This window comes from Trachypithecus francoisi, unplaced genomic scaffold (assembly GCF_009764315.1).
Source record: "Trachypithecus francoisi isolate TF-2019V2 unplaced genomic scaffold, Tfra_2.0 Lachesis_group20, whole genome shotgun sequence".
NCBI lineage: Eukaryota > Metazoa > Chordata > Mammalia > Primates > Cercopithecidae > Trachypithecus > Trachypithecus francoisi.
The window spans coordinates 54948711-55090155 of NW_022681466.1; the positions used below are offsets into that span (position 1 = coordinate 54948711).

Genomic DNA, 141445 nt, shown 5'->3' on the forward strand with positions numbered 1-141445 from the left:
GAGTGACAGAACTGAACATACGCTAGCAGCCTTTAAAAAATTTTTTTTTTGTAAAAAAAAAAAAAAGTAACTTAGGCCGGGCATGGTGGCTCACGCCTGTAATCCTAGCACTTTGGGAGGCGAGGCAGGCAGATCACCTGAGGTCAGGAGTTCGAGACCAGTCTGCCCAACATGGTGAAACCCCGTCTCTATTAAAAATACAAAAATTAGCCGGGCGTGGTGGTACACGTCTGTTAAGTCCCAGTTACTCGGGGGGCTGAGGCAGGAGAATCGCTTGAACCTCGGGAGGTGGAGGTTGCAGTGAGCTGAGATTGCACCACTATACTCCAGCTTGGGCGACATAGCAAGACTCTGTCTCCAGAAGAAAAAAAGTAACTTCCCTTTTACTATTGTCTCTATCCTCTTCTCTACTCTATCGTGGGGCAGTGGAGGGGGCAGTCTCCATTCGAGACGGATCCACTTCACACTCTGTCCCATTCATTTTGGGGGAGACTTTTCTCCCTTCTTCCCTTTTGGACTCTTTCTGGAGGGCTGACATTACCCGAGCCTCGGCACTTGGGCTGTTTGCTATCTTTTCCCACTGATCTGTCCAAACTACTTTATTCATTCAGGGATTATAACTGGCCACATTACAGAATGAGAAGGTAGAAGGGAGAAGAGGAGGAGGGCTGTCGTTTGTTTCTTGCCTTTCTGCATGAGCTGCCTCTTAGCTGTCAATGAAGGAACAAACACGGAGGGGGCATGAAGATAGGGACTGAGCAGGCAGAGACAGCACTCCCAACCTACTCACATTGCCCTGTGGGCCTGAGCTAGTTCTGCCAAGTTTTGATCAAAAAGTCACCTTTGAAATGGCTAAAATTAAGCTTTTAAAGAATGTTCTAATGAGAAGGGCTTGAATCCAAAAAGAAAGAAAAAGAATGAACGAACGAATGAAAGAGAGAGAAAGAAAAGAAAGAAAGAGAGAGAGAGAGAGAGAGGAAGAGAAGATAGAATCTCTGTAATTCGTGAGATTTAACAATCAGAGGGACCTCAACATTCCCTTGTGGAGGCCAAGGAGGATGAGGCTTGGAGGCTCTGTTACCCTTGCTAACCTGAATCACAGTCCCTAGGCTCTTCACATAAAAGGTGGAGCTTGTGTCTTCCTTGGCCAGTCGCCTCATCCTACTACCTCTGCCTGCCCCAAAATGAGCTGCCCAAGCTCTTTAACTGGCACTGGTCTGATACTTTGGGGAGCAGGCCAGAGACCAGAGTGATGCCCTCACAGTCCCCATCAGAATCCCACCTCTGCCCACCCGCCCCCAGGACCAATCTGGACTTTACCTGAGCCTGAAGGAACAGGCAGGAAAACTGGCGAAGCCAGGAGGAAAAGGGCCTTTATTTCCATACATCGGGTAAACAGGGGAGAGCACAGTCCAGTGAGTACAAACCAATTGCAGGAGAGAAGAGGGGTGGCAGATGGGAGCAGCACCAGGCACTGCCCTTGGGCTCCCAAGTCTGGTGGAGTTGTTAGGGATAACCTTTTTAGGGTGGGGGATGGGACCTCCAGACCACATGGTGTTGTGTCTGGGATAAGTGTGTGGGGGCAGGGAGGTTGGAAGAATAAGAATGACATGGGCTCAGGACACAGAGTGAGGACTCATGTCTAATGACCACTGGCCAAAACTTCCATCTTCAGTTTTTCTGATGACAAGCCCTCAACCCCAAGTCTTCCCTCTCAAGTTGAGTTTATGGTCCAGGCTACCTGGACAGAGCAGGAGGGAGGCAGTGCTTGGATCAGCCCTGAACTGCTGTAGTTGGAATGAGTTTATCTTAATTAAATAGGTCATTGCACATAACACGCTGAGACAAAGAGGGTGGGGTGGGGGCTGGAGGTGCGGATGGTCCACACGCACACTTGTTTGTATAGGCTTGCTCAACCCAGCCCAGCAGTACCGGAGAGCCCCTCCTGACCTCATTCTTAAGAACCTGGACCCGGCTCTGCTCACCAGTGTCTCCAGCTGCACAGAGAAAGGACTGCTCTCTCAAGGGTGAAGATGGAGATGACATTCCCGAGTCATTCTTGGGAGCCCCAGCTACCACTGCAGCCCCCTCCCACTCTCAGGGATGCAGCTGTGATGGAGAGGTTGGGTATTTAAATTAAAAACTAGAAAGACAGCAGGCACCAAGAAGAGAGCCCCCACCCCACACGAGAGGGAAGGCATTGCTGCTCCTCCCCCAATCCTCCCCATGGACCCAGCAACCTAGAGTGTCCCAGTAGGCAACCTGTCCACCGTCCCTGAGCAGGGAGCTGAGAGGGAGGTCAATGTGCTGGCGCCATGCAATGCCAGGCCACCTGCCATTGTCCACGGTGGCCCAGGGTAGAAGCCAAGAATCTGGCATTTTGAGGCAGAGAGGAGCAAAAAGTTCTCTTCAGAAACTCCTCTTTCCCCCACCTCTTCCACGTGGAGACATCAGACACCCAGACATCCATAGCCTGGAAAGTCCCCCTGACAGAAGGAGGTCAGAGTGTTTCCCATGCAGATCAGCAGTTGGGTGGGGGAGACCGGTGCCCCACCACTTCCTGGGAGTGGTGCCCAGGCAGCCACAGGCCGTGGGGTGAAAGGGCTGCGAACTACTCCCCTGGGCTATGCGTTAGTCTCCGTCAGCTTGGCCTCTGTGTCGCTGTCACTCAGATAGCTGTGGGAGTATCGGGGTCTGGAGGTGTTGTCGAGAGGGTCGTGCTCATCATCTGACCGGTCAGGGGCAAGGGACTTCCAGTAGCTGGTGGGGCTGCAGGGACAGAGGGATAAAGTTAGGGACAAATGACACTCCTCCATTAAGCACCCACGCCTTTGGTTCTGGAGGCCCACAAAGCTGCGTCAGAGCACTCCCCAAAAGCCAAACATTGTGAAGTAAAAACCTTCCTTGGCTTACTTGGAAGATACTCAAAGCGGTAAGAGGAAGGTGACTCTGGAAGTTTTAAAGCTCCGAGGAAAGGGATGCTGACAGCAGTGAGTCTTGGACTCAAGCGTGCATAAGAATCTGATGCAGGCTCCTGGGCCTTTCCTCTTAGAAACCTTGAATCGCTGGCTCCTGGGTACAACCCAGGAATTCTGCATTTTCAGTCCTTCCCCAGAAGGCTCTGAAGCAGGCAGTCCATGAACCACATTGGCCTAGAGACTGGAGGTCTGGTGATTACAACTTGTCTAGGGTAGGGACTCTCTTAGGCGAGTGATTCCTAAAAAGATTCCTTCTGAGAAGGAGGCCCTTTCCCCGTCAAATACACCCGAATCTGAACCCTTTCCCCTGAGGCCTGTGAGAACTTTTACCTTTGACCATGCCATCATCTACTAACAAGAAATGGAGGCTCAGGAAAGAGAGGCTGGGAAGACCTGTTTTAGGGTGGCCCAAGGGGAAAAGCCCCTTTCTTGGTACAATAACATAACTCAGAGTCTTCATCAGGCCACTGGCTCTGGAGGCCTCCAGCTATCCCGGATGTGAAGAGGCCTCTTCCCCCGGATGGAGCAGGATCACGGCACTGAACAGGGAAGAGGGGGCCTCATCTCACAGCTCCGTTCACCTTCTCTTTTCTCCCAAAGCCTTGGGACCACCTTCCCCTACTCCTCCTGCCTCCACTGCCTCTGTCAGTTCAAGTGCACTCTCGTTTCAACACCACTGGAGAAAACACAGCCCAGTGTGGCTCCTCTCCTACTGGTGCCCCACACTGAGCGTGGTCCCTGGAGCTGCAGCCCTGCCTCCAGATCCTAGGGTTCCAACTTGGGCAAGCAGGAGTTCCATGTTCCCTGCTGCCTATAATTCTGACTTAAGAAAATGAAAAGGGCCCTTTGTTTACTAGCCCTTTTAAAGTTCTAACCCCAAACCAAAAGAGGAGGAGTCAAGGTTCTGCAGAAAGAACCTCCTTCTTAGCTTTTCCCAAGGTGGCAGTGAGAGATGCAGAGGGCAAGATTTGGTCACTGACCACTCCTCTGCGTAAGACACGGCCTAGGCATGTGAGATGGGCTATCTTATTGTTCACAATAACCCTATGAAATATTACGAGGAAGCCAGTAAAAAAAGATGAAAGGATCTTCCTCAAGGCCACACAGCCAGTATGTAAACTTGAATCTGGGACTCTTAGACCTCAAAGACTTTGGACGACTTCACCCTGCCAGCCACTCGATTGGATGACCTGAGGGGAAAAAAAAACACACACCAGACCAAACCTGAATTCTCCTGCTGGCTTGGGCAAGAGCCCAGGGGTTGTATGAAGAGATGTCGGTCTCTATCCCTGGGGGAAAGGAAGAGGCTGATAGAATACATGTTCAATTATGCAAAATGGTTCAGGATTGGGGCTGTCTGGTTAATACTTATCGTATTTCTCATGAATGAATTACCATTTTTAAAGGAATCAGGATAGCACAAAACACATTTAATACAAACTAGACTGAACATAAATGAGTCTTACTTTGATAGGCCAAAGTATAGGCCTATCAAAGTAAGGACAAAATTATAAAGCTCACTGATGACTGTGTAACATAGAAAAAAATTGGGGTTATTTTAGCTTTGGGGTTGTTTGAATTCTAAATTAGTGGGAGCCTGGTTTGGTTCTCATTTTTTACATAAAATTTCTGGGCACTCAGGGCTATGGTCTGCCGTTAGGCTAACGAGTGCCTGGCTCTGTGGAAAGACAGTGGGGTTACTTTGTGAGCAGAGGAGGGTGAGACAGATGCCAGGGCTGGAATCCAGATGCAAATGAGAGGCTGCTGGCGAGCTCCGAGGTGCTGTAAATTGCTGAATCAGGGCCCTCTGGTCCTTTCCATTGCCTCACCTCTTTTTAAGGAGGGGGTTCCACTCCCCAAGCCCACATTCCTGTGCCAGGTATGCAGACACCTGGATAAATGACAGCCAGGTTTCCGTACTGTTTCATCAAGACGCTGGGCAGTGGCAGAGGCTGCTGGGGAGGTGGTAAACTCCATGTCGCTCTCTGCCTTGGGCTGCGGACACATGAGATTGCCCTTGCCTGTAGCTTGGGTGATCGTTAGCCATTCTTAGTGGCTTCCACTGCTCCAGCCATCAGGGAGTCAACAGCAGGCAGCTGCCCTCCTCTCCAGGGCAAGAGTCAGGGTTGGCAATTTGAACATTTTAACCAAATTGTTTAAAAAAGCCTTCCTCCCCACAAGCCAGTGCCTCCTGCTCAGCGCTGTCACAAACAATTTGGTACATAAGCTAATTCCTGCCAGGCAAGCCCAGAGCGGCAGCTCCCCTCCCTTGAATGTGCTATGGAAGCTGCGTTCCTGTTGTAAATTCTTGCTGGTCCTCATCAACAGATGGGAAGCTAAGAGACTGCTCCATCCCATGCCCCCACCCCAAAGCCAGTTGATGCTGAGCGCCACCGAGTTTCTCCCTCCCCAGGCCTTCTCCCTCTGGCTCCGTGTTGGTTGACTAGGTTCTGGCTTGGTGCCACTCTACCAACACTGAATCCAATCCTCCTTGGAGGGGGTGGTATACAGGGCGTCACGACGACTACAGCTTTCCTGGTGGAAAAGAGGAATTATGCTCGTGGCTGGTGGAAGAAACAGGCTTTTGGTCTTTTTGTTCTTGCTGGTTGTGGGGTCAAGGGAGATGGTGGGCTGACGGCATTGGGGTCTGAAATCTGCCAGTTGCCAGTCAGTGTGGGATGGCCCAGCTTTAGGCCCATGTCCATCTGGGGGTAGAGACGCAGTGTGCAAAAAGGCCTGGCCCTCTTTGCTTTCCAAACCTCTCTCCTGGGTCCATCAGCTGACTTCCTGCCCTAGGGGTGTAGGGCACTTAGCAGGGCTGCTAAGAGGAAGGCTGAGATGCCTGATCAAATATTTTGACTCTTGTCTTTTTTTTTTTGAGATGGAGTCTCGCTCTGTCGCCCAGGCTGGAGTGCAGTGGTGCGATCTTGGTTCATTGCAACCTCCGAGCTTCCAGGGTTCAAGCGATTCTCCTGCCTCTGCCTCCGCCTCCCAAGTAGCTGGGACTATAGACGTGTGCCACCACGCCCGGCTAATTTTTGTATTTTTAGTAGAGACAGGATTTCACCATCTTGGCCGGGCTGGTCTCAACTCCTGACCTCAAGTGATCCATCTGCCTCGGCTTCCCAAAGTGCTGGGATTACAGGTGTGAACAACCGCACTTGGCCAACTCTTGTCTTACTATGGAGCCAACACTGGTTCCCTAGTACAACAGAGATGCTTCCTGTTCCTCCTGGAGCACCCAGTAACCATCTGCTGCATGAGAGAAGTGACAGAGCAGGGCAGAGCCATTCCACTTGCTCCATTCCTTAAAAGGTCTTACATCAGTCCCTTTTGGTATAATCCATTCAAAGTCAGCCTAGGTGTCCAGCTACTCACAGCACAAGCATGCGACAGGTGTGTTAGTTCATGCATCTGGGAGACAAATGCCTGTGCCCCAGGGGGCTGCACTCGGGGGTCATACCTCCTGGGAAGCAGCAAGCTTGCCCTGGGAGGGCACCATGCTGAAAACAGCTTCACATAAGCAGGGTGATCTAAAATGTCACCACCCACCAGGGAAACTGGCAACAATGGGATTCCAGTGAGTCAGGCTCTGCCCTTCTTCCACAGTGGGGGTGTGGGCATAAAGGGCCTAACTGCTAGATCTCCCTCCCCACAGGGAGAAGAGCTGGGGGAGGCAGGAGAGCCAGGAGGGGGCTGTCACTCAGCAGCTGCTAATTTCTATTCATTAGAACCTTACAAGATGAGTAGAACCGAGGTGACGCCCATGTGTGGGCCTTTGGTGGGAGGGCTGGGGAGAGAGCCAGGCATCTCCTGGGTCTACTGTAGGGTGTGGTGCTGTGTGGGCTGTAGCCCTGGGAGCCTTGTACTCCTAGGCTTGAGATCTATGCCAGAGAGGAAGGTAGCTTTGAGGGGGCAGGGTGGGGGAGGGAGAGCTAAGCAAAAGGCCCAATAATAGCTTAGGGCCACTGATGTGCACCAACCACAGCTGCGGTGTCAGCTTGGGACCTTTCCTGGCCCCCAGCCTGTTGGGGCGATGAACGAAAGCTCCTGAATGGGTGCTGCTGGGCACACACAGTAAACATGTTGCCCATGTGCTCTGCATTGGCTGCGTGGAGGAGTAGGTAAGGACAAGAGTGTTGGAGCTGGGCAGACCCCATTCAGACCCTGGCAACAACCCTTCCCAGCTGTGCGTGACCAAATGGCAAGTGACTTGACCTCTCCAAGCCTCAGCTTCATCTTCTATGAAACTCAGACCTTTGTTATGGAGTTACTGTGAGGGATAAGTGACTTAAGTGTGGAAGGTATTAAGGACAGTCCCTGGTTCAGGGTCTTGTAAGTGGGAGCTATGACATCACCAGCGAGTTCGGCTGACGGGGCTCAGGGCTCAGGATGACTGACCAGCTTGGCTGGCCCCTGCATCAAGGCAGCCAGGAGGCTCTCTGAGGCCAGGCATGCCCGAGAGGAATGCGGGTGGGCCCTAAGGTGGCGGCCTGTGGGACGGGGAGCATGTTAGTTCACACCGGGTGGGGCATGCCATGCTGAACCCAGGCCAGGTGCCACCTACTGCGCTAGTCGCTCTCGGGCCGGTACAGGTACCGCATCATCAGGCTGTCCACCTCCTTCTTGCGCTTCTTTTCTTCCTTCCTCGACAGCTGGTGCGTCTGCCCAGTCTCTTCACTTTCTGCAGCTGGGCCCTTCTTCACACTGGAGCGGCTGTGGCTGGAGACGGTCGAGCCACTGGATGACGACGAGGAGGACTCAGACTCCGTCTCCGTTCTCTTTCTTCTTGACTTAGACTTCTTGCTCTTCCGAGAGCGCCCCTTCTTCCGCCTCTTGTGCTCGGAGGAAGCTTCGGAGCTGGAGCTGGAGCTGGAGCTGGAGCTGCTCCTTCTGCTCCTTCGCCGGCTCCGGCTCTTCCGGCTGCTGCGGGACCGGGACACATCAGCAGCAGAGGCGGAGCGGCGGATGCTGGCAGCTCGCTCCGGGGGGTCCAGTTGGGCGCTCCGGGCACTTTGGATGCTCTTCCTGTCATCCTCCTCGGAGTCGGGCTCCAGGCTGCTCCGCTGGAACGGAACAGGCTTGTAGCTCAAGACCTCGTTGATGGCAGCCTCCAGGTCTGGGTCCAGGTACGAGTGACGGCTGACGGAGCGGACGCTGGAGCTGGGAGGCTCATCCATGGCCGAGGCAGAGCTGCGTGGCCGGGGTGGCACCGACAGACTGCGTGCCAGCGACGGGTGGCTGTACTGCGAGCAGGCCTCGCTCAGGGCCTCACTGGCTCCGTCGTCCCATTCCTCTAGGCAGCTCCGGCCCAGGGACAGGCGGGAATCAGGGCTCTGCCGGCCTAGGCCAGAGGCCCGGCTCAGGGAAGGGCTGAGCGTCCTGGACAGGCTGTCGAGCCGGGAGGTGCTGCGGCGGGAACCGGGCGAGCCCGACAGCGAGAAACTCAGGGAAGAGCCAGCCCTGTCCTCGCCAGAGCCCCGCCGCGTGGCCGAGGAGGCCCGGCTGACGGGTGCAGAGACGGTGGAGGCCCGGCTGAAGTCGGAGCCCCACCGCTTCTCCGGCCCCCGGCCAGCGCGCCCCCCAGTCCCCGAGAGGACAGAGCCACACTCCTCCGGCTCCTTGGACTTCCTGCCCGGGCCTGGCTCCTCCCTGGGGACCCCACGGGCCTTCCTAGGGGACCTCTCTGGGGAGGCCGCCCGCTCGCTGAGGGAGGTGAAGAGCGAATCCGCATCCCCGGTGCCCCCAATGGAGTCCTTCAGGGTAAGCCGCTTCCGATAGCTCAGGGAGCTCACCACCGAGGACGGCCTCTCCTCCACCCCTGAGGCCTCCTTAGAGAGGCTGTTGAGGGCCGTTCCGAGGGAGGGTGCGAGAACCAGCCGTGGATGAGGGCAGCAGGGAGAGAGGGAGGTTGAGAGAGAGAGAGGAACAAGCATTAAACCCAGAGAATAAAGACACAGGGGGAGGGAGGCAAAAGGAGGAGAAAACGGCAGCAGCCCTGGCAAAGTGGTGGTGAGAGCGTCGGAGGAAATGAAGCAAAATAATTTGCGTCAGTGAAAATAGCTTCATGGAGAATGTCATGTAAATTAGACTATTGTTCTATTTCATCACTTTTCCCCCTCTAAACGTTTAGTTCAATTTATTTCATTGTCAACTACCTGGAGCCTCGTGCCACTCCGTGGTGAACCACGGCAGTGGGGCGGGGAAGCCGGCATTATCTGCAGTAACAAAACGTTGTTTGGCCGAATAAATTAAACCAATTAGTGGGGGCTGCTGGGTGCTTCTGGTGAGGGGCCAGGCTTGGGGAAGGGGCCTTGGGGGAGCTGGAGAAGGGAAGGAGAGACGTTACTTTTTCAACCCAGTCTACCTGCTGTCTCTGGGAGAGGATGGGGAAGGGTGTGTCCTGGAGGATCAGGATGGGCTTGAGTTGGGGGTCGGGATTCTTTGTTGTGGGGGGAGCAGGGATATGGCTTTGTGGGGGTGGCTGGGGGTGGGGGTGAGGGCTGTTCTTTCTCCCTGCTGCCACACTGGCCAGTAAGAAAGAGATGGGGAAAGGGAAGCTCTGGATTCCAGGGGTAGCTGTCTGTATGATCAGAGGACTATGACTGGCTAGAAAACAGGGGAGCACATTCCCCCAGTGGATGGGTATTAGGAGGAAAGAAGTGGGGGCAGTGAAGAGATTAGAGGAAGGAGAGAATGGGCAGAAAAAGACAGAAATGTGCCTGTAGCTGGGTCAAGAATCAGTGGAACTGGTGCCTCTTCTGCTGTTATTCATGGTAAGACGTCAGAGATCCAGAGCTGGCCAGGGCTGTGGGATCAAGAGTCCCCTGTGCCCCATCCCAGTCTTGATTCCAAGGGTCTGAACTATCAGGAAGCTTGATCAACATTTGTTGAATGAATAAGCGAAGGTGACATTTAACCTACACCAAACCAAAGCCTGGAGCCTAATGGGAAAATATTACCTGGGAAAAATAAGGGCAACACAGCCCTGGCTAAGAAGAAACTAAGCCTCTTCCTGTGCCCACGCACACGCCAGGAGCATGCCCGGGCTGCAGTCACAAATGCCAGGCAAGAGACGCAGGCCTGCCCTCATGAGATCCAGGCACTACTTGTCCATTCCTTGTGGCATGAGACGGCTTTTCCTCCCAGCTCAAGGCTATATGCTCACCTGGAACTCTTTAAGCTGCCATCATCAGAAGCTGCCTTGGAAGGTCCCTTGTTTTTCGACAACCAGGACTTGACCCCGTCGACCCGGTCCTCCAGCTCCGAGTCCACATCCGAGTCTCCCTCACTGTAGGGATGAGGAGCAGAAAGGTAGGCAAGGCCAGGCAAGGGATGGGCACCTGCTGCCCACGAGGGGAGCAGAGGGGGGTGTAGGGGGTATCTTGGGCAGGGGGGATGTGGGCAGCATGCGCGTCGGTGAGTCAAGGGGAGAACGAGAGAGGTTAGACAGAGCACACTATTCACAAGGAGCCTGTCCCCACTCAGCAGCCACACTGTGTGACAACCACCAAGAAGACCCTGAGGAGCATGGAGGCAGCTCCCAAGCCAGTTATCTGTGACAGGCCACTGTTCAGCTGACCAATCCAAGGAGAATGACTTAAAGACCATCCACTCGTCAATTTCAACTAAATGGCTCTGAGCTAAAAAGAGGAGCCCTGGGTCCTTCAGTGACTCCTTGAGGCCTACTCTGCTGTTTCTTTTCTGCCATTCTTCAGATTGTGGCCATAGCTGCTGTCAATTTCCATGCCTTTGTTACAAGAGCTGGGCTGCCAGCCACAGAGCAGGAGAAGAGAAGGGCTTCATAGGATTTGGAGTTAGCTTGAACCTGGAGGTCTCCTTAGTGGATGGCAGCACCAACCTGGGCTCTAGGTTAAGGAGGCACAGGCCATATCGCAGATCCATCCTGTGGCTTCTCTGGCTTTTAAGAAACAAAGGAGGACGGGCGCGGTGGCTCAAGCCTGTAATCCCAGCACTTTGGGAGGCCGAGACGGGCGGATCACGAGGTCAGGAGGTCGAGACCATCCTGGCTAACACGGTGAAACCCCATCTCTACTAAAAATACAAAAAACGAGCCGGGCGAGGTGGCGGGCGCCTGTAGTCCCAGCTACTCAGGAGGCTGAGGCAGGAGAATGGCGTAAACCCGGGAGGCGGAGCTTGCAGTGAGCTGAGATCTGGCCACTGCACTCCAGTCCGGGCGACAGAGCGAGACTCCACCTCAAAAGGAAAAGGGGTGGGGGGCATCGGCATTTCCAGAGGGACCAGCAACAGTTTCAGTATCTAAATTGTCTCTGGAGACCCAGCTGGGCTCAGAAAGTCCCAGACCAGAGCCCTGTCACTCAAGGTCTCCTCTTCCGTCCTCAGGTAGCCCCCAGCCCTTGCTCACAAGTGCTTCATCTGGCAGAGCTGACCTTAGCACTTGCAAGAAAGCCCAGAGGAGTCCAATTCTGAGGCTGGAGTCATGGCCCTCCCTTCATGAAGCAGCTGGGCTTGGAGATAGCTTCTGAGTTAAGATTGCTTCTAAAATTCTGCAGAATGTCTGCTCACCAAGTTGCCCTGCTATGTATAGGCTAGGCTTTCTCCTTGATATAAATTTCCTTTCCTCTTTGTCAACAGGAATGGCTCCATTCCTGAATTATGTTCTTAAATAAATAGCCACACAGACATGTGCACACACGTACATACATATGAAACCAGCAGACTGTTCTGGGGACCGTGAGAGAGTCCAACTCACGGAGAGGGGAATAAAGAGGCATATTTTATGGGCTTCCATCAAATACAGAATTATAACAAAGACGAGGCCAGCTGATGCCCCGGGTAAACAGGAGTTTAGCAGACAGCCTCGAAACTGCTAATGCAAGCCCTGTGCCTGTCCGAGCCTGGCAGATTTACTGTGGTGCATGGGCCCCATGGAACGCCAATACCACCTGATTTATACACCCGTGCAAAAAACCTCCCTCTCTAGCTTCAGAGCCTATAATTTATCACCACCGTTCATAACCATATTGATTGCCTTTAGAAAGGAGGTGCTGTATGCATTGCAAAATCTATGTCTACACGTTAAAAGCGTTTCTGTGTAAATCTCCCTTAATACTGTGCTGTTTACTGCTTTCATTAAGGTTATAGCAATAACAACTGTATCTCTAAGTAAATCGAAACATTATTTTTCTGCCCGCCTTAGTGCGCTGGGCTCAATAACTTGGAGCTGGGGCCCCGAGCTGCTGAGGAAGGAGCCACACCACCTCTCTGCCATCAGCCGGAACCTGGTTAGAGCTGCATGTCCCCATGCGTCTAGGTGAGCGCACACCGGCGTGTGCGTGTGTGTATGTGCGGTGTACCTGTGTGTATGCGTGCCTCGCAGTGGTTTAGAATATGATCTTAAATGCGCATTTTATCAGCCCTTGAAGCTCTTACCACCCAAGGATGGCAGGGTTGAAACACACAGGGGACAGACAGTTGTGGGCTCAGAATACGAATTTTCCTCCTCACATTCAGAGCAGTGGATGGGTTGCAAAGCTGGCCTGCCTGCCCTTGCCTTCTCTTTAGTTGCAAGCATCTAGAAGATGGTCTTTTCCTTAAATAATCAGGCCCGTAAACAAACTCCAGGGGCAGGCAGGCTCAGGGGGCAGTTGAAATTTTAAATGGTCAGAATTAAACTTTGCGTCAAATACAATTTATGTCCGGGCTCATGTGCTATTAGTTAACTGGGAGCCGAATCGCGGGGGAACAAACAAACGGAGACAGAATGGCGGGGGATATTAATTGTGTGTGACAACCAGGCTCCAGCGGCCCTCTATCACTGTTACACACTATTACATTTATCATTAGCTCTCACGGAGTCCTGTGCGCTGCCACCAGCCCATCCTGGCCAGGGGAGGGGGCCCACCAGGCAAGAGAGAGTGGGGGAAGAAATCCAATGCCATGCTAAAAAAACGACCTCCAAAAAACAACCCTGTCGAACTTGACGGAGGATCAGCCCGGCTCTGCCTGAAGGCCTGCACATCTGCATCTGCTGTCCAGCTCCCACCCAGATAGTGGGAAAAGAGAGGGCTGGATTTCCTGGGCTTCCCGCCACCTGACAGACAGCATCAGCACAAGCGCCCGCCGGGGCCTCCCTCTGCCCACGGTGCCGCAGGGAGTAAAGTAAACACATCTGGCTGTGTTCCCTTCCCCCGCCATGGCGAGCAGCCCATGATTAGCTGCCTGAATGCTTTCTCCAAAGAAGAAACTGGGAGATGCCCCTCACCTTCTACCCTTGTCTGCCAAGAGAAGGTGGTGGAACTTTAAAGATGAAACATGCCCGCTTCTTTCAGGCAGCTTAGGCTCCCAAGGAGCCCAAGGATGTGGACAGATCCAGCCCAAACAGACTTTTCTCCCAGAAAAATAGGCCAGGGAGGTGGCCACACTTGGTTTTTAAGGGAGGAAAGTGCTGGAGCTCAGGAAGGTAAACTTCTCGAATAGGCTGCACTTTCCTTTCTGCAGGAGCCCCTGCCCACCAAGGGTGCACGGGCCAGCCCCAGCCTTCTGGGGAGCACACCTCATTGCCCGCTCCCTGCCTCCCCCAAGGATAGAGTCAGTGTGTTAGCATTAGAGAACAGTGAGGCAGGAGTGTGGGGAGGCTGTATCCACATGCTGCGTGCAGCGGCCCCGGGGTGGAAGCCAGTGTTAGGGGTGGTTAGACACCCGCGAGGACAGGCAGAGAGCACATGCGCTCCAGTCCTCACAGTTTATTCTTTCTTTTCTGATACTTTGTCACCATGTCCTGCAAACTGGAAATAGAAGGAAGATGGTGGGCAAGGGGTCCAGAGGAAACAGATGAAATCAATAGGCAACCCCAAGGTGGACCCCTTAGCTGAGGACCTCTCTTCCCTCAGCAAGAGCCAGCTCTGGCTGGCTGAGACCAGGTAGGGGGGGTTGCGTGATAGCACTGTCCTCAAAACCTGATCTGGGCTGCCCCTGGCACCTCTCCCCTGCCCCAAAGCAGCAGGCTCCCTGCGCGGCCCCAGACCTGCCTGCAGAAAGCAGGCAGGTCTAGGGTCTGCCTAGGGCAGCCTTGGGAGCTTCTCCATGGCCTGGCGCCACCCCACACTGCCGGCCTTCCTTCTTCGTGACTGTCTCCTCTGCCTGAGACTACAAATCTCTTTCTCTCCAGACCATTCCCTGGGTGGGTTTTATGAGAAAATCTCTGGCATAGTAACAAGGCACCACAGCCTTTAAATCTCTGCCCTCCCCAGAGTGGGGCAGGCACCATCGGAAATGCAGCTAAACAGGGGAATAACTCATCTTGAGCCGGCAGAGCTGGAGGGCCTGGTCCTGGGGAGGGGAGACTGCCTGGGGGGCCTCAATCAGGGTGCACCTGTCTCACCCTCTGCCCCTGCAGGACAGGCTGTGCTGGGGTCTGGCAGTAAAGGGAGGGTGGGTTGGTGGCTCGCTCATGGGGAGGCAGAGGTTGCAACTGTTCTACCTGGTGGCCTGGTTCCAGAGGCAGTCAAGAGGGCCTCCATGCTGGCTGCAGATGCCCCAGAGGCCACCTCTCACCTGTTGATGAGGTCCTCATTCTCATCACTCTCCATCTCATCCTCGATGGCGGCCTGCAGGTCCCCGATGCGCTTGAACGCCAGCTTTAGGTCAGCCTGCAGGCTCTGGTTAGCAGCCTCCAGGCTTTCTAGATCCATCTCCTAGGAGGTAGGGGGCAGCCCAGTTTGCAGGAGGGCTAGCTTCTTCCCCAGATGACCAGAAAAAGCCTGCTTCAAGTCCTTCCCGGTCACGGGGGCGCTACCCAAGGGCTGACACAGGCTTCCAGAGCCTTTTCCGCTGTGCTGCTGCTGGGCTGTGGGGGCCAAGCCTCACCTGAGGGAGCCTCCTGTGCCATTGGCTCCCTGGTCTGCCCTCTTGGTATGCTCCTCCTCCCTCTCATTCTCTGACTCATGCGCAGTTTCTTTGCACCCTATCCCCAACCAGGCCAGAGTGAGCAGAGTGAGGCGCACACTCAACAGCTCGTCAGGGGGCTGCCATGTGGGCCCTGTGGGGGACAGGAGGGCATTACCAGTTCGTGTTTCTTGCGGCTCGCCTCGGCCTCCTTCCTGGCCAGCTCGCCCATCTCCTCCTTGGTGTCCCGGAGCTGCCTCTGTAGCCGCTTGTTCTGTTCCTTCTCCCGGTTCTCGGCTGCAATGCGCTGATCCCGCTCCTCAGTAAGCTTCTCCATGTTTTCCTTGAGCCGGCTAGCCAGGCTCTGGACAGGCAGTTGGGGAAGAAAGACACAGCACGTAGGCCCATCAGTCAGGCAGAGGGAGGGTGTGGCAGAGCTCTGGGTCAGGAGGCCTGGGGTCAAGCTCTGGCTCCACCATTCATTGGCTACCTGGGCAAGCAATCCCGAGGCTTCCCTTGCTTTTCTGTAAAACGGGGGGAGAATAACACCTACCCCCCAGGGGTCTTCTGAGGATGAATAAGGTAATGAATGTGAATGCACTTTGAAAGATGAAAGGTGCTGTTATCATTATTACTACACCAAGACTGAAGGAGTGTTCCGGGTACAGCTTGGTGGACCTGTCGGTATTGACACTGCATGTAGAGGCCCCTCAGGTCAGCAGGGCTTCCCGCAGGGACTCTGAACCCAGAAGCCCCAAAACCTAGATCCTGTGCTCAGAGGTAAATGGCTTTGCTGGAGTTCTGGATTAGGAGAGACTAAACAATCATCAGATTCCAAGCAGAGAGCATCTCTCTAAGCCTAATGAATCTCCTGCCAGGCAGTGGGATGCTGAGCAAAAAATGACCTGGAGAGAGGGGCTGAATTCACAAGCAGACCCCGCATCTGCTTATGATCCTGGTTCTACCTCTGACTGGGCCTCCAGCCTCTATGTCCCTAAAATAACAGAGCCAGGCTGCAGGATTGGGCCATTTGTGTTTAACATCCTATAAGTCTAAACCACAAAACTCTCCGAGCAGAAGGGAACCTGAGGGATAGAGGTGCGGGAAGGGACTAGGCCCAAGAGAAAAGGAGGCAAGTCCTGTAGGCCTGTCCTGTGTCCACCAGACCAATGGCCTCTTCTGTCCCTTGATAGCTTTGTGACCTTAGGCAACCTACATAACCCTTCCTATATGTAAAATGGGGATCAAAATATTATCAGCCAGCCTGGGGTTGGGGTGGGCAGAAAATAAATTCTTAAGTTTCCCCTAACTCTCTCCAGCTCTCCTGAGGACTGTGACCCCGCCTTGGGAGGGTCAGTTATGCTCTCTTCCTGTGTCCAGGTTATTAATGCCCTCTAGACGCCCACCTGTTTCTATCCCTACCTAAGTGCCTGCTCCATGGACTGCGAGTTGATGGAGGAGGTGACAGGGCTGCCCCTCACTAACCACACTTACCAACACAGGGCCCAGACAGAACTGACGGTGCGGAGACAAAGGCTTATAAACTCAAAGAGAATTTAAAAATAAGGCGAGAGGGGTGTAAACCCAGGAGATAATCCTTTCTGCCTCTCTCTTGCTATCTGCTCTGCCAGAGATGGAAGGGGCCGGCCCATACTGGCTTTGGGAGACCAAAAGAAAAAGGATTGGTCCAGCGTGGTGGCTCATGCCTGCAATGCCAACACTTTGGGAGGCTGAGGCAGGCGGATTGCTTGAGCCCAGAGGTTCGAGACCAGTCTGGGCAACAAGGCAAAACCCTGTCTCTGCAAAAAGTACAGAAATTAGCCAGGCATGGTGGCACATACCTGTGGTCCCAGTTACACAGGAGGCTGAGGCAGGAGGATGGGAGGATTGCTTGAGCCCAGGAGGTCAAGGCTACAGTGAGCCATGATTGTGTCACTGCACTACAGCCTGGGCAACAGAGCAAGACCCGATCTCAAAAAAATAATAAAGAAGAAGAAGACAGAATGAACTTTATAATAAAGGGAGAGGAGAATGGGATGGGAAAAGGGTAAGAAAGAGAAGTAAGATTGGGGAGAGGAAAAAATATCTCACGCCTGTAATCCCAGCACTTTGGGAGGCCGAGGCGGGCAGATCATGAGGTCAGGAGATCAAGACCATCCTGGCCAACACGGTCAGTAGAAACCCTGTCTCTACTAAAATACAATTTTTAAAATGCGTGTGCCTGTAGTACCAGTTACTCGGGAGGCTGAGGCAGGGGAATCGACTGAACTTGGGAGATGGAGGTTGCGGTGAGCCAAGATCGCACCACTGCACTCCAGCCTGGCAACAGAGTGAGACTCCATCTCAAATAAAAAAAAAAAAGAAAAAGGAAAGGAAAAGAAAGAATAGGGTCATAATCAAGAAAAAGGAAGAGAGAGAGAGAGAAAGCAGAGGCAGGAGGGCAGAAGAAGTGAGGAAGACAGGGAATGAAGCAGGGAAGGGGAAAGGAGGAGAGAGAGGGCAGATGAGAGAACAGACTCCAGCCTGCACAGAAGTGGCACCATCCACTGCATATTTATGACCCTGCCAGAGAACCGGTTGAGGGGAACAGGCGGGGGGAGCTCGTGGTGGAGGAAAATATGAAGACGAAGAGCTAAGCTGCTCTGGTCCCTTGGCAGAAAGCAAGTACGGAAACAGAATGTAAAGCAGGCGGGCTCCACGGTACCCAGAGAGCAGGCCAGGCGGAGCGGGAGAGAAGCACCTGCCCGTCAGCTGGCCTGGCAACGAGGCACAGGCCTCTGAGGAGTGTCCGGGGGCCTGCCCAGCCCTGCTGAGCATGCGTGGCTCCAGCGCTGGCACAGCTCTGCCCTGTTTGGTGCGGCCCGGGAGAAGCGGGAACCCACCTCCAGCCGTTTCACTTGCGTCCTTTCAAACTCCAGGCGTGTCTCCAGCTCCCGTATCTTAGCTTCCTGCCTGCTCACCAGGGACTTGTCCACCATGGACTGCTCCAGGAACTCCACCTGGCTCTGGAGGGCTTGTAGCTAGAGGTGGAGGGCAAGAAGAGAAGAAAGAACTGAGCCCAGAAAGTGAGGAGGATACATCTGGGGCAGGCAATATCACCACGGTGACCAGAAGGCGGGAGGGGTAGGGAGGGATGCACCTGGGAGGAAAGAGAACGGAGCCCTGGGCCAGAGGCCTCCCCCATCTGCCCTAGCGCTTGGCACAGATTTTGCCCTTCAGAGAGAAAGGAGAAAGCTAAGGACTTTCTTAGAGAGGGAATAGAGATGGGAAATGAGGCAGGGGAAGCCCAAATGTCTGCTATGGTGACATGGCTCCAAGCCTAGCCCCCAGCGTAGCTCCCAGTTTACGCTGCTCTGTGGATTACTGATGGCAGAGAAAAGCGCCTTCTAAACTGTGAACTTGGGGGTTCCTCCCACACGTAGTGATCCTGGCACTCTTTCTCTCCCGAGGGAGCCCCTGGTCCTCACCTTCTCCTGCAGCTCCTGCTTCTCTTTGTTGGCCTCTTCTAGCTGAGCTTGGAGATCATTTATCTGAGCCAGGTCCCGGGAAGCCTGGGAAAGGGGTGAGAGCATCAGAAGCAGGATCCCCCATAAACATTCAGCCAGCCCAGCCCAGCTGGAACACCAGGGGACCGAGGTTCCCACTCCATCACCTCCCAGAACAAGCGGTTGTGTGGGGGACCCACGGGGAGGACCAGAAGGATGATGGCGGTGCAGAGTGTGAGGGGCACTCCTGGCAGGGGTACCTGAGCCACCGCAGCCTTGTGCTTTTTCATCAATTCGTTCATGTCTTCCTGATCCTCCTCCAGCCGGTTCTGGATTTCATTCTTCTCACGCTGAAGGCGGCTCAGCTGCTCCTCCAGCTGGACAGAGGCAAAGACAGATCACAGGGCCTCAGGCCCAGTGTGCCTGTGGGCTCCAGCTGCCTCCAATGGTGGGGGCATTGTGGAGATGATAATGGGCTGAGCCTGCCCACTGGGGTGGGTCCCAGGACCAGTGATGCTCAGGGAGCTGCCTGTCCTGCTCCGGACCAGGGAGATGAGGGAAAGGGCTGTGTGCAGTACAGGCAGACCCCGGGCCTCTGAGCTGAATGACAGCTGCTTCCTGGCAGCTCCTTTGAGGCTAATGAGAAGGCAGAAAAGGTCTGCCCAGAACAAATGACCCATCATCCTGGCACTATCAGTCCAGGCCCTGACCTGCGTGTACTCTGCCCCCTTCAGGCCCCAGGGAAGGACCCCTCAAGTCTGCGAAGGTCTCCTGGCTTAGACTCTCATTTCCCCTGGGACTGCCCAGTCCCTGGGCATCCAGCCCCCACAGCCAGTCCCCTCCTTGGGGGAGGGGAAGAGCGATCCAACAGCAGCTTCAGGAAATGAATGAATCTATTAGCCTGTAATTCCAAACCAAAATGACTGTGTTGGCTCCTTCTCTGCCCCATCCATCTTGTTACTGGGCTGTGGGGAGCTGGGGAAGCCTCCGCCAAGAAATTTATTAACTCAGATTTAAATAAAATGGTAATTTTATAACAACCTTTTTTAACACAATTAAGGAATTTGAATTACTCACCTGAAAACTGCTGAGGAGCACAAATGTCATGGGGATAAATCAAGCCCGTGAGGTTGGCATCTCTCAGCAGCTAGGTGACTAGCTCAGGGGCCATGAAGCCAGCAGCCCAGCCCAGCCTCTTCCCCTGCCCCATTCCCTGCCCAAGGAGGTATTGGTGGCCACATCCCAGTAATGAATTCTCTGCCGATGGATGGGCCGTGGGAGAGGTGGGGAATTAAAAAGGAGGCATTAAATAAGAGCTCTAATTAGCTGCCGCTTGGGCTTGTCAGTGGGCTGGGCAGGGGGAAGGGGAGGGAAGCCGAGCCATCCTGTCCTCTTATCGGTGCTTCTGCTCATCTCTAGGCACCTGTTTACGTCCCTCAGCCACATTAGATGCCTTTATTTATGGTGTTGGGGCCTGCGGCCAAGCTCCCGCAGGCAGGTGGTTAAACACGGAGATGGGCCCTTGCTGGCTCCCTCTTCTGCCCGCTCCTCCCCGAGGCCTCTGCTCAGGGTGAGGAGACACAGAGCAGGGGGGCCTGCTCTTCCTGCAGCAAGTCCTGGCAATGAAAGGACCCATCACAAGTCCTGACGTGGAGGAACCTGTCTTGGGTGAAGGGAGCCACAGAGGCAGCTCTATTCTGCCTCAGCCCCCTGAGCTCTGCCCCAGGCACCCTGGCCCCTCACCACTGTCTTGGCTTTGGCGATGTCATCAATCTGTAGGTGCAGGTCTTCGATCTCTACCTCCATTGCTTTCCGTGCTTTCACAGCTGCTGCACAGGTGAACTCTGACTCCTCCAGCTGGACAGAGACCACCCCCACCCCAGGGAGAGATGTCAGTCATTCCCTGGGGGCAGGAGGGCTGTATAGGGAAGAGTGAGCCCAGATGCCCTCCTTCTCCTCCTCCATTCACTTCAGACCCCAGGGCCATGGCTGTGTGGTGATGCATGCATGGGCATCTCCTCCCGTGACAGGGCTGGTGGGCACCAGGCCCCATCCACACCGCCCTGGGCTGGGCGGTAAGACAGTAAGGCACACGCAGGGCCTGGGGAGTCTAGCTGCTACATGTGGCTCTCCCCTCTATCCTGTCACTTTCCTTCCCAAGGACTCACGAGCCACTGAGAGGAGTGAGAGAGAGAAAAAGAATGGAAAAGGTAAGCTCTGTTGCGCCTGGATCAGCCGTGTGCTCTCTGGGGATACCTGGTTCTTAAGCTGGGCGATCTCTCGCTTGCTGGGAGCGCTGTTCTTCAGGTGGTCCAGCATGAGCTGGGCATCCGCCAGCAGGGCCTTGGTGCGCTTCAGGTCCTTCCGCAGCCGCTTCTCTGACTCAAAGTCCCGCCGGTTCACCTGGGTGGGCACCAGCAGTTGGGGTTCTGGGCTCCACACAGGGCCTCCTCCTATCTTACCCAAGCCCACTCCTCACCACGTCCTCATTATCAGTGTCCCCATAAGGATCCTGGAAGAGCCAGGATCATGCCAACCAGTGATAAAGGGCTGGGTGTGCCAATGTATAGTGATGCCTCCATCGAGGGATGATGATGGGCTCTTTGCAGCACCCCCATCCCCCTGACAGCTCTGTTCCCGGCTCCCCATCCCTAGGATCCCCACTCCTCAGGCTGCATGGGCAGGTAGCTGGTCAGGCTTGGCGGGTGGAGCGTCCCCTGACCTGGTCGCTGAGGGTGGCGAGCTTGCCCTCCAGCTCCCGCTTCTCTCGCAGCACCTTCTGCTTGTCCTCATACTCTTCCTCCAGCTGAACCTCCATCTGTTTTAACTGGAATACCGTGGGGACAGAGACCCGTCCATCCCTTTAGTACCTGGTGCCAAGCAGGCCCCTTTGGTTCTGGGTTCCCCACTCCGGGAAAACAGTGGGGCAGGCCTGAGCACAGTGATGTTGGCGGAGGGGTCAGAACCTAAATTTCAGGTTTGTAGGGTTTCAAAGCAGCCTGGGAGGGTGAGGAGGGATGGCAGGCCACATGCGGTGGGGCTAGCCAAGACAGAATAGGACACCTCGCCGCACAGTGGAGACCTATCCAGCCAGGCTGGCTGACTGCAGGCAGCATCAGTATAGTGCAGCACAGCAGGGGCACAGGGGGCTGCCCCTGGCACAGAAAGCAGGGAGCGTTAGTTCCTCAGGGGCTCAAGCTTCTCTACAGACTCTGAGCCAATACATCCCTGCCAATGCCAGGATCCCGAGAGGCACTTCCTGGCCCAGAATGACAATGGAAGACAATGTGGCTGAGGTAGGGAGGCAGAAAGCCCCTTACTTTAAAGCGGCGATGGGAAAAGGTGTTTACGCTAGACAGATAAGTACTCAGATACCTTACCTTCTTCTGACACGACTGCCGGGCCTCCTCCACCTCCTCATCCCGACTCTCCATCTCCTTAGAATGGGTCTGTCTCATCCGCTCCATCTCCATCTCCAGTCGCAGCTTGGCCTGGAGGTGGTTGGAGTAGGGTCTGGGTTCCCTCCCCAGCAATGCCCACCCCCTTCCCATCTGTGTGTGGCTCTCCCTAGGCTCACGGGCTGAGAATGTCCACCAGCCAGTTCCCTTTGCTGGCACCTTGCTCTCGTGGCAGCAGCTTCTCCAGAGCAGCTGAACTCCCTTACTAGAGGTCTGGCATAGGCCCAGAGAGAGGTAGCTGGGGTGGGGACAGTCCTGTAGCTTCTCCGTCTGCCTGCAGGCTCTAGCTGCCTGAACTGACTTGGTGGCTTGGTGGCAGGCTGGTTGGGCCTGTGGCCCTCAGCTGCCATGCATCCTGAGCCCTTCCCTACTAGAGCTCCATCAGATTTGTTTTTGTGGCAAGTTCCATGACTGCGTCTTCACACTGTGGCTGGCACAGATCAGGTGCTCACTCCACATTTTGTGAGTAGGTGAGTGAGTGAACACATGAATGAATGGAGGCAGGATCCTCTGGCCCATGCCTGAGGCTGGCTGTGGGGATGGTGGCAGCCCTGCTGCACCTCACCCCTCCCTTGGCCAAGCTCTCCTGTACCTGCTCCAGCATCTGGATGGTCCCTGCCTGCTCATCCAGCTCTTCTTCCTGATCCTTGACTTTGGCCTCCAGGTCCCGGAGCTGTTTCTTGACCTTGGCCAGAGAAGCCTCATCCTTGGACTCTTGGGAAGAAATGTCCTGGAGCTCTGCCTCTAGAGACACAACCTTCTGGGTGAACCCTGCAATATCCATGTCTTTTTCCTGGAGCAAAAGAGATGAGGCTGGTGCAGGGCTGACTGCAGGTTGTGAGGGGGACAGGGCACAGACGGTGGGTGGCCCTACCCACCTCTAGTTGCTGCTTCAGACTGAAAGCCTCAGCAAGGAGCATGTCCTTCTCCCGCTGCAGCTTCTCCCGCTGCAGCTTCTCCCGCTGGGCCTCCTCATGCGCCTGCGAGAGCTCACTGTCAAACCTGCAAGGGCGTGTGGCGGCTCCATCAGATGGGGAAGAGCCGGGGTCCCCCACACAGAGACTGTCAGGAGGTGGTGCCATGGACAGGACCCAAGCAGGGGTGGGGGGACCCACGCAGCACTAACGTGGGGCCAGTGGCAAGGTAGGGGTGACATTTAGAGGTGGCAGGTCAGGCCACTGAGGCCCTATTGAGCAACTGGGTCTGGGATAGGGAGCACTCAGCCGAGCCCTTTCACCAAGTAGGCCTAAGAGGGACCCATAGCCTGCTTAACAGGCCCCTCAGGAGTTAAGTCTCTACCTTTTCCATCTCAACACATCAAAGAATGAGGGACCCAGGTGAGGGTGGGGTGGGAAAAGGGCAGAGATGAGCACCCTGCTTCTACTGACTCACTTTCCACAGTTCAGTTCGGCAACTGTAAGGGCAACAACTGGCTCCTTGTCCCTGCCTCTGGGCACCAGCCTTTGCCAGGACCAGGCACCCCAGCAGTGCTGGCAGGACACCACCAGGACACCCCATACTGGGTTCAGAGCTGGCATTCCCACTGTGCCCAGCTGGCCACATGCCTCAATGGGCACACAGGGGGCCTCGTTCTTCACTCCTCCACTTCCCAGTCTTCCATTTCCCGCTAAATATGGAGCAAATTGCTCAAATTCCTCTTACCACCTTCCCTGAATAGCTAATCAGGTTTCTGTGGAAGTTGAATGCTCCCCTTACCCCAACCCCACATCAAAAAAAAGTAAGAAAACTCCGGGCAGCTGAAACCTAATAAGTTGCCCAGCGGGGAGCACAGCAGCACGGTAACTAGGCCGAGCTGGTATTGTCATTGGGTGCTTAGAAGGGGGGTCGAGCTAAGGGTGCCAGCCTTTGGGTAAAGGGGTAGGGTGGGGGCAGAGATGAGAACGAGGGAAGTGGCGGTCATGGTGTCAGGTGGGAGGAATAGAAAACCTTCCTATTTTCCCAGTTGGGGAGATGGTGGTGGGTCCAGGAGGCCAGGGGTAACCCAGAGTCACTGGAAAGGCTCTGCCATCCTCACTCCCAGGGTCGTGGGTGTGGGGATACCCCTTCACAAAGGCAACCGGTGCCTCTGCTGAGAAGCCCTTCCCCTGCAGAGGAGAAATGGGTGCTGTTCTTGCTCCCCAGGGCGCCCTGCTGTTCCCAGGGTGTGTGGGTTCCTCAGTACTGCTAATGAAGGCGTCCCATCCTCATTCCCAGCCCGGGAAATTAATTTAGATTGGATTTTCTCCTGTGAGGGCCACCCCCTTCCTTTGTATCATTACCATAATGAGATGGAAGTGGCACGGTAGTTTAACGACATTAGTCAGGAGAGAGTGTTTGTGTAGCTGAGGCAAGTGAGGGAGAGGCAGAGCTGGGGGCCGGGGACAGGGACATAGCAGTTCCTGCACGGGCCCTCCTTGATGCCCTTCCTGATGGGGCCTGGCACAGGGTGACAGGCACGTGATGCGGGGAGCACCTCTGAAAGCAGAGGCCTGGGCAGGCCTTCAGTGGGGACACAGCTTGAGACCACCCTGGAGGTCAGGAGGGGGCCCCTTCACGTTCCAAGATGAGTGACCAGGCAGGCAAGGGCCCTGGACAAATTCAGGTCCTTCCTTCTTTCCTCCCTGGTGGGCGAGGAGGCAGTCCTGTCTGTGGCTGCTCCAGAAGGTTCTCTGGGCCCAGGTCAGGGGGCCCACCTACCTCCTCTGCTTCTTCTCCAGCTCGTGGTTGCGGACCTGCTGGCCCTCCAGGTGCAGCTTGGTGTCCTGCAGCTCAGCTGTCAGCCGCTGGCACTTCTTCTTGAGCTGCTGCAGAGCCCGCTGACTCTCCTCACTGTCTGCCTGCAGGTCCCCGAGCTAGGGGCCGAGACGGGGTGCATATACAGAGAGGCCCGGAAGCATTGGTGGAGAAGGTGAGGAGAGGGAGGTGGGTAAGTGAGGGGAAGACCCAGGGATGTGGGAGGAAGTCGGGTCTCCCAGGGAACTGAAGAAGCTAATGATAGCCTGCTCCTGATTGCCCCTGCACCGAGAAGCTAACATGCCAGCCTCTCTGATCTGTCCCAGGCCAGGCCTGCCTGCCCCCAGCCTTCACTGGACTGACACGAGGCACCAGTTCCCCTCCTGGCCCTCTCAAGCACAGGCCTCGGCTCCTCCCCAGCCTCACCCGCCGCTCCAGCTGCCTCTTGTTCTGCTGCTCCACCTCCAGCTTGTCCTCAAACTCCTGCTGGAGCCGTTTCTTGGTGAAGTCCACCTCCCGCACAGCCCGCTCGTACTTCAGCCGCCACTCGCCACCTGTGGGGTTGAGGCAGACAAGGGAGGATGGAGGTGCTGAGAGACCCCAGAAGGGGCAGAGGGGAAGGAGGATGGGGCAGGGGGAGCAGCAGGTGGAGTCGGCCAGGGCTCAGAAAGCTCTCTGCAATGACGACTTCCTCCCAAGGCAGAAGGAGCCACTAGCCAGGAGAAGACCAAAGCGAGAGATGTGGCTACATGTGCTGTGCCTCCCCCAGGGACTGCTGGGACCACGGCCCTCAGTCTTTGTCATGATCGTGGTTGTTACAGCTCTACCTAACAATCCCCTGCATTTATTGGCACCTCTGCCTTCTCATCTGTTTCTTTCACTTTAGCCCCATGGAGGGGAGACAGGCCTGGACAAGGGGCATGACTACCCAGGGGTGGGCATCAGGGCTCGCATCGCAGGCCACTGCCAAGCTCCTTGGGCCTCAGGCCCACCTGCATCATCATCATCCACTTCCCCGTTGATCTCCGCTGCCCGGATGAGACGGGCCTCCATCACCTCCATTTCCATAACCTCCATCTGCTTCTTCAGTGCATCGTACTGGGTCTGCAGAAGACGGGGTTTCAGGGTATGCCATTCTGTCTCCTCATACCCACTCCCCGAACCACACAGACCATGCTCACATGCTTACCCAGGGCAGACAGGGATGCTGGGCTAGGGGTGAAGACGCCAACTGTTTTTGGGGGGAGCCAATGGGCACTATGGTGTGGCAGTCACCAGCCTGCTGTTCTCACCCAGGCCCTGCCCTCACCTGCAATTCCTTCATCTCCTTCTCAGTCCGGAGCCTCTCTGCTGTCTCCGCGTCCAGCAGCTGGGAAGCAGACTCTCCTGTGTTACGCTCATCTGTCAGCTCCGATGTCAGCTCCGAGATCTGGGGTTGGGGGTAGGGAGTCACCACCAATTGAAGTGCCTGCCTCACTCAGCCAGAACACCTGGGGGACCTGCAGGGGCTGGGTCTCCCTGCAGCCATGCCCAGTTGGTGTGGTGCCAGGAGTCACTCACCCGGCTCTCCAGCCGGTCACTGTTGAGCCGCAGCTCGTTTCGCTCCTTCTCCACCTTCTCGAGCTTGCTCCGCAGCTGCTGGATCTCCTCCTAGGGTGGACCAAAGAGGGCAAAGTGAGCCAAAGGCACTGCGAGGGGTTGGGGCCCTGGGTCTGCACCCCTGTAGTGAACAAAGTTGATGAAGCTTGGGCCAGGACACCATGGGAGGAGGCATGTCCCCAATAGCAGAGCCACTGCCTCCCGGGAATCCTGTCCCTAGACCCTTCCCAATAAGCTAGGGATGCCCAAGATTTTATCGTTAAGAGGCTGCCCAGGGACTCAGCCAGCATCCCGGAGGGACATTTTCTGTTTGATGAGCACATTTCAAGGATGTGAGCTCTCTGGACTAAATGAAGAAGCGCTTGGAAGTCCAAGCTAAACCGGCAAGGCTTCCCCCCACCCAGAGACTTGGCCCTCCCAGGCTGTCACATACGTCTTTGTTCCGGATCTGCTCCTCTGACAGCTGTACTTCAATGAGGGGCCTCACTGTGGTAAAGAGCTTCCACCAGGGCCAGTCCTTCACCCCTTTGTTCTTCTTGATGTTCTTCTGAACACAGCGAATGGCCAGGTCCTGGATCTGCAGGTGGGGTGGGGGTGGCGCACAGCGGGGTTCTCAGTCACCTTGGCCAAGCTTGGCCCAGGATCCTCCCCACCATCAGCACAGGCCCCCAGGGCTGCTCCTCTGGCCTCCTGACCCCGAGTCAGATACTTCCCATGCTCCCCCTTGCCCCAGGCTCCCTCCATCCCTCAGAGGGTGGGCAGCACAGAACCCAGCCCTGGGAGCACCGCGCTGGGCACTAGCCGCTCTGCTGCCATTAGGAATAATTTCATCTGCTTTATTTGCTGCCTGATTATTTCCAGCATCCTGGCCTAGCTGTGCTATAAAACCTAATCTTGCTGAAACACAAGAGGCGGCAGTGCTGGCTGTTTTATGGACTTGCTAATAAGAAAAGGAGTCGCTGACACAGCTCCTTAATCTTCATGGAGCAGCCTATGATCCAGAGCCCACCTTTGCCTGGGCCCTGATTCCCCTACCCCTCAACAAAGCCCTCCAACCAGGCCCCGTTGCTGGGCACACCAGCACACTTGCTGGCACCAGGGAGCTGCCCGTTCCCCACCCTGGCCCAGGACATGGTGGCCTGGGAGGTTCCTGCCTCTTCTCTCCCTCATAGCCCCCACCCCAGGAACTTGGCTGTGCTCATGTAGGTTGCGGGGGGAGGGGATGTCCCTAGAGCAGCACCTTTCTCTTCTTGAAGTGCTGGCGGGCCAGGTAGCCCCGGCAGGCTGCTTGGAAAAGGGTTAGGTTCCTGCTGGTTTGTTCATCCCGCTGCTCCTCCAGCCGTGCCAAGGTACCCGCCCGGAAGAACACCTGTGAAAAAGCAGGCCTGGTGAAGGCAGGAGACTGGGCCAGCCCAGCAGAGGAAAGGGAGGGAAGGTGAGGAACTGGAGAAACAAGCAAGCCAGGAAGTACAGCCCTTGGCTTGGGAAGAGCCTCAAAATCCAATTGTCCAAGAGAGGAGGGGAGGAGCAGGAAGAGGCCCTGGGAAGGCTGAGGGAGCAGAGGCTGGGGAGGTTTTGGCAGGGGAGGAGTAAGGTGTGAAATTTAACTTCAAAGAAAGATGAAAGGAGAGGGAAAGTAAAGGGAAGATATCTGGGGCAAGGAAGGAAATGGAGCAGTCACTGGTCAAACAGGGATCTGTGAGGGCTTCCTCACCCAGGACTGCCAGCAACCCTGTCAATGCCCCCTGTGCCCACAGCCCACTGCAGGGCCCAACCCGGGCTCCAGCTGGGACTCCCGACTGCTGGGATCGGGGGAGTGGATGCTGGAGGATGTCTGTGTGAGAAGCAGTGCTGGGGAGAAGCGTGCAGAGGAAAAGCAGGGAGAATGGGAAGAGGGGTGGTGGGAAGCTCCTGCCTTCTCCTCCCCCTCCCTGCTAGTTTCATTTCAGATGGTCTCCTCTTTCATGTGCCACCCCCCAACACACACCCAAGTTTCACCTTCTCATGAAGAAGCCAGTGAGGTGGGCGGGGGTTGGCCCAGCCGAGGGACCTGTCATACAGGTTTGGGGGCTGGAGGGCAGGCATGTGCAGAACCAGCTGGGCGCCCCCACACCCGGCCTTTCCTTAACACTCTGTGCCACCCTAAGATAGGGCTTGGTAAAATTTGCCACATGCCACAAAGAGGAGTGTGTGTGAAACGGGAAGGTTTGGGTGAAAAAAATCACTCTGTATCCATGAGAGTGGGCGGAGACACCTAGGTATAGGCCTACCTCCATCTGGCACGGAACACAGAAAATGCCTTTTTATGGGGCAAAGAGAAGATGTGAATGTGATGGGAAACAGGTTACGTAAATGCACCGAGAGCCAACAGGCACAGTATCCCAAGGCCCCCTTCAGCAAAGATGCAAAGAGAGGGCCTAAACTTTCTGCTGAGAAAGCTCTGCCTCTGGCGACTCCACAGAAACCTGGTCCCCTGAGGCTGGCCTTGGAAAAAGCCAGCTCAGTCCTTTGTGACACTTCCCTAAACCCCACCATCGAACACGGGGTCTCCCATGGGTCCTAAGTTCTACCTGAGCCTCCATTTCTTTTCTTTAAATTTATCTTGAACGGTCTTGCTCTGTCACCCAGGCTGGAGTAAAGTGGCATGATCATGGCTCACTGCAGCCTCTACCTCCCAGGCTTAAGCTATCCTCCCACCTCAGCCTCCCCAGTAGCTGGCACTACAGGTGTGCACCACCATTCCCAGCTAATTTTTGTATTTTTTTTAAAGAGATGGGGTCTCCATATGTTGCCCAGGCTGTTCTTGAACTCCTGGCATCAAGTGATCCTCCTGCCTCAGCCTCCGAAAGTGCTGAGATTACAGACACGCGCTGCCGTGCCCGGCTGCTCAATTTCTTTCTCTCTTTTTTTGGGGACAGAGCCTTGCTCTGTCACCCAGGCTGGAGTGCAGTGGTGCAATCTCTGCTTACTGCAACCTCCACCTCCTGAACTCGAGCGATTCTCATGCCTCAGCCTTCCAAGTAGCTGGGACTACAGGTGCCCGTCACCACGCCCAGATAATTTTTTTGTATTTCAGTAGAGATGGGGTTTCACCATGTTGCCTAGGGTGGTCTCAAACTCCTGGGTTCAGGCAATCTGCCCACCTCAGCCTCCCAAAGTGGTAGGATTGCAGGCGTGAACCACCACGCCTGGCCCCCAGCTGCTTAATTTCATATAATGTGCAAGTCTGAAATCCCACTGGGGGTAAAAGGAATACCCAAGCCGCACCAGGGGGCAGCAAACATGCTTGGTTAGGACACATAGCCACCTGACCAGGGCAGAAGAGAGGTGCCGGAGTGGGGGATGGATAATGGCCGGCCCAGAGACACAATGAGAAGAGAAAGAATGGTCTAGAGGCCACAGCAGCGAGCCTCAAATCTCTCTTGAACATTTGCGGGGTTAAGGGTCCTTCTGGGTATTGGGTGAAAGCTCCAGGCCATCTCCTCCCCAAAATACACATTCATACAAATTTTACAATGTCAGGAGGCTCTGAGCCCCCCAAAGTCCTTATTGAAACTCTCAGGGTCCCATGGCTCAGATGAAGACCCCCTCCTCTGAAGCAATGTGACACACAGGGAATCCTTGCTCACGAGTCAGTGTTGACCAGAGCCTAGACGGCCTGAACTTTCTTTCCCAAACTAGCTGTGAGCAGGCACCCAGTGTTGGCCCAGCTCTGCCCTTGAGTGACAGTGTGCCCTGGGGCTTGCCTGCCTCAGCCGGGCACCTGGCATGGCTCAGGACGACAGAAGGTCTGAGACGGCAGCTGGGAAGAGGATCAGCCTGTACAGGCCCTTTCCTGCCCTGCCCGAGATAGGCCTGGGAACCCAGGCATGGGCTGGAGGAGGTGCCATCCCCAACGGCAGCCAGCAGCAGCTCAGCCTGCTTGAGAGGCAGGAACCTGGCGGAAAAGACCAGGGTGACAGGACCCAGGGAGAGACCCTGCAGCTGAAGTAGAGCCTGACAGCAGGCAGCCCTAGGCAGGGGCCCTAGATGGCAGCCCCAGCTTAAAAAAGCGGGGGGAGCGGAACAGACAGAGAGAAAAGAGCTGAGCCAGACACAGAGGTAGACAAAGCAGTGACACAAACCAGAAAATGACACAGAAAGAGAATGGGACACAAAGATACAGAGAACAAGGAGAAAAACAGAACCAGAAACCAAGGAACAGAGACCAGCAGGGACTGCTGGGGCCAAAGGGAAAGCCAGGGACGGCAGAAGCCAAGATGGGAAGATGCAAAGACACAGAGATGGGAGCGATTGACAGGGAGGGAGGGCAGGAGGAGCCAGGAAAGCGACTCAACATGCAGGGCCGAGAGGACCAAGCACACAGGACAAGTAAGACTCAAGCCTCTGCAAGCACCTCCTTGCACCGCACACGCCCCACGGGACCCTGCAACCCAGAGTTCCTTCCCTCTCTGCTGGCAGACAACCGGTCCAGAACCCTCTCTGGCTCTCCACTGGCCTCCTTTCCACTCCAGCCCTGGGGCACATATGCGGGTGCCACCTGTCCAAGCTTCCCAGGCTCAGAAGAGAGGGGCATGCAGGGCTTCCTGCCTGTGGGAGGAATGCTCAGCTGACCCTTTGGTGAGGAGTGACGCGGCAGACTGGCACCCAGGGGCCGGCGTGCCTGCATTTTACGCATGGCGTTCCATTCAGATGAGGAATTCGGCCTGTGGGCAGGTGGTGGCAGCACAGCCTCACCAGGTCCTGCTTGCTCTCTGGAACCCAGCAGCCCCAGATAACTCTCCACAGGGGCTCTACCCAAGGACTCCTGCCTCTTCCAGCCCACATCCTCTGGGTCCAGCCCTCCAGTCTCCCCAACTCCCCACACCAGGACTCGGGCCAAGTTCAGGGCCACCTTCCACCCACTCTCTCCTGACATCACAGAGGTGTTCCTGGCACTGAACAAGCCAGTTATCCAGAAGGAAGGAAAGTCAGGTTGCTGCATCTGAACCCTCTAGGCTCCCTGGCCCCTAGCCCTGAAGGGGGCAGCCCCTGAGTGGCTGGGCAGGGTGGAGCTGGGGCAAGACTCAGAGGGCACCAGGAGACCAGTGATGTCTGGCTGAGCAGCAAGAACAGGAGGAGTGGACCAGCCACCCAGGGGCCCCTGGAGTGAGGCCCGACTGCCCTCCTGTGGGACAACTCACCCGGCTCAGGCCCATGCAGCAGCTGCTCTTCTCCAGATCCAAGCACTCCAGCAGCTCCTCCACCGCCTGTAGAGAGAGGCCTCTGTCAGGCAGCCCGCCTGGGTCTCCCCTCACCATGCAGGGCTTCCTCCAGGCCCTTGGCCCTTCCCCTCCCTCCTCCTAGACAGTCTGTTACTCATGCACTTGTGTGGGCTTCCTCAGTGTCAGGCATTGGGTTGGACTCTGGGGACACAGAGATGACTATAAGAGGAACAAAGCATCTTGCTGGGGAGCAAGACAAGTGAACTACTGCAGTGCCCAAGGGAGGTGGCACCTACACAAGGCACCTCAGACAGCTCTTGGTTGTGCTGAGAACTTCTGATACAAGTGAGAATTTGCTGGACGAAGTAGGGGAGAGGGCATTTCAGGCAGAGGAACCAGTGTACACAAAGGCCTGGGAGCACAGGACAGCAAGATGCACTGAGGAAACGCCAAGTCGCTCACTGGAACTGGGATGGGGGGTAGGTAGTGAAGGTGCAAACAGAGAGGGGGCTGGAGCCAAAGCACGTGGAGCCCCATGTGCTTCGGGAGCCCCTGAAGGGTTCTCTCAGAGATGGGCATGATCAGGTCTGCACTGGTAGAGGACTCACTGGCAAATGGGTAGATGGATGGAGACCTACCCCACTTAGGCAGTAGTCCACAGGAAGGGAGGCTAGAGCCTGGCCCAAGGGGAAGAGAGGAGGAGAACACACAGCGGGTGTTAAGGAGACAGAGCCTTGCCGGATATGGGGATAGGGTTTGTAAGGAGGAATCTAGGGCTATACTGAGATTTCCGATTTACATAACTAAGCAGATAATGGTGCCATTCTCCAAAGTAGGGAATATAAGAGAAAGAGCCGACTTGTGGGGAGAGAGAATGAGTTTGGTTTGAAAAAGCTGAGTCTGAGATGCTATAAGGGATAGGGGTAGAGAAGTCCAGAAGGCAGTCAGATAGAAATGTATGTCTGGAGCTTAGGAGAGAGGCCTGGGCTAGAGGTATTGATTTGGGAGTCATCAATATATATGCAGTAACTGAAGTGATGAGTGTGAATGAGGTTGGCCAGGAAGGGGGTGCAGAATCGAAAATACATATGGCCAAGGACAAAGTCCTGAGGAAGACGCCTCTTTACTTCAGGAGCAAGTGGAAACGAGGAGCTCAGGGGGAGTGAGAACAGAGTCAAGGGAGAAACCAGGAGTGGCAGCAAAGAGGCCCAGGAGAGGATGTCCCAGAAAGAATGGAGCCCCGTGCTGCTAAGAATTCAAGTAACAGAGGGATAGAAAGTGCCGGTTGGCTGTGGCAGTATGGAGGGGATGAGAAGACCAGTGCCAGGGCATCAGGGAGAGGGACCAGGCAGCCATGGGCGGTGAGGGCAGCAGGAAGAAAGCCCAGGGCAGGCAGGAGGCAGAGCACAGTACAGGGAGATGATGACAGAGGTGACAGAGGCTCCTTCCAGAGAGCAAAACCTGCAGGTCTGTGAGGGAGTTTCTCCACGGAGAGAAAAGGGCCAGGAGAAAAGGAGATGCTGGAGGAAAAAGATAGAGAAGCGAATTCACACAGATAGAACGGGTCTCTGGGGAGACCCAAGGAAACGGACTCCAAGGCACAGGATCAAGGGACTGGACGAGAGGAGGGACCCTCCCCACCAAGACAGAAGGTGTATGGGAATAAGGAGGCCAAGGAAGAGAGGTTTGCAGGAGGCAGGAAAAGAAGCTGGAGCCTGATGTCCTGAGATCTGGAGGCTGGATATCTGCTGAGAAGGTGAGCCAGAAAGGTGGGGTGGGGAGGATTTGAGGAGAAAGATGGAGAATGGAATAGCAGATAGGAAGCCTGGAGTCACGGTCAGATAAGAAGGGGACATCTAGAAGACTTGCTGGTCCCCCTGAGGGCCCACTAAAGGCTGAAGACCATGAACCTGTAGGAAGTCAAGTCCACAAAGTTGTATAATTTTCTTCCACCACCCTTGGGAGCCCAAAGTGAGGAGTGCAGACACCCAAAGGCTGGCACTTTAGGGTGGGAGTCTGGCAGGCCAGGTGCTGTGGGAGGCTCAGGAGGGCTGAGGGCAATGGAGGCAGAGTGACTGCAGAGTGAACCACGGAAAAGGAGACAATTGACAGAGAAACGGAATGTGATCCAGAAAGAGAGGTCCTGATGGAGCAGGAGAGCAGGTGTCCTGAGGGGAAGAGAGGCATGGGACCAGCAGGCAGGAGGCTGTGGTCAGAGAAGACCACGCTGGGATTTATGATTTCAGAGGTGGGGCATTTCCAGAGCTGATGAGGTACTGGTGTAGCCACAGGTGGGAGGCTGGAATGGAGGCTGAGGCCCGTGAGGAGGGAGCGTGGGATGGGCATCTATGTCCACACGAGGTTGCCTAGGCCACCAGCAGGCCAAAGGATGGAAGAAAGTTCTTCCGAGCCCCCTCCATGAATTCAGGTCTTTGAAGCGGGGGTGGAGGGGCAGAGGGGCACACACAGGCTGGGCACTCTGTGGGCTTTCTGCCACATTCTGCAGCACCCCCTCCTTTTAGGGAAGCCATCCTAAGGTCTGAGGTGTTTTCAGAATCAGGCTGGGTGCCTGAGGCCCAGCACAGTAAAGGAGGGGTCCTCTGCTCTGGGAGCCCTGTGACTGTCTAAGGGGCTGCCTCTAGGGCTCAACGTGACAGCCCAGACGGGCAGGGACACCCCTTCCGCAGCCACGAGTTCACTACCCAGGGCCAGAAAGGGCCCAGCAGCCTGTGTTCACCTGGCACCACAGAGGTCTCGCCATATCCACCTTCCTTCTAGGAGGAATGTTCACCCAGCCCTGGACAGTTTCCTGCTTCAGGAACCAATCCCTGACATGGGGGCCAGGCTGGGGGCCCAGGTGCTGTCGGTGGGGCTCCCAAAGCACTAATAATTCTCATGTGCCCCCAGTGGGCCCAGGCCCTGCTCGCTCCTGGACGATTGTCTGACCCACCAGTGAGCAGACACCCCCAGCTCAGGCCTCCAAGGAGGGAGTGGCTCTTCTCCAGCTCCTACGGTCTCGGCCCCAGGACACAGCTGGGTGCTTCCAAAACCGGGAGCCTGAGCAGGGCCAGATGGGCTGTCTCCAGGGAAGGGAAGGCAGATGAGTCTGGGAAGGGCAGCTGCTTGAGGGGCCTGGGCAGACGGAGAGTGGTCTGGGGACCTGGACCTACCCGCCTTTCATCCACTACGATGTAGTTACGCCCGTGTTTCTTGGTCAGGTGCGGGGCCAGGACATCAAAGCGGCGGCGGAACTCAGAAAACACCATGTGGTCAGGGTAACCTAGAGAGAGGAGTCCAGAGCCAGGCCCGTCAACGCTGCCTGTGCCCAGCACACCCCAGTAGCCACTGGTGCCTGGGCAGTCAGTGGACAGTCACCAAAAGGGAAGAAACTGCAGCGGGTGGGGAGCCTGTGGTTGAAGGCAGGCCTCGAAAGGAGAGTGGGGAGTCAGGAAAGAGGAAAAGGAGGCCAGGAGGACAATCAGGCCTGCTCCACAGGGGGACAGGAAGGCCTGAAAAAGGAACAGGCTCCTTCTGAGAGAAGTAAGCGCCTAGTCAGTGAGATATGCAAATGGGGAGTTGTGGGGCAGCTGATCAGCTCGGAGGAAGGCTACGTCCCAATCCCCAAGATGCTTTCTAGCCCTCCAAGTCTATGCCTCAGTGATAACCCAGACAGAATAATGTCTTATGGTCTTTAAAAAAAAGAAAAAAAAAGGACACCAGGCCAGGCGTGGTGGCTCACGCCTATAATCCCAACACTTTGGGAGGCCAAGGTGGGAGGATCACTCGAGGCCAGGAGTTTGAGACAAGCCTGGCCAGCATGGTGAAACTCCGTCTCTACTAAAAATACAAAAAAGTAAGCTGGGTATGGTGGTCCATGCCTGTAGTCCCAGCTACTCAGGAGGCTGAGGCAGGAGAATCGCTTGAACTGAGGCAGAGGCTGCAGTGAGCCAAAATCACACCACTGCACTCCAGCCTGGGAGACAGAGCAAGACTCTGTCTCAAAAAAAACAAAAAACAAAAAAAGGCACCAGAGAGTAGCTGAAAGGAATCATGCATTGGCTAGGTGCTGGACTCCTGGCCCTGCCTCTTAGGATCATGTGACCTTGGGCCAGTCACTTAACCTCTCTGAGCCTCAGTGTCTTCACCTTTAAACAGGGGCCCTAGCACTTATCTCGCATGGTAGTCATGGAGATTAAATGAGAAACCAAGTAAAAAGCACAGTGTGACTCACTTGCTTGGCATTTAATAAACACTTCTTTTCCCCCTCCGTCCACTGAAGCAGGACATCAGAAAGGCCGCCCTCCTTGCCTCATCCTGACCTTGAGTCCTAGGCCAGGTGACCAAAAAGACTTGTAGATTCTCTTTCCCTGAAGAGTGTCTGGGCTTCAGGTCAGGGGAGGTGTGACCTGACTTTTGGCTTGGAGCAAGGTGGCTTTTGGCTTGGAGCAAGGTCAGAGCAGTGGCTAGCAGGAGGTGACCCCAAGTCACCCTGATCTTACCAGAGCCCAGGGTGGAGGGCCATGAACTCCATTCCCACAGAATCACAGAATTTCAAACCAGAAAGGGTTTCTTCTTAAACCAGATCTGACTCATCTTTCAGACGTAGAAATGGAGGCCTGGGAGGAGCGACTGGCTTGCTCAAGGTCACAAAGGCTGCCGCTGGGGGCAGAACTGGCTTCCAAACCTGGACTCCCAACAGTCAGCCAGGGACTCGCTCCACAGCAATGATGGACTAGCTGGCTCTGGGAAACCCTCCAGCTGGGAGGTGAGGCTGATGCATGTGCCTGATAATTGAAACAGGAGGCGGGGGCTGCTGAGGGGCCAAGACAAAGTGAGCTATTGATTGTATCTGAATTGCAATTAAATTGATGGGCCAGGATAGCAAGTCTGGACGCCTGGCATCTTAATTAATCATCAGTGCTATCGTCGGTGGCTGGGGGCCGGGTGAGAGAAGGGGGGCCTGCTGCTGCTGGCCTCATCGATCTGCTTGTTTGAGTAAAGCACATTGATTTTGGTTCAGAGCGGTAACAATCTGGTTTTGAAATAATAAACACCAACTCCATATCAAGACGTGGGGACAGATCGATGATTTATTTAGAGCAGGGCAGGGAGCCCGTTTCCTGGCTTGGGCTGCTAAGGAAAAGTGACAGTACCCATGGGAATGCCTGAAGGGGACCTGGCTGCGGGTGGGTCTACCTGCTCTTCCAGCAAAGGAGAAAAACATCAGAAACCCAGCAACTCATAACTTCTCAGGCAAAACAACAACAACAAAAACAACAACCAAAAAAACCCTACTTGAGAGACATGAGACATGACTCTACAGCCAGGCTGCCTGGTCAAATCCCACTCTGCCGCTCAGGAGCTGTGTGACCTTGGGCAAGCTACTTAACCTCTCTGAGCCTCAGTCTCCTCATCTGGAATAATAGCAGTGTGCTATCATGATAGCAGTGTGCTATCCCGGCCCCCAGCCACTGACAATAGCTTCTAAGGACTATTAGAAGCTAATAGTATCATCCTCTATGTCTCCTCCTTTAGATGGGTCCATAAAAAAGGGTCTGTCTGACCTTTCTTGGGAGTTTTAAGTACTTCAGAAAGATTTAGCACCTCATTTCTCACTGGGCAGATGGCTCCGAAAGGGCACTGGGTTTGCTGCTGTGGACAAAGTTGAACTGTCCAAACTAGGGACGTGAGGAGAAAGGGAGCTGTGGACAAATGACAAGGCGCGGGGTGGAGTTGGGAGGGGAGAGGGATGAAGAGAACTGAATACGGAAGAGAGAGGAGGAGGCGGGGACTCTGCAGGATGGAAAGAAATGGAGAAAGGAAGGGGTTGTGGGCTGGGAGAGATGAGGAGAGACCAGAGCAGAAAGGATCGTGAGGAAAGAGACAGGAGCAGCCCCACTGCAGCCCACGGGTCCCAGGTGCGAGGTGGGGCAGGGCAGAGCCAGCTCTGGAAAAGAGAGTCCAAAGTGGAGAGGAAAGGAGGCCCTACCTTGGCGGTACATGCGCATGGCATCGAGCAGGCGGGAGCCGCGGAGCTGGGTGCGGAGCAGGGGCACGTCGAGCTGCAGGAGCCCAGCCTCGCAGTGGTCTCCTGAGGGCAGGTCCAGCTCACTGCTGCTGCTGACTCGGCGGGAGGAGGCGGAACGGGGCTCCCCAGCCCAGCCCTCAGCCACAGGCAGGAAGCAGTGCACAAAATGCAGCTTCGACTTCTTGATGGTGTCGATGAGGGCATCCTGCCGAGGGGAAGGGACCGCCCTCAGTGGGCTCTGATGGCCTGTGCTCAGAAGAGCAGAGACTGGTGCCAGCGTCTCCACTGCTCACGGGGTAGCAGGGGCGCCAGCACCAGCCAGGACCTGCTAAGCGTGGACAACTCTGCCCTCGCTGGGCCTGGGTGGCCACTCACAGGTGGCAGCACTGAAAAGAAGACCCCACCAGCAGCCATCGAGTCACAGAGGGACACTGAGTGGGCACCAGATGGCCTCAGTGTGCTCAGAGTCCCCAGGCCTGCCTGCCAGGGGTAAGGAAGAGTCCCCGGGCCTCTTCCTGCTGGGAACCGGCTGGCACTCACCACCTGCAGCTTCATCTGGATGCACAGTGACTTCTTTTTGACAGCCGCCATGCCCGTGGTAAAGGTCTTCCGCATGCTGGTGGCCCGGCGCAGTGCCAGCTGCGAGCCGCCCTCCAGGCCCGCAATGGAGCCAGAGAGCACCGTGGCACTGCCTGCGCGGCCCAGAAACAGGTTGCTGATGATTTTTCTGCCAGAGGTGGGAGGATAAGGGAGGAAAAGCAGTCACATCGATGGAGCGGGAAAGGCTACTCCTCCCCCAAGGCCAAACAGTCCCATTCAGCCACGTCCAGGGGCCTGGCTACCTGAACTGCATGCCCCACACCCTACAGAGAAACAAACAGTGGAGAAATTTTCAAACAATACGGAGAGAAAGCCAGAGGTGGGCAGAAGCCAAGGGGTGGACAGGAATTGGACAGAGGGGAGGGATCTACTCATCTGCTTCCACTCACCAGGGAGGGCAAAGGTGTGGAAAGGTTTCCAATGTGACAGGAGGGGTTAGGGTTCAACATCTTCTAACATATGATATAATTTATTTATTACGTTTACTGTTCATTATCTGTCTCTCCCACTAGAATGTAAATTCCACAAGGGCAGGGAGTTCAGTTTTGTTCACTATTATCTGCCAAACACCTAGAAGCCCCTGTCACAGGGTAGGTGCCCACTAACCATCTTCTGAAGAGCAGAGCGGATGACAGGGCCTATGGGCCTGGGGCTTTCTAAGGCCACTCCTGCCTTCTTTGACTTGGGGGTGTTCTTCACATTTAAACCATAGGCTCTCCCACCATGTCTGCCTCCCACCTCTACTCCAAGAGGCCCCTCCAGCTCATCAAGGCCAAGTGCCCTGGGCTGTTGCCTCTCAGGAAGAAAGGCCATTTACTTGGCTAGTGAGGGGGCCTCTGAGACAACACCATGGGGAGGGAGCCCCAAAATCAAAACAGTCCTGGGTACAGGACAGGGGAGGAGGCAGTGGTGGTCTTACTTCTGGGAGTCCTGCAGGAGCCGGGGGGCATTCTGGGTGGCTGGGTTCTGCTTGGTGTAGTTCAGCCAGCCAGTCACGTTGTACTCTACCCAGTTGGTGCCATGGCTGTGGCCCAGGAGAAAGTGGTGTGGTTTGCTGCTGCGCAGAAGGGGGCTTTGGCCTGATGGTGGGAGAAGCAAGATTCAGGTTGTCAGGGCACAGGCACAAAGTGACCCCCTGCACAGGGAGTGCCACCTAGACCCACCTGTAAGAGGAAGCAGAGGAGCTACCCTCTAGGGATGCCACCTACCTTTTTTGTCACCTTCCTGGGGGCCATAATAGGAGAAAAGGCGCTCCAGGAGGGTGTCCTCACTGGCCCCTGGCACCAGAGCCTCCTCTTCCAATAGCCAGAGCAGGCCCCTTGCCTCGTCTGTGCGGGCCAGTGAGCGGACCTACAGAGAAGGAAGGAAATTCCTCCTCGTCATATGGAGCTGTGGGAAAGGGGCCAGGGTGGTCCTCAGGCCCAAACACACCCTACAGAATGCTACGCACGTGCACACATGCACGCACGCACAGGCCGCAGCTCCTGCCGCTCACTGCTGACACCTTGTGGAAGAGGCGGGCAGCCCGGGGAAAGGGGAGCCAAGAAAGGGAGCAGAGGGAAGCCCACAGCAAAAGAGGGTGCTTAGTACTCCAGTCCAAAGTCACCAAAGACTGCAGCCTTCCTCCTGGCCAGAGCCCATGCCCTGAGGCCCTCCTCCACCCTTTCTCCTCGGAGGTCACCAGGGACTTGGGTGAACCCCATATTGCTCTCACTCCCTGGCAGTGGAATAGTCTGGAAGGCCCTGAGCACAAGGGTTGGCCCTAAGGAAGCTGTCAGTAAGTGACAGCTGTGGGGTTAATCCTGGTCTCTGAGAGTAGAGAACCCAGAGAGGGCTCAGATGGCTGCCGGTGGGATCACTGCAGGCTCACTCAAGGACCAAAAGCATAAGACAGGTGACTTAACGGATGTGGCAGCCAAAATGGGCAGAGGCTGGGGCAAGCTAGACAGCAGGTACCCCTATCCAAAGGGAATAACCACCACTGAGCTGCAGCCAACTGTTGTCCTGGAAGAACACTGGCCTAGCATTGATAAGCCCTCTGGTTCTTCAAGAGAAGGTAGAAATATCCAATTCTGATTTCCAATACCCCAGGAAGGCCAAACAAACTAGGCCTGTGGCCACATCTGGCCTGCAGGTGCCTTTTCTATGGAGTTCCCACATCTTTCTTGGGCAGGAAGGATGGAACCTTCCCTACACCCTATTCCGGCCTGGCCTTTAGGGACTGGAGGAAAAAAGAAGTGAGAAAGGGGCAGTTTTTCCTCTCTTTGACCCCAGCTGCCTGCATCTCCTCCCCACAGATGCCCAAGGGAGTTGGTGTGATTACCAGAAGGAAGCAGAATGTGGCCAAAGGCCAGGGTAACTCTGGCGGCAGGAACCAAGTAGCAGGAACGAGCAATGAAGCAATCAGATGGGAAGACAGGCTTGGCACCAACGGCCCCTTCCCCAGGGGTGCAGCTGCCCCATGCCAAGGCCCATTAGTCAGGGGAGACCACAGAAGAGAAAGAAGGGCCAGGGTCTTCCCACATGCTGTCTGACCCCTGCTGCTCATGCTGACATCCCCCGTCTCCTGGGAGCCACAACGGTTCTGAGTGAGGCCATCACAGGAGCCCAGGTGTCAGGAAAAGAAAATCCACTTCCCTGGGGAGATGCGGTGCTTGGGCACTTTAAACATCTGTCCCCGGGGGTATACTCACTCTTTCCCAGTCCCACCACTTGTGCAAGCCAAGCAGGGCCTTATGGCAGAGAAGAGGGAGGGAGAGGCAGGAATCAAAGCAGAGGACGGAGATCGGTGGTCTTGCAAAAATGCCAGTTCTCCAATAAAGCACCTTATGCAATTTCCCTAATGGCGGACAATCACCAAATGCCAAGAGTTTGCTAGGCCAGCCAGTCCCCCACCAAGTGCCAAGGTGCCCAGGACACTAGCACAAAGGGTGACAAAGCCTGCCCCCAAGGTTGAGGGGCAAGGGTTCATATCCATGAAAACCCCCTAGAAGGCATTTGACAGCTTGGCACTGTTTCCCCTGGGAGTGGGAGGCTGCCTCCCGTCCCTGCTCTGTTAGGTTGCACCAGTCCTCTACTTGGGGACAATGGGAGGGAATGACTATGTCCTTGGGGTCTGGGCCCTCACCACCTGGGACTGGTCACCAGGGCTCCTGGCAGACACACTGGAGGCTCAGCCAGTCACCAGCTGGGGCCTGAGCCTCAGAGGCTGAGAAAAGAGATATGCTTTCCTTCCTGGCTGGAACACCCATGAGCTGTGGCTGGCTCCCCAGGGCACCAGAGCAGAAGAAAGTGCCACCTTCCTGGCCAGACTGCCTGAGTGCTGAGGGGCAGAGCCCCAGCGCCATAGAGTAGTTGGTGTCTGGGCATGACTGCTGGACCCTCCCTCAGCCCACAGTGGCACCCCCGGCCACAGCTCAGATGGAGAGGGCTCCACCACAAGGAGAGGGGTGGGAAATGAGAGGAAAGGCTCTTTCAAACCCTCTCTGCAGCTCCTACCAGGGACTGATGGGAGGCCTGGTCCACAGCAGCCACAGAGTCATCCGTGGGGGACTCCAAGTCATCAAACGCCAGCTCGATGTTCTCCTGGGAAGGAAGGCCGAGCAGTACTGAGCATGGGTGTCACGTTGTGGGGAACAGCCCTGTGAGCAGGCTGGGAGGGAGCTCTGAGATCTGCAAGGCCAACCTCCTTCAGCGCCGTGCAGGAGCTCCCTCCGTCATCCCAAATGAAACGGCTCCCAAGGCAACACACTGTATTTTTTGCACAGCTAAAATTCTCAGAACCTCTTTTTATCCTAAGCCAGAGTCACATTCTCATTACTCACATCAGATGATTAGGCAACACAGAGCAAGCCCACTCTCAATTTCACACAATCATCCTTGAAACACTTGAAGACAACTGCCATTTTCCTTCTGAATCCTTTCTCGCCCCAAATAAATATCCTGACAATTCACTCAACTGACTTACAGATGAGGCAGGATTCTCATCCCATCCGGGACACCCTTTCACAGAAGGCACTAAGTCATCATCTGTCACCCTCACAGATCAGGGAAGGGAGATGGGAAGGCCAGGCCTAGACGCACTTGGAGCAGGAACCACACAGTGGCAATCACCGGGCCTGGGAGGTGCCTCAAAAGAGGCCGAGGGAGGTCTCCTCGGGGCCCTCAATGCACCTGTAGGCTTCCTGGAGAGTAAACTCTCCACCAAAGAAGAACGTAGCCAAAGCCAGAGGCCAGGGACAAGGGGGCAAGGAACGACTGCTGCTCCAGAGAGTGCAGGAGGACAGAAATGGAGAGTAAGGTGGTGCCTTCTGCATCCACAGATGCCCTCGCTGGGGGTGCCAAGGCCAGAATCTGAGGCCCGGTGAGGTCCAGGCCCCAGAGCTACCTCCTTGTATCTTTCCAACTCCTGCACGAAGGTGCGCTCGTGGAAGAGCCTCTGCAGCCGGTCCTGGGTGTAGTTGTGGCACAGCTCTTCAAAGGAGGCTCCGCGGGCCGACCCACCCTGCTCAGGGTTCTGGAAACCCGGGGTGTCGACAATCATCATGCAGCAGAGCGAGTGCTGGCTGGACTTGAGAGCCCTGGATAGGGACAGCCTGGGTCAGAGCCCTGCTGGTTGGCCTCTGGCACCAGGAAGCCCCACCCTGACCCAGCCAGACTTCTATCCCTGCCCAGGTGCCCAGGACCCTGGTGGGGAGGGCGTGCTGGCCTTGCTCACAGCCCACAGTACAGGGAGACCCTGCTGGAGGAGGCCAGCTCTGCCTCGGCCAACCAGGCACAAAGGCATCTACTCCACCTCTGCCAAAGCAGGAAAAGCCCTGGGTCCTGCCTGGCACTCACCTGTTCACCAGGGAGACGAGAAGGGTGAAGAGCTCACTGTAGAGGCCAGCTGCCATGCCCTCAAGGCACTCCAGCGCACTCAGTTTCGGGCCTGTGGGGCAGGGGGAGCAGCGCTATCTCCTGCTCCGCAGGACTCTCCACCTGGGTAAGCCCCTGACCTGCCCAGGGCCCAGTCAGCACGGGGCCTGGGGCGGGGCCTCTGCCACTGACAGAGCATCTGTTCACTCCAGCAATCCCCTCCAGCCCCAAGGATGGCAGCAAGGCCGGGATGAGGCCTCCCGCTCACAACCACCAGCCAAGGGACAAAGCGTACCTGTCCCATCTCCCAGGCCACTCTCCTCGGGGCCCTGGCGGAAGGAGGTGGAGCGCTGCAGAGTGCCACCCTTGTGCTGGTGCTTAAAGATGGCTGAAGACAGCTCCTCTAGGCTGCAGCCCAGTAGGTACGCAGCCTTCTGGGCCCACTCATGGCGGGCAAACTGCTTGCGCCCAGCTGTGGAGTGGAAAAAGGGATCTGGCATCCTGGGTCTTTTTCCTTAGGCTAGCTGATGACCTGATGACCAGCTGGTGACTATGCATCTTCTGGGGGCAAAAACCAGCCCTGATGACAGCTGATAGCAGTGGCCAGCATTTCCTGTGTCCCATGGGGATGGAGAGAATGAGCAGGTCCTAAAGGAGGCGGTAACTCCACATGCTGCCACCGGAGGGCAACAAGCCAGTTGCAAAAATCCCTTTTCAGACGGCTCAACTCCAGAGGTGCCCAAGTAGGGGAAGGGCGGACAAACCAGCCCACCTGGGATGGGCACAAGAACCCTGGGTGCCTGTGGGGGATTTATCTTGAGAGATCGCTCATGCCTCCTCATTCCCTGGGTGCATTAGAACCCTCCCTCTTGCCCCCCTGGCATCTGCCAGTGGAGACCACAAACACCCACTGATGGCCCAACAGTGGGGAGGCAAAAAAGCCGCAGGGGAAAGGGAACAGCCCGCACAGACGTATGTGCCTCAGCCAACATGTGTCTAATCACGGCAGTTAGGGAAAGCTAACAAGAAACAAGGTTTTACCTTCAGCAGCTTCTGTAAGGCAAAGGACCAGCATGCAGCATGCAAAGAAAAACAGTGTGTTAGCAAACAGTCGTCAACGGAGCTCGCCGCCTCGAAGGGACCGTGGGGCGGGGCTGTTGTGAAGATGAGCAGGCAAGAAAACACAACCACAGTCAGACTTGGGACAAACGCGCACACACACACACACACACATACAGTCTCCAGGGAGTATGTTTGTGGGTGTAATCACACTGACACATACAGAAAGAGACCCACAAAGACATTCATGCACATGTGTGCGCGCGCACACACACACACCCTGGAAAACACTGGAAGCTCTGAGGCGCTAACAGACATTGCTCGACAAGGTCCCTGTGAGGCGCTAACAGACATTGCTCGACAAGGTCCCTGTGCTGACACCCGGAGCTCTCTGCTTGCAGTTGGGGCTGGGTTGGTTAGAGGAAAGCTAGGCTTGTCACCACCTCAGAGTGAAGCAACTTCCCTCAACACACAGCCACACGCCTGCCTGCCTGGCCGTCCTCCACATTCTCGAAACAACTTCTCTAACCCAGAGCCTGGCTCCTCCTGGGCAGGGATGCCACTTCTTGGGGTCGTACGGAGCCTCACGCCCGGGCATCCATTCCTCCATGCACCCACCACCCGCCAGGGCTTTCTCACTCCAGCTGAGCAGCCTGGGGCCCTTCACATCCCAGAAGGGGACAAAGCCAAAGCCCAAGGTGCTGTTCAGGGCCAGCATCCCCTTTCCCTAAACTGTAGAAAAAAGGGGTGAAGAGGCGCTCAAATCGCCACCCTCCAACGTAAGTCATCTTGAAGGATGGAGCAGAGCTCCTTCAAGCCAGGCCAAGTCCCCAAGCGCAAAGTGCCAAAGCTGCAGCCCATTCGTTACCACGGTGCCTACTGCCCCCTAGTGGCCGCCCCTTGACATGCAAGAGGAAGATACGCAGCTACCCAACCAGTGGAGAGAAGGGAAGAGGACTGGGGAAAACTGGTCTCGGGAGGCCCCAGGAAGCAAGCCCACCCTACCCCACCCCATGGTGGGCATCCTGAGAGGTTCCAGGATTCAGATCCAAAACCAGCAGGAGAAGCAGCTACTCGTGGGACTCCAAGACACCCCACAGCCTGCAGGCTCCCCTTTCATTCTCAATCCCGGGGCTTCTCCCCAGACCAGTCCTCTCCGCAGCAACAGAACAAGCCCAGCCCCTAGAAAGTCCTGGGCAAGCACCAAGACAGGGCACGGCAGCCCCTACACCCCAGGGCGGGGCCAAGGTCAGTTACCCGCTTGCTCCTCGGGGGCCTCTGTCAGGAAGGGAACAAGAAGGAGAGTTATTCCAGCGGGGCTGCCCTGCCTTAGTGTCCTTCTCGTCCATCAGCCTCTGAACCCCCAGCCCTCCATGCTTCCTCACAGTGCCCCCCAGGGGGCTGAGAAGAGGCACAAGCAAAAGAGGGGTGTCTCAGAATGGCTGGGTCTGTGCTGGGCAAGAATAAACTGGGAGTGGGCAGGGCCCCTAAGAGATCTCCCAGGGGACAGGCCAGCCTACTGGGACCCACTGCAGGTTACCTTTGGTGGCTCCCGCAGCCCCCAGGTGGTAGATGGCAGCCAGAATGAGCCAGCAGGCCTTCTGTTCATCGAGGGAGATGCCCAGCACCTTCATGGCCGCCTGCAGCTTACTAAACTGCTGAGCTGCCTTCTGCTTTTCCTCAGGCTGTGGAGATAGACGACTTCAAAGGGCTGTTCCTCCCAGCACACCCCCATGAGAAGCTGGGCCCTCAGGACAAGGCTTGGGTAGAGCCAGCAGCTGGAGCTGGGCTCCCATTATTCCCACGGGACCCATGGAGGCTTTTCCTACCCCCCAAGGCCCAGGGCTGCCAACCCAGACCCCACAGACCCCTCACCTTGGCCAGTGGCACAATCCCAAACACATTGTTCTCTGCCAAGTGGTTGAGGTGGAGCTCTGTCCTAGGGGTACAAATAAGGCGTCAGCACGGCACTTGGTCCCCATGCCAAGGCCATTTCCCCCCAGGGTGGAGACAGACAGACTCAGCTTCCAGACTCCAAGTTCTGTCTGCCCATCCTCCCATCATCCCCGACTGGCAGGCAGCTGCCACTGCTTTCCTAACTAGCCTGGATGCCTGGTCAGGGCACCATTCTCCTGAGTACAGGCCACCAGACATGCCCTGGTAAGAGGATGCAGCCAGGCCCCCAGAAGGGAGCAGGGAACCTGACCGAAGGGTGAGTCCAGCCAAGGCAGAGACGATGCCCTCAGTTACAAGAAGGGCTAAAGAGGACAATGGCCTGGGGTTGCTGGCTCAGCCTCATCATTTCTCTCTTTTCAGTGAACACACAGCAAGTCTGAAGGTCTGAAGGGAAGAGCGTGGCAGAGGCAGCCAACACGGGGCAGGAAGGGCTAGTCTGGAGGCCACTGGAAGAGGCATGGGCTTTTGGCCCCAGTGTGGACTCAAATACCCCTACCAGTCATGCGATGGTAGGCAAGTCCCCAACCACCAGCACCTCAGTGTGCTTTGCTTTCCAGAACTGGCTTCATGGGTAATGGAGATCCTAGCTAGGCCCTGGAAACACTGAAGGGCTGACTGTCCCCCTCCCACATAGCCAGGCCCCAGTACCCAGGACCAGGGAGTTCCTGATAGGCAGAGACTACATCTCATCCATGTCACCGTCCCTGGGGCCTAGCTCAGAGCCTACCACATAGCAGACATGCAATGACCAAACAGTGCAGGACGTGATCAAGTGGCTTTAATCCTGGATGCAATCAAGGTCCAAGAGCCCAGTCAGTGGGCTGGAGCTCACAGCACCCTGGTGTACCCTCTGACCCATCTCACCTGAGGGTGCCATCCCCACAGGCCAGCAGGTAGTAGAAGACGTTGAATGTGGCCTCACTGGCTGGGCGCCGAGCCACACGAAGCTTCTCCAGAAGCATTGTCTGTGGCACAGCATGAAGGTGTGGGTAAGCAGGGTAGTGCCAGATCAAGTTTTTCCCACCCCACATCAGAAGGAATCAAACTTATGGTCCTTTAGGCCCTGGGGAACAAGCAGCTGCAATTTTTTTTTTTTTTTTTTTTTTAGATTTGAGATGGAGTCTCACTCTGTCACCCAGGCTGGAGCGAAGTGATCTTGGCTCACTGCAACCTCCGCCTCCTGGGTTCAAGTGATTCTCCTGCCTTGGCCTCCTGAGTAGCTGGGATTACAGTATGCACCACCACACCCAACTGATTTTTGTATTTTTAGTAGAGATGGGGTTTCACCATGTTGGCCAGGCTGGTCTTGAACTCCTGACCTCAGGTGATCCACCCACCTCAGCCTCCCAAAGTGCTGGGATTACAGGCATGAACCACTGCACCCAACCTGCATCTTGTTTTTTAATTCTTTTTTTTTAAGATAGGGTCTCGCTCTGTTGCCCAGGCTGGAGTGCAGTGGCACAATCACAGCTTGCTGCAGCCTTAACTTTCCAGGCTCAAGTGACCCTCCCATTTCAGTCTCCCAAGTAGCTGGGACTACAGGCGTGCACTACCACATCTGGCTCAATTAAGCAGCTGCATCTCATTCCCAAGGTGCTCAATCAGATACCAGATCCCTCTAGGATCAAACTGGGCACAGAAACCAGAATGAGGTGGAAGAAGACAGGCCCAGCTCCCAAAGGAGCCCTGCCACGCTGCCCAGCCCCCAGGTGCCTGCCTTCTGGAAATAGGAGCCTGTGGTGAGGTATTTAGCACAGGAAAGAATCAGCCTTGGCTGGGCCTTACTTTACTGACAAGCCGGTCCTCTGCTAGGTGAAATCGGCCCGAGAGAAGCCCCAAGCATGAATCTCAGAAAATGGGTGTGAGGCTGAGGCCCAGCAGTAGAGTGAGGACAACCCCAGGGTTGGGAGAGTGAAGCAAACTGGGCAGAAAGCTGGACCGGGCCCCATCCAGGGCAGGAGGCCCTGAGGGCAGAAGGTGATGCCTCTGGGTAGCAAAGGGCAAGCCTGCCTGTGCCTGGGTCAATTTTGTTGGGGTAGAATCCCAGGAAAATGAGGCATGGGAGACAGCCTAATTTCTAGGTCATGAAATCATGTGGCCCATCTCCTGCCACCCCGAGTCCTGGGCAGCACTCTCACCTGAATGGAGGCTGAGGCCACCTGGCCAGCTTGGTCAAAGTCCAGGGAGAGGATCTGGGAAAAGCGGGTGGCATTGCCGTTCATGATGGTGGGGCTGTTCCCAAAGGCTTCCAGGAGGGTGTACAGAGCCTGCCACTTCTCCACTGCAGAATACAGGCCCAAGGGGACATCAGGAAAGCCAGGGGCAGCTCATCCCCCAGCTAGGAGCTCCAGAGGTATGAAGGCTTGGGGTCATTCACAGAACTGCCCATGGACAGAGGGGTTTTGGGGGGATGGAAAGGCCAGGGAGAAAAAGAGCTGGCACTTAAGAGGGTGCTCTCTCCTCACTCCCCTCCCCTCACCCCACTTTCGGTTTTCTCCCTTGTTCTTGCCTCACCAGAAAACACCTTGTTCCCGCTGATGCCCGCGATGGTGGCCAGGTACTGCACCAGATGCTGGCAGCTGGTGGTCTTGCCACTGCCACTACTACCCAGGAGGATGATCGACTGGTCCTGACGGCTCATCAGCATCGCCCTGTATGCGGTCTGGGCCACGGCATAGATGTGGGGTGCCATGTCCTCCCGCCGACACCCCTTGAACATGTGCATCACCTTGGGCAGGAGAGCAAGGGAGAGAAGGGGTTGGCTCTTAGCTGATCCCATTAAGACATCCCTCACCCCTAAGGTCCACATCTTTCTGGATTTTCCCTCCTGTAGTGCTCAGGGATTCCAAGGCCATGCATGGAAATGCAGAAGCTAAGTCCTGGACTCCATCAAAGGTTGTGGGGAGGTCCTGTCCCCCATCTCTTGAAATGACTCCTCTTCCCAAGGTCAACTGTGAGAGTGGATAGGAGCCCAGTGGGATTCCACAGGGGAAAGGCAGAGAGCCAGGGCAGGGGGTGGGGCCAGGAGTCTGCAGGGTAGCCTTGAGGGTGCCGCACCTTCTCGGAGTACACAGCAGGGGCCCCACGGGGGCCAAGAACCAGCAGGCTGGGGCCAGCATACGTGTGCAGCAGGCTAGCGCCATAGCGCTGGCGCAAGGTGTGCAGGACACTAGACTCATTGAGGTACACCAGTGAGGCCAGATCCTCCAGACGGTCGCAGGAGGGAGCATTAGCCTGTGTGGGAGGACAGGTGGGTGGGTTGGAGCAGCAGAGCCCATCTCTGCTGCCAGAGGATAGGCCTGCCCTGCCCAGGGCACTCCTGAGCCTCCTCCCCCAACCCAGCCCCCTGCCCACCTTCTCCACGTCATCCTCGTCCACATCCAGGATGGCCCCATCGTGGTCCAGCTTCACGCGCACCTTCCCCTCAGGCAAGCTGAGCTCCTCAGATTTGATTTGGCTGGCTGCAGGGGAGGGACAGACAGCTGGGATGGGCCAGGGAAGCCTCTGCTACTCCACGTGGGAACTTCTCGGTCCTGCCCTCCTCCCCACTGCATCACCAGCCTCTCGCTCACTGCTCAGCCCTCACCAGACGCAGAAGGCACATTTGCTGCCCAGCCCTGAGACCAGAGAGTCCTGACACGTGCCCCTGGACACTCCAAGACTCACCCAGTGAGAAGCCATCCCTATGGAGCAGCCACACCTTCTCCGTCTCACTCCAGGCCTCCTCCGCTGCAATCTGCTCTTCTGTCTTCGCCTGTCAGCGAGAGGGAAGAAGAAACAGGCCCTGCTATAGAAGACAGGGACAAGGACAGCAGGAGAGGGGAGACAAGTGAGAGCATAGGCTTCAAGACAAGCCACTGGGCAAGGAATGAGTTAGGTGACAGACACAGAACACAGGGACATCAGAGGTGTCCGGGGAAGAGGGTGGGGAAGCCAGGAGGCAGGGGTGGCTCTGAGGAGCCCTGAGGACAGGACACAAAGGCTAGGGACCATACCATCAGTGAGGGTCTGGCAAGACATGGACACAGGGAGCTTGTGCCCAGGAGAGAGCAGACCCCCGGAAAGCAAATCACCAGGTTCTCCCTCAGCCACCCTCTACCCCTTCACCCTGCAAAGCCCGGGAGATCAGTGTCCTGAGTCCAAGGCCCTAGACCCTGGCCACAGCTACTAGGATCTTCCATGCCCAGCTTCTCCCTTCATCCAAATGATAGGGCCTCCTTTGCCAAGCTGGGAGAGGGCATGTCCCCAGATCTCAGTAGGGAGTTGCCCGGACTTCGCAGTACAGAAGGATAGGTGGGCTCGGAGCCCTGGCCTCAGCCCTGGCCCTCCCCTCCAGTGGTTGCTCTACCTGGGCCGGGGGACAGTACCCAGGTGCACACACCAGTCTCCCTGCTCCTTCTTCATGCTACCATCAGCAAAGACCCCTGTCACACAGACCTAGTGGACATGCTAATGCCACACAAAGGCACGAGGCAGTGCGGCCAGAGATATGGCGGTAGGGGCAGCCCTGCTCTGTCAAACACAGGGAGAGGCTTGCACCTTATACAGATGGACACAGGAGTGGTGTAAAGGGGCTGGGAGCCCCCAGAGAACTCAGGAGGTCACCAACTCAGAAATAAGCATTCATAGGTCCTGATAGGGTGTGGGCTGTCAAACCTGGCACCTTCTAAGAAGGACACTCGAACTGGGAAGAAACGGTGTCTGGGGGAGCTGGGGAAACAGATAAAGGACCCAGGGCCCAACGGGCTCCTCTTGTGTGTGGGTGAAATGACAGCAAGGTCGTCCTGTGCCCCAGGTGGGGGATGGGCACCCCAGTAGCATGGACCCACCCCCGGATGAGTCCAAGCCCCTACACTCTCAGAGGGTCCCAGCTGTGAGGCACAATCAGCCTGAAACCTGAGGCCCAGGCATGGACACTGCCTGGGTCCTGACCCCCTGAGTGAGAAATCAGGAAAAGATAAGGAAACATAAGAAGTATGTTCTTTGTGGGTGCAGCACACCAACACGGCACAAGCATACATATGTAACAAACCTGCATGTTATCCACATGTACCCTAGAACTTAAAGTATCATAAAAAATAATAATAATAAATAAATAAAAAATAGCAGGGAATTTAAGAGGAAAACAGATATACAAAAAAGTTGAAATAAGGTGAATAATACAGTGTAATAGACCAGTAAAAATACGATATATATATATTTAAAACTTGAGTCTCTCATGTCAGTAAGTTGTTGAATAAAATTGAATCTTCAGATTGAATCCAAAAAAAAAAAAAAGAAGTATGTTCTTTGCTACATTTCTTAGAGTTGAAAGAAAAGGAGATGTGTGCTCTCCTCCCAGGTTGGCTTCTGGCTTTAGCAGATCCCTCCAGTGCTGGATGGCCCTTCCCCAGATTGGAGCAGGAGGGCTGGGCTGCACCAGTGGCTCCCAGATCTCTGGGTTTCATGGACCCATGAAATAACTCTTTGAATAGGAGGATCACCACGCGGCTGGCAACATTTTGGTGTGTTAAGTGAGGACATTAAAAAGGCTAGTTCTTTATATTTGAAGAACTATAACTTTATAAAAATCATTACAATGTTGTAATTTTTTTTTTTTTTTTCCAAATCACATAAGACAGGGGAGACCTTTGTGTTGAATAGGCACCAGGTATTTGGGGACTGATGAAGAAGGTGATATTATAGCCAGTAACTAACTCCTTTAAAGTGCATCTGAAAATGCGTTTCTCACATTGGCCAGGAGGTGGAGACAGAGAATGCGTCATGTTCAGGCATGGGCTGGGAAGAAGGCAGGGGTTCCGCCTTTTCAGCTTTCTCTCTCCAGAGAGAGCAGAGTTGAAGCACCTAGAAGCCAACCAGATCCCCCTTGGGCTCCAGTGGCTCAGAGCCACATGCCACATGGGCCCGACTTGAAGGGTGACATTCGGTCTAGATACTCCCCAGGGGCTTGACACAGAGCTGTACCATCTCAAGCTCCTGGCACTACCTCCCGCTGGGATCCTCCCAGACACAGGGTGGGAGCCTGGAGGGGAAAGAGGAAGCCTTACACTCCAGCAGGAGGCCCGAGAACAGACGCCAGCCCAGGTGCAGGCCGGGGGCGCTGGGTGGTCACTGGAGGGAGCGGAGGGCTCCTGAGTGGGGGGAGAGCACCCTACCTGGCTGTGGGCACGAGAGGCGGCCTCAGAGTCCAGCTACCGACAGCAAGCAAAGGAGAGAGAGAGAAGAAGGGTGAAGACAAGCAGACCACTGGCACGTCCCCTTTAGCAAGCACTCCTGAGTCAAGCGGGCCGGCACTCCCTGGTTGTCCAAGGCTTGGAGTGAAGGTGGGGGAGTTTGGTGCCAGGACCTGGCCTGAGCAGGTGAACTGCACCCAGTCAAGGAGAGGCCAGGAAGGTGAAGAGACACTAGTGACCATCAGGCCTCTCAGAGGAGATGCTCCTCTAAGTCATTCCCAGTGGCCTGGGCAGGAGGAGTCTGCCACTCTGCCTCTGGCCACAGTCTCTCCTGGGCTGGCCATCCAGTCTGTTCTGAATCAGGCTCCCTCTTCTGTGTGTCTACCAGGCCAGGCCACCTCACCATACCCAAGGCCTGGGCCCCCTGCCAGCCTCCTGCCTTATCTCCAGAGCATTTCTCAGCCTAGCTCCCCTGTGGCCACCAGCACAGAGCTGTTCCTTGCTTTCTAACACAGCCCAAGGGTGCCACTCCCCAGGCCAAGGGCTGCGTTCAGAGCTGTCGCCCTGCACCTCTCATAGAACACAGCTCCCAGCAGCTTCCAGTCTAGAATCTCTTCCTCAACTCCGATGCACCCTACAGCACTCCCACCTCTGCCAGCCAGGCACACCGACCCCATCTAGATCCAACCTGGGAACCACTTGACAGCTGCCCAAGAGCCAAGGTACCGTGGGCAAACCCTGTGGCCAGCCTTGACCTCTCTGGTTACTTAAAGCCCTGAAAAGCCTTTCTGGGGAGGAAGGCGAGTCAACCAGAACTTGGATGTTACCTGTTAGAAATGGGCAAGGAGTTAACAGGCCCCACCTGGGTCTGGAGAGCCAGGGCACCAAAAATAGTGACAGCACCCTTCCTTACCACCCACCAGGCCCTGCCACCAACACATGTCCTAGAGGTAGGACAACGTGGCCAGAGAAAGGGACTGGGCCCTGAGCGAGGAGGGGTGCCTTCCCACATGCACAGCGCTTTGGGCTCTCTGGAGGAACCACTCTCCCCAGAGCACTTCTCTCATTTCTTCGAGAGCCCAACATGAGGGCCCACAGGCTGCCACGGAGCCACCTTCATGGTCAGCGCGCCTACAGACACACACAGGGTCCTGCCGCCAGCCTCAGGAAGAGGGCGGCCAGGGACTGGGACCCACACACAAGAGGGGCATTACAGAAGCTGTGAAGATCCTCTCCAGCCGCTGGTGGGCCTCTTCCACGGGGGTCAGCTGGACCTTGGCAGCTCCTGCCTAAAGGTTAAACCACTATTAGTCCCAGCCCAGAAACGGCGAGGCCACAGCATGCAGAGTTCCCAGCCCAGGAAGCCACTGGGACCCACCAGGGAAGGGGAGCAAGGTCAGGGAGCAAGCCCCGCGGCAATCTGAGTTTTTAAACTATCAGATCAGAAAAAAAGAACAGGTGCCTGGGAGTTCTGGGGTTATTTCTTCCCACCTGCCTATCTTGAGCACCAAATGGCCCTATTATCCCACTTGCCCTCTGGACCCTGTCCCAGGCCCAGGTGACAGGTGGCTAAACTCCAGGTCAGGGCATGTCTCAGCTCCCAACTCCTCCCTTGTGAGAGGAGGAGGGACAGGGAGTCCGAGGGGAGGGCAGCCGCCCGGGAACAGGACCACGACACTCCCCACCTGCTTATGGGCTCTCCAGAGTGACTGACAGTTCTGCCTGCACCCAGCCCAAAATGCCCATGCCAGCTCCTCCCTGTGAGCAGGAACAGGCACTTCCCCAATTCACAGACTGGGCCAGGTGAGTGGGAAAAGCAGCGGCTGGCTTTTCTCTAAGTGCTGCAATGCCCAGGAAGAATGGGGAACAACAAGGCTCCCCAGGTCCCAGGAGTTAGCAGTCAGGGAGGGCCTCAAGGCCTCTCAGGCTGTTCCCCCACACCCTCCAGACTCCTCTCCTTCCAGCCAGAAGGAGCCTGCAAGAGCACAGGGAAGTAGTGGCAAAACTTGATGCCCCTCCCCCACACCCTGGGAGGCCTCAGCAGGGTCCACAAAAGGGAAACTTGAAGAGAACTGTCCCCAACTCAGAGGCCAGCCAAGAAGGCAACACTTTCCAAGGGAAAGAGGCTGGAATGACCCTCCCTCCTGCTTCTCAGCCTCCTGCCCCACCCAGAGAACACTTTCTTGGAAGACAGGGTTGTCCTATACCCCAAGGGGCCCACTATACCCATCCAAGCTCAGGGCTCCTCGAGTCCTGCTGCCAGAGGGTCATGCTGGCCAGGCCTAAAGGAGGCAGTGACGGCAGTGAGCGCATCAATAACAACTGTTACTAGCATCACTATCAATGCTACCATTTATGGAGCACGCACCATGCCAGGGACCAGCTTGGAGCATTATCTGTATCATTTCTGATCTTCTGGTTACTTAAAACCCTTATTATCCCTTATTTGCAATTCCAAAATCCCAAAAGCCCCCTAAAGAAAACATTTTTCTTAACTATTTTGGCGGTAAAACCTGGCAGTTTATCCTCTATGCCCCTGTTGTGTGAATATTCATAGATTTTGCTTGGGAAATAATTAATGTTTGTTATGCGTTGTTGCTCATTATGTATACTGTATGGCACTACAATACAAAGATTACTAATTTCCAAAATACTTCCACACCCAGGGTATCAGAGAAGAAATTTTGGACCCGTATTATCCCCACTCAACAGGAGAAGTCTGAGATGGGACTTTACTGAGGTCCCAGGGGATGAGTGGCTGGGAATGCAAGCCCAGACCCCAGACTTGAGAAAACATCTTTCCGCCCGGAACTATCTGCTGAGACTCTGATCCTCGGCTTTGGGTCTGGGGCCTCAAGCTGGCGCCGTGTAGCTGGGGACCAGGCCCTGACTTCCATGGCAAGGCCAGCAGCATGCTGGTTAGCAGTTTCCATCCCAGCTGCCAGGCCAGAGCCCAGGCAACTGCGGGGTCCGCATTGGGTTAGGGAAAGCCATGCAGCCCCTGCTGTCAGCACATGACCCTAGGCCCAGCCTCTTGGTCATGCGGGGTTCATTGGGGTGGCTTGGGGAAGCCAGTTGTGAGGATGTCTGGCCCTCGAGCGATGGTGGTGGGGGCAGGAGTGGTTAGTGACACACTCTTGTACCTCCTGCTTCACACCAGGGACTGGTGACTTGGACTGTTGCTCTCCAGTGAGGTCTGACTTCGGGCCAGCGGAGCCTGGGCCCGCCAGCTCTTCCCGTGGGGCTGGGGAGCGCTGCTTCTTTGGGGTTTCAGGCTTGGCTGGGGATCCTGCTTTCTCTGGGGAGTCCACCCAGTCTGGGGAGCCTGGCTTCTGGCTGGCGGGCTTCTCCCCCTTCCCAGGAGACTGCTTGCCGCGGGCCTTGTGCTCCTTGCCCCTGCCCCGAGACATCAGGCTCCGCAGGCCCAGGGAGAGCTCATCCTTGGCTGCCTCCTTCTTCGCTTCAGGCTTAGGCAGAGCAGGGGGAGGCGGAGGAGGGGGTGGCGGCTTGGGACTAGAAGCTGCCTTTTCTCCCCTCTTGCTTCGAGTCGGGTGCTCAGGGGACTTGACTCCTCTGCCTGGGGGCTCCTTGGCATTCCCAAGCTCCTCGCTGGGCAGCACCTTACTCACCACCTTCCTCACTGCATTTGCCACCCGCTTCCGGGACAGGCCCTGGACCTCTTCGCTTGGGCCTTCTGCTGTGGCAGCTCCCAGGCCATTCATGGCGAGTGTGGGTGCAGGGCTCTTGGCTCTCTGGGAAGTCTCTGGGGGTATCGGGCTGGTGGGAGGCTGAGGACTCCTAGATGGGCCGCTGCCTTCCTTTGAGCTGCCCTCTAGCTACAGTCATACAAACACAGGTAGACGTTAGCATCACCCCCTGCAGCCCTGCCCATCCCATGCAGAGGGAGTAAGAAGGTGTGACCTCATGCCCTGGAACAGATCTCCCATTCATCCAAAGCAACACATGGCTCCAGGAGGCTACCCCAGGAAGCCCACTTTCCATCTTCCAGATAGGACAATTGCAGCTAAGAGTCTGGCTTCTTTTCTACAAAGCACGATCAGGTGCTACTGTCACCTGCTGTCCATCCCCAGGCTCAGCATGGACCTGTGAGCTGCTGGCACACAGTGCCCAGAGGCCTGTGAGGCGCTCTGGGGTTACTGGCTTTGTGTTAGGGCAGCAACCAAGTCCCAATCTAGGCGAGCCCACTGCCTCACAGCTCAGATGCAACAGAGATGGAGCATAGAGAGGTCAAACAGCCAAGGACCACCTCCATTCCCACCACCAATCCCAGGCCTAACTCCAGGGCTTCCTGCCTTTGTGGTCCTCGGTCCTTCCATCACCTGTTTGCTGGGCAGTCAGACCAAAAGCCTGCCCATCCTGAAGGAAAAAATGATCAAGGAGCTCTTCCTGGCCCCAAGACACGCCAAGCCTCCTCCTCGCAGTATCCCTTGTCTGTGGCCACTGTCTGCCCTTCAACTATATTCTCAAGCGCTGCGGAGCCCAGCATGGGCCCAGGAACCTTCCAGTTTAGCCTGCTTTCTGCAGTCTCTTTGCAGTTTTCCTCCGGCAAACCTCTCAAGGGTTTGGAGACCCCCTAGCTCCCAGAGTGTGTGTATAGCCCACAAAGGGTTAAGCACTCAAGCAGCCTCAGCTCCATTCTGCCCTGGAGCGGACTGGTATACTCTAGCTGGTGTGCCCACCCTTCCCCCACACACCAGTGCTAACTGTCTGGGTCCCAAGGGACTGCCACTGGAAGGCCAGGCTGGCTAACAGCAGGCCAGTTTCCCACAAAGCCAGCCCCATTGCCTGGGGGGAGTAAGGGCAACCGGGGGTCTCCTTGTTGGCCAGGCAGAGCCGTCACCAGCTGAGCTGTGCTTGAGTCCTTGTTGCCCAAAACAATGATCTTGGTTCTAGAACACATATGGGCACTGGGCTCTGTGAAGGCCCACCTGCCCATGCTTGCTTGGATGCAGGAAGATGCTCATAGTAGGCACACCTGGGAGCTGCTGCCTCTGGATGCCACAAGGAGAAGTTGCTCCACCTTTTGCACAAAGCTGAGCCAAGGGCCTTAATCTAGGCCCTGGTTACAGGTTGGCTCTGCTGAAGGGATAGAGAGAGTAAAAGCTTGAAGGTGCCTCTTCCTCAACCTCTTAGGCCAAGAGTGATCAATGGCATGCCAGGGCACTGCAGAGTTGGCCAGTGGCCCTAGCCACTGGATCCTACACTCCTCCCCTCCCTCTTCTGGCTTTTCTCCCATCCCCCTTCCATCATTAAGATGATGACGATGGGCCAGGTGTGGTGGCTCACGCCTGTAATCCTAGCACTTTTGGAGGCCAAGGCAGGGAGATTGCTTGAGCTCAGGAGTTCAACACCAGCCTGGGCAACATGGTGAAACTGTTTCTACAAAAAATACAAAAATTATCCAGGCTTGATGGTGTGGGCCTATAGTCCCAGCTACACTACTCAGGAGGCTGAGGTGGGAGGATAGCTTGAGCCTGGGAGGCAGAGGTTGCAGTGAGCTGAGATGGCACCACTGCATTTCAGCCTGGGTGACAGAGTAAGACCCTGTCTCAAAAAAAAAAAAAAAAGAAAATGATGATAATGATGATGACAATGATGATGATAGTACTTACTATGTACTTACTATGGGCCATGGCACTCTTCCAAGCACTTTACATGTAGTTTTTGCAAAAAAATAAAATAAATTCTGGGCAACTCTGAGGCCTCTCCCTCACACACGCACATCCCTTTCAAATCACAGGCTGGCTTTCCAGGATTGTTTGCAGATCAGGTGGAAGCCACAGTGCCTGACTAATCAAATTGACCAAGGAAGTACAGGGAGCCAGGACAGGCACCATCTGGGGTAATGAAGGAAGGATCTGTGTTGTGATCCAGCTCTGCCCCAGAGCCCTGGGCACTCCTGCCCCCTGTGCCACCAGCTGCCCTCTCCTAACTACACATCTCTGGACTTGGCTATTCAGAAACCGATTCTCCTCTCTTGCCTTAGGCGAGTCCAGGTTTATTCAGGGTCTCTATCCCAATGCACTGGGGCTGGAGGCAGTGGGTAGCTGGAGCCTGCCTCCAGGTCACCTGCACCAAGCAGCTGACAGGGTCTTGGAAGAGACAGCAGTGACTGCAGTCAAGTCCCTCCACGCCCTTGCCTTGTGCCACCCAGAGCAGGCTGAAGAATCCCAACAGCTGAGCTCTCATTTGACGCTCCCTGACCTAAGTGTTTGCCCACCGAAGCCTCTCCAGGCCCAAAGGGTTCAGGACACCAGAAGCAAAGGAGGCAACTTAAGGGGATTAGGGAGGAGGTTAGGGGAGGTCCCCAAAGCACCCTGGCTATCTCCTTCACACACCCGAGGCTGGCATCACACACACCATACTTTCTTCCCCTTTACTAGAGTTCTCTCCAGCTGAGCCACACAGGAAGGGGCCCCCTGCAATCCCCACCTACTCCACGGAGCTGTCTCACAGGCTAGTCCAGGGCTAGTGGGTGCAGGGGCAAACACACACATGCACACACACACGCGTGTGCACACACACACGCACACACGCACGCACACGCACGCATGCACATCTCGGAGAACTCAGGGATACACTTACAGCCCCTTCCTCCTTGCCAGGAGAGCCAGGCTTTGGCAGAGTTTTGTCCTCCTCTTTAACCTGAGGGAGCAGATGAAGAAGTCACTGGCAGGTCAAGGCTGGGAGACCCAGCACTAAAAGCACAGGGAGAGAACATTGAAGGGGCCTCCCTCTCCCTAAGAGGTGGAGCTCCTGGGTCTTTAGGAATACCAAGGCTAGGGGACCTGGGCAAGAGTTATCCTATCCTAGAATCAGAACTATTCAGTGATGACTTCAAGAATGAAGAGTCTGTGGGGGCAAAAGCCAAGTACCCTTGCCCTCAGCGACCAGCCACTTTGCCCACTTTGGGGGCTAAAGAGGTCCACCCACAGCGCCATCATGGCTTTGGTTACATGGCAGATAGGAAGATCCAGCTAGTGTAACTCATCCAAACTACAAGAGTCATCCCCAGCTCAGGCAAGAAGTGGTTTGAACAAAAAGCCCCTGATCTAGTGACAGAGGAGGTAAAAGTAACCCAGTATGGGTATCTGTGGGCCAGCAGCTTTTAGAGTACAGTGAAGGTTGGCCCCTATCGGGCTGGCTCTGACTTGCTTCTTGATCCTGCACAATTCCCCAAGCTCAGCTGAGCTCTTGCTGGAGGCAGGGAGTTGGGCAGAGGCAGAGATTCAGGAGGCCAGATATTTTCTTAACCTCAGACTCACAAAACTGCCAACCATGCAGCCGAGGGAGGGAACCCTGAAGCTAGGGGCAGGGTATGGAGGAAGGAAAGATGCCTAAGCTCTGGACACTGTGGCCAGGGGTTTGTGCTGGAGCCCAGAAGCCGGCTGGCCTGAGTCAGAGGGGAGGAGTGGAGTCGTGGAAACAGCAGATACCATCACACATCTGGAAAAGGGGCAGATGATGTGGAAGCTCTGAAGGTTCTTTCAGTTCAGAAACTGGCTCACAACAGACCCAGGCCTCAAGTTTAAAAGAGCCTTCTCCTTTCCCCTCACCCGTATCTCTCCCTTCAAAAGCTCAGGCAGTCCTAGTGGATTTAATTTCTCCTCTTTCCTGAGTCACCTAGGACTACAGGAAAAAGACAGGCCTGTTACCAACCCTACCGCCTCCTCAGCGTGCCTCTCCTTCCCAGCACAATGTGGGTAGGAGCATGGCAAGAAGTCCTTGATTCCTAAGGGAAAAAATCCTTAGAAACATCCAGAATCATTTACATGATCCACTTGGGGGGACTCTCCAATTTTAACCAGGGTCTATGGCTAATTTTGAGCTCAAATTAGCAGTGCCAGGGGCACTGGCTGGCGTGATAGCCGCTGCAGTTTTAAAGCTGCATCTTGTCCACAGAGCTATCTGCAACAGGCTCAAGCCTCATAGTTAGCTCACAATGCCAAGGACGGGGGAAAATGACAAATATTCATCAGAGTGGAGCCTACTTCTTTAAGAATTGGAATCGGAGCAGAGAAAGGGAAGGCAGGGGCTGGGGGACAGAGTGAGGAAGAGTGGCAGGGTCTAGGTCTGTGCCTGCTGCCCCCCACCAAGCCATCACTCTTCCCCTTGCTGCCCCAGGGATCACACCATGCAGTAGTTCCAGGGCATACAGGTTAGTGGGAGGACAAGTGTTTGCAAATCACACAGATACATTCATTACTGCATGCAGTGCTGTTAACTTGGGTTCCAGGGTGGCCCAGATTCCAAGTCCACTCTGTGTTCTTCACCAGCTCCAAATCTGTCCTCCCTCCAGTGGCTCAAATTTGGGACCCCAAATGTCTGGCCCAAGGTGTGGCATTGGGGAAAACACTGGGTGCCCCCCAAGTGTCTGAAACACTGGGCCCAGCTCTGAGCTCAGCTCTGGATTTAGCGTCAGGCTGACTCACTGCTCCCTCCCCCACCAGAAGGGCTCTGGCTGTTGTAGGTTACTGCCCAGATGGGGACTATGCACACACATAAAGGCACACACGCAGGCAATTCCAAGTCTGCGGCCTGAATCACCCTCTGGACCCAGGTGACCACCTGGCCTGACTCCTCACCCTCAGCTCCTTGTCCTCCTACCCACTGCAGTCCCCAGGCTCAGGGAGACCCAGTTCCAGTGGTCCCTCCACAGCAGCCCACGTTCCAGGGGTGAGTCAAGGCAGCAGGGTGGTGGGAAGGGTGTGGAGGGGTTAACCCAGCGGGACACCAGCAGGACAAAAGGCAGCTCACCTTACCAGAGGTGGGGCTTAGGGGAGGAGCATGACTCAGCACAGGAGCCCATCCAGCCAGAATAGGGAGTTCACCAGCCCCTCCCCGTCATTCTCCCTGCCACCCCCAATTATACACACGTGCCCCAGTCCATCTCTAGCTTCCAAAGCTCCCTCTCCCACAAGCCAGTCTCCTGCCTACAGACACAACATGCTAAGCACACAGGAAAAACATAAAGATTTTAAAATCCAACTTTCCTTTTGCTCCCAGAAGGCGAACCTTGATGAAAAGGCCATGGCGCTGAAGGTAACCTGTACCCTGAGCCAGAGAAGAAATTGGGGGCAGGGTCTCTCAGTGTCTCAGAGTCTTCCTAAAAGCCAGAACCTGCCAGGACAAACGCTGTGGGCAACAAGGGGAAAGGAGGAATGGAGTGGAGGAGGAAGGATTACAAAACTCAAAAGGGCATTGGAGTAAGGAATAAAATATTAAAGGAAAATGAAGGAAAGTAGGCACAGAACATAGCACTCCCTACCCTTGGAAGCTGTGTGCTTTGTTTTTATTTTTATTTTTTTATTTTTTGAGACGCAGTCTCACTCTGTAGCCCAGGCTGAAGTGCAATGGTGCCATCTCGGCTCACTGCAGCCTCTACCTCCCGGGTTCAAGCGATTCTCCTGCCTCAGACTCCCCAGTAGCTGAGATTACAGGCATGCACCACCATGCCCAGCTAATTTTTGTATTTTTAGTAGAGATGGGGGTTCACCATGTTGGCCAGACTAGTCTCAAACTCTTGACCTCGGGTGATCAGCCCGCCTTGGCGTCCTAAAGTGCTAGGATCTATACAGGCATGAGCGCCGCGCCTGGCCAGAAGCTGTGTGCTTTGAATAAGCCACTTTGCCTCTCTGGGCCTCTCTGTAGAATTAGGGGCTAGTCTAGATAATGGCTCAAAGCCTCTCCATGTCTGGCACCTTAGGAGTCTATGTGGGGAGAGGCACTCAAACTCTATTTATTTATTTATTGAGACAGAATTTCGCTCTTATTGCCCAGGCGGGAGTATAATGGCACGATCTCGGCTCACTGCAACCTCCGCCTCCCGGACTCAATCGATTCTCCGGCCTCAGCCTCCCAAGTAGCTGGGATTACAGGCACCCACTACCACACCCGGCTAATTTCTGTATTTTCAGTAGAGATGGGGTTTCTCCATGTTGGTCAGGCTGGTCTTGAACTCCCGACCTCAGATGATCCACCCACCTCAGCCTCCCAAAGTGCTGGGATTACAGGTATGAGCCACCACGCCCAGCCGGCACTCAAACCCTTAATACAGTAAAACAAAGTTGTGGGCCTGTGGCCTAGGAGAGGAATTGAGGAAGCTGCCTCAGGACTCCAGCAACTTTGCCTTCGAGCTGTAACACACATTACCTGGGGCAAGAGGCCTGGAGAACTGCAAAACTATCCATCTATGGATTAGAAACCCGAGCTGGGCCTCTTGAAAAATCAAGTCAGAATCTGCCTCAGTCCAGGCACAGGCTTCATCCAAAGAATCAGTGCAATTCAGTGGAGTTTAAGAACTGGTTCTTTTTTTTTTTTTTTATTGAGACAGAGTCTCGTTCTATCACCCAGGCTGGAGTACAGTGGCGCAATCTCGCCTCACTGCAACCTCTGCCTCCTGGGTTCATGCCATTCTCCTGCCTCAGCCTCCCGAGTAGCTGGGACTACAGGTGCCCACCACCATGCCCGGCTAATTTTTTGTATTTTTTTAGTGGAGACAGGGTTTCACCGTGTGAGCCAGGATGGTCTCGATCTCCTGACCTCGTGATCCGCCCACCTTGGCCCTCTCAAAGTGCTGGAATTACAGAAGTGAGCCACCGCGCCTGGCCAAGAACTGGTTCATTCTTAAAACCGTTTATCATGAATGAATAGTTAAAAATTAGGAAATGTCTTGTTTTCAATTAATTATTTTTATTTTGCTTTATTGACTTGTTTTATTATTCAGTTAATGTGCTAAAGACTAAGTTTGTCTGTTGGTGTAATTTTAACTCATTTGATCTTTGGTCTCTTGCTCAAGTTTTCCTGCTTGTCCATACAGGTCCCATCTGGCCTAGGCTATAAGGACACCGGGCCATTTCCACCCAGGCCTGTTCCTCTGCATCAGCTGTTCCTATGAGCATCACTCTGAACACAGATGTGGGGCTCTCCCCAGAGGAAATTCTGTGGCTTTTATGCAGAATTGCCTAGACAGTTTTCCTGTCTTCCTTATCACTGAATTTGTTTAGGATCAAGAGCAAGTTATCCTGGAACTGGATTATTTATAACCCAAAGGATAAATGCTTGAGGGGGGTGGAAACCCCACTGTCCATGATGTGCTTGTTTCTCAATGCATGGCCATATCAAAACATCTCATGGGCCGGGCGCGGTGGCTTACGCCTGTAATCCCAACACTTTGGGAGGCTGAGGTGGGTGGATTGCTTGAGCTCAGGAGTTTGAGACCAGCCTGGGCAACACGGTGAAACCTTGTCTCTACCAAAAACACAAAAACTTAACTGGGCATGGTGGTGTGCGCCTGTGGTCCCAGCTACTGGGGAGGCTGAGGTGGGAGGATCGCGTGAGTCTGGGGGGCAGAGGTTGCAGTGAGCAGAGATTGTAATACTGCATGCGCCAGCCTGGGTGACAGAGTGAGACCCCATCTCAAAACAAAAAATGAAAAAAAAAAAAAAATATATATATATATATATTATATATATAATGAATCCCGTAAGTATAAAAACCTACCATGTACCCACAAAAATAAAAAATAAAAAAAGATCAAGTTACTCTTATCCAAGACAGAATGGATAAGGAACTCATGCCCCAAAGATGGTGGCAACATCTGAGTTGGGAACAAATGGCTCTCTGGAGCAAGGGTGTTTAGATCTAAGGCCTCTCTTCCTTGACTTGTTCTCTCTCTAGAGATTTCAGCTATTTCCAGCAACATTACTGAATATGGAACACCTACAATGAGATGGGCCCTATACAAGGTATTTAACATTTATTTTCTAATGTAAATCTTACAACAATCTGAGGACTGGTGATATGGGAATTATTATTATTCCAATTTTATCGATGAGGGAAAAGATCCAGAAAGAGATTAAGTCATGAAGTTAGTTAAGTGGGGGAACCCAGATTTGAACCCACATTAGTCTGCCTCCAAAGCCTGTGCTTCCTTAGTGCCCACATTTTCTGGTATGTTAGACAGGTGTCAGCCTTGGTAGCCAAATCTGGTTGATAAACTTCATCAGCGTGGAGGTTCAGAAGCTCTGGTCACGCCAAAGCATGGATTGATAGTGTGTTTTACTAGTGTGCAACTTTCCAAATCGAGTTTTTGGACTTGCAAAAAGGGAGACCCCACCATGATTCTGCCACTCTGCAGCTCACCCACCTCCTCCCTCTGTGGTACTTCTGAGGGACAGCAAGAGAAACCCACACTCACTGAACACTTACTATGAGCCAGGCACAGGGGAAGGCACTTCATACAGGTCTCCTCATTGAATCCTCACAACAACCCACTTTCTAGGTAAGGAAATAAAGAAGGTGAGTTGCCGAGAGCCCTGCAACTATTAAGTGGCAGAGCCGGGAGCCACAATAAGAATGGATCTTGGGGAGCTGTTGGTGCGTCTTTGTCATCCCTGGACTATGATTCACCCCTGAGCAGAGCTTACCCGTCTTACTCATCATACTGTAGGTGCCTAAGAAATGTTAGCTGCATGAGAGTGCTGGGACAGGGGTTCTTTGCACAAACCTCTTATTCCCATCTAATCTGTTCCCCAAATGTAAACTATGGAGAACACTTGCCCATTCTGATTCCCAGGGACACGGTACAAACGAGGGAGGTATAATCTCTAAACTTGCTCACAATAAATACATAGTCAACTTAGTGCCTGGGTTTGTGGGGAGGATAAGGACGCTGAAATTGCTTAGTAGCTCTTTGTGGAACAATAGCCACAAAATGCATCATCCTCTGGCCTAGTCATTCCATCTTCAGGAATGTATGTCCAATGAGCAGACTTAAAGAAATAAAGAGAAAGAAAAAAAATGCAAAGATTTTTATAGATGCACTCTATATAACAGCTCCAAACTGGAAAGAGCCCAAATGCCTAGAATTAGGAAATGGTTAGGTACAACCCGTTGTTATATTGCCATTTAAACTGACAAATGTGTGGACAACGTAACCATATGGAAAGCTCCACATAAAATAACACCAATCAAAAAAACTGGAACTCAAATAGTATACAAAGAGTGATCCTAATAATCTTATAAACTGTGTGACTTAGACACAATAGGAACACTTGGTATTTATTTTGTTATGTATTTGTTACTTACTCCTTATTTTTATTGTGAAGATGGCTAAATAGTCAATAAAAAAGAAAAAGAAAAACAGATAATAGCTAGAAGCATTTGTTCTCAAAGAGGAGAGATCCAAGAAATGTGCTGAGGGACTGTCAAGCCTCAGCCCCAGCAGGCTTCTGACACTCTGGGAGCAGCTGGGGTTTACCCTCCACCATGCCAGCAGAACCCACCCGCCCTTAACCTGCACTTTCTGGGCCCCTCACAGGAGGGAATGGGGGCACAAATGCTCCTAGGAGAATAATGCCACGCCTCAGGCAGTCCCTCAGGCCTGGAATGCCCGGCCTGGACAAATGCTTTAAGGCCCAAGCATCCACGCCAGACATCTGCACACTGCAAGCCCCCGAGAGCAGCAGGTAACCCTCGAGAGAGTGCCCAGAGGAAGCCGAGACGTGGCCGAGGTCACTTCCCCACCTCGCCGCTTCTGCCAGCACTCACACACCCAAGGTTTCTCCTTCTGAGGACCAAAAGGCAGGGCATTCTCCTCTCCTCCCTCTTTCCCATTCCGAGGCACAGAGGGCAACTCCCAGGAGACTTCTTCCTCCCAGTCCCAACCTAGCACCAACTTATCTAGGGATTGGGGGTGACGGGGGGTGGGAGGAACAAAGGAGAAGGGAAGAAATACTAGCATAATAGTAAAAAACAGTTAATCGTTATTGAGCATTTGGTATGTGTCAGGCACTGTGCTGAATCCTTCACATGAATCATCTCATTTGATCCTCACAACATCCCTCTGAAATAGATACTAGTGTGACTGTGTGATTGCTACTTTACAAATGAGCAAAAGGAGGCTCAGAAGGTCAGGTGACTCACCCAAAGCCTCACAGCAGCAAGTGGCAGATCTGGGACTGACATTCAGGTCTCCTGCGAGAGACCTCCACTGCTCACTTCAAGGGATGGAGAAACGCCCTACCCTCCATCTCCCCTGGTTCACCTGCACTGTTGTCCTTCTACATCAGCTGCCAGAATAGCAGCTTGGGAGGAAAGCAGGGATTCCCAATGATGACCCGCCCCTCCACCCACCGACCTGAATATGCTTTACATGGAACTGCTTGAGAGGAAGGGAAGCTCTCTAGGGAATGAACTGAAGGCCATCTACCAGACAGAGGAGGAGGGGGAGACGAGCTTGGCAGGGACAACCTGGCCCTTGCAGTGCAGCCTCCAGCCAGAGCCCTCCACAGCCCCAGGGCGGAACAGAAAGCAGGCAGGCACCCGCCTCACTGCAGGCCAGCCCAGAGGAAGCAGGTGCACTAGAATGGCTTCCTGCCGCAACTGCAGTTGCAGAAGGGTCTTGGTTTCCTCCTCCAACAACTGGACCTGCTGGAGGCCTCCTTCACTGGGGATGCTCACTGCCCCTCTGCAGGGCACTTTGCTGTCTGTTTGGATATCACTGTGCATGGCCCTGAATCTGTGACCTGGTGCTAGTGGCCCAGGGGTGGCTGGGGGAGAGTGACATAGACCAGGAAGCACCCATCTCTCAGGGTGAGGAGGTCTCTCTGACCTCTCCCCCACCCCCGGGCATACTGCCCACACAACTCAGCCCTGGTGCCAGTTTGGGGGCTGAGGCAGGGCAGTCCTGAGCAGAGAGAGATACAAGTGCTCACGGGCACATCTTAGGCTCCTGATGCACCTCCGCACCAGGCCAGCCCACATACTCTGCCAACTGCTGACATGACTGAAAACCTTACCCTTGGTGGCTGGGAGGGGTAGAGTCAGAGGAACGGAAAGGACTGGGAGCAACTATGTCTCTCCTCACTTTCTTTTTTAAGGAACTTACTTATCTGGAGTAATCTCTACTAAAAAAGAGACTTAGGGCCAGTAAGAGCATCCCCAACACACCATCTGTGCCCCTTGCAAGTGTCCTATGCACAGAAATGGAGGTGGCCATGCTAAGACTACTTTTGAGGACATTGAGAACGGGTGCTCCTTGACAACTCCAAGGACCATCCCCTCTCAGGGAGGAAGAGAGGAGAGGGCTATACCACCAACAACGCAGAGACAAGACTACCGAAGACCTTGGGTGCTGGGGAGGCTGGGGCTTTGGAAGAAAATAGCATTCTAAGGAATGAAGGCCAAAAAAGCACTAATGGTTGGTGGAGGCATGTCACAGCCTTGGGGGTGGACGCAAACTCAGGAAACTGAGATTCAGAAGACAGTGCTCCTCCAAAACTCCTGAAGTCGCGAGTCAGGTCCAGGATGCCCTGCTCCTAGCCACAGAGGGGTTTCTTAAGCTTCCGGGGCTGGGTAACTCCCTTCTTACCAAGAAGCTGGGAGAGGAGCCCCAAGGCGGCCCCACCCCTCTCCCCACCTACTTCAGCCACATCTGGGGAAATCACAAAAAGGTCCCTCCTTTCCTAAATGAGGAAATAGCATGAGGAGCCTGGGACATTTCCAGGGTAGGGGGTCAGAGGGACACTCACCCGCATGGCCTGGCCCGGAGCAGCCCAGAGCAAGGAGACTCCGCTCTGATGCTGCTCTGGCTCTGTTAGCAGCTCAAAATAGCACAGGCTGTGGCCCCGCCCAGTTCCCGCCCTCTCCCCAGCCCCTCCCGTCCCGAGCTGCCCAGCCCTGGTTGGAGCCAGTAGCCCGGAGGACTGCGGGTATCAGGTATGCCAGGAGGGAGACGGTGATACAGCAGAGTGTGTGGAAGGGAAGGAGAAGGCTCTTAGGGTAAAGCCATTGGGGTGGGCGGCAGGCAGTGTTGGGGGGTTAGGGCAAGGACAGGGAGGGTGAGACTTGCCTATGGACACACACCCCAGCTCCGGGACAGCTGGGCTGATATGGCTCCTAAAAATAGCAGAGGAATTTGAGACCTGCAGCCCCCGGCCCCACAGGCCAAACTTGAGACAAGCACATGCGCACTCACATACATGTACACGTGTACACACACACATACACACACACCAGCATGCACAAACATTCAATCAACACAGTGTTCTTGAGAACACCCAAATCATAGGCCTACCCCAGCCATCTAATTACTGCGGCAGAGGCCAAGACAGCCACTAACGTCACATCCAAGACAACACACGGGGCCTGTTGCACACTGTGCCCAAACAGCAGCCGCATACAGTCCTATAAGGTCCAGCAGGAGCAGAGACCCACACGGGCAGGCCCACTTACTGCCCCACTGCCGTCAGTACATGGGGGACATGCAGAGAATCAATAGTACTCTCTACGTTTACATCCCTCTCCCCTCCACACATGCCAGGGACTGCACAGGCAGAGAGGAGGGTGGGGTGGGCCTCAGCCCTGCAGACAGGAAGTCATGGGTGTCTGGCCAATGAGCGACGGCTGCCTGTGAAAAGCCAGTGCTTCTTGTGAAGAGAAATCCTGGCCTGGCTCTCCAGTTAGCACCATGGGATGCTTAGACCAGGACTAGGGACCCGCTGAGAGGCTGAAATGGGAGCTGGAGAACAGAATGGGAAGGGGCCAAAAGACAGGGAGTGCAAGTCTCAGAAGCTGTCAGCTCTGCTGAAAAAAAGAAACAGTCATTGCCTCCCTCTTCCTCTTCAGGAAAAAAAAAAAAAAAGGGTGGGGGTGGTGCTAGGAAGCCCTGGTACAGAACCATCTCCTAACCAGTCTGGCATACACCCCATGATTCTTGCCCCTGGCCAGCTCTAAGGGCCACTGGTTCTATAAATTGTCTGACTTTCTCCATGAAAAGATTGGTAAGCACTGCCAGAGAGGACGGAAACCCAGCTCTACCTCCTACCTGCCATGCACTGTCCAAGTTTCACTGTCATATAGTCACATATACAGACTCTTAGGACACGGTGCTGTGCGTGTGTCCTGCTCTCTAGGGAATGGGATGTCTCCCCAGGGGAAGCATCTGGCCCTTCTGAAGCACATGCAGTGTCGCAGGTCTTCACATCTCCAGTGGCTACTTAGAACAATAGTGCCAGCCTCAGCTGCTCACTGAAATCCACTGGAGAACTTGAAAAAAATACTGATGCCTGGAGCCCACCCCTTTCCCTCTCAGTTTCTGACATAATTGGTCTGGGAGGGGGAGCCTGGGCATTGGGGTTTTTTTTTGTTTTTTTTTTGAGACAGAAGCTTGCTCTGTCGCCCAGGCTGGAGTGTAGTGGCGCGATCTCGGCTCACCATAAGCTCCGCCTCCCGGGTTCATGCCATTCTCCTGCCTCAGCCTCCTGAGTAGCTGGGACTACAGGCGCCCACCACCACGCCTGGCTAATTTTTTGTATTTTTAGTAGAGACGAGGTTTCACCGTGTTAGCCAGGATTGTCTCAATCTCCTGACCTCGTGATCCTCCTGCCTCGGCCTCCCAAAGTGCTGGGATTACAGGCGTGAACCACTGCGCCCGGCCAGGCACTGGGATTTTTTTATGGATAAAAGCTCCCCAGGTGATTCTTACATGCAGCCAAGGCTGAGAACTGCAAGACTCTAAGGCCAGCATAAGGCCTAGCACAGAAATGTCCATTTGTTAAATGAATGAGTGAATGAATGAATGACTTAGCTGCATGAACACAGGCAGGTGACTTAAATTTCCCTTATCTGTAAAATGAGGATTACACCTGTACTAACTCTTACCCAACCAGTCTGAGACTGGTACGTAATGTATGTGAAAGGGCTTTGGTTCTCCAAGTTCTCAGGCCAGCAGTGTGGGCATCCCCTGGGGACTTGTTGGAAATGCAAATTCCAGGAACCTGACCCAGACCTGCTGAACCAAGAACTCTGGATATGGGGTGCAGCATCTGTGTTTTTTTTTTTTTTTGGAGACGGAGTCTTGCTCTGTCGCCCGGGCTGGAGTGCAGTGGCCGGATCACAGCTCACTGCAAGCTCCGCCTCCCGGGTTTACGCCATTCTCCTGCCTCAGCCTCCCGAGTAGCTGGGACTACAGGCACCTGCCACCTCGCCCGGCTAGTTTTTTGTATTTTTTTAGTAGAGACGGGGTTTCACCGTGTTCGCCAGGATGGTCTCGATCTCTTGACCTCGTGATCCGCCCGTCTCGGCCTCCCAAAGTGCTGGGATTACAGGCTTGAGCCACCGCGCCCGGCCTCATCTGTGTTTTAACTAGGCTTCCAGGTGATGCTGAGGCACATTAAAGTCTGAGAAGCATGGCTTGAAAGGAATGATTCACAGCATACCATGGTTAGGAGTGTGACCTCCAGGGCCACATGGCCCGATTTAATCTTGGCTCTTCCACGTAGTAAACTACACAACTTGACCTCTCTGTGTTTCAACTTCTTTTCATTTGTATTTTATTTTTTGAAATAGAGTCTCACTCACTCTGTCGGTTGGAGCACAGTGGCTCCATCTCGGCTCACTGCAACCTCCGCCTCCCAGGTTCAAGTGATTCTTGTGCCTCAGGCGCCTGTGTAGCTGGGATTACAGGCGTGCGCCACCACGCCCAGCTAATTTTTGTATTTTTAGTGGAGACGGGGTTTCACCATTTTGGCCAGGCTGACCTTGAACTCCTGACCGCAAGTGATCCGCCAGCCTTGGCCTCCCAAAGTGCTGGGATTACACGTGTGAGTCACCGTGCCCAGCCTTTGTGCTTCTATTTCTTCCTTTATAAAATGGGAAAATAACAGCACCTACCACGTGGGGTTAATATATGGGTTAAAAGAATTAGTACATACATAGCTCTGAGAACAGTGCCTAGCACATTCATTTTCAATACTTAAAACAAAATAAAAAAACAAAATAAAAAAACAGGGTCTTGCTCTTTTGCCCAGGCTGGAGTGCAGCGGCACTATCTTGGCTCCCTGAAATCTCCATCTCCTCGGCTCAGCCCATCCTCCCACCTCAGCCTTCCTAGTAGCTGGGATCACAGGCATGTACCACCATGTAAGTTTTGTATTTTTTTTTTTTTGTACAGATGGGGCCTCCCTATGTTGCCCAGGCTGGTCTCAGACTCCTGCACTCAAGCAATCAACCTGCCTCAGCCTCCCAAAGTGCTGGGATTATAGGCGTGAGACACCATATTTGGCCTTAATACATTTTAACTATTATAATCTACCTATGATCATAAGCGGGGGAAAAAATGAGGCATTGTAAGCAAAATTTCCAGGTAACTGGAGCCTACCCTTTTTAAGGGATAAAAGATTTAAGTCATTTTCTAAGTTCTATACTATTTATAATCCTAAAAATAACCAACATATATACCCTGTTTCCTTAAGTACATCACCTCTACTTCATCTCAAAGATCTCAAACTCTGAGCTTTCCTTCTTGAACCCAATCCATTTCTGCTCCATCCTGTACTGAAGGGCACGCCATTTCCACCATGATGACTCCTGACTTCCTGGCCTGGCTACAGAAGCCTGGCTTCTGCCCCACCAATGCCCCAGCTTCTCTCCAAGGGCACCAGCCCCTCTTAGGCACCACCATGCTGAAGCCTTGCATATGCCTATATTAGGAAGGCCAGGTGCCCTTTGTGGCCATATGTCTGCTTTTTAATTCTTTTGTCCCCGACCTCATTAGGCCATCAGCTGTCACTCGCCTGTCAGTGTGCCTGTCTCCACTCCTCCACTCAGCTTCACATGCAACCACAGCTAGAGTCCCTCTGCTGCCCAAAGCATGGTGCAATCTCAGGGCACCGTCCATTTCTTCGATGAGTCTAACTGATGGCTCCAGAGGTCATGTGGGCACTCCCACAGCCAGCCAGGCCACCCCAACCCCCTCAGCTTGCCTCCAAGGACAGTCAGAAGCTATAATCTGGCCCCTCATCAGACTTTACGTTTACTTTTCTAGTCTCTTCTCCCTCTTCCCAGCCAGCCTGGCTCTCCCTCATTTGCCTGCCCTTGTCACCACCAGAGCCATTCCTTATGAATGTGTCTCTACCTTGGCTGACCCTCTGCATCTCTCCAGGCCCATCTCAACTCCCACCTTCTTTATGAAGCCTTCCCTGAAACCCAAGACCCACCCGGCAATGCAAAGAACGTGGACTCGGCAGCCAGACACATCTGGGTCTGAATCCCAGCCTCTTTCTTGCTGCCTGACCTAAGGGAAAGTTACTTGACTTCTTAGAGTTTCTCCTTTTTTGGCTTTAAAATGTATGATATCCACCTTATGAGGCTGTTGTAAGAATAGAAAAGGCAGTACATGTAAAGCAACTGACATGAGGCCTGGCAAATTATACTTATTAAATTATTAATATGATTATCATAAACCATAGCACTCACTGTCTACACCTCAATACATTACACACATATGGTTCTTGGTTATACTCTATATGGTGCTCTATTATATACAGTGGAGTCACACGCTATATGGGGTAAGATTCCAAAGTCAGTATGTAAGGCAAAAATAGAATATAGGCCGGGCGCGGTGGCTCAAGCCTGTAATCCCAGCACTTTGGGAGGCCGAGACGGGCGGATCACGAGGTCAGGAGATCGAGACCATCCTGGCTAATACGGTGAAACCCCGTCTCTACTAAAAAAATACAAAAAACTAGCCGGGCGACGAGGCGGGCGCCTGTAGTCCCAGCTACTCGGGAGGCTGAGACAGGAGAATGGCGTGAACCCGGGAGGCGGAGCTTGCAGTGAGCTGAGAGCCGGCCACTGCACTCCAGCCTGGGCAGCAGAGCAAGACTCCGTCTCAAAAAAAAAAAAAAAAATAAATAGAATATAGTCTAAAACTCCTGAAAATCCCTTAAACTGCTCACAAAGTATAGTACACATGATTTTGAGTATGCCATTTGATATAATATCGCTGCAGGAAAGCATAATAGTCATGTACAGCATATAGTAAAAACACACAAAACATAATTTTTATAATTTTAGGCTACAGTAATATAGTTTCTTATATAAGCATATAGTTGAATTTATTGAAGTTTACTGTCCACGTGCCATGACTATACAGCATAACTAATGTTCTGAATGATAATCAATTTCGTGTTGAATGTTTAAGCCTGCTCTCCCTGGAGAGCTAGGACTATTTCCTACTTCCTTTATATCCCATCCCGTTCCCCAGCACTAGGCACACAAAACAGGTGTTCCACGAAAATCCATACGGATTTAACCAACTGATCTGAATGGTGCATGCACAATAAGCGGGCTGGAATAGAGTGGGGAACAAGGGGATCTCCATGTGTGGTGACAACTTCAACTGCTCTATTCTCCCACATTGGTGGTGTGGGTGAGTGCAAGGTCTTTGGCTCTGTTTCAGGCACTTGACCAGGCAGAGTAGCTAAGCAGAGCTGGGGGCAGGCCAGACAGGAGGCTCTGAGGACTGGAGGAAGTCGTTCACTTATTCAACTAGCTGTGAACTGTAATACCTCAAGGTGAACACTGTGGGGAAGCACCGTGCCTGCTTCTTTTTCAGCTTCCCCACCACAGACTGAGCTTCCTGAGGCAGAGGTTGTGTGTTCATTGCTCTATCCCCGGCACTCACCTAGCATTGGGCCCTGCTCAGAGACAATACGAGGCACATTTGAGTGACTCAGTGAAAGATGATTTAGTTATTGTTTTCAACTAAATATTTCCTGATTTTAAAAAATGTACAGACCGGCCGGGCACGGTGGCTCAAGCCTGTAATCCCAGCACTTTGGGAGGCCGAGACGGGTGGATCACGAGGCCAGGAGATCGAGACCATCCTGGCTAACACCGTGAAACCCCGTCTCTACTAAAAAATACACAAAAAAAACTAGCCGGGCGAGGTGGCGGGCGCCTGTAGTCCCAGCCACTTGGGAGGCTGAGGCAGGAGAATGGCGTAAACCCGGGAGGCGGAGTTTGCAGTGAGCTGAGATCCGGCCACTGCACTCCAGCCTGGGCCATAGAGCGAGACTCCGTCTCAAAAAAAAAAAAAAAAACAAAAATGTACAGACCAGCAGAGGAAATAACAAATATACCCCAATAATTAAAATTCAAGTCAGAATGTGCTCAATGCTCCAACAGGGACATCAACGTTCCAGTTAGGGAATTAGGCAGACAACTTACAGACAGCTTGGAGCTAGGCCAGTGAAAGACAGAAATGTTATAACGTGGCAATGAGGTAGGAAGGGAATTCCAGGGTGAAGAAGTAGTGTAAGAAAAGGCAAAGAGGGGCCGGGCAGGCGTGGTGGCTCACGCCAATAACCTCACCACTTTGGGAGGCCGAGGCGGGTGGATCACCTGAGGTCAGGAGTTCGAGACCAGCCTGGCCAACATGGTGAAACCCCATCTCTACTAAAAATACAAAAATTAGCCGGGCGTGGTGGCATGTGCCTGTAATCCCAGCTACTTGGGAGGCTGAGGCAGGAGAATCACTTGAATCCGGGAGGCAGAGGTTGCAGTGAGCTGAGACTGCGCCACTGCACTCCAGCCTGGGCGACAGAGAGAGACTCTGTCTCAAAAAAATAAAATAAAATAAAATAAAATAAAATAAAATAAAAGGCAAAGAGGTGGAAAAGCATGAGATATGGACAGTAAGTCTGGAAGAAATGTATGACACATATAGGAAACCAAGGCGGGATAAAGCTGGGAAGGAAGCTGGCTCTCAAATCAAGCAGGTGTATGCTATAGTGGATGTGTATTGTTTCTGCTACCCGCCACCCATTCCTCCATCCTCTGATTATAGCACCCCATTTTCCCCTCTGGGGACCCACTCCAGCACATGACTTGGCCCAGGCCAATAAGAATATCCTGGCCAATAAGAATATCCTCAGGCTATAGGTTCATGGAGGGCATGTGACCCAATCAGTTTCAAGGATACATAATGAAACTTTGGGATTATTCAAAGAGTCACACTTCCCTATCCACACAACTAGAACCTGGGGCTGTGACATTTTGCCATTACTTGTCTGAGGACCAAGCCTGCCTAGAAGATGGGGTGAGAGACCGAAAAGGTCAGGTCTTGGTCACACTGTTAATGTTTCCAGATAAGGCTGAGCCTGTAGCCAGTTCTACTGCTGGACTTTTCAGATATTGGTGACAACGCATATCTTTTTAAGCCAGTTGAGCTGGGCGTTCTGTTACTCCCACCTGAAAGAGCTGTACCTGAGATGAAAGCAAGGTGGGCAGTCTAAGGAACAAGAAGGCACACACCGAGCACTAGCCATGGCCAGGCACAGTGCTACTGGTTTTCCTCTCAAAACCCTGCGAAGTAATGAAAAGGGGAATTGTGGAATGGGGAAACGGGGTTTACAGAGGTTAAATAATTGCCTGTGATCACACAGATTGTGACCAGCCAGGTGATTTGAACTCAGGTTGTTCAGACTCCAGAGCCCAGCTCCTTACACACCACCACCTGCCTGGAAAACAATGGGAGGCACAACAAGTTTCTGGAGAGTGATGGGGCATGATTTAACCTGTGCCTTAAGAATGCTGAGCAGGTCAGGCATGGTGGCTTATTCCTGTAATCCCAGCACTTTGGAAGGCCAAGGAGGGCAGACTGCTTGAGCTCAGGAGTTCAAGAACAGCCTGGGCAACATGGCAAAATCCCATCTCTACAAAAAAACACAAAAATTAGCTGGGTGTGGTGGTGGCATGCCTGTGGTCCCAGCTACTTGGGAGGCTGAAGTGGGAGGATCACCTGGGCCCGGGGAAGGTCAAGGCTGCAGTGAGTCATGATCACACCACTGCACTCCAGCCTGGGTGACAGAGTGAGAGACCCTGCCTAAAAAAAGGAAGAAAAAAAAAAAAATGCTGAGCTAACAGGACGCAAGAGGAGGAGAAAGGAGGCTGGAAGGTGAAAGAACATTAGAAAGTTAAGGTAGCCAGGCATTGTGGCTCATACCTGGAATCCCAAAACTTTGCAAGGCAAAGGCAGGAGGATCACTTCAGACCAGGAGTTCAAGACCAGCCTGGGAAACACAGAGAGACCAGTCTACAAAAAATTTTAAAATTAGCCAGGCGTGGTAGCATGCAACTGTAGTCTTAGCTACTTGGGAGGCTGAGGTGGGAGGATCAATCACTTGAGCCCTGGAGTTCAAGGTCACAGGTTACAGTGAGCTGTGACCATGTCACTGCACCCCAGCCTGGGTGACCAAAAAAAAAAGGAAGTCAAGGTAAAAGGTGATACCAAATGAGAGGTAAGAAGGGTCTGCCTAGGATTCTGGCAGTTGATAGGGAAGAGAGGCTGATCCAAGAGAAAAATAAGCTGGACTTGGTGACTATTTGGGGAAGGATGGGAAATGGGCACGAGCGGGTGTGGGTAGAGATTGAGAAAAGGAAGGAAAGATACCAAGTTTTCAAGCTTGGGAAGATATATTTTGTTAGGATATATCTCACTGTTAAGATATATCTTAACAAAATATATCTTAACAAAAGAATACTTCTCTGACCCCATTTGTCCCTCTAGTTCCCCTGTAAATCAAAACTCCTAAAAAAAAAAAGTCTACAAACACTGTTGCCATAAATGGGTACGAATTATATGATCCTTGTATTACAAATTTGTGGTGTGTAAAGTATCAGAAATAGAACTCTTTATTTAGGGAGCTGGGGAGAGTCCTGTTTAAAGCACTCAGAGCTCAGGGCCAGGAGGGCCTGGAGCACTTGCTTTTGGGGTGGGAGGGCCCAGCCACTAGGGTGGCAGGTGCACGTCCTGGATGACCACTTCAGAGGTCCTCAGCACCAGCCCTAGGGCCAGTACTAGAGTCTACACCTGTCTCAAAGAAAATGCCAGCGCAGGAGTCCCTTCCCTTTCTTGGGAGGAATTATCCTTTATTCCTTTGTGTGTGTGTGTGTAACAAAATGTCATCTCGTATGAAACAGCAGTGTTAGGAGACAGCGATTGGTATTGAGGTGACAAGATTTTTTATGAAATTCTACCGGGTGCCGAAGGCCAGTGGATTCTGAAGGGGTAGAGGGCAGACTCCCTTTAAGAAGCCTAGGGATGGTCTCAGAGAGAAGGAGGGCTGAGAGGAAACCTGGAGTGACCAACGGTGCATGCCCTGGGCCATCGCGGCCACTCAGCACCCTACGCACGGATCAGGGTCTGTGAGGCCCGAGTCAGCCCCAGGCCCCGGGCCACACTTCCTGGGTTGGCCCACCGGCCAGCCGGAGCCTGGGCGGGGCCAAGGGGGTGGGGCCAGGCCCAGCACATGCGCCTGGAGTTCCGGAAGCTCCACCCTGCAGCGCCGCTGACGCCCGGCAGAGGGTGGCAGCCACCTTCTCATCTACCCTCCCGCTTTGCTGGGGCCGCGGGCTTTCACCTCGGCCTGGCCGGCCTCCGGGCCCCGCCCCCAGGAGGCGTCCCCCGGGAGCTCAGGCCCGAGGGGCCAGCGGTGGCAAGATGGCCTCTCACCGTCCCCAGGATGCGTAGGGCAAGAAGAGGCAGGGATGACCTCGGCGCCCACTTTGTTTTTATCACTGCTCTATCCCTAACCTAAAACAGTTCCTACATTTAGCAGGCATTCAGTAGATGCTTACTGATGGAATAAATGAATGAATATATGAATGCAAGGTCAAAAGACGCCAGGAAGGCCTTGAGTCTGTTCTAGAGAGGGGCCCAGGACAAGCAATCAGGAAGATCAGTGGGTTTGGGACGGCGAGCCACAAACCACTGCCCCAGAGGTGGTCGTCGAGGCTTGGGGCTCTGGCACTCCCCCCAGCCCCTACACCCACCCAGTCCCTGCATTGGCACACCCATCGGTTTGCTCAGAGCCATGTGCCACCACACCTTTTTGGGCCCAGAGCCCAAGTACGGACGCCTGGGCTTGTCCTCTCTGCCAAGACCCAGAGTCAATCCCCAAAGACTAGGCAGGCATATGCGACCGACTGCAGGGACCAGCTGACTGGCCCGGCAGCAGGCCTGCTGCTCTCTGAGGTCTCTCAGCTGCTGGGGAGTTCCTCATGGCGGCTGGGGAGTTCCTCATGGCGGCTGGGGATTTCCAAATTGCCTCTGCTTTGCCAAGCTTCCCCAAGGCCCAAAGCCATGAGCCAGCCTTGAGGATAGTTTCCCAAAATCCTCCACAGCCCTGCCCCACATCTCATCAGGACTTGGGTCACTTCTGGGTCTCCTAAATATACCACATGCACTATGTTCTCGTCCCCACCCCCTCTGGCAGACAGGAGGGAATAAACATAATGAAGCATTGTTCTCTTTTTCATATAAATGACAACTCTTCTTCATTTCCACAGAAGAAAAAAAAAGGAAACCAGCTTAAGGGTCAGCCACAGCAATTTAAATAAAATATCAGTAAGGTCTTCCTGGGTGTGAGATGGAGGCCTGTGGTGCTTATTCTCAAAGTCAGAGAAGTTCCTTTAGACAAGCCTCTGGTTCCTCCTAACACTGGACATCCAACAAATATTTGAGAATCTGTGTGTTCACCTCTGGAGCCCCTGTTGGGCCTGTTTCTAGAACCTTTTGAAGTAAAAATAAAGCGCTAACCCTATGTCCATAGAAACAGGAAGAAGCAAAAGCTTCTACCTTGCATACCAACCCACCACCTCCGCGCTAACTGCCTGGGCCAAATCCACTGGGGCATGTGAGCACCTGTGTGTTACAAAGCTGGGCAGAAGACATGCTTGGCGAGGAAAGGAAGCGCTGCCCCAGTTGTGGTGGCACACAGCCAGGGACTTGCTGGCCCTGGAGCATCAGGATTCCAGAGCTGGTGAGGTATAGAAATTGCCTGAGAGGACAGATCTTCCTTCCTGAGAGGAAGGGAAATGCCACCATCCCCTGCCTCACCAGGGGGACTCTGAAGGAGGAAATAAACCTTCAAGAACACCCAACTGTTTCTTTCTGGGAGCTGTTTAGAGCCATACTGTTCAGTATGGTAGCTACTAGCCATGAGTGGCTATTCAAATTGAAGTTGGCCAGGTGTGATGGCTCATGCCCATAATCCCAACATTTTGGGAGGTCTAGGCAGCAAGATCGCTTGAGGCAGAAGTTCAAGACCAGCCTGGGCAACATAGTGAGACCCCATCTCTACAAAAAAAATTTTTTTAATTAGCCAGGTGTGGTCCCAGCTACTTGGCAGAGGGAGGTGGGAGGATCACTTAAGCCCAAGAGCTTGCTGCAGTGAACTGTGATGGTGCCACTGCACTCTAGCCTGGGTGACAGAGCAAGACCCTGTCTCAAAAAAAATTCCAGTTAAATGGAAACAATGAGGATACTTCTGATTAAATTAAAAATCAAATAAAATTTTAGGTGCAGTACCTACTAAGTTGGACAGCACTATAGACCATTTCCATCCTTGCAAAATGTTCTGTTGGGCAGGTCTGATCTACAGGCTCCCTTTCAATGTGTCCTGGTCCCTCTACCAATGCCTCCTTCAGGTGATGCCCCTGCCCACCTGCTGTTTTCTCCCTTCCTCACCCCAGAGTCTGCTTAGACTCCTATCCCCACGTGCCTTGCCTTGTTCCCTAGGCCTCCAAAAGAGGTGGAGGAGGGGACTGTAGTCACAATTTAATACCCAGCTGGGAGCAGAAGCCAAGGCTGAATGGAAACCTGCCCCCACCCCAAGGCATCCCAGGCCTGGGAGAAAGCCCCTCAGTGCCCTGCACAATCGCACAATCGTTCCTTGTTTCTGCATTCTCTGGGCCAAGCCAAGTAAGACATCTGGAATGCAGTGGCCTGAGGGCTTCCCCAAGCCACCGGCTGCAGGACTTATCTGATGTTAGTACTCCTATAGAGACAGAAGTCCCAATAGAATCCTGAACTTTCAACAGCAAATAAGGCCAATGAAGCCTCATCCAGGGCATGCCAGGATTTCTGCCATGGAGCAATGAGGCCCATTAACTGGACACCTTCCTGTGTCACTGGCTAGATGAAGCAAAGGAGGAGTAGGAAGGGGAGGACACGGTGGAGAATGGACTCTGGACATACCTGATACATCGGAGAGGAGGCTCAGAGAAGCCCCCTAGCCCCGCATCCACAGACGAGCAAAGGAACAGAGTGGCGGGTCTGACCACTGTTGCGTTCCATCACAGGGACTTCATTGGAGAGGTTTTGCTGCAGTAAAAATTACAAGTGGGAGAGTCTGGGCACGCTCATATGTGTGGTGGAAGGAGCAGAGAACAGACCCTAGAACTGGCAGGTCAGGACTGTCTTTCTGTTCTATGCGTCAATTCCTGCTTAATCCTAATCTAAATGGGCTGTCAGGAGCAAGACAGGTGTGAATAAACAAAATAAGTTGTAGAAAGACCAAAAAGTAGGGGAAGTTTGTTCAAATGGAAAACAAATAGGTAGAAAGACACCTGGTATTCCAGAGGTCTTGCCATCAGCTAAGAATCTGATTGGAGGGAGTCACAGAGAAAGCAGCCCAATTTTAAAAACTGGAATCAAACTTCAGAGCAGATTGGAAACGCAGGCCAAAGCAATCACTCGCTAAGATTACTGTGAAGCCCTGAGTAAGCTTGGGCCTGTTCCCCATCTCTACCTGAAAGGCACTTTGGGCAAAAGCATCAGCGTGGGGACAAGAATAAAGAATAGAGCAGAGCTGAGCCATTAACAGGAACAGCACCTGTGACATTCCTGTGGGTACCAAGCTACCAGGCACCCGTGCTTCCTGATGTACCAGAGACAGATTAATTATGATTATGATAATGTTCACTTTTTTTTTTTAAACAGGATCTCATTCTGTCACTCAGGTTGGAGTACGGTGGTGTGATCATGGCTCACTGTAGCCTTAAATTCCTGGGCTCAAGCTATCCTCCTGTTTCAGCCTCCCAGGTAGCTAGGACAGGCATGCACCACCACACTCGGCTAGTATTTTCACTCTTTGTACAAAGTCTCACTATCTTTCCCAGGCTGGTCTTGAACTCCTAGCCTCAAGAGATCCTCCCACTTCAGCCTCCCAAAGCACTGGGATTACAGGTATGAACCACCGTGCCTGGCCAGTGCTCACTGACTCTAGGCACTATTTTGAGGCACTGCTCTAAGTGGTTTATATGTATTGATTCATTTAATCCTCAAGACAACCTTACAAGGAAAGTACTATTATTTTGTGTTTGCTTGTTTGTTTGAGATAGGGTCTTGCTCTGACACCCAGGATGGAATGCAGTGGTGCAATCATGGCTCACTGCAGCAAACTCCTGGGCTCGAGCGATCCTCTCACCTCAGCCACCTGAGTAACTGGGACTACAGGCACACACCACCATGCCCAGCTAATTTTTGTATTTTTAATAGACATGGGGTCTCACCATGTTGCCTGGGCTTGTCTCACTATGTTGCCCACGCTAGTCTTGAATTCCTGGGCTCAAGCGATCCTCCTACCTCCCAAAGTGTTGGGGTTACAGGCATGAACCACCACACTGGACTAAAACTACTATGACTATTCTCATTTTATAAATGAGGAAAATGAGGCACAGAGGAATTAAATAATTTGCCCAAGATCACTCAGCCAGTAGGCAGCATGGCCAGGATTCAGACCCAGGCAGTCTGGCTCTAGAGGCCAAGCTGTAGCCAATACTTAGCACTGTGTTAACAACACCTTCGCAACCACACACAACTCCTGACCTGTGGGCCCTTGCCTGGGGCCCTCTCTCTCCTCCTCTCTTCTCCCCAGATGAGCTGAAAGCAGTTCCTGCAGCCAAAACTAGCCCTTCCAACCAACTTCATATTTGACAAACATCTGTTTCTATAGCAACAACAAGGGCTGCAGTTTTCGGATTTTGAAGAAAATGGGTGAGACAAAGGGTAGAGGACCCTTTATAGGATGGGTCCCTCTTTCAGAGGCACAGAAGAGAGACCTCAAAATCAGTCATCAAAGGAAGACAAGCGGGCTGGGTAGGAACCCAAAGCCCTGATTAAAGCAGGAAAACTGTTTCCCCTACCCCAGAGACAAAGTCCTCTGGTGTGAAGCCAGCTGCTTTCCCCTGGACAGAGAAGGTAAGGACTGGAAGCAAATGGCAGAAACTGGAGGGGTCTGGGAGAAAAGGACAACCCATTCTACATTCTGCAGAGAGAGAGAGTGTGTGTGTGAGAGAGAGAGTATGTGCGCATGTGTATGTGGTGCCTGGGCCATTCCTAAGCTGGGTGTCCTGCCACAGAGCCCAGTTCTGTGGTTCTCTTCCCAGGTTGAGGTTAGGTGATGATGGGTGGAGGCAGGAGTGATTAGACAGCACCAGGAGAGGCGTGTAGACAGGCCTTGGTGTGACCGCACAGGGTGACTCGCCTCCCTCGAGGGCGGGCAAGGGCATTTGGGGTGAGGTGGTCAGGCTGGTACCCCTAGGAGAAGGCTTCATTCCTGCCTGCCCCTCACCTCATCTAAGCAAGAAACCCCTTTTATTGTTCAGAAATCCTGAGGCCAGAATCTCAGGCTGCCGGGGCAATCGGGGCTCTGCCAGGCAAAGCCAAGTGCTAAGGGGAATAGGGATGTTTGCTGGCCACCGATTCCAGGAAGACAGGCCACAGCAGTCTCCCCAGGCTTCTCAGGCAGGGGGCCCAGTTTCCCTCTTGCCTCTGTTGATCTTGAGGCATGGCCAAGTGAGTGGGGACTCGACCCACCCTGTGCCCATGTCCTTTAGGGAACCTAGGTGCCTGCTGAGAGGAGGCAGGGCTGTGCCAGGCTCAGCACATGCTGGGTTCCCCCCGTGCCTGAAGTGCCAGGCACACTAGCTCCCACAGCCTGGACAGCTCTGGGGAGGGCAAGGCAGAAGATGCCAGCCCAGCCAGGGAGGAACTCTTTTACTGCTTTGAGCCCAGTGCTTCTACAGTCAGCTCCACAACCAAAGCAGTCCGCACATGAGGGAGGGGCAGGGGCAGAAGCCAGGGCCCCCAGCAGGAAGAACTAACCACACAAGCAGATGGTATTAGACCCTTTCCCTCGCCATGTCCCTGGAAGGTTCTACTGGAATCTCCAGATACTTTCCCCTTGATGTGTTGGGGCCAGGCATGAAACTGGGTGTCACGGAGAGTCATGACAGTCTCATGCTGCCTGACGGTGCTGTCACTGCTTGGCCTCTAGCCCATGCCACCCAGGGCTGAGATCAATCTTCCTGCAGATGTCTTCTGTCCTTGCAGAAGCACAGGCTCTGTCATCACAGGGGTGCCATCTTCAGCCTTTCTTCTCCACAGAACCAGGCTCAGGGGCTGACACAGAGCAGTGTTCATCAAGGTGTCCTGACATCCCACCCTGATTGCACCAAGGCTCTGGGGACATCCACATCTTGCCTTTCCTACAGCGCAGAGCCCTGCCTCCTCCCCACCACACATGCAGCCCTCTTCTGCCCCAGGGCCGGGGTAGCCTCAGTCCTGCTGCCAGAGAAGAGCTCCCTGGGAGGAACCTGCCACGCTGTATGGACCCTGCTTGCCCCAGGGCCTGGCAGTGAGAGGAGCTGGGGAGGGAGGGAGGAAGTGAGTCAGCTCCTTGCAGAAATGGGAGTGGGAGGGAGGAGCCAGCAGAAATGAGATCAGAGGGCAAAGGGCACAGGAGCCGGAAAGGTCACTAAGAGAGGGGACCAGGCCCCGAAGGTGTTGCGGGACCCACAGGGGAGCAGACAGATACAGGTGACGAATTTGGCAGGGCCACCTCCAGCTGAGGCCAGAGAACCCGCGTCCAGAGGCCTGGCCCCACCTGAGGATGGAATCCGAGGCGGCTCCCCTCCCTGACTCATGTTCACAGCAGAGGTAGCAAGGCCTTGTGGGACATGGCCAGCCTTGTTCTCTCCTCACAGAGGTGGAGTCTCTGGGCTCCAAGGCATCCCACTCCCTCTCCTGAGCCCTACAGCTCCAGAAGCCCAGGTTCCCCCTGACCTGGCCTAGTAGGGACATGCTAAGGTCCTACAGACAAGTCACCTAGGCCAGTCAGAGCGGGAAGGTTCCAGGAACCAAAACTGTCTCCCAGAGTGGATGGGAGCCGAGCCTGGGCCCCAGGAGCAGAGCAACTGGGGCTGCCTTAGCACCCACTCTCCCCTCCCTGGTAGGGACATGTGGGAGCTGTCCCCAGGCTCCAGCTGGAATCCATTGCTGTGATTGGGCAAGATCCTTGCTGTGAAAATTCCCAGCCTGCTGACATTCCAGCATGAAGGCAGTTCAGGGAGAGCAGCAGAAGGGAAGAGGAAGCCCCACCGGGCCACATTCCAGCCCCTCAGAGACCTGCAGCCAGTGAGACAGGCACATTCCTCCAAGGTCTGGGCCAGACACTGCAGAGCCCCCATGTAACCCTGAATCTTCTTCTCACCCCAGCCTGGCACCTTCATGCGGGCTCCTGTGTGGGGGCAGGAGGCAGCCTGTCCCCAGGACCCTCCTTCCCAGGCTCCTGCTCCTGGATGCCCACAGAGTTGCCTCTCCTCCAGTCCTGTGAGAGATGCCAGGCCCCAGGCATGCAAGAAACAGTCCGTGGGTAGAGACGGGACACGCTAAGGTCCTAGAGACCAGTCACCAAGGCCAGTTGGAGCAGGAGGGGCCCAGGAACCAAAACTGAGCTAAAGTTTTGGTTCTGGTCTGGAAGACCGAACAGAGAGAATTAGTTCCTGATTATAGAACCATCTTCTTTCCTTCAACAAATATCCTCCGCCCTTGTGCAGTGCTCCAGCACTGGAGAAGGAATAAGATAACTCAGTAATTACCATCTTGTGAATGCTATGAGAAGGCTGGGGTGCTGCCAGGGTGGGGACTTGACATGGTCTGGGAGGATCAGGGGCAAGTGACATTCAAACTGAAGCCAATGTGTAGAAGTGTATGAGCGTGGGCACGGAAAGGGGCTACAGACAAAATGAACAGCAGAGCTCAAGGGTAAATGCCAGTGAGAAGCCTGCATTGCCCCCATCCCTGCCAGGCCCTCTGCCAGGCTGTGCTCTGCCACTGTTTTTCCACAACACACAGAGGAAACAACAGCATGGCCTCGAGCAACACGGCGAGCCTGCTCTTGGTCAGAGGTGACACTGCAGGGATCCGGTCACCCCAAGTGCTATGGAGATCAGCACCAGCATGCCAGTATGGGCCAAAAAGGTGAGAGGGGCAACGTCCCAGACTCCCAGATCTAGCATATGGCCCTCCACTCCTGGGGACCACATCAAATGCTGCCAAGGCAAGTGCCACTTCTCTTCTTAAGGCGTCCCTCTGCCACCCTTCCCTCTCCCAGCTCCCACAAGATTGAATCCTGCCTGCTGCCACTCGGGCTCACTTCCTCTGGCTAACCCTCAGGAGACACTGAGAGCAAGGTCACACCCTTCTGCAGCACACCACCACAGCTCAAGAGAGGCCCGTCCTGAGGGCCTGGCTTCCCTTCTGGAAGGATGACAAGGAGGTGAAGAGGCTTTTAGTGACAGGGCAGCAGGAGTCAGAAGGTCTGAGCTGGGCAGTGGATTTATACGGATATCCGGATACTGCCTTCCTCTCCTCTATACAGATTAGTCAAGAGCTGATGACCTGAGTTCAAGTCCTGGTGAGTCACTTAATACCTGTGCAACCTTATGCAATTTGCTTAACTTTAACCTCTCAGTAATGCAGTTTCCTCACTTTAAAACAGATTGTTATGATCCCTCCTTCAAAGGGTTGTTGAGAAAAATTAAATAAGTGAATGTATGTAAAACACTGAGAACAGTGCCTAACCTACAGTGAATGTTAGACGTGATCCTCACCTTGCCAGAACTTTTCATGCCCTTCCCCCAAGGCATTTCTGTTCAGCTCAGTCTTTTTTTCTTCTTCTTCTTCTTTCGAGACAGGGTCTTGCTCTGTCTCCCAGGCTGGAGTTGAGTGACATAATCAGTGGCATAATCACAGCTCACTGTAGCCTCAACCTCCCAGGTTCAAGGGATCCTCCCACCTCAGTCATCCAAGTAGCTGGGACTACAGGTATGTGTTACCACCTCCAGCTAACTTTTGTATTTTTTGCAGAGATGGTGTTTTGCCATGTTGCCCAGGCTGGTCTCAAACTCCTAGGCTCAAGCGATCTGCCCACCTCGGCCTCCCAAAGTGCTGGGATTATAGACGTGAGCCACTGTGCCCTGCCTCAGCTGAGTGATCTGCCCCAGATCAATTAAACACCACCTAGGGCACGTGTCTGCACTATGCACCATACTGAGCGCTACAGATAACACCCGGCGAACACCGGCAAACACCTGACATCCTGCCCTGGCCCAGAGTTTGTGCAAAGCAACCAGGCTGAGTCGCACCAGGGCAGAACGTTATGCCCCGATTCTGGAGAACATATGGCGGGAGATTAAGGGAGTCCGAGGGGTGACCTAGGTCTAAGAAAGAAAATACTTTCCCAACCAAACTAGAGTCCACGACTGAAAAAATAAGCTTTGCTAACACTGTCCCCTGTATTTAATAGAACAGAAGCTGCTGCCAAACACCATGCAGGATTCTTCAGCTGGCTGCCCCCCATCAAACTGCACAGCAGAGGTGGGGGCCCTGAAAACTCCGCTTTTTCACAGTGGCTGTCTGGCATGGTGGGCGGCCTCAGTGCTGCCAGATGCCCAGGGCACAACGGTACCCGCTGCCCAGAACTGACAAGGGAGGCGCCAGGCCGCCTGCCCAGGCAGCAGGGGAGCCCTCACCCCAGCTGGGTCACCAGGCCCCACCGTCTCCGCAAGACTGCAGTGAGGAGAATACAGCAGCTTAGTGCAGTGGGGTGGTGGGAGCCCTGCTGGCAGGCAGCGCGTGCCTGTGGTTTCTGGGAAACACTGTAGAGATTTGCAGCATTTTTAAAATACTTGTGTTCCCACCCGCCACACACTCCCCTTCACCCTACTCCCCACCCACCCCTAGTCAGGGTGTTTGCATATCTGGTATTTTCCAGAACCATTCCAATGTAAATAAGAGAGATTAGAAGGGAGCAGAGGGCATGGTGACTTGGGGTGTCAGGGCAGGAAGGAAGGGACCAGGACAGGAAGGGGCAAGGGCAGGCTACCTTTAAGATCCTGCTCCTGCACCAAGGCTCCAAGCTGTGCCCACAGAAGCACCCATGACCATGTCGTGTACCCACACTCAGGTCAATGCGGCCTGGGTACTGTGCCCACCACCACGGGCTGGGTGGCCAGGGCTCTAGGGCTGCAATTCATCCAGCATCTCATGAGGAAGAAGGCAGAATGGTGCCTCCAAGGACAGAGAAGGGAGCCCTGGAAATGATCAAGTCCACTGCCCCACCCTGACAGTCCCATGCACCCCACTAATCCAGGATAGACAATCCCAAAGACCTTTCACCCACCACTCCCCATGCCCTTGACACCTGTCCCCGGCCCTTCATTACCTAAAGGACTTAGATAGGGATCCTCACTGAGCCCCCAAGCCAGGGTTCTCACATGGTGAGACTCAGATGCCAGGGGTGCCTGAAGCTTTGGCACAAATTGAAGTAAAAATTTCCTGTTTTTTTTTTTTTTTAAACAGAAACCAAAAACCCAAAGCAAAGCAAAACAAAACAAAGCAAAAACACTCCAAGGATCACTTGCAGTAAAATCAGGAACAGAAGCATTCTAGAACACTGAGCCAGGCAGCACACAGCTGCTCCACCACCACCAGAAGGCCCTAGGAAAGCCCAGTGCTCCAAACCTGGCCTGACATACCTGGAAGCATGACCATTTTGAGTCTTCCCTTGGAATCCTGCAGGCCCCACTCCTGGCAGCAGCCAAGTACCCTAGGGTCAAGGTTGATGAGGCTCACACAGTTTCTACAAAGGGGTCTAAGGTTTCCCCTACAGCAAAAGGGCTCCCCTGTCCTTCTCCCAGATGCAGGCAACCCTGACTTGCCCGTCTCCTGCAGGGCCACCAATGGCCAAGCCTGCAGGCCCCAGAAGCTGGCCTCTAATAAGCTAGAAAAGGATAGGAAGCACCCAGAAGCCCATCTCTCACTTCAGCTGGCTGTCTATAAGGCTAGGGCTACAGGAAAAGTCCAGACGAAAGCATCAGAAAACCTCAGGAGCAAGGATGGGTGAACACTAGGATGGATTAATTAAGGAAGTTGCAAAATGACCCTCCCTGGATGGCTTTAGAGACCGGGCACAGGGAAGGGAAGGGTACTAATGTTTCTAAGCGTTTACCACCTGCCAACATCTCACATACGTGAACTTGCCTAACATAAACATGCTTACCTTATATAAAGACCCACAAAATACACAGAATAAAAAGCAAGTCTCCTTTCAGCCTGCAATTCTATTCTGCTTCTCAGAGGTAATTGGAGTGAATTCACTGGGTATGCATCTTTCTCCAACTTAACCTTCTCAACCTCTGGGAGGATAGAATAGGCCCATTTCATAGAGATCACGGGTCACCTCCACCAGGAGGCCTCTCCTGATTGCCACCCCTTCCCCCTAGGCAGAACTTCCTCCTGGCCCACCGTATGCCTGCACAGACTTCTGCGATAGCAGCTTTGCATTTCTTTATTTAGGTCTATGCTTCTTCAAGGAAAGATTATATTTTATTTATTTAATCCCCCAGTGCCAGCATAGTGCCTGGTCCTTAGGTCAACTTCATTAAATATTTACTGAGGGAAAAGTGAACACTGAGGCTCTGAAAGGTGTGATAACTTTGGTAAAACCTGAACCCAGGTCTTTCTGGCTCCAAAGCCCATGCTCTTTCCACTGTAAAATGCCCTTTCCCAGACGCACCTGAGCGTGGAGGTGGTTTACATGAACATGGCAACCTCATGAGGAACTCCACAGCCTGAAAGCCTTTGACTAGAAACTCCACCCCACACACTAAAACCTCCAACTAGCAGCCTCTCAGTTCACCAGGAGGAGTACCCCTACCGCAGCAACTAGACTTGGCTGGGAGGGAGTGGTAGGCCTTCCTCTAAAGACCCCCTCTCCCTTCCCACCACATTCTCAAAAGCTCAGGGAGGGCCAGGTGCAGTGGCTCAAGCCTGTAATCCCAGCACTTGGGAGGCCCAAGGCAGGTAGATAGCTTGAGCTCAGGAGTTTGAGACCAGCCTGGGCAACACGGCGAAACCCTGTCTCTAATAAAATATACAAAAATTAGGCTGGGCGTGGTGGCTCATGCCTATAATCCCAGCACTTTGGGAGGCCAAGGCAGGTGGATCACCTGAAGTCAGGAGTTCGAGACTAGCCTGACCAATATGGTGAAACTCCATCTGTACTAAAAATATAAAAATTAGGCCGGGCGCGGTGGCTCAAGCCTGTAATCCCAGCACTTTGGGAGGCCGAGACGGGCAGATCACGAGGTCAGGAGATCGAGACCATCCTGGCTAACACGGTGAAACCCCGTCTCTACTAAAAATACAAAAAAACTAGCCGGGTGAGGTGGCGGGCGCCTGTAGTCCCAGCTACTCCGGAGGCTGAGGCAGGAGAATGGCGTAAACCCGGGAGGCGGAGCTTGCAGTGAGCTGAGATCCGGCCACTGCACTCCAGTCCGGGCGACAGCGCGAGACTCCGCCTCAAAAAAAAAAAAAATATATATATATATATAAAAATTAGCTAGGCGTGGTGGCAGGCACCTGTAATCCCAGCTACTCAGGAGGCTGAGGCAGGAGAATCGCTTGAACCAGGGAGGTGGAGGTTGTAGTGAGCCGAGATAGCGCCATTGCATTCCAGCCTGGGCAACAAGAGTGAAACTCCATTATCAAAAAAAAAAAAAAAAATTAGCCGGGTACGGTGGTGTGTGCCTATAGTCCCAGCTTCTCAGGAGGCTGAGGTGGGAGGATCGCTTGAGCCCATAAGCCAAGACAGCCCCATTGCACTCCAACCTGGGTGACAGAGCAAGACCCTGTCTCAAAAGAAAAAAAAAAAAAGCTCAGGAGGCCTTGCTTTCCCGCCAGCACCTTTGGCTCTTCATGGCAGGACAACCACATTGGCCAGGGTTTAGCTGGGTGGGCTTTTCTGAGCTCAGCAGAAAGGTCCCATACTTCCAGATGCAGGAGGACATGCCTAGTCCTAAGGGACTCCACTTGTCCTTCCCTAGGATGGACCCACTGAGGATACAGACAGACTGGCCTTCTCCTCTCCCAGGCCCTAGTCTCCAGCCTGGCCTCTGCTCCTTCTCAGTGGGACTTGACTTTCCCATCCAGACTTATGGAAGCGGGGGAGGGAATTTTGATCCAACTGGGGTTTTAAGACCCTCAACTTTACCAACATCTCCCCTAACCTCACCAGACTCAGGAAACACTTGGCCTTCAGCAAACTTAAGAGTAACTGATCCAAATACAGATGCCCCCCAAGAATCTTCCCTAAGGAATCAAAGGGGAAAGAATGTAGCATCTTCCCAGTACTCTGGTGGTCACGTGACCCCTCCTCTCCCTCAGTCCCCTACCAGTGGGTCACCAAGACCCCAGAGTCTGACAGTTGCTCAAGTCTGAGATGGCTCTCCATCCCACTGCCTCTACCTGAGTCCAGGTCTCTATCCATTCTCCTAGGATCACAATCACTCCCTCACCACTCTCCCCACAGCCAACTTTGCTACACCCTAGAGTATGCTCCATAAGCAGCCAGAGCAATATCCTAAAACCTGTTCCTATTGCTCCCTGATTAAACTGCTTCAGTGCCCTTTGGTTAAAGTTCACATTCCCCAGCACGGTTCACAGGGGCCTCCATGACCTGGCTCCCGTGGATGCCTCCTAGTGCTTCTCTCAACACTCCCTTCCCACACACCGTCTCCCAGCCTTATTCCTGAAATGTGTGATTCTCTCTCCATAACTTTAGGCCTTGGCATGTGTTTGTGACAGCGTTTCCCTTCCTCTTGCCTCCCCTTCACTCATCTACTACCCAGATGTCAGCTTGCGTGGACCCATCCACAAGACTGGACTTGAAGCCCCTCTGCTGCACTCCTAGCACCAGGACTGGCCCCTGTGGTTGAGTTTCTCAGAGAATACTGTCATGGTCTGCTGCTGGACCATCTTTCCTGCTAACTATGAGCTCCTTGGGGCTGGGATTATGTGCTGCTCACGGCTGGAGCCCAGGACCTAGTATGCAGTAAGCGCTCAACAAATGCTTCCCTAATGGACGGGCAGGTGGAAGGTAGATAGCAGTAGAAAACGCTGTTCTCCCAGGCCTGCTGGTTGATTTCTACCAGGCCCCAAGTCTACCCTACCACTGTGGCTCACCCCTGCTCCCAGCGGAACCTCATCTAGCAGCTACCAGGACACATGAAGGTGTGAACCCGGCATTCTGGACACACACCATGTGAGACGGAAACCCAAGGGGCTGTGTCTCCCTGGGGCCTTCTAAACAGGCCATGGAGAGGAGCCGGGGGCCTGGTCACATCTGTGTGCAGGAAGAGAACAGATGGCTAGTCAGCTCCCTCAGAGCTCCCTGGGGACAGGCAATGTGTAGACACAGTTGATGGATGGCTTCATGGCAGGGTGGCCAGCAAGAGCTATCCCTGTGGGGCTACAGTCATCAGGGTACTCCTCCCAGAAGTCTTGAGGAGGCAGGAAGACTTCTCTTGGCGCATAACTGGGATTAGAACTGCTGCCAAGACAGGGAGCAGGAGGAGTAAAAGGAAGAGGAGGAGATAGAGGCTGAGGGTACAGAAGAGGCTGCAGTACCCCACACCACTCCCAGGCCTGTCCCAGGAAGCTGAAAATGCTGGGCTCAACCTGCTCCTCTCTGCTTGTGGCATGAGTCCCCACCACCTACCTGGATGAGAAAAGATAAGGGCTTCTTTCAGCCCTATGCATCTCCTTATCCTGCCACATGGCTCTAGGAGATGCATGGGGATGGGGTTTGCTACTGTGTCCTCTGGCAGATGACACAGGCTGAGGCTTGGGGAAGAAGTCCTCTGGGCACCAGCTGGGCTTACCCCATAGCAGCTAGAGTGAGCCAGCATTTCAGGGATACCAGCTATAACCTGGAATCCACCAGGGCCTCCAAAGCTAAACCATCTACTTCCCCAAGGATGGGACAGCAGCAGCTAGTTGGGAAGGGAAAGCTAGGAAATGTGAGATGCCAGGATGATCCCTGTGCTATAAAGAGAAAACCAAGTAGCATCTGGGATGCCAGGCCCAGGGCCCCATAGAGGCCTTGCTGTGGTTCAGCAGGGAGCTGGCAACAATCCCCTGGGGGATTCATTCTTTAAGAAGAAAATTCCATCTGTTAAAAGCAGTGTTAGCCTGGAAGAACGCAGACAGGCATGGCAACATGTTACAGTCTTTGCTTCTTTTTTTTTTTTGGAGATGGAGTTTTGCTCTTACTGCCCAGGCTGGAGTTCAATGGCTTGATCTCAGCTTACCACAACCTCCGCCTCCCAGGTTCAAGTGATTCTCCTTCCTCAGCCTCCTGAGTAGCTGGGATGACAGGCATGCGCCACCACGCCCAGCTAATTTTTGTATTTTTAGTAGAGACTGAGTTTCTTCAGGTTGGTCAGGCTGCTCTCAAACTCCCGACCTCAGGTGATCCACCTGCCTCGGCCTCCCAAAGTACTGCGATTACAGGCGTGAGCCACTGTGCCCAGCCCAGTCTTTGCTTCTGACATAAAAACCCCTCCCTTGTTCTTCCCCCTCTACCTCGTGGTTCTCTGAGTTCCACCTAACCTGGTGGTTAAAACATAGTAGGTGCTCAATGTGTGCTTCTGGAATGAAGAATCCAGGTCTTCCACACAGGCCTCCTCCCATTCACTACCCTTCCCTGACTAGCAAAGCTGCCTAAACCCAGCTAGCTCCGGGTTAAAGGAAGGCCTGGAACCCAACTACAGTGCTTCCTGACAATCTGATCCTGCCACTGCCAGCCCCTCTTCAGGCCCAAGGTGCTGCTGCATTGAGCAGCCATCCTTAGCAGCTGCTTCCCCTCCCTGGGAGAAAGCTGGGACTGGGACTCTGCCTGTTTCCTCCCATTAGCACTTCCTCCCAGTTCTGACTTTGACACATCTGGCTGGTCACTTAGTACCAAAAGGTCCTGGTCAGGCAGCAGGGGCCATGATCTGGACGATCTGGATGATCCTAAAACCCACAGCTGGGAGGGGAAGATGGCCAGAGGTCAACTTGTCCTTCATATACTATCTCCAGGCAGGACATTCAAACTGCTAGGTAGCCACCCTATCAAAAGACCCCTGGGATTAGTGAGCCTGATGCCCCATGGAGATCTGTTCCTCCATCTTATCTAAACCTCTCTGCTCCTGTGCTTCCTGCTGCTCTTTTTGCATGGGCAGCTGGGATCTCAGGGACAGTCAGGACATACTATCTGTATGGGTTTTATTCCTCTTGCTTTTCCAGGTCCACGCTTTTTCTCCTTCCAGGAGAGGTAATAAAGACTCTTGGAGCCCAAGTGACCTTTATAAATCAGATCCAGTTACTCCCCTGCTTCGAACCCATCAATGATCCCATTTCACCGGGATGAAATCTGAATTCCAACTGTGACTTATAAGGTCCTCCGTGATCTGCCCCTGCTCTCTCTGCAGCCTCACCTGGTATTCCTTTGCTCACTCAGGGGCAAGAGGAGGCTCTGGCCTGAGGTCATCTTTCCCAAAGATATAATCATACCAGCTGTACATCTCAGATGTTCCATGATAGCCCTAATTTGAAATCATTTGTCTTTTTTATCCCCAAGATCTAAATAACACGGAAATATTGTGTTTTACCATCCAGATTGTCTCTTATATCTGGAAGTGACACAGGTTAGCCTATACACCCCAATTTAGGGCTCAGGAAATATGGTGCCCAAACCCCTAACCCATCCTTGTAATGGAGAAGCTGAATACTTTCACAGTAATTACTAACCAACAGCAGACCTCTCTCGAGGGCTCCAGAGCTGAAACTAAGGTTCAAGCAGAGTTTGGTCTAGCCCATCACCCTTGAGAAAGGCATTATGCTGAATTCAGTTAAGTCAATCCAACAGACACAGAACACTGGAGGGAACCACAAAACCATGAGGCCGGGCCAAACTGCTCAGAACTCTATCGGAGTGAATCTCTGGGGACTTGTCCTCAGCTCCCAGACATGGCTGAGAGACAAAGGTGTGACTCCTTTAATGTCCTTGTCTTTCTTCATTAGGTTAAACATGGTGGGGGTGATGTTTGTAGGGGTGGAACCCCCAGAGGATAATGAGCACGGGGCACCTTCTCCTGAGCTCATGCTTCCCCACAGGCTCAGAGAGCAGCACGGCTTCCCCACTTACACACTGCTCGGCTTTGATCGCAGCTCGTGGGGACCCTGATTACCCAGTCAAGCACAACAGCAGGAAGTGCCCACATTCCCCATCCCTGCTCAGCCCAGGTGCCCAGGGAAGCACTCACATCGGATGGCTCCCTGCGAGGTCCCTCGCCACTCCGCAGCCAGCTCCTGCTGAGTTCGCTGAGCTCTGGAATGGGCTGCACCTTGAGCCGTACGCTGTCCCCTGACTGCCGGATCATCTCCACAATTTCATCCCTGGACTTGCTCTCCACATTGTGCCCATTAATCTCCACCAGTCGATCTCCTGGCACCAGCCCCAAGGCCAGGTCCTTGGTGCCTGCACCAGGCTCAGCAAAGTGGACCACCCGCCGATAGGCCTGGCCCTCAGGGCCGCGATCCAGCATGGTTGTGCGCCGCAGGGAGAAGCCAAAGTCTCCAGTGGGCCGTCGTTGCAGCTCCAGCTCCCGGAGGGCAGGTGGGGGCAGGGGCACCACGGGGGGCAGGCGCAGGTCGACTGGGAATTTTTTAGTCACTAGCTCAGGGGCTCGGGATCGGTGCCCTGGGCACCGAGGGATGCCTGGGCCAGGATGCTGCACCAGCTGTCCCTCTAGAGTCCTCACCTCCACCTGTGGTGAGGGGGCGGCAGAGTGCTCTGAGGGCGTCGAGGTTTCTGAGGCGCTCTCATCCCGGCTACGCTGGGAGAAGGAAAAGCGCTTGACAATCATCTGTGAGTTCTGCTTGGCCAGTGAGCCGAACTTGGCTGCCCGCTGCAGCACCGAGCCACGGAAGCTGCCCTCCTCACCCTTGAGGTCATCGCTGGAGCTGGCTGTGCTTAGATGGCCCGAATCCAGGATGATGCTGCCCCGGTTACTGTCGGAGTCAATGTCAGTTAGGTGCAGGTCAGAGCCGCTGGCCACCTTGATGGGGATAGGGTTGGAGATTTCCAGGCGCGTCTTGGATTCACGCTTGGAGGAGCGGTTCAGGTTGAAGAAGCCGCGTCGCAGGCTCATCTCCTCCAGGCTCCGAAGCTCTGCCGCTGACATCCGCTCCTTTTTCTCCTTTTTCTCCTTCTTCTCCTTCCGCCCGCCATCTTTGTCCTTGTCTTTCTTCATTAGGTTAAACATGGTGGGGGTGCTGTTTGTATGGGGTAGCACCCCCAGAGGATTATGAGTGCTTAGCACAGGGCCTTAGTGTCCCACTTTGCTGCTGCAAACAGAAACACAGAGAGAGAAAGGTTATTCCAACAGGGCCTCATGTGTCTCTAGTCCAGACATAACCAAATGATACAGCTACTCCTCAGTGGGTGCTAGCTATGTGCCAGGCACTCTGCTTTACCCACTATTGTCTCCATTGATTTAATCCTTACAGCCTTTCTATAGGTAGTGACTATTATTACCCCGTTTTACAAACAAGGAAACTTGAGGTTTAGATAAGGCGGTAAAAGCCCAGATTCCAAAGCCTGTCATTTCTTTGAATCCTTGATAGACCAAGGCTTAGGTGTACTTGGAGATAGTATGTGGGAGATCTGACCTCCTGGTAAGAGAATACTTCAAGCCAACCTGGGACCTGACTTAAGATTCAAACACACGCCGGGCAGGGTGGCTCATGCCTGTAATCCTAGCACTTTGGGAGGCTGAAGCAAGAGGATCAATTGAGCCCAGGAGTTTAAGACCAGCCTGGACAACATAGTGAGATCCTATCTCTACAAAAATATTTTTAAAATTAGCCAGGCGTGATGGTGCATGCCCACAGTCCTAGCTACTTGGGAATCTGAGGATTGCTTGAGCCCAGGAGGTCGAGGTTGCAGTGAACTATGATCACACTACTCCAGCCTGGGCAACACCGTGAGACCCTGTCTCAAAAAAAAAACAAGATTCAAACTCAAAGGAAAAAGAAAAGGGACTCAATGCAACGTCACCTCCCACAGACAATATTTGTTTAAGTAACAGACATCCCATTCTTTGGGCTCTTTCCTGAGCCTGTTATCCCTAGAGTAGCACCCTTGGCCACTGCCTAACAGAAGACCTCAAAGGAATCAACATTTATTTAATGACCACCACTGCCTAGGCCTAATGCCAGGTACTTTACATGCACTATCTCCTCTGAACCTCATAGCATTCCTGCAAGGTAGACATCATTATTTCCACTGTACAAAGGAGGAAAATGGGACACAGAAAATTAAGTATATGTTAGTTGTCACACAGTTCATAAATGGTGATGTCGGGATTCAGTGGCAAATATTGTGTTCTTTCTAGGGCCTGGGTGACCAAAGTAAAGCAGCAAGAGAAGGAAGGGAAGTTCCAGACCAAACAGAGGATAGACAGCTGCGAGGTGGGGGTGGGGTAGGGTCCACTGGATAAACAGGATCCTAAAAAATTCACATCCTTTTCCCCAGACCAACACCTAAATATAGCCCCAGGAAGAAAGCTGTGGTAGCCTGAAAGAAAATCCCAGTCCCAGGGTGTGTGCAACCTACCCACCAACCTACCCAACCCCCTGCACATCTAACGGGACAGGACCGATAAAAACCTGGTGGGGAAGAGTTGAGAGTCTTTCTTGTTCTAACCAGGAGGGAACAAGAAGAAGAAATAGGCCATGTCACCTAATTGGAAATTAAATGACATTTTTTTCTCTCTCTGAAAGTCTACCCCTCTGAGTTTCAGACATGGGATCTATAATCTCATCCCTTCTAGTAATGGCCTCTTGCCAGGCCCTGGACAGGCCTTTCCTCTCTGTGTGCCCCACCCCCACAACCAAGCAGGGCCCTCCAGGATCCCCAGTCTACTGAGAGGGACCATCCTTCAACCCTGGTACAATGCTCAGGAAGGTATCAAGGTCAGAAATTCCCAAAGGCCCTAGTGCAATGGCTAATTGCTTCCCCCTGCCCAGCATCCTGACTTGTGCTGCTCCTGGCATACCAACTCATCTCCTTTCTAGAGCAGTGCTGTCCATAAGAAATATAATTCAAGGCCAGGTGCAGTGGCTCATGCCTGTAATCCCTAATACTTTAGGAGGCTGAGGCAGGCAGATCACTTGAGGTCAGAAGTTCAAGACCATTCATGCCTATAATCCCACACTTTGGGAGGCCGAGGCGGGCGGATCACCTGAGGTTAAGAGTTAGAGACTAGCCTGGCCAACATAGTAAAACCCCCTGTCTACTAAAAACACAAAAATGAGCCAGGCGTGATGGTGCACGCCTGTAATCCCAGCTATTCAGGTGGCTGAGGCATGAGAATCACTTGAACCCAGGAGGCAGAGGTGGCGCCATCTCAGCTCACTGCAACCTCAGCCTACCAGGTTCACGCCATTCTCCTGTCTCAGCCTCCCGAGTAGCTGGGACTACAGGTGCCTGCCACCACGCCCGGCTAATTTTCTGTATTTTTAGTGCAGACGGGTTTTCACCGTGTTAGCCAGGATGGTCTCAATCTCCTGACCTTGTAATCTGCCTGCCTCGGCCCCACAAAGTGCTGGGATTACAGGCATGAGCCACCACGCCCAGCCTTGAACTTGTTGGTTCTAAATGCTACATGCACAGTACCTGGGAGTTAGAAAACAGGAAATCGAGGGCCGAAAAGGCACACAGCCAGGGGCCTTGGCCAGGTAGTCTGAACTGATTTGGGGTGGAGGGGTACCTGACAGCCAGCATTCTCTCTTCAGGGCTCTACTGTGACAAGGGGAGCCTCTCTCCTCCTGAATGTTGATGGGGTGTGGCACAGACCTACCATAAACCAAGATGTGGGATCTTCAGCTATTACAGCCCACCTTATACCTCACCTACCACTGCTTGCATCATCTTAAAGGGATGGTTTAGAAGATAACTCCAGGGGCACTTGTGGGAGAAATGAAGAAAAAAATCCACCTTGGGGACTTGGATGGGACAACAAGAGTATCTTGGCCTCAGTCCAACGACAGAGAACCCAACTGACTATAATGCTGTCCCACCAAGACACCCAATTCTCGGTCTATAATGCTTACCCAATCCTGGCTCTTTGCTAGGGGCTAGATTGCTGAGTAGTATGAGTGGAAAGGAGCTCCCAGAATTCTAGGATCTTTGGGCTGGAAAGATCCCTGAAAAAGTCTCAGCAAAAGCTTGTTCCTCACTGTCATTGTGGCAGGCAGGACAGCAGATGGTCACAGCAGCAGCACAAGGAATGGCGCTGGCCAGAAGTTTTAGGAGATTTGGTATCTAGGCCTGGATCTGCCAAAAAATCACTGGGGAACCTTGAGCCTGTCACTCTGCTCAAGGTTGAACTACAGTATGATCTAGATCTCTTCTGGCTCTAAAATTCTAAATATCTAATTCTCCTGTGGACACAGGTTAAGTTATTAACCTTCTGCCAAAGGCACCCTTCTCATTCCAACCCTGGGGCCTTCAGAGAATTGCAGCTATGTCCCTGCCCTCACCACCTCTGTCCTGCCACCACCATCTACACAGCTCACAAGGCACCTCTTCCCCACCGCCATCCCCATAATCGCCAGGCCTGGCTGCAGACCTTCTCTCCTGACTCTAGACCTGCCTGGCTGCCTGCAGTCTCCCGTCCAGGATCAGATCTGCAATGCAACTGCTGCTCTGTCGCCTTCTTGTAGACCTTGCACTTTCCGGCACCTCCTGGCCTCAGGTCCAAAGTCTCCAACAGCTCTGATACCACCACCTTCCTACTCCCTATCCGAGGCTGCAGTTTCTATCTGCCTCCCCTTCCTCTCCTACCCTCTCCCTCCACTCCAGTGAAGGTAACCTTACAATTTTCCTGACCTCCTTTTCTGCGTTTCTCTCCTCACCATACTCTAAGAAGTTTTTCTTAATTTTAAGAAAAGGAAGGCATCTATGTAAGTTAGGGTATGGACCCGAATTATCTTGATCTTACTATCCCCAAAAACAAAAGGAAAGTACAATCTGTCAACTTAGCTGCTCTATCACTTTAAGAGAGTAAGCATCCTGAAGGCAATGACCATTCAACTCAAATATACATCTATCTGTCCATCAGAGAGTGCATAAACAATGTTCATATTCATGCAATGGAATACTACTCAGCAAGAAAAAGGAAACAACTAAAGATACACACAATAGGGATTAACTTCAAAATCATGATTTCAAGTGAGAGGGAAAGAAGTCTTTGACAAAGACTACATATTGGTATGATGCTCTTTATATGAAGTTCTAGTGCAGGCAAAACTAACCTACGGTGGCGGTAGGAGTGGGATCACATGAGGGAACTTTTTGGGGTGATGTTCGTGTCCTGTATATTGACAGTGGTTTGGGTTGATAAGTATATGCATTTGTCAAGTCATCAAATGGTGCACATAAGATTTGTGCATTCAGCCAGGCAGGGTGGCTCACGCCTGTAATCCCAGCACTTTGGGAGGCCAACGTTGGTGGATCACGAGGTCAGGAGATCGAGACCATCCTGAAACCCGTCTCTACTAAAAATACAAAAAATTAGCCGGGCATGGTGGCACGCGCCTGTAGTCCCAGCTACTAGGAAGGCTGAGGCAGGAGAATCGCTTGAACCTGGGAGACGTAGGTTGTAGTGAGCCAAGATCGCGCCACTGCACTCTAACCTGGGAGACAGAGCGAGACTCCGTCTCAAAAAAAAAAAAAAAGAAAAAAAAAAGATTTGTGCATTATTGTTTGTAAATATTCACTCAAAAGAACTATAAATAAATATTGAACTCTAGTGAATGATATATATGTTAAAGTATTTGGGGCGAAATATACTGATGTCTACATTTTACTTTGAAATGCATAAAATTTTAAGACATCTTGAAGAGGTTGGGCAAGGTGGCTCACACCTATAATCCCAACACTTTGGGAGGCCGAGATGGGCAGATCGCTTGAGCTCAGGAGTTGGAGGCAAGCCTGGGCAACATGGCAAAGCCCTATCTCTACTCAAAATACAAAAAGGTATCTGGATGTGGTGGTGCATGCCTGTGGGAACTACTTGGGAGGCTAAGGTGGGAAGATCACCTGAGCCTGGGAGGTCGAGGCTACAGTGAGCCACAATCATGCCATTGCATTCCAGCCTGGGTAACAGAGTGAGACCCTGTCTCAAAAAAAAAAAAAAAAAAAAACCATAGCCTGATGGATGGACCAAGGGATAAAGATGTGTAAAAGCAAGGATAGGAAAATGTTAATTGTAGAATTTAGGAGATGAAGAGTATTCTCTGCAAAATTCTTTAACTTTTCTGAATGTTTGCAGGTCATTGTGATAAAATTTTGGGAAAAAATATGTATCTATCAGTCACTTCCTAAAGGCAAGCAACATAAAGATAGATAAGTCCAGTGTCAGATCTCAGGCTTTGGACATCAAGTAACAAACCTGTGAACAAATCTGAGTAAATAGGACCAGATGCGATGGCTCATGCCTGTAATCCTAGCACTTTGGGAGGCTGAGGAGGGCAGATCACCTGAGATCTGGTGTTCGAAACCAGCCTGGTCAACATGGTGAAACCTCATCTCTACTAAAAGTAGCTGGGCATGGTGACACGCGCCTGTAATCCCAGCTACTCAGGAAGCTGAGGCAGGAGAATCGCTGGAACCTGGGAGGCAGAGGTTGCAGTGAGCTGAGATCGCGCCACTGCACTCCAGCCTGGGCAATAGAACAAGACTCCGTCTAAAAAAAAAAAATTAAATACAAATGAAAAAAAATCTGAGTAAATAGCTATGCAATCTCAGGCAAGTCACTTAAGGCCTCCATGTCTCCATTTCCTCATCTGTAAAATGCAGATAATAATGGTACCTACCACCTAAAGGTGGCAGAATTAAATGAAATGCATTTAATTACCCTCAGAGAGGTACCTAATAGTAGCAGGGCACATTTTTTGCCATCTAAATGGGACAGTAGAGAGGATAACAGAGTGCACAAATGACTATCAGCACAAGTATGACTAAAATAAATCAAAACCTTTGTATATGGAAAGTAAAGTCCAAAGAAGTGAAGGTAACTTGATAAGCACAAGGCCAAGCTGGATCACACTGGCTTGAGTCCAGAGGGCCCACGTAGTTAGTGCCAAGGATACTATGGACAGGCAATTTGTAGGGACAGAAATACAAATGGCCAACAAACATGAACAGGTATTCAGCCTCCACAATATTCACAGACATGTGAAATTGAGGTATACTATTTTCAATTAGCAGTTTGGTAAAAACTACGAAGACTGATAACATCAATCAATTAGGGCATGGGATGCAGGGAGTCTCATAAGTCTTGGTGGAAACACAAATTGGTAGGTTGGTGCAAAAGTAATTGTGGTTTTTGCCGTTAACTTTTAATGGCAAAAACCTCAATTACTTTTGCACCAACTAATATATTTTCAGAGGTCAAGTTAGTAGTATCTATGAAAAAAAAATTTTTTTTTAAGAGACAAGGTCTTGCTTTGTCACCCAGGCTGAAGTTTGGTGGCTCAGTCATAGATCACTGCAGCCTTGAACTCCTGGGCTCAAGTGATCCCCCTGTCTCAGCCTCCTCAGTAGCTGGGACTACAAGTGTGCGCCACCATTACTGGCTAACTTTTTAAAAATCGTTTTAGACACAGGGTCTTGCTATTCTGTCCAGGCTGGTCTCAAACTCCTGGCCCCAAGCAATCCTCCTGCCTCAGCCTCCTGAGTAGCTAGGATTATAGGCACCACCACTGCACCTGGCATATGAAAATATTTATGTACATATTCTTTGGGCAATTCCATTATAAGACATCTATAGGTACATTCACATAATACACACGGCTAATCCTTGAATCACTGTTTATAATAGCAAGTCTATAAATATAAAAGTCCTTACTAGAGAATAGTAAAACTGGCCAGGTGCAGTGGCTCAGGCCTCTAATTCCAGCACTTTGGGAGGCCAAGGCAGGAGGACTGCTTGAGCCCAGGAGTTTGAGACTAGCCTGGACAACATAGTGGGACTCTGACTCCACAAATTTTTTTTTAAAAAGTAGCTAGGCAGTGGTGCACACCTGTAATACCAGCTACTTGGGAGGTTGACGTGGGAGAATATCACTTGAGCCTAGGAGGTCAAGGCTGCATGAGCCAAGATTCATGCTACTGTGCTCTAGCCTAGGTAGAGGGAGATTATGTCTCAAAAAAAAAAAAAAAAAAAAAGGCTGGGCATGGTGGCTCACACCTGTAATCCCAACATTTTGGGAGGTTGAGGCAGGTGGATCACTTGAGGTCAGGAGTTCGAGACCAGCCTGGCCAACATGGTGAAACCCCATCTTTACTAAAAACACAAAAATTTGCCAGTGTAGTGGCGCACCTGTAATCCCAGCTACTCAGGAGGCTGAGGCAGAAGAATCACTTGAATCCAGGAGGTGGAGGTTGCAGTGAGCCAAGATCATGCCATTGCACTCCAGCCTGCACGAGAGGGCAAGACTCCATCTCAAAAAAAAAAAAAAAAAGCTAAATTATACAACTGAGCAGTTGTATAAGTAAAAGTAAAAAGAATGAAGTAGACTTGTATACACTGACCTGGAAACATTCTATACTATATTGTTAAGTGAAAAAACCGGTTGCAGGATAGTTTATAATTTTGCTAAAATTTAAAAACCTATATTACATGTACATTTGTACAATATTTGCATATGTGTAGGAAAAACGTATGCTCTGGGGAGGAGACCGGAATTGTAGAAGGGTCATATAGACTTGTGTTTCATCCGTATTTTAATTTTTTTTTTTCTTTTTTTAAATAATAGAGATGAGGTCTCACCATGTTGGTCAGGCTGATCTTGAACTCCTGGCTTCAAGCGGTCCACCCACCTTGGCCTCCAAAGTGCTGGGATTATAGGCATGGGCCACCACATCCAGGCTATATTTTAATTTTTTATAAGAACATTCATCTGGTAAATGTGTATTTGCTTACACCTAGGAGCTTTAGGGAGTCGGATTATCTATCATTTTTCTTCTACCTTTCTTTCATCTTTTTTTTTTTTTTTTTTTGAGCCAGGGTCTCACTGTGTCCTCCAGGCTAGAGTGTGGTCGTGCCATCTCAGTTCACTGCAGCCTCAACCTCCTGGGGCTCAAGCGATCCTTCCCACTTCAGCCTCCTCAGTAGCCGGGACTACAGGCATGCCCCACCACACCCAGCTAATTTTTGTATTTTTTGTAGAGACAGGGTCTCTCCATGTTGCCCAGCCTGGTCTCAAATTGCTGGGCTCAAGAGATCTGCCTATCTCGGCCTCCCAAAGTCCTGGGATTACAGGTGTGAGCCACTGCGTCTGGCCTCCTACAGGACATTTTAAAATAGTTATAAATAAGCTTTTAAAAAGCAGTCTGGCCAGACGCGGTGGCTCATGCCTGTAATCCCAGCACTCTGGGAGGCCGAGGCAGGTGGATGACGAGGTCAGGAGTTCAAGACCAGCCTGGCCAAGATGGTGAAACCCCGTCTCTACTAAAAATACAAAAAAGTAGCCGGGCGTGGTGGTGGGCGCCTGCAATCCCAGCTACTGGGGAGGCTGAGGCAGAGAATCGCCTGAACCCAGGAGGCGGAGTTTGCAGTGAGCCGAGATTACCACTGCACTCCAGCCCCGGCAATAGGGCAAGACTCCTTCTAAAAAAAAGCAGCAAGTCTGGAAAAATTCGATCCAAAAATCGATCAGTGGTCATCTCTGGAGAGTAGGGGAGAAGAAGGGTAACACTTTAGTAATGCTTTAGCTTTCTACCTAATGATTCAACTTTTTTCCAGACTAAAATAAATGTCTGGACAAACTAGTAGGTAATCCACTAGCAGTAAAGCTGCAAACAGGGTAATGGTCAGTTTAAGGATTGCCTTCATGTCTTGAAAAAGTTTCGGTGGCTTAGGGGACTTAGTTAAAATAGAGCTCACTGGTGTCTTGTGGCTGTAAGTGGGGACACATTTAAATGGGTCACCCTGCAGCTAGCAAAAGAAAGAAAGAAGAAAAAAAAAACCCAGGAAATGGAAACTATAACGTTAGAGTCCCAAGACAAGGGTGCCCAGACTTGGCTGTGGCGGATAGATTCTTAGGTCAGTCCTCCTACCCCCACACCACACTCATAAATAAATACAAAGGAAATACTTTCCCGAAAGAGCCGGCCTCTCTCCCTTGACCTCTGACCTCCCTGAGCGGCCGTTTCCTCCAGCCCCGGGGCCCCCATCCCGGCTCTGCCCCGGGGCCCCCATCCCGGCTCTGCCCCGCGCCGAGGGTTGTAGCGGCGGCCGGCGGGGTCGCCAGCACCTGGCCTGGCTGCGCGCTCCAGGGTGAGCCTCCTCTCGGCTGGCTGTGCTGAGCTCCGCAGTGCCGGGTGACTCCCTGCCAGGTCACACGGAGCTTATCTGGCTCCAGGTGTGCTCCCTCACTCCGACTGCACGCTTCTCACGTGACATCAGCCGGCCCTCCCGCCGCCGCGCGGTGAGCCGGGCGGCCTTCGGCGTTTCCCCGCGGCTGGGCCGGCGCAGCCGCCCGCGGCGCTTCCCGCTGCGATCCCATCTCCCTCGGAACGCAGCAATCCCGCGGGCACGGGACGAACGCAAGGGGGAGAGAGCTCCTGCGGCCCCGCCAAGTCCCCTGCTGCTCTTCCAGGTGCACCGCTGGTCGCTCAGCTCCGCTAATAGCCCCTTCCGTGTGACCTTGAGCAAGTCCCCTCCCCTCTCTAGGCCTTCACTATTTCAGCTACAGTATCTTCAAGAGCCTGAGAGCTCAGACTTGGCCCTCAGCCTCTGCTGGGGAGGTATTCTGCTCAACTACACACTGCAGGTTGTAATCCCGCTCTACCTGCGACTTGCTGTGTGACCTTCAGCCCATCATCCAACCTCTCTGAATATCAGAGAATAATCACAATAATCACTTGTAAGTGATGATAAAGTACTTGGCAGACAGAAAGGGCCCTGAGTCCTGTAAAATCATCAGTCCAACAACCAAAACTGCTTCCTGACTCTAAAGTTTGAAATGTCAAGGGAAATTGACATTTTACAAGCCCTGCAATTCCTACTTCAAGAGAAGGGCAGGGAAGTGAAGGTGGGGAGTGCAGGCTCACCAGGTCTGCTCACCACCCCTCCCAATCCAGCTCCTACCTCAGCACCTCCCCACCTCCTCTCATTCAAGCCACCTTGGAAAATGCTAGGGGGAAAAAAAGGTGATAGGGGTGGGGTGTGCAGATCTTAAAGCACCCAGGGGTCTGACCCTAAAGCAGAACTTAAACTCCATCAAGCCCCCCTACCCATCCCAAGTCCTGTGGGAACCTGTCAATTACAGCAGAGAGTGGGCTGGGTGGGCCCTTCTACTGCCCCAAACCTTTAAACTACAACCAGCTAGGGCCCCTCGGTTTTCCCACCACACTCAAGCCTGGGACCCCGGGCCATTAACAAAACCCAGCTCACATGGATGCTCTGGTTCTTGCCTGTGGCGTCCACTCCAGGTGAGAGGATCTGGCTGGGGAGGTCTCTACTTTCAAGGAGTAAGAACAACCCTGCTGCCCTGGAGACCTGTGACACACCAAGTCAGGATGAAGGCTTCCTGAGTTCCAACAACTCCCAGCTCCACCTCAGCAGGGTGGATTCTTCCTTTCACAGGAGCCCCAGTTCTGCCCCACCCAGTCCACCTTTAGGTACCTGCCTCTGGGGGACCCAGAGTTTTCAGGCCCAGTTTCTGAAGACACATGCACTCCTCAATGAACAGCCACTACCAGGGCCAGTGAGGGGTCCTCCAGGGAACTGGCTGGCTACCCAGACGGCCCAGGAGTGAGGCTGAGAGACCAGGTGGGAGTCAGGAAGGGCATAACCCACATGAGGAAAGTCTGGGGCGCATGCAGGAGGAAGTCCTCAGGCACACACTCTAGCACCTGGGCCAGGCCAGGAGAGAGTAAACAAACTAGACACTCAGAGCTACCAGGCACCAGGTCATCAGCTGTTCAAAGTTCAAAGCTCCCAAAGCAAGTGACCACCAGCCTGTGGCCCCCCCATGCCCACCCTCCACCCCCACCTACAACCCTTCTCATTCCCCTAATCCCCTCAATACAATAGCTGCCCCCAAAGCCATGGTTTTCCTGGAATTGAGGCCACAACCCCGATGTCCTCAACCCAAAATGGACAAGCACACCTCCACCCGAGGCTATATATAACCCGTCATGTCAAATCCAGAAACTAGGAGGATGTTTCCTGGAAAGCCTTCATCACAAAAAAACAGAGGGGAAGCTGAGGAGGTGGGAAGCCATGGACAAAGAGCCAGTGAGGCTTGTCAGGAAGCCAGAGACCTCAGGAGAGCAACTTTCAATATACCCAAATAGAAAGTAGCCCCTGAACTAAAAAGGGTGGGGAACATTAGGCCAGGCCTGTTGCTATGACAACAGGGCACCAATCTGCTCAAGAAAAGGGCTCCAAAGCACAAGGGAAAGGCGGCTTGATTCAATGGGCTCTGTACTCACAGTCCTCCTTAGATGATCTTGCTTTTTTTTTTTTTTTTTTTGAGACAGAGTTTCACTCTTGTTGCCCAGGCTGGAGTGCAATGGCACGATCTCAGCTCACCGCAACCTCGGCCTCCCAGGTTCAAGCAATTCTCCTGCCTCAGCCTCCCAAGTAGCTAGGATTACAGGCATGCACCACCACGCCTGGCTAATTTTGTATTTTTAGTAGAGACAGGGTTTATCCATGTTGAGGCTGGTCTCGAACTCCTGACCTCAGGTGATCCGCCTGCCTCGGCCTCCCAAAGTGCTGGGATTACAGGTGTGAGCCACCGCGCCCGGCCTGATCTCGCTCTTAATCATCCAGGTGGCCTCCCCTCCCTTCCAGCGCGCCCCAGTGCATACACAATTCCCAGAACTCACTCGCCACGGGGGCACTGATGAGGTCTTCTCGGCCACAGACATGACAGGGGCTCCAAAAGACAAGACGAACCCACACTAACTAGCCCAAGTCATTGGCAGGGTGAAGCGGGGAGGGAACCCAATTCTTTAATTCTGAGTGGCCATCTGAGGGCATGAAGGCCCTAACCAGGACAGTCCCTCTCAGGAAGCATTCCCCGAGCCCTCCCCACACAAACACACACTATGAGGCCAGCGCCAAACACGTGCCCCATTGGTCAAGTGGCCAGGCAAAACGAATACGGGCTCAAAAACAAACTGGCTGTCTTTCTCCCCATCTCCCCCACCCCCCACCTCTGGCTCATTCTGGCCGCAACCTTTCCAACTAATCAGCAAGACACATGTGCCTTGCAGTAGGGCAACTCCCCCCATCTCCACCCCCACAACAAAGCCCCAATGCCTAGCCTGTCCCTGCGGGCCTTATCGCACCCTGGAACATGACCCACACTCCTGGCCAGGCTTGGGACCAAGGAGCGCACCCCCACTAACAAGGGGCAGGGTGAGGGGGCAGCCACCCCTACCACCTCCCCTTCCCATTGGCGAAACAACTGGCATGACAGGTTAGCAGGGCGGGGCGTTGGGGCGGTCTCTCCAGAGGCCTGGGGCAGCTTGTCCGACCTTCCCACACGCACCCCACCCCTCTGCAGGGAAAGGTGAGGTGAGCATTCAGTCGCAGGGTACAGCCTGCACTCCCTAATCCCCAAAGCCTGCCACCATTCATCCCCTCATCTTCTGTCCCAAGAGGAGGGGGCCCAGGGAAGCGGGGTCTCTATTGTTTTGCCAGCTGTCTAGCAGCTGCTCCTTTGAGAGGAGCCCGCAGTCGGCCCGGCAGTGAAAGAGTGAAGGCCGCCGGGAGGGATAAAAGGCTGGGTAGAGGTGCTCCCCTTCCCCGCTGCTTTCCTCAGCGCCCCGCTCGCTCGCTCGCTCCATCGGGAGGCCTGGGCCGGGGCAGGAGAAGTCCCCCCACCCCCGAGGCTGCAGCCCGCACCCCGCAGCTCCGGGCCACCTGGGCGCCTCCAAGCGCCAAATCCCCCCACACTGAAGGCCACCCTGTCCTGCCTCCCTGCGCTCCCCCAGGTTGGCTGGAAGGGCCGGTGGTGCCCCTTCCCCGCCGCTCCCGGTCGGCCCCCACCCCCGGGCGTCGAGCTCCACGGCGCCGCCAGGGACTGGAGCCGGGAGTCCGGGCCGCTGCTTCCAGGGGACAGGGGAGGAGGAGGAGCCGGCGGGCCCCGCCGCCCGCCCGCCCGCCCGGCCGGAGCCCGCCCCGCCGCCCCACCGGGCCGGGCCCGCCACCGAGCGGCAGCCGCCGCCGACCCGCACTCACCGGCCACCGGAGCCCGCCCGGCAGGCAGCAGAAACGGAGACGCGGCATCCAGCAGCCTCGGCCCGGTCGGGGCTGGAGCAGAGCGCAGCGCGGCGCAGCTCAGCGCCGCCCCCAGCGACCGCGCGAGCCGAGCCGAAAGGGAGCTCCCTGCTGGCTGCTCTGGGGATAAACGCCCGGCCTGCCTGGCAGCGCCAGTGCGCGCCGCCAGACGTGGGCCAGGCGGGCCGGGCGCTGCCCTCGCAGCCTCCGTCCGCAGTAGGCTCTGAAGCCCCTCTCGCTGTGTCTGAGAGAGGCCCTGCCTGGAGTTTCTGTCTGCACTGGGCACTGGAGGCTGTCCGAAAAGGGTCCGAAAGGGGCTGAGTGGCACTGCCCAGGACAGGCACCAGGGTCATGATGAACGTATAGAAGAGGGGCTGTCCAAGGCAGGCACCGAACTCTGCAGGCTGTGTTCAAGGTAGTGCTGTCTAGAGGAAGCAATTAAGTCTTACTGGCCACCACTTCCCAAGGTGGCTCTGCAGAGGCACACACAGGGCCCTGCTGGATGGTGCCCCAGGCTCAGTCCAGACCAGGTACTGCCTGCCATGTCCGAGATGGCACTGCCAGAATGCACTCCCCAAGGTAAAAACAGACTCTCAATAGCTTGGTCTGATAGAGGCCTGTCTCAAAGTGGAGTGGATCAAGAGGCGTACTGGGGCCCAGGAGCCATGGCTGTAAGTGCCACTCACTCCCTGAAGGCGTTCACCAACGCCAAGATTAACACTTTCAGAAGCTCTTTGGAGTGCCCTGGGTCCACCGTATGCTGTAAATATCAAGTGAGCTGCTCTACCCACCAAGAAAACAGTTTATACTTCCTAGGAGAGGCCAAGGGACATCCAGATACCAGGCCTCCAAGATAGGTGCTATGTCTGGAGTTTGGAGAAAGAAACGGAGACACTTTTCTGGGCAGTGTCCATGCTGGAGTGGGGTGCGCCAGAATGTGGAAGAAACTGAGTGGGGTGGTGCAGGAAGAAGGGTGTAGCAGACAAAGGCAGCTGCCTCCCTAGACAGCCCAAACAGGAACTTCTCCAGGCAAGGGCAGCCCAACCTGACAGACCAGGGAAGGCTGGAGCAAGGAGGCTCAAAAGCAAAGAGTTGAGTAAGAGTTAGGAGTTCCTGAGGAATAGACCCAGGTAGGATACACATTTTGGAATAACATGCAACTCAAACTCAATTTGACAAACTGCCTGCTAAGTGCCAAGTGCAGTCCCAGGCATTTGGGGTGATACAGAAGGAGATCAGACGTGACATATCTCCAGGGAAATCACATGGGGAACAGGTAGAGCTGAGCTGTGACAGTAGCAGGGTTCACCATGCTGGCATAACTTGGATGATGAGATAGGTGCTATGAGGGCAGGCTTATTTGGCTTGAGGAGTGAGAAGAGCAGCTTCAAAAACATGACATTTGAGGCCAGGCATGGTGGCTCATGCCTGTAATCCCAGCACTTTGGGAGACTGAGGCGGGCAGATCCCTTGAGGCCAGCATTCAAGACCAGCCTGGCCTTGAATCCCCATCTCTACTAAAAATACAAAAAATTAACCAGGCATGGTAGTGCACGTCTGTAATCCCAGCTACTTGGGAGACTGAGGCAGGAGAATCTCTTGAACCCGGGGAGCAGAGGTTGCAGTGAGCTGAGATTGCACCACTGTACTTCAGCCTGGGCGACAGAGCAAGACTCTGTCTCCAAAAAAGAAAAAAAAAACCCAAAAACCCCAAAACATGACATTTGAGGGGAACCTTGCAGGCTAGGTAGGACAATGACTATCATTAGTATTTCCTGAGTCCCTGCTATATACTGGACACTATCTCTATTCCTCACAATGAACCTATGAGGGAGACATTATTATTATAGATAGGGGTTGAATGCATGGACTCTGGAGCTGAATTGCCTGGGTTCAAATCTCAGTTCTGTCAAGTACTAGCTGTGTTACTCTGGGTGATTTATAAAACCTCTCTGTGCTTCACTTTGTTCATCCAAAAAATTGGGATAATAACAGTGACTCCCTCCCTCAAAATTTGTTTTGAAAATTAAATAAGCTTAGTCTTTTCAACACATGGGGCTTTTCAACAAACTGGACATCCACATGCAAAAAAAAAAAAAAAAGGGTCTAGACACAGACCCTATACCCATCACAAAAATTAACTCAGAATAGATGATATACCTAAATGTAAAACACAAAACCATAAAACTGTCTCCTAGAGGGTAACATAGGAGAAAACCTAGATGACCTTGAGTATCACAATGACTCTTTAGATACAACACCAAAGGCACCATGAAGAAAGAGCTGGGCTTCATTAAAATTAAAAATGTCTGCTCTGCAAAAGACTGTCAAAAGAATGAGAAGACAAGCCACAACCGGGATAAAATATATGCAAAAGACATCTGATAAAGGATTGTTATCCAAAATATGCAAAGAGTTTTAAAAACTCAACAATAAGAAAATGAACCACCCTGTTTAGAAATGGGCAAAAAACCTAATCAGACACCTTACCAAAGAAGATATACAGATAGTAGTAAGCAAAAGAAAAGATACTCAACATTGTATGTCATTAGAGAATAGCAAATTAGGCCGGGCGCGGTGGCTCAAGCCTGTAATCCCAGCACTTTGGGAGGCCGAGACGGGCGGATCACGAGGTCAGGAGATCGAGACTATCCTGGCGAACACAGTGAAACCCGTCTCTACTAAAAATACAAAAAACTAGCGGGCGAGGTGGCGGGCGCCTGTAGTCCCAGCTACTCGGGAGGCTGAGGCAGGAGAATGGCGTAAACCCGGAGGCGGAGCTTGCAGTAAGCTGAGATCCGGCACTGCACTCCAGCCTGGGCGACGAGCAAGACTCCGTCTCAACAAAAAAAAAAAAAAAAAAAAAAAACAAAACAAAAAAAAAGAGAATAGCAAATTAAAGCCAGGTGCGGTGGCTCATGCCTGTAATCCCAGCACTTTGGGAGGCTGAGGCGGGCAAATCACGAAATCAGGAGATCGAGACCATCCTGGCTAACAGGGTGAAAATCTGTCTCTACTAAAAATACAAAAAATTAGCTGGGTGTTGTGACATGCACCTGTAGTCCCAGCTACTCAGGAGGCTGAGGCAGGAGAATCGCTTGAACCCAGGAGGCAGAGGGTGCAGTGAACCGAGATTGTGCCACTGCACTCTAGCCTGGGCAACAGAGCAAGACTCCGTCCCCCCAAAAAAAAATAAATAAAAAATAAAAGAGAATAGCAAATTAAGATAACCATGAGATAAAACTACCTTATTTACCTAAGTTTGGATTTTGGCCAAAATCCAAAATGCCAACAACTCCAAATGCTAGCAAGAATGTAGAGCAACAGCAACTCCCATTCACTGCTGGTAGCAGTGCAAAATGGTATAGCCACTTTGAAAGACAGTTTGGTGGTTTCTTAGAAAATGAAACATAGGCCGAGCGCGGTGGCTCAAGCCTGTAATCCCAGCACTTTGGGAGGCCGAGACGGACGGATCACGAGGTCAGGAGATGGAGACCATCCTGGCTAACACGGTGAAACCCCGTCTCTACTAAAAAATACAAAAAAAACTAGCCGGGCGAGGTGGCCGGCGCCTGTAGTCCCAGCTACTCGGGAGGCTGAGGCAGGAGAATAGCGTAAACCCGGGAGGTGGAGCTTGCAGTGAGCTGAGATCCGGCCACTGCACTCCAGCCTGGGCGACAGAGAGAGACTCCATCTCAAAAAAAAGAAAAAAAAAGAAAATGAAACATACTCTTACCATACAATCCAACAATCCCACTCCTTGGTATTTATCCAAATGAATTGAAAACTTATGTCCACACATTGATCCTGCACATTGATGTTTATAGCAACTTTATTCATAATTGCCAAAACTTGGAAGCAACCAAGATGAACTTCAGTAGGGAAATTGATAAATAACCTATGGTACATCCAAACAATGGCATATTATGTGGCACTATAAAAGAAATGAGCTATCAAGCCATGAAAAGACATGGAGGAAACTTCAATGTATATTAATAAGTGAAAGAAGCTGATCTGAAAAGGCTACATATTGTATGATTCCAACTATATGACATTCTGCAAAAGGCAAAACTATGGAGACAATAAAAAGTTAGTGGTGCCATGGATTAAGGTCGAGGGAGGGATGAAAATGCAAAGCACAGAGGATTTTTAGGGCAGTGAAACTCTTCTGTATGATACCACAATGTTGAATACATGCGTTTGTCAAAACCCACAGAATGTACAACACCAAGAATGAATCCTAATGTGGACCATGGACTGGGGGATACTGATGTGTCAAGGCAGGTTCATCAATTATAACAAGTGTACGGCCGGGCGCGGTGGCTCAAGCCTGTAATCCCAGCACTTTGGGAGGCCGAGACGGGCGGATCACGAGGTCAGGAGATCGAGACCATCCTGGCTAACACGGTGAAACCCCGTCTCTACTGAAAAATACAAAAAAACTAGCCGGGCGAGGTGGCGGGCGCCTGTAGTCCCAGCTACTCGGGAGGCTGAGGCAGGAGAATGGCGTGAACCCGGGAGGCGGAGCTTGCAGTGAGCTGAGATCCGGCCACTGCACTCCAGCCTGGGCGACAGAGCAAGACTCCGTCTCAAACAAAAAAAAAAAAAAAAAAAAAAAAACAAGTGTACAACTCTGGTGAAGAATGTGATCACGGGGAAGGCTGTGCATGTGTGGGGGCAGGGGGCAGATGGGAAATCTCTGTACTTTCTTCTCAATTTGGCTGTGAACTTAAACTGATTTTAAAAATAATATTTATTATTATTACTATTTTGAGACGGGGTCTCACTCTCCCACCCAGGCTGGAGTGCAGTGCTGTGATCTCAGCTCAATGCAATCTCTGACTCCCAGGTTCAAGTGATTCTCATGCTTCAGCCTCCCAAGTAGCTGGGATTGCAGGCATGTGCCACCACACCTGGCTGATTTTTGTATTTTTAGTAGAGATGGGGTTTCATCATGTTGACCAGGCTGGTCTCAAACTCCTGGCCTCAGGTGATCCACCCACCTTGGCCTCCCAAAGTGCTGGAATTACAGGCATGAGCCATTGTGCCTGGCCTTGTATTTATTAATTTTTAAAAATTACATGATTTAATATATAAAAAGAACAGTGCCCAGCACATAGCAAGCGTTCTATAGCTGTTAGCTTGGTTATCTTTCCTAACTCATAGTTGTGGAAATGAAGCACAGACAGGTTTGTGACTTGTACCCAGCCTGAGAGTAGCAGAGTCAGGATTCAATCTGAGGTCCCTAAGGCTCCAAAGCCCATTCTTTTCTCTATACCATGGCAGTGAAATGAATAGGTATATTAACAACTCTTTTTTTTTTTTTTTTTTTTTGAGACAGAGTTTCACTCTTGTTGCCCAAGCTGGAGTGCAGTGGCACAATCTCAGCTCACTGTAACCTCCACCTCCCAGGTTCAAGCGATTCTCCTGCCTCAGCCTCCTGAGTAGCTGGGATTACAGGCACCTGCCACCACACCTGGCTAATTTTTTGTATTTTTGAGTAAGAAACAGGGTTTCACCATGTTAGCCAGGCTGGTCTCGAACTCCTGACCTCAGGTGATCTGCCCACCTTGGCTTCCCAGAGTGCTGGGATTACAGGCGTGAGCCACCACATGCCAGTCAACAACTCTTTTATTTACATGTGTGTACACATAGGACACTCTCTGGGTAGCACATGGTGTCCCTGAGAGCTCTTCTTGCCTGAACCAGGAACCAGTTTCAGACACTAAGCAAAACTGAAACTCCAGGGCAGCACCCACATTGACACAGTAACTCTGCTTCTTGGTCACTTGATTTTAGTCTTTTCCTTCCCAAATGCCAGAATAAACCCTGCCCTAGCTCTAAGTAAAAGTAAAAGTAAAAGCAAAGCACCCCTCTCCTCTTCACACAGAAAAAAGCCAGAGCAGTATCCACATAAAATCACCCAGATGGTCATGGGAAGGCCAGTTTTTCCAGAAGATTCCCAAAGTCCTAAAATGATCCGACTTTAATAAAGAAGGCCTCCACCGCAGAAAGAAGCTTGGTAATAAAAATCACTTAAATCAAGGGAGCCTATGGGGCAGGCACTATGCTAACCCCTTAATGCACTGTCTCACTTAATTCCCAGAATTACCCTATTAGGGAGATGCTATTCTTATCCCTATTTCACAGATTAGAAACCAGGCTTGGGAAAATGAATTAATTTGCCCAAGGCACTGTGACTAATAAACAGCAGAGCCTGGTATGCTTGCCCTGAAGCTCTGGGCTGCATCCTAGGTGGAGTGGTGAGTGCCTGGGCTTTGGGGCCACACAGAGAGGATGCTTGGCTCTAGCAGCTGCCACCAAGCTCCTTAGCCTCTCCAAACTTCAATTTCCTCATCTATAGAAGAGGTATAATAATATGGCCGGGGGCAGTGCCTCACGCCTGTAATCCCAGCACTTTGGGGGGCTGAGGCGAGCAGATCACGAGGTCAGAAGATAGAGACCATCCTGGCTAACACAGTGAAACCCCATCTCTACTAAAAATACAAAAAAAAAAAAAAAAAATTAGCCGGGCATTGTGGCGGGTGCCTGTAGTCCCAGCTACTTGGGAGGCTGAGGCAGGAGAATGGCATGAACCTGGGAGGCACAGCTTGCAGTGAGCCAAGTTCCCGCCACTGCACTCCAGCCTGGGGAACAGAGCGAGACTCTGTCTCAAAAAAAAGAAAAAATATTAATATTGCCTACCTTGTAAGAGTGTGAGAGAATAAAATAAGCAAATTCATTTAAAGCAATTAGCCCAGTGCTCAAAACATAGTAAGTGGTTAACAGGTGTTAGAAATTATTAATCTCTCTGAACCTCTATTTCTTCATCTGTAAAACAGAGGCTGATAATAATATGTAGAGTTACTGTGAGGCTTAGAAGAAATAGCAAATATAAAGTGTGTAAGATGATGCCTGTCATGTGGTAAGTTACCATGATATGACTCTCCAAAAAGAATTGAAAATAAGCAAGTCTGCTTTTTTAAAAGTCCACAGAATTGCAAATATGCCTGATAGCTGGTGTTGTTCAAATGTCAAAAGCACACTTTTAAATGTTGTTCCTCAAACATTTATTAGCTTATTGCATTTATTAGCTTAAGATCCTTTACCCTTTGTGCAGAAACTTGGAGTGTGGGTGGAAAATGCTCTCCAGGAAACTTAAAGCTAAACTCTTAGAGTATCGGCTGAAGATCAGTCCAAAATGAAGAAACATGTCTCTGAAATGAAGTAAAAAAGCTACTAACAGGAAGTCAAACACATACATAAGTAAACAAAATAATACAATAAACTCCCAAGTAGCCAGCATACAACTTCAATAGTTATCAACTCACAGAAATATTGTTTCAAGTATCTTTCTACCCACTCCCCAACCCCCACACTGAGTATAATTTTGAGCCTAATGCCAGATATCAAATAATTTTATATAAAAATATTTCAGGCCGGGCCGGGCGCGGTGGCTCAAGCCTGTAATCCCAGCACTTTGGGAGGCCGAGATGGGCGGATCACGAGGTCAGGAGATCGAGACTATCCTGGCTAACACGGTGAAACCCCATCTCTACTAAAAATATATAAAATTAGCCGGGCATGGTGGCAGGGGCCTGTAGTCCCAGCTACTCGGGAGGCTGAGGCAGGAGAATGGCGTGAACCTGGGAGGCGGAGCTTGCAGTGAGCCGAGATCGTGCCACTGCACTCCAGCCTGGGCGACAGAGCAAGACTCTGTCTCAAAAAACTAAAAAATTTAAAAATTAAATAAATAAAATATTTCAGGCCGGTTGTGGTGGATCATACCTGTAGTCCCAGCACTTTGGGAGGCTGAGGCATGCAGATTACTTGAGGCCAGGAGTTCGAGACCAGCCTGGCTGACATGGTGAAACCCTGTTTTTACTAAAAACACAAAAAAAAACAAAACAAAAAAATTAGCCTGGCATGATGTGTGTCTGTAGTCCCAGCTACTTGGGAGACTGAGGCAGGAGGATCACTTGAGCCAGGGACACGGAGGTTGCAGTGAGCCAAGATCACACCACTGTATTCCAGCTTGAGCAACAGAGTGAGACCCTGTATCAAAATAAGACGACAGGCTGGGCACGGTGGCTCATGCCTGTAATCCCAGCACTTTGGGAGGCTGAGGCGGGTGGATGACTTGAGGTCAGGAGTTTGAGACCAGTCTGACCGACATGGTGGAACCCTGTCTGTTAAAAAAAAAAAAAAAACAAACAAAAATTAGCCAGGCATGGTGGCACACACCTGTAATCTCAGCTATTTGGGAGACTGAGGCAGGAGAATCCTGTGAACCCGGGAGGTGGAGGTTGCAGTGAGCTGAGATCGTACCACTGAACTCCAGCCTAGGCAACAGAGAGACTCTGTCAAGAAAGAAAGGAAAGAAAGGGAAAGAAAGAATTTCATTGTGTATCTCTAAAAGATAAGGGTTTGTTTTTGTTTTTTGTTTTTCTTGAGACAATGTCTGGCTCTATCACCAAGGCTGGAGTGCAGTGGCACAATCTTGGCTCACTGCAACCTCTGCCTCTGAGGCTTAAGTGATTCTCCTGCCTCTGCTTCCCAAGTAATTGGGACTACAGGTGCACACCACCATGCCCAGGTAAATTTTTGCTTGTTTGTTTTTTTGTTTTGTAGAAACAGGGTTTCACCATGTTGCCCAGGCTGGTCTCCAACTCATGAGCTCAAGCGAACCGTCCACCTCAACCTCCCAAAGTGCTGGGGTCACAGACGTGAGCCACCGCCCCGGCCAGGATAATTTTTTAAACAAAACCACAATACAATGGTCATACCAATTTTTAAACACTTTTTTTTTTTTGAGATGGAGTTTCACTCTTGTTGCCCAGGCTGGAGTGCAATGGTGCAATCTCAGTTCACTGCAACCTCTGCCTCCCAGGTTCAAGTGATTCTCCTGCCTCAGCCTCCCAAGTAGCTGGAATTACAGGCATGCGCCACCACGCCCGGTTAATTTTGTATTTTTAGTGGAGATAGGGTTTCTCCATGTTGGTCAGGCTGGTCTCTAACTCCCAACTTCAGGTGATCCACTCGCCTCAGCCTCCCAAAGTGCTGGGATTACAGGCGTGAGCCATCATGCCCGGCCTTAAACAATAATTTTTTAATATCATCAAACATTCCGTTATCTCCATTATGGAATGATCTCCATTGTCTCCATAAATGTCTTTTTTTAAAAATGTGTGTTTGAATCAAGATCCACACATTGCAGTGAGTTGACATGACTTTTAAGTATCTTTTAATCGACAGGTTTCCCTTCTATCTTTTTCTGTTTTCCCCCTGCAACTTCTTTGTTGAAGAAACATGGTCATTTATCCTATAGATTTTCTCACAGTCAGGATTTTTCTTATTGCATCCATGTAGTGTAATTTGATATCCTATCATTGGTAGATAGATCTAGAGGCTTGATCAGCTTTGAGTTTGATTATTTTTCTTTTTTGGCAAGAATATTTCTTATATCTGGAAGCACACAGAATCTAGTTGTCTCTGAAATTATACTCTATCAGAAATTTATGATTGTCTTCACTTGAAATATAAGAATATAAAAAGAGTCTATCCAGCAACAGATAAATGGATAAACAAAACATGGCATATACATACAATGTATGCACTTTTTTATTCAGCCATAAAAAGGAATGAAATTTTAATACAGGCTACAACATGGATGGCCCTTTAAAATGTTGTGCTAAGTGAAAGAACAGACCCAGAAGAACAAATATTGTTTGATTCTCCTTATATGAGCTACCTAGAATATGTAAATTCATAGAGACAGAAAATAGAATAGAAGTTACCATGGACTAGGGGCGGGGGGAATTGGGAGTCATTGTTTAATGGGTATGGAGTTTCCACTGGGAATTATTTAAAGTTCTGGAAATGGATAGTGGTGATGGTTATACAATATTTTGAATGTACTTAATGCCACTGAATTGTACACATAAAATAGCTAAAATATGGGGATTAACTATTTTATACATAAAATAATTAAGCCCAGGAGTTCGAGGCTGCAGTGGGCTGTGAGCACATCACTGCACTCCAGCCTGGGTGACGGAGCCAGACCCTGTCTTTAAAAAAGAAAAGGTAAATTTTAGGTTATGTATATTTTACCACAAGAAAAATTTGTTTAAGAGCTGGCTATTGGCCGGGCGCGGTGGCTCAAGCCTGTAATCCCAGCACTTTGGGAGGCCGAGACGGGCGGATCACGAGGTCAGGAGATCGAGACCATCCTGGCTAATACGGTGAAACCCCGTCTCTACTAAAAATACAAAAACTAGCCGGGCGAGGTGGCGGGCGCCTGTAGTCCCAGCTACTTGGGAGGCTGAGGCAGGAGAATGGCGTAAACCCAGGAGGCGGAGCTTGCAGTGAGCTGAGATCTGGCCACTGCACTCCAGTCCGGGCGACAGAGCGAGACTCCGCCTCAAAAAAAAAAAAAAAAAAAAAAAAAAAAAGAGCTGGCTATTGCATAGAATATGGCCCCTCTTACAAACCGCTGGTGGCATAAGTTTATGTAGTGGCCTTTCTATGAACCTACAGCCTTACTCTTGCACTGATCTGCACATAGCTGTGGGGCTTATTCTACACTTCCAAGAATTTCCTGACCTCTGCCTAATTCTAGAGTGAGCAGCGGATCCATAGCCCTGCCAGTCAGGAGCCCAGCACCCCAGACTATGGACATCTACAACCAGGAGGCAGCCAGGCAAACGCTTCTGGAGTCAAAAGGCTGAGGTTGAGCCCTGCCTTTGCCACTTACACGGCACAGGTACTTCATCAAATGCCAACCTCTCCATCTCCACTCCTGCGCAATTGCAGCTACAAACTTCTACCTCGCAGGGTTATCGTAAGGATCAAATGAGGTCATACAATGGTCAAGTGCCGTACAAAAAGAGCTTTTTGTTATTACGGTTGGAGTGATTCAGAAAGGATCAACCTAGTCACTTGAGCCCAGGAGTTTGAGACCAGCCTGGGCAACATAGTGAGATACCATCTCTACAAAAAATCGAAATGAACCAGGTGTGCCTGTAGTCCCAGCTACTGGGGAGGCTGAGGTGAAAGGATTGCTTGACAGTGGGAGGTCAAGGCTGCAGTGAGGTGTGATCGTGCCACTGCACTCCAGCCTGGGCAACAGAACAAGACTCTGTCTCAAAAAAAAAAAAAAAAAAAAGTTCAACTTAGGACTTAGGTCATCGGCTTAATGGAAAATCGATACCTTCAGAAGCTAGCTCTTTGCAAGCTAAACTTTTCTTGACATCACTCATGGCAAGGTCAGCAGTAGGATGACCAACTCTACTGGTTTGCCCGAGACTCAGGGCATTCCCAGGATGGAAGTTTTCAGTGCTAAAACTGAGAAAGTTCCAGGTATGAGTTGGTCACCCAAGCAGTAACTGCCCAAGTGCTAATTCTAGGGCCTGCCTCCCTGGCCTGCTAATCAATGCCTATTCGACCTGCCTTCCTCTAGAACTTGGCCTCCAGAAGTACTTGTGGATCGCCTGGCTAGATATACTTGCTCTGTTTGACTTTCATTGCTGACACTTCTCAGTATTTCTTCCTTTGCTTTTTGCTCTTATGATCCTACACTCCCTCCTTGGTAGATCTTGTTCATTCTCAGGACTCCCAAACACCTCCCACACAATGGATAACTCCCAAATCTCCACGCAGACATTACTCTAGAGGCCAGCCTGGTATTTCCACCATCACTTACAAATACTCCAAGTTGTATCCAAAGTGAAATGTATAACCTTCACCACAGACTTTTTCCTTTTGGTTAAAGACCCTAACCCTCTTTTGCTGGGGCCAGAAGTCCACTTTCCCTGCCTCCTTCCTCTCCTTCAGCCACCATCCACTCAGGCACCAAGTCCTATTGATCTAATCCCTAAATATCTCTCAAATCTAGGTTGGGTGCAGTGACTCACGCCTGTAATCCCAACACTTTGGGAGGCCGAGGCAGGCAGATCACTTGAGGTCAGGAGTTTGAGACCAGCCTGACCAACATGGTGAAACCCTGTCTCTACTAAAAATTAGCTACGTGTGGTGGTGTATACCTGTAATCTCAGCTACTCTGGAGGCTGAGGCATGAGAATCGCTTGAACCCTGGAGGTGGAGATTGCAGTGAGCCATGATCATGCCACTGCACTCCAGCCTGGGTGACAGAGCAAGACTCCATCTCAAACAAAAACAACAACAAAAATCTCTCAGATCTCCATCATCCACTCATTCTCACTGCCATCGCCTCAATTCAGGCCTTGTCAGCCCTTAGCTGGACAACAGCAACAGCCTTCTTGTGGTCACCTGCTTCCACTTCATCCCCTCTAACTTGTCCTCCATGTGGCTGCCAGAGTCATCTTTCCATAATACAAATATGATCACGTCACTTCCTGGCTTGGGATTCCTCAAAGGTTCCCAGTGGCCCAGCTCAGGGGTCAGCACACTTTCTGTAAAGGACTTGATGGTCAATAGTTTAGGCTTTGGGGACCAGATGGTCTCGGTCTCAATTACTCAACTCTTATTGTGGCACAAAAGCAGCCATGTGGCACAAAAGCAATACGTAAATGAATGGGCATGACTGTGGTCCAGTAAAACTTTATTTACTTAGCCAGGTGTGGTGGTGTGTGCCTGTGCTCCCAGCTATTCGGGAGGCTGAGGTGGGAGGTATTACCTGAGCCCGGGAGTCGGAGGTTGCAGTGAGTCAAGATCATGCCACAGCACTCCAGCCTGGGCCACAGAGTGAGAGGCTGTCTCAAAAAAAACAAAAACAAAAACAAAATACTTAATTTACAAAAACATGTAGCATAACAGCCACCTCTTTCTTTGTTTGACCCCAGGGCTGTAGTTTGCTGACCCTTGGCCTCTGGAATAGAATCCAAGCTTCTTTTTCTTTCTCTTTTTGAGACAGGGTCTGACTCTGTCACCCAGGCTGGAGTGCAATGGTGCAATCTTGGCTCACTGCAAGCTCTGCCTCCTGGGTTCAAGCTGTCCTCCCTCCTACCTCAGTCTCCCAAGTAGCTGAGACCACCAGTGCGTGCCACCACTCCCAGCTAATTTTTGTATTTTTTGTAGAGACGGGGTTTCACCATGCTGCCCAGGCTGGTCTCAAACTCCTGGGCTCAAGTGATCTGCCTGCCTAGGCCTCTCAAAGTGCTGGGATTACAAGTGTGAGCCACCATGCCTGGCAGAATCCAAGCTTCTTAGCATAACCAAAAAGACTGTTTACATGCAACAGCCATGGGAAATGCCTTGCTGTCCCCGGAACGTACCACCATGCCTTTGTATGTGCTGCCCCTCAATTTGAAACATCCTTCCCCATCTCCCAAGTTGAGGGAGTCCACCAGTTCTTCAAGGTGTATTCCAAATGTTAGCTTCTCTGTGGAGCTGCCCCACAGCTCCTTCGGGAGAAGTTGGTCGCCCCTTACTGACTCCAGCACTTTCTATCTCTTTTACCACGTTTATCATTCTGTGAGTGTATATGGTATTTATCTGTCATCTTGTCTTTTGACTGTGATGCTTCAAGACCAGTCTTGTTTATACTTCTTCCTCCCCACAGTCCCAAGTACATTGCTGGGATTATGATAGGGTAATAATAGCTACTGCTAAACACCATACATGTGTTCTCATTTAATACTCTCAGCAAAGCCCATGGAGGTAGGCAATGTTATCCCCATTATACAGATAAGGAAATGAGGTATAGACAGTAGAAGTAACTTGCCCAGGTCACACAACTAGTAAATGGCATAGCCAAGACTAGCACTCAGATCTCTGACCCTGAAGGCTAAAGTTTGATTACCATATTATACTGACCAGTAGTTATTTGCTTAATGAATAGATGTATTAAGAGAATAAATGTATTAATTATTTCCATGGCACAAGATATCAACATTACATGGAAAGTGGCTTTCCCTTCAGTCCAGAGCCCTGATTATAGTCAGGGAGAAGAGTTGGCTAAATTCCCTGAGAACAGGTGGGGCCCAGGAGAAGAAGGTCACTGACTAGCTGATTATGAGCATGGGAAAAAGGACCTGAGTTACATTTCCACCATGTACCAAACCAGAGCAAGGTGGACCACTCCCATTTTAATCCTTCCAACAACCCTGCAAACTCGATGTTGTTATCTTCCTATTTAAATGAGGAACTGGGCCAGGCGCGGTGGCTCAAGCCTGTAATCCCAGCACTTTGGGAGGCCGAGACGGGCAGATCACGAGGTCTGGAGATCGAGACCATCCTGGCAAACACGGTGAAACCCCGTCTCTACTAAAAAAAACACAAAAAACTAGCCGGGCGAGGTGGCGGGCGCCTGTAGTCCCAGCTACTCGGGAGGCTGAGGCAGGAGAATGGCGGGAACCCGGGAGACAGAGCTTGCAGTGAGCCGAGATCCGGCCACTGCACTCCAGCCCGGGTGACAGAGCGAGACTCCGTCTCAAAAAATAAATAAATACATAAATAAATAAATAAATAAGGAACCGAGGCTTTAAAAGGTCAGAGACTGGCCAAGACCACACAGCTGTTATAGATAATATGAGAGGCAGGATTAAAACTCAAGTCTCAATGGCTCTAAAAACACAAGTAATTTCCACAAATCCAGTTTGTTCCACAGAAAGAGGAACCAGCAGTGTCTCCTGATTTTCCACATAGCATCCAGCAAATCCTGCCACCAATCTCCAGCTCAGAGTTCCCACTTATAGAGGGAGGCTATAATCCTCCCAGCAGAGACAGAAGGAACAAAACCAGATTATGTCTCCATTATTCTTTCCTTGGAAAATGGCTCTACATAAAAATCTATTTAGGCTGGGTGCGGTGGCTCACGCCTATAATCCCAGCACTTTAGGAGGCCAAGGCAGGAGGATCGCTTGATCTCAAGAGTTCAAGACGAGTCTGGGCACGTAGGGAGACCCCATTTCTACAAAAAAATTAAAAAATTAAATAATAGCCAGGTGTGGTAGCTCACGCCTGTAATCCCAGCACTTTGGGAGGCCAAGGTGGGCAGATCACTTGAAGTCAGGAGTTCAAGACCAGCCTGACCAACATGGAGAAACCCTGTCTCTACTAGAAATACAAAATTAGCCAGCTAGATGGCACATGCCTGTAATCCCAGCTACTTGGGAGGCTGAGGCAGGAGAATCGCTTGAACCCAGGAGGCAGAGGTTGCAGTGAGCTGAGATCGTGCCATTTCACTCCAGCCTGGGCAACAAGAGTGAAACTCTGTCCCAAAAAAAGGAAGGAAGGAAGGAAAAATGGAAGGAAGGAAGGGAGGAAGAGAGGGAGGGAGAGAGATAAAGAAAGAAAGAAAGAATTACTCAAACTTAGTTTGAACACTCAGTACCACCCTGCATTATCCTCCCCCTTCCCAGGGGCAGCCACTATTCTGAATTGGATGTTTGTTATTCTCATGCACTTCCACATGCTTTTATTTTATAACATATATCCTCAAACAATACAAAATATTATTTTACCTAGTTTGTAAAAATAATACCACACTATCATGACTCTTCTGAAACTTGCTCTTTTTGCTCATCGTCAAAAGATTCCTATTATTAAAAAAAAAAGAAAAGAAATAAGGGATCTGATTAAACTGAAGAGCTTCTGCACATCAAAAGAAACTACCATCAGAGTGAACAAACCTACAGAATGGGAGAAATTTTTGCAATCTACCCATCTGACAAAGGGCTAATATCCAGAATCTACAAAGAACTTAAACAAATTTACAACAACAACAAAAAAAACCCATTAAAAAGTAGGCGAAGGATATGAACAGACACTTCTCAAAAGAAGACATTTATGCAGCCAACAGACACATGAAAAAATGCTCATCATCACTGGCCATCAGAGAAATGCAAATCAAAACCATAATGAGATACCATCTCACACCAGTTAGAATGGGGATCATTAAAAAGTCAGGAAACAACAGGTACTGGAGAGGATGTGGAGAAATAGGAACACTTTTACACTGTTGATGGGACTGTAAACTAGTTCAATCATTGTGGAAGACAGTGTGGTGATTCCTCAAGGATCTAGAACTAGAAATACCATTTGACCCAGCCATCCCATTACTGGGTATATACCCAAAGGATTATAAATCATGCTACTATACAGACACATGCACACATATGTTTATTGCGGCACTATTCACAACAGCAAAGACTTGGAACCAACCCAAATGCCCATCAATGATAGACTGGATTAAGAAAATGTGGCACATATACACCATGAAATACTATGCAGCCATAAAAAAGGATGAGTTCATGTCCTTTGTAGGGACATGGATGAAGCTGGAAACCATCATTCTCAGCAAACTATTGCAAGGACAGAAAACCAAATACTGCATGTTCTCACTCATAGGTGGGAACTGAACAATGAGAACACCTGGACACAGGAAGGGGAACATCACACACTGGGGCCTGTTGTGGGGTGGGGTGAGGGGGGAGGGATAGCACTAGGAGATATACCTAATGTAAATGACCAGTTAATGGGTACAGCACACCAACATGGCACATGTATACATATGTAACAAATCTGCACGTTGTGCACATGTACCCTAGAACTTACAGTATTATAAAAAAATATAAAATAAAAAACCAAAAATAAATAAAATAAAAAAGATTCCTATTAATATGCTTAGCTCTAATTTATTCATTTCACTGTTGTATAATATTCCATGATGTGAATATAATGCAATCTATCTATTCTTCTGTTGATAAATATTCATGGTTATTTCTGGTTTTTGTTATTACAAAACAATGCTGCTATGAACATTTTAAGACACATCTTCAGGCGCTAACTGTGCAAGATATCTTCTGGTGCATATATTTAGGAATAGAATTGCTGGGTCACAGGAGGTTTACATCTCCAATTATCCTAGATATTGTCCCTCTCACTTTTTTTTTTTTTTTTTTTTTTTTAGACAGAGTCTTGCTCTGTCTCCCAAGCTGGAGTTCAGTGGCATGATCTTGGCTCACTGCAACCTCCGCCTCCTGGGTTCAAGTGATTCTCCTGCCTCAGCCTCCTGAGTAGCAAGGACTACAGGCGTGCGCCACCATGCCTGGCTAATTTTTTTATTTTTAGTAGAGACAGGGTTTCGCCATGTTGGCCAGACTGGTCTCGAACTCCTGACCTCAGGCAATCTGCCCACCTTGGCCTCCCAAAGTGCAGGGATTACAGGCATGAGCCACTGTGCCTGCCCCCTTCCCCCCCACACACACTTTTTAGGACCTAGACATCAATAATATGAGTCTGAAAAGCAGCTTCAATTGCAACAAGCAGGACTCAAATTAGATCCTGCAAAGAACTTTTTTGGTTGTTAAAGGATTGTTAGAAATCGGCCCAAGTTGTGGAAGACAGTGGAGGAATGTCTGTCACTCTGCTTTTCTGACATGCCTCAAGCACAGCTCAGTTTGGACTCAGTTCTAATTGTAGCCTAAAGATTTCAAAATTAATTAAATTGGCATACATGAGTTGAGCTCCTATTCCATGCAAAGTGCTAAGCTGGGAGCAGAAGCGTGTGTCCTCTTCCTGCAAAGCACATCATCACCACCCCTCCTTGCAACTGAAATGAAAGACCAACGACAGACATGTGCAAATTTATACAGCAGGATGGGATTTAAATAACTGCTGAAGACCACAGTAAAGGGGAAGTCACAAAACACTGAGTGACTAATTGTTAAGTGAAATTGCCTTGGAGGCTCTGAGGAAAAAAGATCAGAGGAGTGGTCAAGGAATGTTGCACAGAAAAAGGTAGTATCTGAGCAATAATAGTAGAATGTAGGTGATAATCATGGCATCTACTACTCGATGAACATTGTGTGGCTTGCAATTTACTTAGAGTATCTTGTTTAATCCTCACAATGACCCTGTGAAGAAAGTATAATTAGTCTCTTTTGACACAGCAAGCAACTGATCGCCAGAGGACCAAGTAGCCTGCGCAAGCTCACACAACCACCAAGTGGCAGGGCAGGATTTGAACTCAGTCCTGAAGCCTCCCAGGTCAGAGGTCCCCGGGAGAGAACACAAGCAAAGAGTGAGAGGTAGGGGAGGGAGCCTGTGAAGTCCCCGGGCACAGCTTCTGGTATGGTTAGAATGGAGGGCTTCTTTGGAAAAAGTAGGTGATCAGGCGAGAAAAGGAGGTCCGGGCTAGCTCATGGAAGATGCTGGTTTCCAGGCACAGGAGCTTTAAGTGATTAATTCAAGGAGATTCCACAGCAAGGCAGGTGTACTTTGGAATGGAGGGAAGGGCAGTGCAGGCAGAGAGGTGCTAGGCAGGTTCAGCAACAGCAGTGCAGAGGGGGCGAGAATACAAACTTGAACAAGGAAGATGACTTGGAGACCCAATGGAAGGGACAGGTGTAGGAGAGACTTGCAAGGAAGAATGTGTGGGGCTTTGGCTTCCAACAGCCGTAAGAGCAACTGAGGGAGGAATTGACAACTGATTCCATGATTGTGGGTGGCCCAGGAAGCTAGGCAAGGCAAAAGCAATGCTGTAGGCAGCTGAGGTTAATACAATGGCTAATGTTTGTTACCAGCTATTATCTGTAAGCACTTTAGATGTACAAACTCATTTCACCCTCACAGCATTCCTGTGAGGTAGGATCTATTATGATTTCCATTTTTCAGGTAGAGAAGCTGTGGTAGAGAGAAGTTAAGCAACTCGTCCAAGGTTACACAGCTGGTAAATGGCAGAGCTGGGATTTGAATCTGGGTTCCAGAGGCCTCACTCTTCACCACTTCACTAAACTGTGTCTGTTGAGGAATGTCTTTAGCGAGAAGCAGAGTTTCCCTCTCCCACTCCACATTCCCCACCCTCAAAGACCAAGTAGGATGGCAGGATTTTTTTGTTGGGTGGCATTGTTGCGGGAGAGTGTCAGGTCTCTGCTGCTACCCTAAGCCAGCTGCTTCTCACCACCAGGCAGTGAGCCTGGGATGTGCGGTGCTGGGGCCTGCACTGCCCAGGCACTCACCAACAGGAGGGCACCTGGAGCACAATCCTTCCTCATCACAGTGGAGCAGAAGTAGCACTAGCTGGTGCAGGCCACAGAGCATGCCTGGCAAGGGAAGACCCAGCCCAGGTAGCACAACTCCACCAGGTTTGGGAGGAAGCAGCCCAACCCCACCTGCACAGGAAGTTCAGGAAGGTTTTCTTCCTCATGGTCCTGGACACAAAGCAGTCAGGACTGCAGGGACAGGGAAGGAGTAGCAGTGAAGCAACTATGGCACATCACACCCAGACAGTAGACCCCACCAGGAAGGCCAGCTCCATGCAGGCCCGCAGCACCACGTGGGCAGTGAAGACGGCCAGGACCCTGTATGACTGCAGGCTGCGGTACCAGGCGGCAGCTCCAAGGCATTTGGGGAAAAACCTCCTCTCCTACTAAGAGCTGCCCCTCTAGGAAGTAAGAAGTCCCAAGGGGCCCCAACCTGGGTCCAGGGAGAGCCCCTCCAGCTGCCAGCTCTTACACGGTTTCCAGCAGGTACCCCCTCTCCACACCCACTGTCTCCCCTTCACCATCTAGTGCAGCACACAGGCAACCAAGAAGATGGAGGGTACAGCCACCAGCGCAATCTGGAAAGCCCCAGTGGAAGTGGGAGAAGTGGTCATTGGTGCAACCAGGCTGCAGGGTATTGCAGGATGAACTTGCAGTGCTCATCCTACAGACAGCATTTGTCACCAGCAGCGCGACAGGCAGGATGTGCAAGACCAGGACAGTGAGCCATACCTTGCCAACCACAGTGGAATCGTTCTGCACTCGGGTCAGGAGCCAGCCCAGGAATGACCAGTCACTCATCTGTGGACACAAAAATCACAAGAAATTGAAGTGAGGGGACAGGGAGGGAAGGGGACGAAAACATAATGCCCCCACAGCCAGATATTTGCAAAGCTATTTCTGGCCCACAGCAAGAGCTCCAGCTCCATCTGTGCCTGACGCCCAGGCTTGCCACTCGCTGCCTGACAAGGATAGGAAGAACAAGCTGGCAGAGAAAAGGACACTGCAGAAGAAAAGATGGAAGCAGTGACTCCCAGAAGGAGCCCAACGCAGCCAACATTCACCAAGACAGGCTGCATACTTCTATTACAGTTAGGCTTCCATTGAACTCTTCCCAACTCAACAGGCTTTCGGGCCTCCCAACTGTCCTCGCATTTTCTTCAGATCGACATAGTACCAGGCATATTTCTCCCAAGATGCCACGGTGGAAATTCATGACCTAGATTGTGTTTCTTCCCAAGTCCAGGGTAACATGTTTTTTGACTACTGTGTCAGGGTTTGAAAGAGACAGGCCTTATATCCTCCTGTCTCTGTCCACTGGATTCTCCTTAAGGCCTCATATTGCAACAATCTCATTTTACTTTACATTTCTGCAGCTTCTGACCCTGAAAATTACTGAAAAAATTCCCAAGTGTATAGCTTGTGGGACATTTACACCTATTATTTCTGTCAACACTGTCCCTTCTGCCTCTCAGATAAACATGTAGTTAATTTACTTATTGTATTTGTTTAGCGACAAGGTCCTACTCTGTCACCCAGGCTGGATGCAGTAGCATGAACATAGTTCACTGTAACCTCAAACTCCTGGGCTCAAGTGGTCCTCCCGCCTCAGCCTCCTGAGTAGCTAGGAGTATAGGTGTGTCCCACATGCCCAGGTAATTAAAAAAATTTTTTTTTTGCTGGGCACTGTGGCTCATGCCTATAACCCCAGCACTTTGGGAGGCTGAGGCATGCAGATAACTTGAGGCCAGGAATTCGAGACCAGCCTGGCAAACATAGCAAAACCCCAACTCCCGACTCTACTAAAAATACAAAAATTAGCCAGATGTGGTGGCACATGCCTGTAATCCCAGCTACTTGGGAGGCTGAGGCAGGAGAATCGCTTGAACCCAGCAAGCGGAGGCTGCAGTGAGCCAAGATCATCACGCCACTGTACTCCAGCCTGAGCGACAGAGTGAGACTCCATCTCAAAAAATATGTACGTGTGTGTGTATATATATATATTTTTTGTAGAGGCATGGGGGAAGTCTTCTTATCTCACTCAGGCTGGTCTCGAACTCCTGGCCTCAAGCAATCCTCCCACCTCAGCCTCCCAAAGTCCTGGGTTTACGGTCGTGAGCCGCTGCACCCAGCTGACACAGTATGTATCCTGCTTACTACACAGCAGTACGTAGCATGCTTACTATACAAACTCAGGGTAAAGACCAGACCTCAGCTTTCCCTGTAACTGATTGCCTTCCCTAACTCCCTCCTAAACAGAATCCTGGAGATCCTACTGAGACCCCTCCCTCTTCCTCCTTAACTTTCAGGAAGCCAAGTTCTCTTGACTCTTATCTCCCTGGCTGCTCCGTTTGAGTCAATGTGCTGTTCTTCTCTCCACTCTGTAGACATTAATGTTCCTCAAGATACTTCAAGCCTCTTACTGGTCCTGGAGGATGCAGTCTGCTAGGATGGCCACAGGCATCTCCAACTCACATTAAACGTACTCTCCTGGGCCGGGTGCGGTGGCTCACGCCTGTAATTCCAGCACTTTGGGAGGCTGAGGCAGGCAGATAGTCTGAGGTCAGGAGTTTTTGAGACCAGCCTGGCCAACATGGTGAAACTCCAGCTCTACTAAAAATACAAAAACTAGCTGGGTGTGGTGGCAGGTGCCTGTAATCCCAGCCACTCAGGAGGCTGGGGCAGGAGAATCGCTTGAACCTGGGAGGCAGAGGTTGCAGTGAGCCAAGATCGTGCCACTTCACTCCAGCCTGGGCGACAGAGTGAGACTCTGTCTCAAAACAAACAAACAAAAAAAAGTACTCTCCTGGAAAGGAGTGTTATAGTGGCTATGAACTTAGACTTAGATACCCAGAGCTGTGTAACCTTGAGCAAGTTGCTTAGCCTGTCTATGCTTCTGTTTCTTCTTCTGTGTAATGGAGATTTTAAGGGGATTTACCTCATAGAGTTGTATGGGTTACTTGAGTTAATATATGTAAAGGACTTAGAAAAGTGCTTGGCCCATGGTAAGATAATATTAAGTATTATTATCTCTCCTCCAAACCTACTCCTCTTGCTGTCTTGGTGAATAGCACCGTCATCCAAGTTGCCCAAATCCTGATCACTATCCATCATTTCTCCCTCTCGCTTCTCCTCATCTAATTGGTAACCAAGTCCCCACAGTACTACTTCCTTAATATCTCTCACACCCACTGCCTTCTCATCAGTCCATGGCATAGACTTAGTCCAGACCTTCCCCTTTCTCTTGCTGGCATTATTACGCTGACCTCCTAGTAACTTGCTGTGCCTCCAGTTTTGTCCCTTTGATCTACCCTCAATGGTTGCATTCCTATAGTTTCCTTTATCTTTTTTTTTTTTTTTTTTTTGAGATGAAGTCTTGCTCTTTCGCCCAGGCTGGAGAGCAGTGGCATGATCTCAGCTCACTATAACCTCCACCTCCCAGGTTCAAGCGATTCTCCTGCCTGCTCCTCCTGAGTAGCTGGGACTACAGGCATGTGCCACCACACCTGGCTAAATGGCTGCATTCCTAAAATGCATATCTGGTTATCTGGTCATTTCGTCTCCCTCCTTAAAACTCTCAGCTGCGTACAGAGGCTCACGCCTATAATTCCAACTCTTTGAAAGGCCAAGGTGGGTGTATCACTTGATCTCAGAAGTTGAGACCAGTCTGGGCAACATAGTGAAGCCCCGTCTCTGCAAAAAATACAAAAAATAGCTGGCTGTGGTGGTGCATGCCTGTAATCCCAGCTACTTGGAAGGCTGAGGTGGGAGGATCACTTGAGCCTGGGAGGTAGAGGTTGCAGTGAGCCAAGATCGTGCCACTGCACTCCAGCCTTGGTGACAGAATGAGACCCTGTCTCAGAAAAAATAAGTAAATAAATAAATAACTCTCTAATGGCTTCCATTGTCCTCAGGATAAAGCCTAACTCCCCAAGATGGCATGTAAGACCCTCTGTAATCTAGCCTCTGCCTACACCTCCAGCCCCATCTGTGCCCTCCTTACCCTCCAGCTCTCAGAATTCCTGGAAGCCCTACACATCTGCAGGCAACTTTACGCTCCTGAGCAGTCATTCACACTCTTCCTTTGCCTGTCCAGCCCCACTGTCCTTCCAGCCAATTCTTACTTACCTCCCAACATTCAGTTCAAGCAGTACTTTCTCCAAGGAAGATTCCTGATCCTATCCCAGAAAGGACTGACCATTCCTATGGTGGTCTCCTGCTTAGTGCATTGTCTGCTAAACATAATGTCTGTAATTTCCATTTGTACACAAATTTCATTTAAAACATAAGAATTATCTCCATTACTTGACAGTGAATCATTCAATGGCAGAAACTATATCATATTTGTCACTACTGTTATTATTATTATTTTTTTGAGATAGGGTTTCACTCTGTTACTTAGGCTAGAATGCAGTGGCACAGTCTGGACTCACCACCTCTGCCTCACAGGCTCAAGTGATCCTCCTACCTCAGCCTCCCAAGTAGCTGGAACTACAGGTGTGCATCACAATGCCTGCCTAATTTTTGTATTTTTTGTAGAGATGAGATTTCACCATGTTGCCCAAGCTGGTCTCAAACTCCTGGGCTCAAGCGATCCACCCGCCTCGATCTCCCAAAGTGCAGATTATAGGTGTGAGCCACCGCACCCGGCCATCACCACTCTAAATATGAAATAGGTGTTTCATATCTGTATTAAACGAATGAGTGAAAGAATGAATGGGTAGATGATAGAATTCCTCCATCATTGGGGTTCCCAGAGCTCCAGAGAGAGGTGTACTCTTCAAGACTTCTGAATTATTCCCACCTCCAAGAACCCTCTTTGCTTTTTCTTTCATCCCAACCCTACCCACCCCTTGAGACCCACTTCCTGTAGGAATTCTCCCCTGACTATTCCAACCCACCCTGAATGCCTGCATCCCTGAATTCCTTATGCTGACTGCTACGCAGGATCCCTGTGCACATTCTGGCTGGCCTCGTTCCCTGTTATCAGGCCTTATCTTGTTGTTGTGCCCTACAGAGCAGCCAGCACAAGGGAGCTGCTCAGATAGACTCACACACTGGTCAACTTGTCCAGAAACAGAAAGGCCTGAGAGGAGGGAGGTTCCGGAGGAAGCTCTGCCAGATTTTACTCAGAGCGCAGAGTTCAAATTTCCCCCACTGCTAGCTCCTCCTTACCATAGCTAGGAAGGATGTTAGATAAAATTGGGGAAACAGAGGCACCAGGCAGGAAAGAAACCCACCTGTTCTCATTCAAACCTTCAGGCCTGAATTAGGTAGGTCAGAGAGAGAGGCACACCTGGTCAGCGTTCCTGAACGAGCTGTCAGCGGAAGGCAAAGAAAGAAAACACAAGCCTCCTCCATTCCTCACCCGTACCTCGCTTCAGGCAGCTCCCCCATTCTCCCTCCTTGCCCCTTCTTTCTCTGGCCTTTGGAGCCAGACAGACCTGGGTTCAAATCCTAGTTCTGCCACTTGCTAGTTGTATGACTGTGGGGCCAATTACTCAACTCCTCTGGGCCTGTTTTCCCATCTGTGAAGTAGAGATTTTTAACATAGAATGACAAAGACATATTGACAATGAGAGATAATGTATTACTAAAAACTCTGCCCCAAATTCACAGAGGCAGGAAGTAGAACAGAGGTTCCCAGGGGCTAGGAGAGGGGGAATGGGGAGTTATTATTTAATGGGTGCAGAGTTTGTTTGGGATGATGAGAAAGTGCTGGGTGTGGAGAGTGATAACAGCTGTGCCACACTGTGGAGCTACTTAATGCTGATGAAGGATACAGCAAAAAATGGCTAGAATGGTAAATTTTTATTTTACTTTAACTATTTATTTATTTATTTATTTATTGAGACGGAGTCTCGCTTTATTGCCCAGGCTGGAGTGCAGTGGTGTGATCTCAGCTCACGGCAACCTCTGTCTCCTGGATTCAAGTGATTCTCCTGCCTCAGTCTCCCGAGTAGCTGGAATTACAGGCGCGTACCACCATGCCTGGCTAATTTTTGTATTTTTAGTAGAGATGCGGTTTCCCCATGTTGGCCAGGCTGGTCTTAAACTCCTGATCTCAGGTGATCCGCCCATCTTGGCCTCCCAAAGTGTTGGGATTACAGGCATGAGCCACTGCACCTGGCCAGAATGGTAAATTTTATATGTATATTTTACTACAAAAAATATATATAATCGGCCGGGCACAGTGGCTCACGACTGTAATCCCAGCACTTTGGGAGGCCAAGGTGGGCAGATCACTTGAGGTCAGGAGTTCCAGACCAGCCTGGCCAACATGGTGAAATGCTGTCTCTACTAAAAATGCAAAAATGAGCTGGGCGTGGTGGCGCACGACTGTAGTCCCAGCTACCCGAGAGGCTGAGGCACAAGAATCGCTTGAACCTGGGAGGTGGAGGTTGCTGTGAGCCAAGATCACGCCATTGAGCTCCAGCCTGGGGGACAGAGTGACTCTCTTGCAAAAAAAACAAAATGGCTTGGCGTGGTGTCTCACGCCTGTAATCCCAGCACTTTGGGAGGCCGAGGTGGGCGGATCACTTGAGGTCAGGAGTTCAAGACCAGCCTGGCCAACATGGTGAAACCTCATCTCTACTAAAAATATAAAAATTAGCCGGGCATGGTGGTGCGTGTCTGTAATCCCAGCTACTTGGGAGGCTGAAGCATGAGAATCACTTGAACCTAGGAGGCGGAGGTTGCAGTGAGCCAAGATCACACCACTGCACTCCAGCCTGGGCAACAGAGTGAGACTCTGTCTCAAAAACAAAACAAAACAAAAAAAACACACCAAAAAACTTATATAACCAAATGGGGGGGCGTGGGCAGGACCTTCCTCAGTACGGGACACCTGGTAGGGGTGCTTGGTCATAAATAGAAGCTATTATTATTGCTCTTAGCAGCTTCTCTCCTGCTGCCCCAAACCCCTACTCTTCACTCTTCAGGAAGAAAATACTAGAAACCCCCAGTCTGAGTGTTTAAACTGCTCACTACCACCATTAAGGAAGTAGAAGTTCCTGCAGGGCTGGAAGTTTATGTATGCCTCCTTGGTCAGGCAGTAGGCACTTGGGAGATGGAGGTCTCTGGGCATTTTCTTTCCTCCCCCGCCCACTTTTTAAAATTTTTTTTTGAGATAGGATCTCACTCTGTTGCCCAGGCTGGAGTGCAGTAGTGCGATCACAGCTCACTGCAGCCTCAACCTCCCTGGTCTCAGGTGGTCCACCCACCTCAACCTCCCAAGTAGTTGGGACCACAGGTGTGTGCCACCACACCCAGCTAATTTTTGTGGGTTTTTTTGTGTTTTTTTTTTTATGAAGAAGGGGTTTCACCAGGTTGCCCAGGCTGGTCTGGAGCTCCTGGGATCAAGCAATCCATTTGCCACAGCCTCCCAAAGTGCTGGGATTACAGGCATGAGCCACCACGCCTGGCCTTCTTTTCTGGCCAAGCAAAGATATCTAGGAGTGGGTGGCAAAAGGAAACTACCTGCCTCCCATGGTTCAAATATTTATTAATCATCTGGTGAGCTCCCTGCTCATCCTTGTCAGCTCCTGTCACCCTGGCCTGACTCTCCACAGAGCAGAGGCTGGGGCTCCTTCTCAAACCCAAAAAGCCAGAGCTGAGCCCCTGCTTCTCTTGATTTGAGCCCTGATGGGAGAAGAGTGGAAAAGAAAGAAATCAACAAGGCATAGAATAGCAAGGGGGAAATGCCAGTTCGCCTAAGAAGACAGTGGGGATTGAGGAACTTATTTTCTATCACCCTTGAAATTAGAAGAGGAAAAAGTTATAAAATAACAATAGGAGTGAATGAGTTAGAAGTCTCTTGTTGCCAGAGCTTTAAGGCAATGGAAGAGAATATAGTCTCCCAGGAGAACTTTGAAAATGGGGTAGGGATCTATATTTATAGGCCAGGGACTCCTAACTTCAGCTTTAACCTCAGCATATTGACATTTTGAACTAGATAATTCTACAGTGTAGGGAACTGCCCTGGGCAGTGTAGGATGGTTAGCAGCATTCCTGGCCTCTACTCAGTAGATGCTATTAGCACCCCTGCTCCCAGCCACAACAACCAAAAATGCCTTTATTGTCAAATGTCTTCTGATGGACAAAATTCACCCCACCCTTACTTGAGAACCACTGATCTATGCTAAGCAAAGCGTTTTTCTGCTTGGAAACCAGGGAGTAAATAATTGACCTTTATATTCTAGGATGTAAAATGTAAAACTTGGCCAGGCATGGTGGCTCATGCCTGTAATCCCAGCACTTTGGGAAGCCAAGGCCGGGGGATCACTTGAGGCCAGGAGTTCGAGACCAACCTGGCCAATATGGTGAAACTCCATCTCTACTAAAAGTACAAAAATTAGCCGGGCGTGGTGGTGCACACCTGTAATCCCAGCTATTTGGGAAGCTGAGGCAGGAGAATCACTTGAACCTGGGAGATGGCAGTTGCAATGAGCTGAGATGGCGCTATTGCACTACAGCCTGGGTGACAGTGAGACTCCATCTCAAAAAAAAAAAAAAGAAAAAAAGGAATGAGTTCATGTCCTTGGCAAGGACAGGGATGAAGATGGAAGCCATCATTCTCAGCAAACTAACTTAGGAACAGAAAACCAAAGACTGCATGTTCTCACTCATAAGAAGGAGCTGAACAATGAGAACACATGGACACAGGGAGGGGAACATCACACACCGGGGCCTGTGGCGGGGTGGGGGGCAAGGGGAGGGAGACCATTAGGACAAATACCTAATGCATGCGGGGCTTAAAACCTAGTTGACGGCCGGGCGCGGTGGCTCATGCCTGTAATCCCAGCACTTTGGGAGGCCGAGGCGGGTGGATCATGAGGTCAGGAGATAGAGACCATCCTGGCTAACACGGTGAAACCCCGTCTCTACTAAAAATCCAGAAAAATTAGCCGGGCATGGTGGTGGGTGCCTGTAGTTCCAGCTACTCAGGAGACTGAGGCAGGAGAATGGCGTGAACCTGGGAGGCGGAGCTTGCAGTGAGCCGAGATCGGGCCACTGCACTCCAGCCTGGGCGACAGGGCGAGACTCTGTCTCAAAAAAATAAAAATTAAAAAAAAAACCTAGATGACGGGCTGGTAGGAGCAGTAAACCACCATGGCACATGTACACCTACGCAACAAACCTGCATGTTCTGCACATGTATTCCAGAGCTTAAAGTAAAATTTTAAAAAAAAGGAAAAAGAAAAAGGAAAAAGAAAAAAAAAATGCAACGTCAAACTCCACAAGGGGTAAACAAGATGTTGTGACTGGCTGGAAGTCAGGGAGAATAACATAGGCCCCACATCCTAGGAAATTGTGAAGCTCCAGTCAGCTGCGCAAAGTCAAACAGCAAGGACCTTGCAGTGTGGACCTGGGGAGTCACCACTTGTCAGCAATGACAAGCCCTGTCATGCAAATCAGCTCCACTGTGGATGGATTCCTCTCCTCCTCTAAACTCAGATCTGGGGTTGGGGCGGTTGCTGAGCAAGCATTCTCTGGGCCTTCCTAGAAGCCACATGGAAAACAGAAGCCTTCAAGAAGAGCCAAGGCCGGAAGGAAGTTTCCCAGCTTCAAATCTTAAATATCCCTGCCCTCCCTAAAGCCCTAGAACACTGGGCCGGAGAATGGCACTGATGGTGCCATTAAGCTCCATTAACAAGTGTACATTAAGCTCCCCAGTCCCAGATCAGTATTATGGATTTTTCCTTTTGCCTCAGGCTCCAGTGTGCCCTGGCATGATACTGTTACTGATTATCTTTATTGCAAATATTGTTTTGAGGCCGGGCGCGGTGGCTCAAGCCTGTAATCCCAGCACTTTGGGAGGCCAAGACGGGCGGATCACGAGGTCAGGAGATCAAGATCATCCTGGCTAATATGGTGAAACCCCGTCTCTACTAAAAAATACAAAAAACTAGCCGGGCGAGGTGGCAGGCGCCTGTAGTCCCAGCTACTCGGGAGGCTGAGGTGGGAGGATTGTGTGAGCCTAGAAATTCGAATCCAGCTGGGGCAACACAGTAAGACCCCACCCCTAAAAAAATCATTTAATATGGCATTAAAATGTTATTTATTTTGATTACTGAGTTTTTTGAATCCCATTAAGTACTATGACTGAGGTGAGTGCCTCACTCCCCTCACTCCAGTCCTGGCCCTGCTCACTGGGTCCCTAATAGGAGAGCTCATGAGGAATATGTGAAGGCAGAGGGGGACCCACAGGCTACATTCTGCACACAAATAGGTTTTGTTTGGCTTGCACTACCCTTACAAAAATGTCTTCATTTGTTGCCAATTTTCTTAAATCAACAGAATCACATAAAAACTCAGATTTCTGGGAGAGAAAATTGGATAATCTGACAACCCTACACATGATGGGCAATAGCTTTTGGGACCAGGTTAGTGGCTTCGCATTTAGGAAAAGGGGATGCTGCCCAATTTCCCTTAGCCACACCCAGCCAACTTCTCCCATTTACAAGACCCACCTTATCTCCTGAGCACTCGTGAGCTGCAGCCAGCTTGCGCCATTTCACAAGAGCTGACTGTCAAATTTTCAGAGTCGGTTAAGTACAGTCATTATAAAAAGTTAAATTATAGGGGCTGGGCGCGGTGGCTCAAGCCTGTAATCCCAGCACTTTGGGAGGCCGAGACGGGCGGATCACGAGGTCAGGAGATCGAGACCATCCTGGCTAATATGGTGAAACCCTGTCTCTACTTAAAAATACAAAAAACTAGCCGGGCGACGAGGTGGGCGCCTGTAGTCCCAGCTACTCGGGAGGCTGAGGCAGGAGAATGGCGTAAACCCGGGAGGCAGAGCTTGCAGTGAGATGAGATCTGGCCATTGCACTCCAGCCTGGGTGGCAGAGCAAGACTCCGTCTCAAAAAAAAAAAAAAAAATTAAATTATATAAACTTATAATTAAATACTTTATCTTCAAAACAAAACTCATAACTTCCTAATTATTTTACTACGTTTTCCTGTTATCTGTGTTCTTGAGATGATTAATGTCTATTACATCTGTATGGTGGAAGTGAAATACTGGGGTGCGCTGCTGTAAATCTCCTCCCAACTCCGTGCTCAGTGATGTCACATTGGTAGCATGAATTTGGCCATGGTAAGAGTATGGAAATCAGCAAAACTGCAAAAAAGGGCTAGATCTATTGTTTCGTTGATTGTTGAGACTTAAAATATTGATGGAGGCCGGGCGCAGTGGCTCATGTCTGTCATCTCAGCACTTTGGGAGGCCGAGGTGGGCAGATCACCTGAGCTCGGGAGCTTGAGATCAGCCTGACCAACACAGAGAAACCCTGTCTCTACTAAAAATACAAAATTAGCTGGACATGGTGGCGCATGCCTGTAATCCCAGCTACTCGGGAGGCTGTGGAAGGAGAATCGCTTGAACCCAGGAGACAGAGGTTGTGGTGAGCCGAGATGGCACCATTGCACTCCAGCCTGGGCAACAAGAGCGAAACTCCATCTCAAAAAACAAAACAAAATAAAACAAATAAACAGACAAAAAAACTGATCGAGAAATTGTTAATTATGTAGATTAAACTTAATAGTGTGGCTTGTCTGTAGCCATTGCATTATGAATAGCACAAGAATTCAAGGAAATATTCTTCCAGTATTTGTAAACTACTATCTGATTCACCAAAGAGGTTGTTCCTGTCATTGAATAAGGAATGAAGTTCAGGACAAAAATCTTCATTGTTTCACTTTCATCTTACTCATTAACTTAAATGAGAGTATCAACTAACATTCATGTCAAAACTACAGTTGTCTATCATTCATAACCTTAGGCTGGTTACTGGTATAAGTATTCCTCAAAAATCAATGAAAGCATTTTGAATGAATGGCTATATGGAATTGATAATAAGGATATATATAGTTATTCTATATACAGAATTATATATAGTTTTTCCCATTTACAGAGAAGAAAACTGAATGTCAGAGCTGGATTTCAATCTAGGTCTGCTGTCTCCAAAGCCTGTGCCCTTTGTACTCTGCAGCCTTCAAAGGAGAGATGGTAGGGCATGAAAGCCCTGTACATCTCATGATCCCAGAAGACAAAAAAAAAAGGGAAAACATTGAACCAAACCCACAGACAAAACCTGCTCCAGAGCCTCATTCTCCTCCCCATCAGCAAGATGCTCCTTCAGTCTATCCTAAGTCCCTCTGAGTATGGTTCTGCCTTCTGGAAACCCCCAGAGCAAGGCCCACCATTCTCTTACCTGAGAGGGGAATCGTTGTCTGTGAGAGCTGGAGGTCCAAATAAATCTGCTGCCTGCTTAGGGGTACCAAAGACCAGCAAATGTGCAGAATGTGGGCTGTTTATCCCCAGGCCTTGGGGGCCCTGCAGGAGGAAAACTCAGAAAACGCTGGGACAAAAGCTGGGAGACACAATGGGCATCCCTCGTGCTGAAAATCCTGCCCACTCGGCACAACAGAAGCCACGAGAATCCCCCCACTGCCAGCACTCAGGACCTAGCTGTGCCCATGGCCTGCCAGATTTGTTAAATTTGTTCCACAGGTGTGAATGTCCTGAGGGTCCTGTGTGGTCACCCGTGTGGAAGAGCAGATGAGGCATGGCTTGGAAACCACCTGGCCCCCAAGAGATCTTGGTCTACACTGGCAGGAGTGAATCAGGAGCTGTGGCTTATCCCTCCCCAAAGCAGCTCTTCCTCATGAAGTCTTTTTCTCCCATTTTGGTGGAAGGGGCAGGGAAGCTTGGGAGTGACGTTTAGGGGCACCTTCCCAAGAGAGGGTCCTCTTCTCCAGAAAGCCTGCCCAGCTTCTCTGGTCTTCCTGACCTCTCTCAGCATCCAACCCTGAAACCAAGGGCCTAGGATTCTATGGCTTCCTGTGTGACTTTGGGCAACTCACTCTACATCTCTGGTCTTCATTTGTGTAAGAGAACCAACAAATATTGAGTGGCTTTCCAGTGCTAAACACATAAAAAGTTTATATCTCTTTCCTTATTCAAATCCTCCTTCCAACTCTATGAGATTGATATTAGGATCCCCACATTGTAGCAGAGGAAACTGAGGAACAGAGAGGTTAGGTAACTTACCTTGGGTCACACAGCTGGAATTCAAACTCAGATCTGGTTGACTCAAACTCCATGGCTTCACATCATAAATTATACAGTACTTGACACAAGTGTAGCAGGAACGACTCCACCCTCAATGGCAGGGTATAGGAAATAGGTATTAACTTTTGTATAACTCAGTTTAATCCCAGTCAATTTTAGTTTCCCCCTCCTTCTGCACCAGAAGCCATAATTTTTCAAAGTGTCCCAAGGCAGGGGTGGAAGCACTCTGCCTCTGTGTCATCTGCCGCTGATTAGTATCATTGTGTCATCCACTGTTCAGCTAGTCATGGGCTCACACATGGGTGTTTTTCTGTTTTTTGTTTTAGAGACAGTGTCTCGCTCTGTCACCCAGGCTGGAGTGCAGTACCATGATTGCAGCTCACTGTAGCCTTGAACTCCTGGGCTAAAGCCATCCTCCCATCTCAGTCTCCTGAGTAGTTGGGACTACAGGTCTCTGCCACCACGCCTGCCTTCTGGTGGCTTTTTTTACTACATTTGTGCCAGGCTTGATGTTCCAGGATTCCAGGGGGCCAAGTTCCCATTTGCCCAGCCTCACAATGGCGCCATTCTCTTTCTGCTTGCCTAGGCTGTGGCCCCAAATACACAGTAGTGTTCTTCTTGCTGGAAGTCAAGGCCACCTACATAGTCATCCCTTTTCCTCTGCCACCAGCCTGGAGGAAGCTTCTTTAGTTTCTAAAGGGAAGCCCACTCCCCTTAAACCTACCGCATCCAGCTTTCACTTAAGGTATTTCCTTCAAATATGCGGCCTATGTTCAGAAACCTCTCCATTCCCCTAAGGCTAGGAACTAGGCCAGGAAGCAACTTTATTTCTGCAGCATCATCTTCTGAGGCAATGAGCACAGGACAGTCCAGCTCCTAGAAAAGAGGCCAGTGGTGGCCATGAAGTGTTAAAATGCCAGTAAGGAAAAAATGGGTAAGGTCTGCAAAATATCACATCAAGTTCGGGCACAGCGGCTCACTCCTGTAATCCCAGCATTTTGTGGGGCCAAGGTGGAAGGATCACATGAACTCAGGAATTCAAGGCCAACAAAATGAGACCTTGTCTCCACAAAAAGTAAAGAAAAGTAGCTAGACATGGTGATGTGCTCCTGTGGTCCCAGTTACTTGGGAGACTGAGGCGGGAGAATCACTTGAGCCCAGAAGGTTGAGGCTACAGTGAGCCAAGATTACTCTACTGCACTCCAGCCTCAATCCAGAGGGAGACTCTGTCTTTAATAATAATAATAATAATAATAATAATCAAAAACTATATC

General features: G+C 51.9%; 2 protein-coding genes and 1 long non-coding RNA gene across 20 annotated transcripts; 1 reads left to right on the forward strand and 2 right to left on the reverse strand.

The window, feature by feature from the left end:
* Positions 1–1357: 1357 nt before the first annotated feature.
* Positions 1358–2084, reverse strand: TIAF1 (TGFB1-induced anti-apoptotic factor 1). Its single transcript, XM_033181894.1, is given in 2 exon segments — positions 1358–1811; positions 1813–2084. Coding segments are annotated over 2 exon segments (351 nt in total). The 5' UTR covers positions 2047–2084; the 3' UTR covers positions 1358–1694.
* Positions 1358–108230, reverse strand: MYO18A (myosin XVIIIA). Of its 17 annotated transcripts, XM_033181881.1 has the most exons (49): positions 67553–67628; positions 64230–64298; positions 61013–61154; positions 58605–58664; positions 55142–55834; positions 53213–53287; positions 51981–52016; positions 49492–49579; positions 49180–49286; positions 48883–49059; positions 48340–48553; positions 47964–48106; positions 46690–46790; positions 45745–45808; positions 45410–45554; positions 45127–45147; positions 43852–43863; positions 43106–43282; positions 42793–42883; positions 42341–42533; positions 41452–41538; positions 39162–39303; positions 38873–39032; positions 37894–38080; positions 37315–37558; positions 34496–34605; positions 31305–31370; positions 27362–27490; positions 26555–26698; positions 26083–26172; positions 25832–25951; positions 25515–25626; positions 24949–25076; positions 24487–24641; positions 22668–22791; positions 22382–22582; positions 21712–21822; positions 21054–21158; positions 20588–20734; positions 20075–20188; positions 18592–18708; positions 18314–18397; positions 17729–17866; positions 15025–15210; positions 14517–14656; positions 13703–13747; positions 10147–10269; positions 7546–8819; positions 2634–2769 (listed from the first exon to the last, which is right to left on the reverse strand). In XM_033181881.1, the coding sequence occupies exons 3-48, from the start codon at positions 61049–61051 to the stop codon at positions 7550–7552; spliced, it is 7215 nt and encodes a 2404-aa protein (XP_033037772.1). In that variant the 5' UTR covers positions 61052–61154; positions 64230–64298; positions 67553–67628; the 3' UTR covers positions 2634–2769; positions 7546–7549. The 17 variants fall into 17 exon arrangements, with proteins under 17 accessions (XP_033037774.1, XP_033037775.1, XP_033037776.1 ...); XM_033181882.1 differs by lacking the exon at positions 64230–64298 and having other exon boundaries at positions 67553–67607; XM_033181883.1 differs by lacking the exons at positions 7546–8819; positions 61013–61154; positions 64230–64298; positions 67553–67628 and having other exon boundaries at positions 1358–2769.
* Positions 67504–92061, forward strand: LOC117066459. Of its 2 annotated transcripts, XR_004430343.1 has the most exons (4): positions 67504–67739; positions 70832–70943; positions 84787–84912; positions 85046–85667. It is a non-coding gene; the product is annotated as an uncharacterized LOC117066459 (long non-coding RNA). The 2 variants fall into 2 exon arrangements; XR_004430342.1 differs by lacking the exons at positions 67504–67739; positions 70832–70943 and adding an exon at positions 90624–92061 and having other exon boundaries at positions 81278–84912; positions 85046–85348.
* Positions 108231–141445: the final 33215 nt, after the last annotated feature.

Excerpts from the sequence above, each read along its gene's own strand:
- MYO18A (XM_033181879.1), bottom strand. The coding sequence starts at position 95,084 with ATGTTTAACCTAATGAAGAAAGACAAGGACAAAGATGGCGGGCGGAAG. Across the intron at positions 25,627-25,831 it reads AGGAGATGAAGGAATTGCAG|ACCCAGTACGATGCACTGAA; the intron begins GTGAGGGCAGGG and ends CGTCTTCTGCAG. Across the intron at positions 22,583-22,667 it reads GTCTGAAGCAGCAACTAGAG|GAAAAAGACATGGATATTGC; the intron begins GTGGGTAGGGCC and ends CTTTTGCTCCAG.